At 37.6% G+C, this 144,179-nt stretch overlaps 6 protein-coding genes across 14 annotated transcripts; 2 read left to right on the plus strand and 4 right to left on the minus strand.

Moving 5' to 3' along the window:
* Positions 1 to 27,382: 27,382 nt before the first annotated feature.
* LOC128026742 (transmembrane protein 275-like) lies at positions 27,383 to 32,195 on the minus strand. The gene is made up of 2 exons (XM_052614015.1): positions 31,822 to 32,195; positions 27,383 to 30,441 (listed from the first exon to the last, which is right to left on the minus strand). The coding sequence occupies exon 2, from the start codon at positions 30,309 to 30,311 to the stop codon at positions 29,667 to 29,669; it is 645 nt and encodes a 214-aa protein (XP_052469975.1). The 5' UTR covers positions 30,312 to 30,441; positions 31,822 to 32,195; the 3' UTR covers positions 27,383 to 29,666.
* Positions 32,196 to 34,610: 2,415 nt separating this feature from the next.
* LOC128023322 (kinocilin-like) lies at positions 34,611 to 48,086 on the minus strand. Its single transcript, XM_052610651.1, has 5 exons — positions 47,939 to 48,086; positions 43,606 to 43,674; positions 42,812 to 42,889; positions 37,535 to 37,634; positions 34,611 to 35,824 (listed from the first exon to the last, which is right to left on the minus strand). The coding sequence occupies exons 1-5, from the start codon at positions 48,084 to 48,086 to the stop codon at positions 35,749 to 35,751; spliced, it is 471 nt and encodes a 156-aa protein (XP_052466611.1). The 3' UTR covers positions 34,611 to 35,748.
* An 8,362-nt stretch (positions 48,087 to 56,448) lies between these two features.
* On the plus strand, positions 56,449 to 71,325 carry LOC128026748 (elongation of very long chain fatty acids protein 1-like). Of its 4 annotated transcripts, XM_052614024.1 has the most exons (9): positions 56,466 to 56,792; positions 61,074 to 61,198; positions 64,071 to 64,162; positions 64,387 to 64,577; positions 66,597 to 66,677; positions 68,324 to 68,380; positions 69,360 to 69,465; positions 69,674 to 69,813; positions 70,632 to 71,325. In XM_052614024.1, the coding sequence occupies exons 3-9, from the start codon at positions 64,102 to 64,104 to the stop codon at positions 70,923 to 70,925; spliced, it is 930 nt and encodes a 309-aa protein (XP_052469984.1). In that variant the 5' UTR covers positions 56,466 to 56,792; positions 61,074 to 61,198; positions 64,071 to 64,101; the 3' UTR covers positions 70,926 to 71,325. The 4 variants fall into 4 exon arrangements, with proteins under 4 accessions (XP_052469996.1, XP_052469984.1, XP_052469977.1 ...); XM_052614036.1 differs by lacking the exon at positions 61,074 to 61,198 and having other exon boundaries at positions 56,449 to 56,587; XM_052614017.1 differs by lacking the exon at positions 61,074 to 61,198 and having other exon boundaries at positions 56,468 to 56,792.
* Positions 71,326 to 71,738: 413 nt separating this feature from the next.
* Positions 71,739 to 76,374, minus strand: LOC128026836 (cell division cycle protein 20 homolog). The gene is made up of 11 exons (XM_052614074.1): positions 76,199 to 76,374; positions 75,705 to 75,916; positions 75,481 to 75,626; positions 75,190 to 75,286; positions 73,930 to 74,055; positions 73,652 to 73,848; positions 73,314 to 73,408; positions 73,014 to 73,239; positions 72,792 to 72,917; positions 72,591 to 72,708; positions 71,739 to 72,463 (listed from the first exon to the last, which is right to left on the minus strand). Exons 2-11 carry the CDS (start codon positions 75,892 to 75,894, stop codon positions 72,303 to 72,305), a joined length of 1,482 nt encoding a protein of 493 aa, XP_052470034.1. The 5' UTR covers positions 75,895 to 75,916; positions 76,199 to 76,374; the 3' UTR covers positions 71,739 to 72,302.
* Positions 76,375 to 76,469: 95 nt separating this feature from the next.
* Positions 76,470 to 93,087, plus strand: LOC128026798 (coiled-coil and C2 domain-containing protein 1B). Of its 4 annotated transcripts, none has more exons than XM_052614065.1 (27): positions 76,470 to 76,636; positions 77,228 to 77,364; positions 77,520 to 77,638; positions 77,900 to 78,041; positions 78,751 to 78,851; positions 78,950 to 79,048; positions 80,053 to 80,190; positions 80,285 to 80,588; positions 81,940 to 82,070; positions 82,688 to 82,766; positions 82,890 to 82,946; positions 83,076 to 83,218; positions 83,431 to 83,503; positions 84,607 to 84,746; positions 85,361 to 85,490; positions 85,602 to 85,774; positions 85,842 to 85,967; positions 88,597 to 88,655; positions 88,749 to 88,865; positions 89,010 to 89,083; positions 89,230 to 89,288; positions 89,375 to 89,426; positions 90,322 to 90,421; positions 91,139 to 91,229; positions 91,400 to 91,522; positions 91,968 to 92,006; positions 92,092 to 93,087. In XM_052614065.1, the coding sequence occupies exons 3-26, from the start codon at positions 77,573 to 77,575 to the stop codon at positions 91,977 to 91,979; spliced, it is 2,589 nt and encodes an 862-aa protein (XP_052470025.1). In that variant the 5' UTR covers positions 76,470 to 76,636; positions 77,228 to 77,364; positions 77,520 to 77,572; the 3' UTR covers positions 91,980 to 92,006; positions 92,092 to 93,087. The 4 variants fall into 4 exon arrangements, with proteins under 4 accessions (XP_052470025.1, XP_052470021.1, XP_052470023.1 ...); XM_052614061.1 differs by having other exon boundaries at positions 76,471 to 76,636; positions 77,548 to 77,638; XM_052614063.1 differs by lacking the exon at positions 76,470 to 76,636 and adding an exon at positions 76,934 to 77,032 and having other exon boundaries at positions 77,548 to 77,638.
* Positions 93,088 to 94,192: 1,105 nt separating this feature from the next.
* On the minus strand, positions 94,193 to 128,363 carry LOC128026773 (zinc finger FYVE domain-containing protein 9). Of its 3 annotated transcripts, XM_052614051.1 has the most exons (20): positions 127,909 to 128,256; positions 123,533 to 123,652; positions 119,559 to 119,657; positions 115,480 to 115,587; positions 113,123 to 114,540; positions 110,035 to 110,134; positions 109,648 to 109,824; positions 105,686 to 105,849; positions 105,400 to 105,529; positions 105,035 to 105,157; positions 102,674 to 102,829; positions 101,612 to 101,836; positions 101,068 to 101,150; positions 100,862 to 100,966; positions 100,294 to 100,444; positions 98,875 to 98,955; positions 98,495 to 98,657; positions 97,686 to 97,791; positions 97,308 to 97,484; positions 94,193 to 96,773 (listed from the first exon to the last, which is right to left on the minus strand). In XM_052614051.1, the coding sequence occupies exons 4-20, from the start codon at positions 115,547 to 115,549 to the stop codon at positions 96,612 to 96,614; spliced, it is 3,591 nt and encodes a 1,196-aa protein (XP_052470011.1). In that variant the 5' UTR covers positions 115,550 to 115,587; positions 119,559 to 119,657; positions 123,533 to 123,652; positions 127,909 to 128,256; the 3' UTR covers positions 94,193 to 96,611. The 3 variants fall into 3 exon arrangements, with proteins under 3 accessions (XP_052470011.1, XP_052470006.1, XP_052470017.1); XM_052614046.1 differs by lacking the exon at positions 123,533 to 123,652 and having other exon boundaries at positions 127,909 to 128,363; XM_052614057.1 differs by lacking the exon at positions 123,533 to 123,652 and having other exon boundaries at positions 105,421 to 105,529; positions 127,909 to 128,280.
* Positions 128,364 to 144,179: the final 15,816 nt, after the last annotated feature.

Below are 144,179 nucleotides of genomic sequence, written 5' to 3' on the forward strand. Positions count from 1 at the left end.
GAGGAAAATACCACGTCTTTACCCCTGAGAAAGCATAATCTGCGTTGCCATGATACATAGATATATCTTGCTATTCAAATAGAGCGAATGTAACAGGGCTATTACTGTATATATGATGTTCCTGATAAAGGCATATGGTTGTAAAAGACAGAACCCCCACCAAAGGCCTCTGTGATGTTCTGGCTCAAGATCTTCCTTCACTGCAAGTCTACAGGATTTTTCACTTATTTCTTATGCGACTAAAAGCATGACAAACATGAAACAGCCAAATCCTCTACTGCATCATTGCTGCAGTACTTCCATCTCTGTTTCATTTAACAGGAGTTTTGATTGAAATATCAAGAAAATGTCCCCAAAGACTCTTTCTTCCTTCATTTATTTGCACCAGCTGGGTTGGGAGACATTGCACGAAACAGCATGTGAATATAATGGTGCTGATGATCAAATTTCTGACATGGAAACATCCAACTGAGACATGAAGGCATGGTAATTGTTTACCTTGAATATGTAGAATTGGCAGGCTGCTGAAGAAAAAAAAAACACATCTAGAACACTAATAATTAAAACATTGTGCCCATTTGAAATAGAAGCCTCTGGTGGTGGGTCAGTGACATGACGTTTGTGGAAAATATATGTTGTGGATTTAACTAATGTAACAATGTGCAACTGTGAGACAGGCAGATATACTGTATAACAGTAGTTTTATATCCATGGTAGTCAGCAGTTATGGAGTAAAACATGATAAGTGGTCACATGACATGAACCAGGTCACACTCATGACAGCCCTCCTGACTTGAGCTTAAGACAGCTTTACTGCTTTTACAAGATAAGATGTCTCCATCATGTATGTACTGAACTGTCCCACTGCCCTATATATATTCTATCTGAATATATATTCTTATGTAATTCACCTCCTCTGTCATTACGGTTCAGCCATTACTCCAGTCACATGATCAAAAATCATTGTAACGTTCTGATTTGAAGCTCAAGAAACATTACTTTCTCATTGAAAACGTTTTTTTTTTTTTTTTTTTTTTTTTTTTTTTTTATTATTATTATTTTCATGGAAACTAATACGCTAACATTCAGAAGCTTAGGTTAAGACCGTTTTTAAGACCGTTTTTAAATAAATTAATACTTTCATTCCGCAAAGATGGATTAAAGTGAATGAAGGTGAAAGTCAAGCCAATATATAATATTGTTACGAAAGATTTATATTGCAAATAAATGCTGTTCTTTTGGACTTTCTATTCATTTAAGAATTGTGGAATAAATGTAGGACAAATAATTTAGGCAGCTAAAAAATGTGTGTTCAACTTTGACAGTAATTAGCACCATTATTAATAACTGATCATCACTAATGTAATAACCGAGCTCCAAATCAGCATATTATAATGAATTCTGATGGATCATGTGACACTGAAGACTGAAGTATTGCTGCTGAAAATTCAGAAAATTCTGCTTTGCTAACAATAGGAATCACTGACAGAATATATAATATACTAAAATATTTATTAATCTTTAAACATAATATATCATCATACATGCAGGCCAGAAGTGTTAAAGTGCATTTACACAGTACATGGGAATTGCTGTGCTTTATGATACTTTAAATACCTTCCCAAGAAGATTAAGCCATTGCTTTTTTTATGTCAGAAAAAGAAATGGCCTGTGACCTAAAGCTCGCAGAAATAATTTCACAGCCAACTTGACCTCTGCCTTCTCTCTTGTGATTAAAGGTTGACTATATATCTGATGGAGGGCACAGCTGAACTTGAGTCTGCTGTTCGCTGCTAATCCGTGTAAATCCTTTATTTTCCACAGAACAGAGACGTCTGCAATGACACACAACCGAACTAGGCTGAGAGGACAGTGTAAAAGACGAACTGTTGAGTTCAGAAGACTTACATATCTGGAATCAACAGTATAATCCTGAGCATGTAATCAAAAACAGTGATGCATGAAAGACAGAGAGAGTGACGCAAGTGTCCACAACTGTTCATTGAGAGATTGCGTCTTGGGGTTTGAAACAGCTGATTAAGATCCAAATGCAGTACACAGAATCGGTGCACTCTGATATGTGGGCCACTTCTAAAAGTATATGGCCTAAAAACTATAAATCCAGGCCCAGTGAATTCAAGCAATGCCCTCCCTTACAGTATGTCTAAACTCTGTTTATTTCCAAATTGGATCCATGCAGTCACACACATGGAAAATGTTAGCGTGACATTCTTGGGGGAGTCTGTTTTCGGTTACACATCTATTATGGTAATTTGAGAAATAGTGAGCTCTGAATGACTGTGCTATTCATGCACTGAATAACAACACACACAGGCCATGATTATGATTTACTATTGTAAATAAAAGTTTCATTGTCTTAGAAAATAATGAGATGAATAAGAAAGAAGTGCACTTAATTTTTCAACGAATGTGTAGTGTACTTCAAATCAAACTGTACTTGCAGATGTTATAATATTAATTCAATTAAATTCCACTTAAGTGTACTTAAATGGAGTGTACATTCGTGAAACCTTCAGAAAATGTTTAAAAATTTTAAATGAACACTTTATTTTAAAGTACATTTTACATAGTTTTCATGTGTTGACTAACATGCTAAAACACATATGTGATTATCATTTTAAATATAGTGTGTAATTTGATATTACGTTTAAAGTAAACTTAAAAACATTAATAAAACTACACAGTGTTATTTCCAAAATAAGTACAGAGATCTGATAAATGTCCTGTTTTTAAGATTGAAAATTCAGAAAACTTTCCAAGATGTTATGAACAAAATGGTTACAAATTAGCGTATTTGCATGACATCAAACAGGATACACAATGCACAATGATATTTTAATCGGTGCACATGTCCAAACAGGACAAACTTTTCAATAAGGAGACAAGAATGACATCAGTTGTGCTAGATTTGACTTTAATGAAATAAAGCTACAGAGTTTAGTACAATAAATTCTGAAGAGGAATTTAAAGGGTTAATCCACCCTGAAATGAAAATGTTGTCGTTAATCACTTACCACCATGCCGTACCAAACCCATAAAAGCCTTGTTCATCTTCGGAACACAATTGAAGATATTTTTGGTGAAAACCGGGAGGTTTGAGACTGTCCCATAGACTGCCAAGTAAATAAACTGTCAAGGTCCAGAAAAGTATGAAAGACATCCTCAGAATAGTCCATCTGCCATCAGTGGTTCAACCATAATGTTATGTAGCGACAATAATACGTTTTGTAAGTGAAGAAAACAAAAATAACGACTACAGGTTTAAGTGATTAATGACAAAATGTTAAATTTGGGGTGGAGTAACCCTTTAATGGCTTATAGACAACAAGTTATGTGGCAAACAATTTTCCACATGTAAAATAAATGATAAAAATTATTATTTGACCACTTCAGCAGTTGCAATTTCAACAAAAGAAAAATAAGCCGTGTCAAGCATATGAGTGGCTTTTAGATGATGCATGAGGAAAAACGTGAATTCCTTTAAAATTGCTCACTCTAATATTAAATCACTGAACAAGTCAAAAAATCATTAACCAGTATGGTGTGACTCATCAACCCACACAATATCTCTCTTCCCTGCACGGTCACGAAGTTCATCCCAGCTGTTGTATATTTTATTGTGCCTCATCTCGGGACAATTCTGATGCGCAATCAATTTGAAGCCACTGAAAGTGCTTCATATTAAACTTAGAACTGTCTTATGCTTTCTCTTTTTCAGCTCAAAGTTCTGCTGTGACTCAGCTTGAAAAACATCTTCCAGCAGTCAGCTGGTGGTGTAAAATATATTGTTTAACTGTGTCTTTGATAGAGGATTTACAAAAAGCAGCCCAAGAATACTGTATGAAACACATCCTAAGAATACGTGACGTGTGCCTCATAAAAAGTGCAAATCAGGAACTGTCTGTTTCCATCAGCCCCAGGAAAGAGAGAAATGCTGAAATTAGCATAAATTTGAAGTCTTTTGTCCTTACTAAGGAAGGATACTATGTTCTGCTGATCAGCTAAACAGGTTCAGACTGGAAAAAAGAGGTGCTTTCTCAATTTTGTTTATTTTTTTTATTTTGTTTTTCAAGTACAGCATGAAATGTTTAACTCTTGATAACAATTAAACAAGTGAACTTTCAGTTCAATAAGGTGAATTTATGAACAATTTTAAATATTATACCTGCCATCTAAATATTATATATTAAATATTATACCTGGTATCTAATCAGTTTACATCTTTATACTTTTTATTATGCCATTTCACTCTTCATTTATATATTTTAGGATACATTTACACCTTTGTACGTGTAATAGGGTTAACAGTTTTATAGTTAAATTTGACATTACTTGGTGCTGAAGCATATGAAACTGCAAGGTGCTTCTCAGAAAGTGAATTCAGTGCTGATATTTCTCCATATTTATCCTTGATTTATTTAGTGTACAAAATGACAATAACAGGGCTGACATATTACCTTGCTCAAAGAGTTAAGAGGTTGTAAGATATTTCGTTACAAATGTAAGTGATTTAAAAAAAAAACAACAGCCATTTTTTACTTGTAACTTGTAATACATTGAGATCATAAGAGAAAATTTGATTTTATATGGATATATTATGGTGGACGAGAGAGCTCAACACACTGACGCAACTTAAGAAAACACATGCAAATTGAAAAAAAACACCAGCAAATGAAAAAAAACATCTTCATTAGTTTGACAACACAAGTGGTGCAAATCATCACAACACATGCATATAACGAAATGCATGTGTTGTGAGGATTTGCAGCGTGTTTCGTTATATGCATGTGTTGTGAGGATTTGCAGCGTGTTTGGTTATGTGCATGTGTTGTGAGGATGTGCAGCGTGTTTGGTTATGTGCATGTGTTGTGAGGATGTGCAGCGTGTTTGGTTATGTGCATGTGTTGTGAGGATGTGCAGCGTGTTTGGTTATGTGCATGTGTTGTGAGGATGTGCAGCGTGTTTGGTTATGTGCATGTGTTGTGAGGATGTGCAGCGTGTTTGGTTATGTGCATGTGTTGTGAGGATGTGCAGCTTGTTTCGTTATATGAATGTTTTGTGAGGATTTGCAGCGTTTCGTTATATGCATGTGTTGTGAGGATGTGCAGCGTGTTTTGTTATATGAATGTGTTGTGAGGATTTGCAGCGTTTCGTTATATGCATGTGTTGTGAGGATGTGCAGCGTGTTTTGTTATATGAATGTGTTGTGAGGATTTGCAGCATGTTTCGTTATATGCATGTGTTGTGAGGATTTGCAGCGTGTTTCGTTATATGCATGTGTTGTGAGGATTTGCAGCGTGTTTCGTTATATGCATGTGTTGTGAGGATGTGCAGCTTGTTTCGTTATATGAATGTTTTGTGAGGATTTGCAGTGTGTTTTTCTTTATATGCATGTGTTGTGAGGATTTGCAGCGTGTTTCGTTATATGCATGTGTTGTGAGGATGTGCAGCGTGTTTTGTTATATGAATGTGTTGTGAGGATTTGCAGCGTGTTTCGTTATATGCATGTGTTGTGAGGATTTGCAGCGTTTCGTTATATGCATGTGTTGTGAGGATGTGCAGCTTGTTTCGTTATATGCATGTGTTGTGAGGATTTGCAGCGTGTTTCGTTATATGAATGTGTTGTGAGGATGTGCAGCGTGTTTTGTTATATGAATGTGTTGTGAGGATTTGCAGCGTGTTTGGTTATGTGAATGTGTTGTGAGGATTTGCAGCGTGTTTGGTTATATGCATGTGTTGTGAGGATGTGCAGCTTGTTTCGTTATATGAATGTTTTGTGAGGATTTGCAGCGTTTCGTTATATGCATGTGTTGTGAGGATGTGCAGCTTGTTTCGTTACATGAATGTTTTGTGAGGATTTGCAGTGTGTTTTTCTTTATATGCATGTGTTGTGAGGATTTGCAGCGTGTTTCGTTATATGCATGTGTTGTGAGGATTTGCAGCGTGTTTCGTTATATGAATGTGTTGTGAGGATTTGCAGCGTGTTTCGTTATATGCATGTGTTGTGAGGATTTGCAGCGTATTTCGTCATATGCATGTGTTGTGAGGATTTGCAGCGTGTTTCGTTATATGAATGTGTTGTGAGGATTTGCAGCGTGTTTCGTTATATGCATGTGTTGTGAGGATTTGCAGCGTATTTCGTCATATGCATGTGTTGTGAGGATTTGCAACACTTGTGTTGTCAAACTGATGTAGATGGTTCTTTTTTATTATTATTTGCTGGTGTTTTTTCAATTTGCATGTGTTTTCTTAAATTGCAGCGCGTTGAGTTCTCTCGGCCACCGTAATATATGGATTTGTTCATTTCTAAAATTGGAAAAAATATTACTATAATAGGGTTGTAATTTTTTGTTGTTTGTATTCTTAAAATAATAAATTGTCAAAATGCTGATTTTGCTTTAATATATAGAATTTGGAACCTGGGCTATTCTATTTTGTCCTTTGTTGATGCATGAAAGTAAGTGCTTGGAGACAGACCTTACCATTCATCCTGCATCAGGCCTTGTGAGGTGTTCAGAGACACTGCATGCCTCAGGGACAGAAGACAACTCGCTCGTGAAGAAACACACATTCCCTGAGTGCAATCAAAGAGGAAGGACTAAGACTTCATGATATGGAGACGGTCTTTCTTTGCCCCTTTCAAGGCAATCTCTTTAGAGAGATTTTATGAGCGATAAATGCCTTGTTGACATGGATTACTCCAGTACACCCTGTCTTGATTATAACATATTTATGACCTTGTTTTATCAGAATGCCTGCCATAAAGTCAGCAGCATGACCTGAAAGTGTACGGTTGCCTTGACTGAGAGAGTTTTGTAGATTTTGAACCAGGCCCAGCTATGTACTTTTAGCCAGAGGTTAGCATTAATTAGTTATATAACCAGACACTAGCATGATTAGAGATGACTTTTGGGTGGGTCACTTGGACTGTTAGAGGGTACGTGTGTAGTACTGCTCCAGCACACTGAAATGTGAAGTTAAAGCATGACAGTTAAACACACACGCAGACAGACAGACACACACACACGGATTGCCCTCCAGTGGCTAAGAATGATTGCATTCATGGTCACTGTAAAGATAACATTAGAGCATAAAGAAGATTTTATGTATGACAAATAACTAGTGCATGTTTTCTCTAGTTTCTAGTCTGTCTACAAGTTAGTTGTGCATTAATGCAAGACTAAATCTTTTGGATAGCATTGAATAGGCTTTTTTGTTTGCAAAAACACTGCACTGCCCTTGTAAGTAAAAAATATGTGTGATTAATTGTATTGAATGCACAATTAGTGTACTTTAAATCTTTAAAAAGTTTATTTTTAAAAAGTACTCTCAAATAATGTAATTTTAATGAAACAAGAGAGCCCACTTTCATGATTTTTATGATTGTTAAAACACTCAAGTACACAAAAGTGCAGTTTGTAACAGTTCAGTTAAAAGTTTGTTCATTTTAAATTATTATTTTTAATAACCTTTTGTCATGCTTTTAAAAACTAAACAATTAATTTGATTAGATTTTATAATTCTTTAATGATCTATTGCTTTTTAAAGTTGATATGTTTTAAATAAATTAAATTGCAACATTTGTTCAATTAAAATATATGTAAAAGACGTCATGCAATTGCATAAACCATATTTCAAATAAAATAAAATAAATTATGAAATCTCATATAAAGAAGTCATCCTTCTAATTGCATTCAAATATAAATGTAAACTATATTACTACATTTTCATTTAAGCGTCCAAAAACGTTACATTCAGTACACACTTATTATACATTACTTATGCATATTCTCTTAAATAATGTGATATCTGTAATACCTACTCTTTTTAAAAGTATGCTAAAAGTCACTTTTTCACAAGGGTGTGCTAGTATTTAAATTTAATAAAGTTTAAGGAAGGCTTTAAACACAAATAGATGTGTGTTTTATCAATAAAATCATTCTTGTGAACAGACTGTGTGTGACTGAGTGCTTCTCTGAAGGGAATGAATGAATTGGTATGAAATGGTATGAATATGAGATGAGATGTGGGATAATTATTGTCTTTCGCTCGCTGCAGAACAGCCCACGCCCAAGGTCCAAGCATCTTTGTTTCCTCTTGACCTTATCCTGTGATAATTCCCTTGTGTTCAACGGTTTCCCTTTCACATTATCCCCAATGTGATGCATCTGTTGTGTGAATGGTACTATGACAACTGTTCCTAACAGACTTTTGCCTGTTGTGGTAGCATGACCAGGCTAGAACCTCTCTATTCCTATTGTCTTCACTTGGTTCCCACAAAATGTGCTAGCCTTTTTTAAGCACACAGGTCCCCCTAGATGAACTGGAACATTTACCTGTGGGAATATTATTGGTGGGTCAGTGCAGCATTGTGTGGTCAATGGTTGAACCAAATTGTGCTTTGGATGGGTTCTGATTCAAATGCTGGCAGGCTGCTGTCTTTTCCATGTTATTTGAGCCCAGTCCATTGCTGATGAGGCTATCACTTTTCCCAATGGGCCATGAGGACCCATCAAAAGCCCTTCTCTTCGTCTCCTAAAGGTTTTGTTTATCAGGCTGTACAGGCTGTCTTAATTGTAATTCTGGTTCAGTGTGAACAATGGCTATCTCATTGCACAAAGTCAGCTATAAAGCCATTTGGATGAGGTCCATGAATAAGCTTTGCGCTGCTTGGTTGTGTTGAGAAAACACAAACACTGCTCAGCTAGAACTGGGTCTTTGTGTGCTTGTGTTTCATTTAGCCTCAATCTGGACGGAATCAATGCAAATCAATGTACTTGAACTTACTTTAACACTGAACTTAATGAGTCTTTGTCAAAGCTTATACACAATAATTCCTTATAACTCTCACATCACGCTCTAGACATTAGCCATACAGAAAACAGGCTTATAACAATAAGCTGATTTTGAAACACTTTGACTTATACTCTAATCTCGGTTTACACAAAAACTATATTTCTGAAAAAAAAAAAAAAAAATTCACAGAATTTGCCTACCATCCACATGAAAACAGCAGTTTAGGTTTTTGAAAATGGTGAAGACATTTGAAAAAGTATTTATTTATGTATGAATGTATGCAAGCATGTCGGCAATAAAAGTGCTCCTGGGAATTACACTGTAACTTATCAGTGGGTCATTCATGATTATGAAATATCATGCATTCAAGTCAGAAACATGACACAGAAGTAGCCTAACCTAAATAAATAATAACATTGTGAACTGTAAACTCGAATAATTATATCTGAATTATTTATACATGATCTAAAAACTATATGTTTGAGTTAAATCATGCAAATCATAAAAGAAGAGTGAATATTTACACCTGTTGTCTATCAGCTGTTCCGTACATCAGACCTTTCAAGAGCCTAAATGCAGCATGTAAAATTAAAATAGTTTGCAAAATGATTTATGATATTCCTTTTGCTATATATATATATATATATATATATATATATATATATATATATATATAGAAACATATGTATATAGCCTATGTGTTGATGTCCAAAATATGAAATTGTCAGGGGCTATTTACACAGAATGGGTTCTTGCATGGAAAAATATGAGGATTTTTTTAACTCGACATGGTGTGTTAAAAATGTGGCACAATGGTCACAAAGACACCAGTTAAAAAAAAAAAAAAAAAAAAAAAAAAACAGAACAGGCCCCAACTGTGCACTTCATGCAAAATTTGACACTCAACTGGCCCTCATTTGTAGGCCTTTGTGTTCTAACACAATTGGATGCCCTCCAATTAAAAATATTACACTGTGAGAAACTAAAGTATGTGCAGGGTTCAAAGGAAAAGAATAGAGAAGAATGAACTTTTCTCAAAAGTTTGAGATGCACATGGCCATGTTAAAGGCAGTATCAATCCTCATGAATATGGAATTTATGTACTCGCTACACCTTAAAGATCCATAGCCCTAAACTACGGTCTCCTAATATCTGGTCTGAAGTCCAGCCTCTCTAATCTAAGCTCTCATAAATAACATGGCCTGAGTTTACACTGCAGCAGAGGATTGAATGGCAATGGTGCATGAGTGAAACACCATGAAATGCCATCCAGACACCTATTGTGAGTTGCTATGAGGATTAGTCCTTCCAACATTTGGCTCTGTTACGTAAGATGGTGCTTATTCATATAGGGTTCAGTTTGTGAAAGGCCCCTTGAATTTTCAAAGGCTGTATTATGGGGGACATTACAGCCTCTTTTGAAACAGTGGAAGTCCTGCTGCTTCAAATCTGCTAGCGTGCCAAGGCAGCAAGTGTATAAAATCGATTCATGATGTTTGTGCATTAATGTGCTGAAAATAAAGATGTGTGCTTTGTTATATAAGTGTGCATTTCATGGCATGCATGCCTTTGGAAGCAACACTGGATTTTTTTGGTTAACACACAGTTTACACAGTACATTTCTTCTGCTGTTCAATCTGCAGTGGTTTAACCAGGAGCATGCTTCCAAGGCAGACTCAAGATGAATTCAGATGATTTAAAATGAAAAGAATTAAGAAGTAAAATAATCAGACAAACTAGATATTTTGTATTTTTGTATTCTAATTCACAAATCTGTGTGATTTCTGTCATGATTCTGCCCTCGTGTCCTTGATTTTTCCTAGTCTTGAGGCAGGATCATGACAGACCCATGTTTTGTGTACAAGCGCATGGCCTTGTCTTTGGGCCATGTGCTTGTGTTGTCTCGTTCCCTTGCCCCGCCCCCTTGTTATCCTAGTCGTGTCGTGATTGTCCTATCTGTAACACCTGTCGTGTCTTGATTTGTACCCCTATTTAGATCTCCTAGTGTGCTCTGTCTTGCGTCGGTTCATTGTCATTGTACCTCAACTGTGTTCTGCAATTGTGATTGTGTGTGAGATTGTGCTTTACCCGCTGAAGTCCTTGTATTACCGTGAGTGTTTATAGTTAGTATTTAGAGTCCTTGTTTATCTTGTCAGTCCTGTTTTAGTTATTTAGTCTTTACCTTGCTCCGTGTTTTTCCCCTCGTGGGTTTTTGTTTCCCCTTTTTGTATTTAATAAACCCTTTGTTTTGTGATTCCCTGTCTGCACTTGAGTTCCTCCCTTGCAAACCCTGACAGAATGAACCGACCACCAAGGAACTCAGCAGACAGGAGGCAATGCTGGATGGCATCAGCCAGCCAGCGAGATTGTTTTGAGGGCTCTCGCCTTGTGGTGTTCCGGGGGACCAGGGGAGGTCGTTCTGGAGTGAGCGGGCGAGAGGAGGAGCCCCAGAGGTCCCCACCTACCCAGCTGCCGGCGATCCCGGAGGGTCGTGTCCTGGCCGTGGCAACCCTGGGGGGTCAGGCAAGCCCCTCCCAGAGTCCTGAGGTGCCCTCCTCAGCCAGCAGTCTCCCCATGAAACGAGGGAGACGGTTTTCATGGGAGTCGGCTTCAGAGTCTTCGGCGTCCGAGTCTGCCCTGTCCGAGACCAAACTCCCCCAACCCGCCTCTGACCCAGCTGTAGCCTCTGCACCGCGCCCGAGGAGGAAGAGGAAGAAGAAGGGGCCTGCCGGTCCTGTGACCCTGTCTCCTCCCGAGCCAGCAGCGGTGAGCGTGCCTGAGCCAGCAGCGGTGAGCGTGCCCGTGCCAGCAGCGGTGGGCGTGCCCGAGCCAGCAGCGGTGGGCGTGCCCGAGCCAGCAGCGGTGGGCGTGCCCGAGCCAGCAGCGGTGGGCGTGCCCGAGCCAGCAGCGGTGAGCGTGCCCGAGCCAGCAACAGTGAGCGTGCCCGAGCCGGCAAAGAAGAGAGCTGCAGTCGTGAGAGCGGAGGAGAGAGCCGCGGCCGACTCTGCAGCAAAGACTCTTGTACAGTCGGTCTCATCCCATAAGGAGCTGCCTATTATCCTAGCTGCTAAAGCTTTTTCTGATTATTTGTCCCGTCTTGTCCAAATTTTAGAAGTCCCCGTCAGTCCTGTTTTGTCCCCTGACCCTGTCCCCAGAAGTCCTAAGTGTCCAGCCGTTGTCTCCCCGTGTCCCGTTGATGTGGCCCCGTGTCCCGTTGATGTGGCCCTGTGTCCCGTAGGTGTCCCGTGTCCTGTTGTCCCCTCGTGTCCAGTAGATGTCGTCTCCCCGCGTCCCGTAAGTGTTGCCCCGCGTCCCTTGTCTGCTCCCGTCATGTCCCCGGTCAGTTGTCCCGAGACCCCTCCCCGCCCCTCACCACCCAGACCTGCCCGTACCCCCCGTCGTCAGCCTTTGTCCTGTCCTCCTAAGATTCCTACCCCTCCCACCCGCCCTGGTCTGTCCCCCATGAACTTTGTGGTCCCGCCCCCTCCCCTTCCCTGTTTGTTTTTTTTGATTTGTCACCCTAACCCTGCCGTCGTGTATTCATGTCTGCCTTTGTTATTATTTGTCATGTCTTGTTGGTTTGTGTCTGTGTCCCAGTCTGTCATGTCAGTCGTGTCCCGTGTTTGATGTTCCCTTGAGGAGCATCTGGAAGCCGCTCCTTAAGGGAGGGGTTCTGTCATGATTCTGCCCTCGTGTCCTTGATTTTTCCTAGTCTTGAGGCAGGATCATGACAGACCCATGTTTTGTGTACAAGCGCATGGCCTTGTCTTTGGGCCATGTGCTTGTGTTGTCTCGTTCCCTTGCCCCGCCCCCTTGTTATCCTAGTCGTGTCGTGATTGTCCTATCTGTAACACCTGTCGTGTCTTGATTTGTACCCCTATTTAGATCTCCTAGTGTGCTCTGTCTTGCGTCGGTTCATTGTCATTGTGATTGTACCTCAACTGTGTTCTGCAATTGTGATTGTGTGTGAGATTGTGCTGTACCCGCTGAAGTCCTTGTATTACCGTGAGTGTTTATAGTTAGTATTTAGAGTCCTTGTTTATCTTGTCAGTCCAGTCCTGTTTTAGTTATTTAGTCTTTACCTTGCTCCGTGTTTTCCCCCTCGTGGGTTTTTGTTTCCCCTTTTTGTATTTAATAAACCCTTTGTTTTGTGATTCCCTGTCTGCACTTGAGTTCCTCCCTTGCAAACCCTGACAATTTCTAGGCTTGTCATCTTAAAACACCATGGACATTTTAATACTGCGTAAACATTTTACTAGAAATTCTGAGTTAAAATAAGCGTGTAAGCTAAATTTGAAACATCAGACAGAACGATGACATCCCAAAGAAATTTTTACAAAAAGAGAGGCGGAAAAAAGAAAATCATGCAAAGCTAAGTCACGGATGACTGGAATAGTCATTGGTTAAAAAGTTTGGGAACCCTGAAGAACTGAAGGAATCCTGTTGTTTAATTATTTTAATTATAATCATTTTCCTTTTTTTATTATACAAAAACTAGGAGTGCCCATGTATTGAACATCTATAAAAAGTCTCTTAACTATAGGTCTATATGTGGCCTTTGAATATTGTTGTAGACGATGGGAGGCCATGAAGCCAGAAAGGATCAATTTTTTTATAAATATAATAAAGTGATAGTTTACCAAAAAAACTTAAACTCTGTCATCATTTAGTTGTGTATCAAAACTCTCACAATGCAGGAGTACAGAAACTTTGTATAACAAAACACAGATACAGCTTAAATGAAGAAACAAACCTGAACTGAGAACTCGAAAGATAACCATGTTAACAAACCAGCTGGGAACTAAAGAGAAAAGAGCTAAATCAGGTTTAAAATCCTGTAGTGTGAACTTGGATTAAAGGGGGGTGAAATGCTATTTCATGCATACTGAGTTTTTTACACTGTTAAAGAGTTGGATTCCCATGCTAAACATGGACAAAGTTTCAAAAATTAAGTTGTACGTTTGAAGGAGTATTTCTGTTCCCAAAATACTCCTTCCGGTTTGTCACAAGTTTCGGGAAGTTTTTTTCAAGTATTGCTCTGTGTGACGTTAGATGGAGCGGAATTACCTTATATGGGTCCTGAGGGCACTTCTGCCGGAAGAGCGCGCGCTCCCGTATAGCAGAGCAGAGACATTCACTGACCAGAGCAAGAGAGCGAAATGTCACAAAATAAATGTGTTTTTGGTTGCCAGGGCAAGACAACCCTGCACAGATTACCAAAAAAAAAAAAAACAGCATTAAGGGACCAGTGGATGGAGTTTATTTTTACAGAGCATCAACAGAATTGTGCAAGTGTTTTTGTTTGTTCCCTGCATTTTGAAGATGCTTGTTTTACAAACAAGGCCTAGTTTGATGCCGGATTTGCGTATTGTTTATTTCTTAAGGATAATGCAGTCGCAACGAAAAAGGGTCACGATCGTGTGTTGGAACCAGAGGCGGTGAGTAAAACTGCTTCAAATATCTCTGTGTTGTTAACTTAGCTATCGATCAATCTGGTTACACGCGGCTGCCAGCGATCAATGAAACCACTCAGCACGTCAAGTAAACAACATGCGATGTTGTCATCAAACTGCACTTTCCACATGTACAGCTTAAAAAAAAAAAAAAAAAAAAGATGACATAAAGTGGAACTTAGTCATTTTCCAAAACCGTTAAGCAAATATATACAGTTTCAATACATACCACATTTGAGACGTCGTTGCTGATGCTGCTCTTGTTAAATTTCAGCCTCTGGATCTGATTCTGGATCATAAATAAACGGCTGAATCTGACTGTAAGCCATGGTTTGTTTTGGATGATGGTTTTTTCCTCCCGGTAATGTCACAGCTTCCAAACGCTCTCAACGCAAAAGCCTACTCGCGCTCGTGATTCTTTAGCTCCGCCCACACGTCACGCCTCCAGCCTGTCGTGTTTTTCCGGGAAAAATCGGTACAGACTATCTTTCTCTTATGAATATAATAAAACTAAAGACTTTTTGGAGTTATGAAGGATGCAGTACTACTCTATAGGTACTCAAGATTAACAGGATATTGAGTGAAAACGAGCATTTCACCCCCCCCCCCCCCTTTAAAACAGTTAACAAGACAACAGAATAAAAACAAACCTGAACATGACCAAACAAACTAAGTTGCATGTCTTTCTTTTTCAGAATCGCAATGAAAGCCCATGAAAAGCAATTAATTTAACTCAAGAATCAGATCAGTTTGATTAGTGAACAAATCGTTTAGAGTGGTTTTATGAGTCAGCTGAATCATTGAGAAGATCTGACTCAAAAGTACAATTTATTCACAAACATCACCCCTTTTTGTGAATGTTTGAACCTGATTATCATTGAATAACTGAATTTCACAGCATAACTAAATTTGTTCTTCAGCGGAAGAAATCTTACAGGTTACAAGTAAATGCATTAATTTGTGGGAGAAATATTAATTTATACAGGCAGTCTAATTTGTGAAAGGTAGTTGTATGAATGGTAAGCCTCTTTACAATAAGCCAACCAGACAACCCAGTTAAGGGAGAGAGCTGACAAGGTGTACCAAGGTTTACAATTGGCACTGGCAGAAATTTGGCAGTCAGAGCAGAAGAAAGCAGCCAAAAGTTGTAGAGTTCAGCTTAAGAATTGATGTATTCAGCATCTGTACGCCCCATTTCATTGAAAAAAAAAATGTCCTGGAGGAGTTTGAAAATAAAGATTACTTTGGACTTCATAGTAACTGGAGAACAGCTGTGAATGGCACAGCCAGGGGTGCATTTGCCAAAAATAACTATGGTCAAAAGTTCCATCGTTACCAATAGAGTTCAACAGAGCTAAAGCTTTTGCATCCCAGAATACTCTATCTCTGTTTGGTTCTTCTGACATAATATATATTTTTTTTAAATGGAGCAATTGTTTCTCAGGGCTGGTGTTAATCTGGTGGATGTGCAGAAAACAGCAAGAAAAGCTTCAGAAAACGACTGTACCTCTGTGACTAAAGACGCTTGTACCAAATCTGCTGATGTGTTGATTAGGTCTGAATGTTGAGTGATACGATCAAGAATGTTGAGTGATACGATCAAGAAATTTTAAATTTCAAATTTCAAATTTTAAATTTTAAATTTTAAAATAATAATAATAATAATAATAATAATAATAATAATAATAATAATAATAATAATTTGTATCGTTATCCAGTAAAAACTTCAGAAATCAGTTTTCAGATATTATAAATAAATTAGTTCTCAATCTGTAAGAAGTAGCCTACTTTAAGTAGCAGACTTAAGACATCTAGCATTATGTGCCATTGTTTGCAAACAGTTTGTTAGCTAGCAAGTACTACATATGATTCTATAAATACAATTATTTTTTCCTGTTTAACATAACTCATGCATCTTTGAGTGCATTGTAAGGGAGCGATTCTGTGCTTCAGAGAGCCTCTCTGTGAATGATGGATTGTGACATCACCCTCACACTGATCGAATCACATGACAGGGAATATGTCTGGCACAAGGACACCCACCAGACACACCAACCTCATCATCTGCAGAGGCTTTGCTTCCTTTACAGTCAGACAAGCCACTTGTTCTAATGCTCTGAAATGAAAAATATTCTTTATTCTTGACCAATGGGCAAAAATGGCTGATTATTACATCGTGGCCTCTGTTTTCACCATAAAAAATATTTCAGACAAACTCTAGCCTGATGGCATAATAACATTATTCTCTCTCTCTCTCTCTCTCTCTCTCTAGGATCATGGATCAGATACTACCCCTTGACTGCTATAATTTTGCCAAAGCTGCTACTTTTAAAACTTTTTGTTATTACCAGAAACTGGGAGTATTATTAATACATTTATTTACTATAATTTTGTGAATCAGGACTTTCAAGAAAAAATAGTTTATAATATAATCATTTGAGGAAAAATTGATTGGCTTTTATATTTATTTTATAATTAATGTCTGATTATTTTAATATTTCTAGTAATAATTTATTCATTTAAATATTTTTATTGATGTGGAGTCCCCTGGTTGACAACCACAGAGCTAGACAATGATATTTGCTGTGCCTCAGATAAAATTACTGTATGCTTTCATATAATTCAACCTAAAATCTTGATGACACTCACTGTGTAAATAGCAAACAGTATGACCTAGTCCTGGTATGGTATTTTACAAATCCCATAACCGAGTTTGTGACATACAAAAAAAACTAATAATTGGAATTCTTACCTTTAATGAGCACTGCAACACATTATAATATGTTCAGATTTAAGTTTCACAACTTTTCTCTGTTTTTCTCCTCCCAGCTGGAAGTTCAAATAAAGTGGATCGGTGAATGTATTAGGAAGTCCTAGTGAGGGTTGAAAGAGACCGGACCGAGTGGGTCGTAACAGCCCAGGCCATCGCTGAGGAACATTATATGAAGGGCTATTGTGTGAGCAAAACACTGCAGCTTTATGGGACTGAACCTGTAAACTCTCAGTGGACTCTGTTGTTTTGTTGTACAAGAGACTGTTCTATGAGTGATAGAAATCTCAGAAGAAAAAATGAGCCAGATCCTTGTATTATGTATTCAGGGCTGGCTCAGTCAACAAAGAATTTTTTTTTTTTTTTTTCAGTGTAAACCTGGAGTTTTATTTATCTATGGAAAGTCATTCAAAAGAGAGAACCCTCCTGTCTGACCTGATGTTCGATGAGTACAATTCAAGTTTATGGCGGGGTACAGTGTATTATGATCTGGACAAAAGTCTGCTCATTAAATGTCAAAACTAAGGAGAGCCAGAATACATGAACAATTGTTATGCAGCAGACATGTGTTGAGTTACAATAAACTTCTCCTGCAGTTCATATATCTCAACCATATTTACTGAAGGAAAGATAGATTTCCTTGGCAGTGTGTCTGTGTTATGTGATCTTTACAGAATGGGATGTTCTGTCCATGTTGTGTTACACCTGACGCCTGCTAGAGATTTGCAGTGCCTTGGGAATTGACTGCTAAAAACACAATGGCACGTTCACACAGCAGAACAAACCAGAGTTAGTCCTGTATTTGGTTACGTTCAGATTTACGCATTCTGTAACTGAACTCACACCCGTGCATTTCCTGGACTCATTTTGAACACACTCTCATGGCAGCTTGTAACTGTTTCACATTCATGGTGGCTGATTTGTAGGAATTTGTACGATCTCATTCGTACAATTTCATGATCTGCTCTCTAAAAAAAAAAGATCATTTAAATAAATAAATCTTGTAAAATGCGTGGCGTTTTAGAACACTTCTTCTAAATGCTTCAAAGGCTCTTGATGATGTCATGCCTTTAAGATAGTATGGGAGGACAAATATTGAGAAAAAGAAATCCTCAAATTCAAGAGTCACCATCGGTTTCCTCATTGCAACTATATGTAGAACAATCAGGTTCTGTAAAAATCACATTCATTTTCACCTTTTTTTCTCCTTTATGATTCTGTAAAACCTTTCAAGACTGAATTTCAGATTCATTTTAACTTCATTTCTCAATTGTTTTATTTTTAACAAAACAATTATCCATGCAAACAGTAAACTTAATATTACCTGACTACTGTCTGTTCATCCAGAATACGGAGTAATCCATTTGCACACTGAAATATTTTCTAGGCACTTTTCTGTCCTTTGCACTAGAGTAAATGATGTTCATATGTTCATAGTTTCTGCCTATAGTTTACATACACTTTTACATAATCCATCTGTATAGTATTTTCATAATACACCTATCTGTATATCATGTATAAAATATGTATAAAATCTGTAAATTATGTCCATAATACTGCCTTATCTGTATATTTATGGTACATATAGACCTTGTATATTCTGTACTTACTGCTTATTGCACTTCTGGTTAGATGCTAACTGCATTTCATTGACTTGTACCTTACATGTGCAATGACGATAAAGTTGAATCTAATCTAATCTAATTCTAAAGCAAAAGGTGAGATGAAGAGCTCGGCAGGGGCCGCACACTCCCATGATGCATTGTTATCAAAATTATATACATATATATCTGTAAATGTCTTTTGTACAAACAAAACTGAGAGTTTCAGAAACGCATTCTGTTTTGCTTTCATGCCTGTAGACAGACTCAACAGAAAAATAACAACAACAATAAAAGTACTGTGGAAAAAAATCATATAACTATAATGTAACGAGCAGCACAACAAAACAGTAATATTGTGGAATATTTTAATATCAGCAGCCATTTCTCCAGTCATTAGTGTCACATGATCCTTCAGTAATCATCCTAATATGCTGATTTGCTTCTCAACATTTCTAATGATCACTGTTGAAAAGAGTGGTGCTGCTTGAAATATTTGTGGAAGCTGAGAAACATTGCTTTCCAAGATTCTTTGTTAAATGGAAATTCCAAAAGAACAGCATTTATTCTTAAAAAGAAATATATTTTTTTTATTATAAATGTCTTTACTCTCACATCTAAATAAATGTAATAAGTTCTTTAAGAATTAAAAATAAAACAAATCACTGACTTTTAAATGGTTGTGTATAAATTATGATGGTGATGATGATGATGATGATGATGATTGTATGTTTAACGCCTTTCTTACAAACCATATGATTTATATATCATATCACATCTATTTGGTAAAATGAACAGTTTGAATCTATTCGGTTTGAACAGTCTGAATTTGAATCTTTCCTCGATCAAACGTTGTGCTTTGAATAATCTGAATGAAGCATTTGACTTGCCAAGCATCCCTCCTGTGACCGAGTCTCAAGGAGGCGTCAAGAGTGCAACTCTCAGCAACTACACGCATAAAGAAATCACAGTTCGAAAAGCTGGGTCTTCTCTCTCTCTCGCTCTCTCTCTCTCTCTCTGGGAAGGCCGGAACAGGCCGGACCGTCCCCAAGGCCTCTTGTTAAAAGACGCTTAGCTAAGAATTGTATGCCAAGTGAACAGGGGGTGTTTGTGCTGCTTGCTTCCCCCCAGTACATTCACATGAACAATCTGCCTTCCAGATCCCAACCAAAGATTGGTGGACCGGTGTGACTATTGCGGCTCGTGAGGTGATTGGGGGGGATGTAATGAGAAAGCTGTTCCCAGAGGTCCCTGTCCACATAAAGACATGATTATTCCCTCTCTTGGCAAGGGCGGTCAGACTGGTCAGACACTGGACTCCTATTAGACGAGGTCCTCTCTCCTTCTGGTCACAGCGTCGGGCTTGTTTGTTTTTTAGGGGAGCACTGTGGGAAAGTCATTAAAGTGTAAAGCATCCCCCTTTATTTCATTCTGAGGGAAACGAAAGAGCGAGATGATGAGATCCTGTTGGTAATGAGCAGAGACATGGCCACACCGGCCCAACCGGCATCCATTCAGTCCATCTCTACTGGGAAGAATAGATAGACTGCACTGTTTGAAAGCCACTCTCAAGGACCAGCTTTCACTGATGTTTCATTACAGCACTGCTTCCTTCCAACAGAGCCCATCAAATCATCATTTATTTAAATAGCTCCTCTTCACACCTGTTGCATAACTCATCTTGATGATATAATGGAGGCTGTTAAAAGCTATCACCAGCTATTTAGCCCCTTTATTGCTCAGCAACTGAGAACGAAGTGCTTTTCAAGTGTCAAGCAGGTGAATCCAGGGACTTTGGCCCTCTTGTGCAAAGAAAGACGTCCCATCAGCTGTGGAGGTTAAACAAGGGATTGGACTAAATTGTTTCAGAGGTGTTGAAGAAAAGAATCAGCTTCTCACTTTTCTGTCCAAACTGTCAAGACTGGATTCATTATATAGAAAAGTGTTGTGAAATGCATTTTTACCAATATTTTATGTTTCCTGAGGTATGGGTTTTTATATTAGTGCTTGTTTGTTTTGGGGTGTTGAAAACTTTTGCATTTTTACTATAACAGCCACCAAGAACAACTCACCATGAAAAGTGCTGATTATATCATTTAGAAATACTCCCATTGCAACAAAGGTTGTAGAGCCGCACTGTAGCAGAACACAGTCATATCTACTGAACACACAATGCAATAATCTTCTTAATGCAACATATTTTCTGCAATACCGTGAATACATAACAAGGTGAAAACAATGTAAATAAAATATGAATAAAATACTTTTTACTAACGGGAATCACGATGATCGTGAAATGCAGTTTAAGATTTTTACATGATGTTTCTTGAGGTAAGTTAACAAAGTTTGCTGCACCAAAAAAAAGGTGTTCCTTAACAGTAGTATCACTTTTGTGATTGGTGGACAGACAGGAGATTACACCTCCTTGATCACATATGACAATGATGCATTTTAATGGTGCATGTCAAGTCTGCTATTCATCTTCGCTGGTAAAGTCTTTCCATGCTTTGTTTGCACATTCATAATAGTAAAAAATGTTGTTTTTAAAACAACTAATTGAGCCGTTAAGGTCACAGACCTGCAAAACAGTCTGACAATTCACCCGTTTAACCCACACCTTGTATTAAACACTGCTGAACACAACTGGTACGAAACTGATATACAGCCTAGAGAGTATAGATAATGTTAAGATGAATGAAAGATAACGACAACATCTGTTTGTTCACTGTAGCCTATAGCCTACACAAATCAAGGTATGCATCGATTCACATTATTCTATCATCTAAATGTAATTAGATTTGATTGCTGATCCAGATGATTGCACATTTCAGTCTAAATATTCTGTCAAAAAGAGCATTTATGAGAAGAGAAGATGCATCGTTTTCGAAATACAGCTGTGAACCAGTTTGATGCAGTTTGATTCTTAGATTTTTATGCATCGCATCATATCGGTGCTGTGGTGGAGGCCTCTACTGGTGAGCAGCAGTAATGCAACTTGTTTACAATCCCATCCAATTCAAGAGACTGCCAAAGCTTTCCTAGTGAATTAAGTGCGACTGTATCACTTTTGTTGAGGTAAATATTAAGCAAAATGATCGATAATTCAACCCATGTTGTTATCCTGTTTCCATTCAAAATTTGGAACCGTTCTCTAAGTTAATATTGGCTCACTGAACTGAGTACAAAAAAGCGTACAAGTGTACTTTGCCTCTACCACATCTATTTTTGGCTGCACGCTGTATTGATCTATTTGAATAACATGAAGTGACAAAGTGTGACATTTAGTCAAGCCAAAACGACACAAAATGAATCCCACGCATTCATGGAAGAACCATTACCTCAACATATAGAAAAAATGAAACATCATTGTTCAGTTTCTCTTTCATGTCTAAGTAGCGGAAAGCCTGTCTAATTTGAATGTCCAGAGCAGAACAGAACTGGTGCCAACCATCTCGTAGTGAAGCAGCAAAAAGAGTGCAGTCACTTAAATCAGTGGGATTTCTCAGAATGTGTTCGTGATGATTTGCTTTGTGGGGTTTGAAAAGAAGCTTATGCAACAGCACTGGATCATTGGTATAACTTGTTCTTACTATAGGCCTGGAGCGAGGTCAGAGTTGCTGGCTACTCTTTGTCTTTGGCCTGTGGCATTGCTTGGGTGAGACAAAAAAAAAAAAAAAGGCTTCTTAAATGGTTTTTATAAAAATCTCATACTTTCTACCAAAAGTTTTTGTACCGGGGTGACCTCATTAATTCCCATCATTGTGTTTTCCAGCAACAGAAGCCTGTATACTGTCATTCCAGGACAATGCCCTGCAAATATCTGCTCCTAAACTTACTTACATTGATGTTATTATCACAGAGGTACATTATATATATATATTTATATATATATATTTATATATATTTATTTATATATATTTATAAATTGTTGAAATAGTCGAATATCTGTCTTAAGTGTAAACTGCATAACTTTAGAGAGTGTGTGTGTGCCTGGTATTCACTACGTTATGGGGACCAAATATCCCAAACTGGACAGTAAAATAGTAATTTTTTTACCTTGTGGAGACATTTTTTGGTCCCCATGAGGAATCAAATCATCTAATAAATCATAGAATGAAGTGTTCTGAAAATCGAAAATAGCAGAAAGTTTTTCTGTAAGGGGTAGGTTTACGTGTAGGGTTTGAGTAAGGAGATAAAAAATACAGTTTGTACAGTATGGAAAAAAACATTACGCCAATGGAATGTCCCCACAAAAAAAAAAAAAAAAAAAAAAAATAGAAACCAGTATGTGTGTGTGTGTGTGTCCCAATTTGCATTAAACAGTATGAATTATTTGCATTATAATTCATATTAATGTTCACACAGTTCGGACACACCTTGACTCAGACAGGTGGGATTACATATTGAATTTTATGCATAAAAAATATGCATAACCAATTTAAATCAGTTCGATGCAAGACTGAAAACCAGGATGCACTTTTCATCAAATAATGTTAAACTGATTTTTGACAGACATGAAGCACCACTGATATTTTGCAAAGCCAATGAATGATCTGTTCTTCGGCCTTTAGTGGTCTTTCCAAGTTTATGATCTGCATTATAGAGCTGGGTTCATTTAACCCAGTTACATAACTGCTGTCTGCTTGCATTGAACTCTTGCAGCTCGTCTTTCCTTAATCTCTTCTGCTTGATTGTTCTCTTCTCTCTCTCTTTCTAAGCTCCTCCCTGACACACTAAAGCTGGACACACACACACACTCCCGAGCAACCGCCACGATCCAGTTCAGAGCAGACCGGGAAGGCTGAGGAACCCCGTCTGTCCCTCAGGGACACGAAGGGGATTTGAGACAAGAGAATCACGCCATGCTGTCACACAAACACTAAGACCCATATCCCTCTGCATCTGAAAAAAAAAAAATAAATTTGCCAGGTTTATGCATTTTAGTCAAATCTGGGTTAAACACTGTTATTGAATAACATATCTCTTTACAGGAATTGCGAGCGCTCATTAGTGACTTCATATGCACATTCCTGACTAAGCAATACCATCATTAGCATTGTACTCACATATTCGCAATTTAAAAAACATCTCTAACAAACAGTGTATATGACACAGTCTGTCAGTTACCATTGCACACATTCATTTGGAAATGATTGCATGAAAATACTGTCCAAAACCAGGTCCCAGTTGGTATGACATTTGAGAATTATGATAACGTGCGTCTGCAAACGAATGCTAATGTACTATGTAGCAGTATAGGGACACATTTGAATTATTTTTTGAATAGTTTATTTATTATTTAGGTTTTATTTCAGCTCTATTTCAAATGATGAAAACAACTGTAATAATTTAGCTAAATGCTGGCTAAAATATGTCGCTACTTGAAGTACATCTCTGGTTAAAATGAAAGAATTTAAAAAATCATTATCTTTAAACACTGTTGTGCAAGTTGCATTTATTGCAGTTTTGCTAATCTTTTTTCGCATTTCAGTTGCTTAGTCATTGTAGATCAGGTGGGTGGCTTTCACTGTGACCTCTGCATTCCACAACTTAATTACATTAGCTGCACTTCGCCAGCATGGTTTACAATCAAACCTGCTGTCCTCAGACAGTCAATGATTATCTACAGTCAGACTGGCTCATGTATGACGAGCACGATTGGCATGTGACTAAAACATACACTTATAATCTGTTTTGCCATAAAACAGTAACTCCAGATTGTTGCAAACATCTGGACAAACCACAAAGCAGCTGTATTTCAGAGATCCCATCAGTCCTAGTGAATTAAACTGACCTTGATTAACTAAGACTGGTTTCAGAGGGGACAGCTAAAATAAGAGACGGCCTTTGAAATGCCGCTGATAAACATGTGAACTAAATCCAGTCAGAAACTACAGCACGGACAGATAAACACTTCCACAGAAGTACATGCCCTTGAATTTCAAGAGAAATCACTGTTTGCTCTTTGATAAGATCATCTGACATCGAAACAGTTGTGGCTGAGTGCGAGTAGTTATTGCATCATAAGGTAATGGGTCAAGTAATCAGAGATAGCGATGTGACAGTAATCAGTAAATGAATCTAAGAGACGTCTCTAGTATATTCAATACCTTATATCTATATTATATCTTATAAGAGATATTTAAATCTACCTGTGTAATACTGGCAGTGTCTTGCTTTTGTTCTGGGACAAATATTATTATAAAATGGATAGTTAAAAAAATCTTAGTGTAGACATAATTTTTCCAGTTTAGACCTGCAGATCATTCCGATTTATTTATGGATATGCAAATGTAGGTGTTATACGTGTTTAATTGTCACAATTAAAACTGAGGAGATAAAAGCTTAACATGGTTTGATATGGTAGTGAAGACAAATATTCGTGAATTTACATAAAATATAATTTAGACTGCTGTGAATTTGTGCATTTTATATGTATTAGAACTATAGCAGTCAAGCTGATGTGCCTAGAAAGAGTCTGTGATGTGTTGGTAAAGTATTCATTAAGCTATGCAAATTAAAGATAGCTCATAAGAAAAGTAAAAGGTAAGCAATTCAACAACCTAATAATCATGGATCAGATATTAGAAGAAGCTTCTGACCTGTAATTTCACCAATGACCGACTGGAGGCGCTGTCGGCTGAAGAACACAGTCGTCTCCGATGTTTACAAGTCACACTGTTTACAAGTCACAATTGGTACTTTTTCAACTTTTACATTTAAGGGTTTGTGTGGAGCAACTGAAGCATTAGTTTGGAAAAAACGTTTATTTTTTTGTGAGATAGTCTGGAATTTTACAGCTCATAAACATGTTGAATGCCAAACTACATAACACAAGCCTAGCTATGAGCTTATATCTTTCTGTGGTATTTTCTGAACACTTAAGCATCTGTGAAAAGTAAGTGAAGCTCTCTTTTGAGAGCACTATTATATTGTATGTTTATGTCAGTACAGTCAGTCATCTCCTCTTATTTCAGATATAATGTTGCTACACACTACATCACATCAGTTTATTTTAATGTGAAATGACTTAACGTCATTTGATACCATTCACCACAACAATCTTCTTGAACGACTAGAATATATGGTTGGTACCAAGGGCACTGTACTAAAGTGGTTTGCTTCCTACCTAGAAAAGAGGACTTTTTCTGTAAATTTAGGAAATTATTCCTCTCCATCTGCGCCTGTTTTGTTTGGTGTGCCCCAGGGATCTATTTTGGGACCTTTATTGTTTTCCCTTTATATGTTGCCCTTGGCCCTCATTTTTCAGAAGTACAACATTTCATATCACTGTTATGCAGATGATTCTCAGCTTTAACTTCCAGTAAGGCTTGACACCACTGCTTCATTTGATGTGTTATTGGAATGTGTAGATGATATCAAGAGGTGGATGAACAATAATTTTTTGCAGTTAAATGAGAATAAAACAGAGGTTTTAATTCTCGGTTGTCCGGCAGATTCCTCTCCTGCTCTGAAAGCACAGTTAGGTCATCTCTCAACAAATGTATGCAAACAAATCAAAAACGTTGGAGTGATCTTTGACTCTTTACTACTCTTTGATAAAAAAAGATTAGTGTGGTTATTAGAGGAAGCTTTTTCCATTTAAAGCTGCAGTAGGTAACTTTTGTAAAAATATATTTGTTACATATTTGTTAAACCTGTCATTATGTCTTGACAGTAGAATATGAGACAGATATTCGGTGAAAAAAATCAAGCTCTTCTGGCTCCTCCCAGTGGTCCTATTGCCATTTGCAGAAATTCATCCGCTCCCGGTAAGAAACAACCAATCAGAGCTGCGGTCCGTAACTTTGTTTGTGTTCAAAATGTAGAAAATTTTATATAATAAGCGAGTACACCATGAATCCATTTTCAAAACCGTGTTTTTAGCTTGTCCTGAATCACTAGGGTGCACCTATAATAAGTGTTTATATTCGGACTATTTTAGATTGCTTCGGGGGTACTGTGGCGGAGTAACCCAGTACCTTTGTGATTCTTCATAGACATAAACAGAGAGAAGTAGTTCCGGTTACGATGTTCTTCCACAAGACGCAAGCAGTTATGTTTATTAACCGCTAGAGCGTCAAAAGTTAACTACCGCAGCTTTAAGATCTATTGCAAAGTTGAAGAATATTCTTTCAAGCAAAGACTTAGAAGTTGCAATTCATGCTTTTGTAACATCACAATTGTATTATTGCAACTCTCTTTATTGTGGTCTTCCTCAATCTCGATTGCAAATTGTTCAAAATGCTGCTGCAAGACTTTTGACTGGGTCTAGAAAAAGGGATCATATTTCTCCTGTTTTAGCATCCCTTCACTGGCTTCCCATTAAGTTTAGAGTTGATTTTAAGATCCTTATGTTTGTTTACAAGGCATTGTCTGGCTGTGCACCAAGGTTTTTTGTGATCTTATTGTGCCATACTGTCCTGCTAGGTCACTTAGATCTTCAAGTCACTTGCTTTTAAATGTGTAACGAAGTCGTTACAAATTAAAGGGTGATCGGGCCTTTTCTGTGGCTGGGCCCAAGCTTTGTAATGCTCTTCCTTATCATGTGAGGTCTGCTCCTTCATTGGACATTTTTAAATCTACTCTGAAAACATGTTTATTCTTTAGCTTTTGGAAGTTTGTAATTGTTGTTTTTTTATAGTGTAGTCCTGCTATGCACTATGTACAGCACTTTGGATCAATTTTTATTGTGTTAAATGTGCTTTATAAATAAAGGTTGTTGTAATGTCAGACAGCAGTTAAAAAATTTGCTTTTAATGTATATTCTGACATGCCAAGAGTTATTTTTTCATAATCTAATGTAATATTTTCCACATATATACTCAGAAGAACAAAAGAGAAAGAAGAGTTCAGAAATTTAAAGATTTAAGTAAAAAGACACAATTCTAATTGAATTATGTGAGTGGGAGTTAAACAGTGGATAATTATGATGTGAGCTACTTACAAAAGACACAATTAAAATGTTCATTGCCAACAATATTTAAAACAAGTCACCATTCATGAATTATTGTACTCAACATGACCTACTGACAAAATAATAACAATAATGCTAATCGGCATTATCAAAACCTTTTCACATGACATCGTAACCTTTCCACAGGACATTGCATTTCCCTTTTTTTAAACAAACATGGTTGAAAGTAATTAACATTACCACATTTCCCTAAGTACATGAATACTACATGACCAAATGTTCTCATTGGACATTTGAGTAGCCCTCGCTGGTTTGATCCTGAGATCACTGTCATTAAGGCAGCATTCGTTTCATTCAGACTACAGCAGATGTGTAGATGGCAAATAGCAGCTTACAAACAGAGGTGGGCATAGACCAAAGAGTCTAAAGTTATAGAAAGATGCCAATGTTTCCGCAGCCCCCGATTCAACTTCTCCTTTCACTCAAACTTCTTATATTGAAAGCTAACAATCCCATGACAAATAAGCAGACTGATATTTTTTAATTTTCTCTTTAAATTATGAAGTGCACTGTTTGTAAGCATGTAGTTCATGTTGCGCTTTCCTCAGTATGTGTCACATGACCCATGTATTTATAATAAATATGCTGCAGTATATTACACAGCTAAAAGTACATATTAACAGATGCATTGGCACACAGAAAACAGTACAGAAGTACAGAAGCCCTTTCTGCTGGTTGGAACTGATGAATATGATAACAAAGGGACATAAGCTACTTTTGCTAACGTTATTAGATAATTTTCATTCATAAAAATATTTAATTGGGTAATGTCCTTTGCTTTTTCAGTGTGTTCAGCCACTAAAAGCTGCTTTTACCTGACCTCTCTGGTAGAAACAACATGGGGAAATTGTTTCACTTGTTTGGCTTGAACCATCAGTGTGGGTCAGTGATGGAGGGCATGTTTGAGAACAATTCGGAATCTTGCGTTCAACGGACAATAAAAAATATAATAAAAAACAGGGGGCACAGAGACAGTAAGATGAGAAAAGACATTTAGGGAGGAACACTGTCAGCAGATGTAGGTAGTATACTTGAATGTTACTGTACTGTTGATGTAGACAGGTATTGTCGACAGAAAAGGAATATTAGAAGGAGAAAACAGCCTTTGGTAATCTTAAGGGAAAGAAATAATGTTTCACTTGGCAGCATTATAAACCACAGTGTAAAATAAAGAGTGAAGGCTTGCGGCTAGTTTCTTTTTTTACAGAAAAATGGGCTGATGGAGCATTAAATAATGTCACAACTCTCAAGTACGGCTCATTCATCAAATGCCCATTTTCACCACACTGCGTCAGGCGACCTGCGCAATAATTGTGGTAAAAGTTTTTCATTCCCTCCTTCATCACACTTGAATTATTTCTCCAACCTGAACTCAAACAATGGCACTGCTTAGCAACCTCGTTTTCTAAATCGCGTGAAAAAAAAAGCAGCGCCGTGGCTCATTTAAGCATCCAATAAAGACGAAATCCAAAAAGGTTGGCTATGGAGAGTCATCAACAAAAAAAAAGACCGTTCACTCTCTAAAGTATTTTAGCACTGAAGAGAAAATATACAGCATCTCTGTTTTTTTTGGTCTGTGCACTGACATATGACAACGCACAGTGATACGTCTTTCTCCGTTCTGTTTCTCAGGCTCGTCTCCAAAGCCATCTTTACACAACAGCTGATTCTGTCTCTTCTGAGCGCGGTAACTGTGAATGCTCTGAGTAACAGTGGCAAAGTATGAATATGTGAAGCACGCCACAGTGATTCACCTTTCAAGGCTCTCTCTCTTTAGATATGGCAGCATTAGAGAACGCACAAGCTCTTCATATGCTTCTCGCAAACCTCTGTCATTTTCATTAGGAGCACGTGGCCCGTCGCCGACTCCAGAAATACCAACCCGCTGGATTTATGCGAACATTTCAATTGTTATTGCACCTCGTGGCACAAGCCGGCGGTGATAATCAAATGAATTCTCCACACAAAGTGCTCGTCTTCCCCTCTGAAAAAGTATTTACATAACGTAATACCAGCCCTTCTCCAGAGAGCGACCTAAACTGGCAGTCTTAAGTGGCGGCACAGTCTGAGGGCAAAGTGAGCCGGACCGCCCCTCCACTCCCTGTAGAAGCAGAAAAGGCTGCTGAGTTGGGTCCATTGGTTTCCATAGTGAAGAGCTTGCAGGCTCGTGGAGGGACATAGTCTGGGGCGGGAACGGTGGCGTTGGCGGCAGTAGCAGGAGCCTCTCTTTCAGGACTTGAGGCGTGGGAGGAGCAGGGCGAGTTGGTGGGGCTAAGTTGCACGGCTGTGGTGTCCTGCATCGTGTGCTCACTGGTCTCAATCTCAAATGCCGCCCCTCCACTCAACCCCCCTCCGCCCCGACCCATGAATCCCAATCCGCCACCTCCTTTGGACCGACGAGAGCTCTGAGGCGGAGGCAAGCGACTGCAGATGCAACAAGCCCCGAAGAAGGAGAATGCCACCAGCAGGAGTATAGGCCCGATGATGATCGGGGGATTGCTAGAGGGCACAAGCGTGCTGAAGGCGAAGGCGCCCACTAAAGTGATGTTGATGCCAGCCAGCATGATGCACAATCCACATGCGCAGCAGAGGGCTGGAGAAGGCAGACCCTGAGGACGGGATTTACGCTTCTTGCGGGTCTGCGTTTCCTTTTTGGGCGCTGATGTGCCAGAACTCTGTTCGCTGCAAACCATATTGGCAAGGGTCACAGATACAGCGTTCCCGCCACTACCCCACTCACACCTGCTGTGTCCTTATCAGCAAATTGTAGAAAAAACACATTTCTTCTTAATGAGTGCTTGCTTCTCACACTATTAATGCAACCTGTAGTGTAGAAACAAAGAGTGAGTGTCATACTTTAAATTTACGATAACAGGCATTACAGGATGCCATTTATTGTGTTGTTATTAAAGTTGGCCCTTTCAGCATTTGGGGTCAATAATAATATATAATACTATCAATAATATGTACATGTGTACATAGACAGACGTCTGGACGGACAGACAAATAGATAGATAGATAGACAGATAGGCAGATAGACAGACAGACAGACAGACAGACAGATAGATAGATAGATAGATAGACACTGACATATAAATTACTTTCTTTTCATCAAAAAATCCTAACAATATAAATCAGCAACGACTGCTGTAAATTCAGCTCTGCCATAATGGGAAGAAATTACATTCTAAAATATATTCAAATAGAAAACATATTTTTAATTATAGCAATATTTCACAATATAACTGTTTTCATTTATTTTCTTTACACTAACGGTAATGTATGTATATATATATATATATATATATATATATATATATGATAAATTATAAAGTAACTTATTTTCCCATATATATATAATTTTAATTTGTTACAGTGTCTTTTAACAAAATAACTTAGGTTACTGTCAGGTAACAATTAATTAACAGGTTTTACATTCTAAAATATATTCAAATAGAAAACATATTTTTAATTATAGCAATATTTCACAATATAACTGTTTTCATTTATTTTCTTTACACTAACGGTAATGTATATATATATATATATATATATATATATATATATATATATATATATATATATATATATATATGATAAATTATAAAGTAACTTATTTTCCCATATATATATAATTTTAATTTGTTACAGTGTCTTTTAACAAAATAACTTAGGTTACTGTCAGGTAACAATTAATTAACAGGTTTTACTGAAGCATTTATACCAGTGCATAGTATTGAAGGTATTAGTACATAATTATACCATTAAAAATAAAAAATATATATATTGAATAGCGCATTACTCAACAGTCATGACACTCAAAAAAAAAGGATGTTTTCACATAGTCACCATTTGCTCTTATATGCAACTGTAGCCAACTTCACAACACCAAGGTCATATTAGCCTACTTTTTGAAACAAAGAAAGCTAGTAATTTCAAACAATACCCGTTTAAATCAGATTTTGTTATCAGCTGTGTAAAATGAATCAGTATAAAACCGTGGGTAGCCTACTAACAGGAGCAATGAGCATCAATGCTGGTTTCACCCCCACCGGATGTGCTAGCCAATGAGACCTCAAATGTAGTTAAAGACGGCCGTTTAAAAATATGTATATATATAAATATGGTTCTGTGAGTCATATAAACACGTGCAGTGTTTTAGAATATTATCAGCGTCTCTTCACAAATAAGAAAAGGTCTCACCGCTTAGTCGACGTCCAGAGGAATTATTACCCAGGCTGATGATGGATGGAGGTCTCCAGGTACGTGCGTAATCTGTCGTTTCCTTTAAGTCGAAAACGCCGTCCTAACAAACATATGATGTCTTTGATGCAGGTTCGGCTGTCACCGCTGCCTGGCTTGATTAAAGATCAATAGGCTCTGGCACTCAATACACGTCCGTCGCGCTCCACGCGTTAATGTGCTCGGCTCTCAGATTCTGAGTGACAGTAGGCTAGTTCTCTCATTTAACGACTATTTTGCTTTTACACAACCAAATGATACTAAGCACTTAGTGTTATACTATTTGCCTTTTGCGTTAGCTGTAACAGTTTGCACAGAAGCCCGTGTGTTGATCAGTGCTGTGGTGTGAATGAGCGAGATCGAGAGCGAGCGGGTGGGCATGTGTTCACGGAGTGTGTAGGGAGGAGGGACCCTGAGTCTCATCATCAGCTATGTCCACAGTTCCCAGTTCTCAACATCTCTTTACGATAGCAGGCTAAACTACCACAGCGAAAAACCCGGCACATAGTTAAACCTTTACAAATATCACTGCTAAATTACCATCATATTTAGAAGTACTGCAATAAAATAGTGTTTGAACTATATTTATTTTTTTGTATTTATTGTTATTTTTCAATAGTAATAATGAATGTATTAGGCCTAACTATTAAATTATTTTACTATAAACTGTCTAAATTGTTATACAGCATTGTAAATTATTATACTGTAAATATGTTGTAGACTAATTATTATATGTAAATGTTTACAAAGGAACATTTAAACATAATTCTCTTGTATCTCCCTTTAAAAAACTAGCATGATAACCATCATTTCTATTTGTCATTTTGTCATGTCTATTTGTTTGATTATAGGGGTCACTATATGTTACTGCTGTTTTATTTCAGAAACAAACTGTATACAGATATTTAATTTATGTGTATTCTTAAGATGTTATAGATTTATTTTTGTTTTCTATCATATATTCACTGTTAATGCTTATTTCATGGTGTGGTAAACCTTGTAATTCCTGTATATTTAATGTTTCAGCACTTCTCCATGACATAAGAACTTAACAAGAGATTGTTATGGAGCGGCAGAGGAACATTATAAGGATGGTGCATGATCTCAAAGCAAACAATGTTGATGAGATCACAGTGGCTAACCGTTTAAGTCTAAAATGGTTTCCAATTGAAGATTTAAGATCATTAAATCAATCCAGCATGCTTTAGAAATATTAAATGTACTTGAACTTGGATTGCTGGGTGGAGTGGATGTGAAGGACATGGTCTTGCGAACTATGAGGCAGGCAATCAAAAATGTCTTGGCCAAAGTGGTGAACTGGAGAGGTGTAAATGGAAAAACACCTTTCCAAAGTTTGGAGCTTAAAAACATTGTGACTGGTAAGTGGTAAGTTTTTCCCATATCATGAATGAATGTTGAAAGTCATAGTTCTTAGACTGGTGGTGTCTTAAATGTATTCTTTAACTCGGTATTGTATGCTCCTACTGAGGCTGTAAAAAGAATCTTGACTCCAAACTGATCTGGAGGTCAAAAGTTATTCATCTGTTGATTCATCTATAGCTGGTGATTGTGAGGGTGGCAAAAAATGAAGAACATCATTTTAAATTATTGTTAAGAAAGTGAACATTTTGCATTGTTTTTGTTGTTTGTTTGTTTGTTTGTTTTGCAACTAATATTTTTACCTTTTTTGCACATCATTTGTCTGTTGGTTTCTGTATTTCATCACATATGCACAACAGTTTTCCATCCTTTAATTTGCGTATTGCTTTATTGTTTGTAACAGTTTAATTTGGTTTCTCTTGTCTTTTTGACATCTGGGAATTCCGCCACTGTTGTGAGCCAGAAAAGGATGATTTCTGGGGACACTGTGAAGTTGTGGGTGAGTTTTGGTCCAGCTTTGGTTTGGTTGACTTTTGGCTAACGGCATTTGGACCAACCTTGGGTCGTAATTCCATGTTATATGTGGGTCAAACTCACAGCCGAAACTCAGCCAGATCCAGCCCAAATTGCTATCTGGGGTATGCCACATTTGACTTCTCCAAACATGTCAACTCTTCCGCCATCTTGGAACAGGCAACAAGTCGTCACTCGCAGTAACCATCAATTACTTTCCTGAGATGAGAAATGGGACAGCCTTTTACTGTAGAGAATGAGTAATAATTCAATATGATGGGTTTTTAAACTACCTTTTTGATGTAGTCACTTCCAGCTTGTATTTTTAGCAAAACTAGCTGCTGAAGTCCGTTGCGGATATAGATATTCAAACAGGAATATCATTCAGGAATATCTATGGTTGCAAATGCACAGTCAACTTGCTCTATAATAGCCGCTAATGATGCATAGATATATAGATAGGCCGTCATTATATCAAAGTATCACCATTATTTATGCATTTGAATAATTTTGACAGTACATTTTTAGTTGAATTGCTTTCATCATGAAGTTATTTTTTCCAGGTTGTTTGAAATTAATTTCTAGTGCTGTTGTGCGAGACACCCAGTACAATGATGTTTAATTCAGTCATACGTGTACGTCAGAGCTCTTGGCAACAGCAGGCTGCGTCTCTCTTCACTGTCGCCATGCAAGGACAGATACTGCATAGCCAGCCTTAGTGTGTCACTGATGGTCTGCGTGGGATGTACAATGATTCTGTGCTGTGCACGTTACGTGTTCATACAGTACGTGAGCATCTGAGTCATTACTAATGCTGGAAAAGGGCTATGGTGAAGCTATGACAGAGAACAAGGTAATCAGGAAAACAAGTGTTTATTTGTGTGTAATGACGTGACAACAAAACTGTTGGAAATAAGACCTAGATAAGACTAAGATTATAAGGTAATAATTACAGTTTAAACAGTTACAACTACATTTTATAAAAGCATCTGCTAAATTAATCTTACGTTTTACGTGCATTCTAACTGATTAAAATATTAAAGACTACGTCTAAGGTGTGCTATCATGAATTCAGAAATCAATTCAAAACTAACAGATAACCAAAAATGCAAACCATCATAGACACAAAAAATCATAAAGCAATAGTTCACCGAAAAATTAAGATTCTGTCATGTTGCTCCAAACCTGTATGATAGTCTTTCCTCTGTAGAACACAAAAGGAAATATTTTGAGAAATACTTTTGAGAAGTACTCATACTCATACTCTATATTCAAAAAATAAAGGTAATGTATGGTAAAAATGTAAAGGTAAAAAATAAAGCAATGTATGTTTCCACGAAGAAACTTTAACATTTATGGAACCTTTCCAGTTCAGAAAAAGTATCTTTATTGTCGACAAAATTGATTTAGATTATCAAAATGGGTAATTTAATAATTTATATATATCATTCATTGTAAAATATTTTAATGCATTAATTATGGCTTGAAATGCACATTATAATGCACTGTGAACTCATTAATAATTGTAACAAGTTATAATGCATTATAATTCTCATTGTTACACCCTGAGGAAATGTAATACATTAAAACACGTGACAAACTACCAATTTCAGATTTGTAGATAAACAAGGAATCTCCAAACATCATGATGCATTTTACCTCATTATTTATGAAAATATATAATGCATTATAACATACATTATGAATACCTTTATAATCCATTATTATGATGTATTACATAAAGGCTTCAAGTAAAGTGTTACCTTAAAATGTTCAAACATGCTCAAACATTCTTTTCATTATCTACTTTTATTTTCCAGAGAAGAAATAAAGGCATACAGGTTTGGAATGACTTTTTTAATATTAGTAAAGACACCTTGTTTGAACGAGTGAAATCGAATGCGATACCATAATGAGCGGTTAGCAGAGATCAGGCTTGTTTACTGTGAAATGAATACAGTTTGCTCTTTAATTAGAATCCATTGGATCCAGCCGTTATAAAGGGTCTTGATCAGAAGATGGTGACTTAAACTTTCGCCTTCCCAAGATATCTGGAACATCTGCAGAAGGGCTAGAAGAAGAAAAAAAATGCTCATAATGCATATAATTGTGTATGCTTATTTCTCTAAGTTGAATAGGTCCTCGTGCAACATAAATGACATTATGAGTGAAGCCAGTGCTGTAAGTCACCATGACAACCGCATCCACAGCAACTTCTTTGTTGTGGTTGGAGACCAATAAGCTCATAATGGGGAATGGTCGACACCTTTCTTTTTCCATTTTTTTAGAGTCCTATCTGATCAGAAAAGACTTCTCAAATCTATACTCAGATTGTAAGATGCAGATTAAACTCTAAGGATTTTTTCTGCTGGCCCGATCAGGCCAGTGGTTCAAATTTTTACTTTTCCTGCCAATATTTTCACTGACCCTGCCACTAAAAAAAATTAAATAATGGCTGTTATCATTGTTGTTGAACCATGTTATCTATAAATAAGCCTACATGACACCAAAATTTTAGTTTCACACAGCAAAGACTGATATAAAAAAAAAATAAGTAAAAAAATATTAAAAACAAGGTAACAGTAAGTAAATAAGAGCAAATCAACAAATTACAAGCAGTAGCATGACTGAATATATAGCTGTGCTTATTAATGTATTATACACAGGCAAGATGAAAAGAAAACACCATGTAAACTTTTCTGAAGAAAGTCAGCTTCAGATACATTCATATTCAATTTTTAGGATTTTCCTCCAATATTTCATGCATTGTGAACAGTAGTCTTGCTCTGTCTGCTACAGTACTTTCTTCTCTTTACTTCCATTTTCAGCATTTTTGGTCTTAATATTTCCACACAAATGGCATTTTGGAAAATGAACAGAGACTGGTTGAAATAAAACAAAAAAATGGCTGGTCGACCGGTGCATAAATTAAATATAGATTATTCATTGCTAAAGTTACAAAGTTACTCACCACAATGGGAATTTTGACATACTTTAGTATGTATTTGTCTGTTCAAGTGCAACAAGGTGAGGAAACAAACTGAGTTGCATCTTGTTTGAAAGCTTTCAAATTGCTTGAATTTTTTAAATAAAAACAAAATTTGCACATGATAAACTTTTCTGACAACACAACAGTGGCCTGATGGGGCCAGTGACAAAATCGTCATCTGTCCCAAGCGTCTTTCACGCTGGTCCCGGGCCATCTGGCAATCCTTATTGGTGCGCCCTGCTCTGACGCCAAATCCTGCAGTTGAAAGATGGCAGAAAATGGACCAATCTCTCTACTCTGAACTGTAGTGGTTCTTATATGAGCGTAAAATATCACAGCGAGGATAATGTCCTGGAAGTGATTGGCTCCCGACATAGAATGTAATGTGAGCCCAATAGGGGAGCAAAAAGCCTCTCTCGAAGCAAGTGAAATCCCAATCACTCTGTTCCTCTAGTGAGCAAAGACGTGGGCTGTTTGGCACTGCTGACTGCAAGAATCAAATTACTCTCGGGCTCTAGAGAGAGACTGCCATATTGAGAAAGGGGAATTCATTGTTTCGCAAATGTAATGAAGGGATTATGTATGTGCGTGTATGTGCGAGTTTAATTTGTGTCTGGCATACCTCACTGTTAATTTAAAGTTATGAATATGTGAAAGACAAAATGATTTACGCAGGTCAAAAGCTGTATAGATGAATACGTTCCTTAACATTTTGCTTTTTCAAGCTCTTGTTCTGCTGTTTAACGTCAGGGTTGCTTTGTAATATAATTAGACTGTGAACGCATGTCTCACCCATCATCCTGTGAGCCCTCAGCTGCTGTAGAAGCTGCTGTCTCCACAAATGTCCCCATCCGGCTCTTCGAACGCTCTACGTTAAGCTGGCTTTGAGTCCCTAAGAATGAGACAGAGAAATCAGGAATGCCATTTTTTGGTATTTATACAGACCACAGAACCAGTCTTAAGTGTCAGTTTTATGAAATTTAGATTTGTACATCATTTGAATAAATAAGCTTTCCATTGATGTATGGTTTATTAGGAACAGAAAATATTTGGCCAAGATACAACTATTGCCACGTTTCCACCAAAATTACCCGGAACATTTGTACAAGGAACTTTTTCACCCCAGACCTGTTGCTTTCTGCGTTTCCACCACGGTCTAAAGTACCGACGTGCATCCTCGGTAGTTCAGACTTTGTGCATTCGACTCGGGAATGTGATGTCCGCGACGACGCAAATCCGGTAATTCTGCAAACAGCAGCGTACTTGATAACATCAGTCAGCTTGCCTTGGCTACTGCAATTTTCCTCTCTGTATATTTACAATAAAACGAATTATGATATCAAATACCACTGCCACCTTTCGTTTTCATTTATTTCAGGGACTTTATGAGGGGCATTTTCTTACCCGGAACTTTATTTAGTTCCTGGTTCCTGCAGTGTAAACACACCAAGTACCAGCCCAAAGTCCCTATTTTCTCAGTAAAGTTTCTGCGGTGGAAACGCGGCATATTTGAAAATCTGTAATCTGAGGGTGCAAAAAAAAAAAAAACTGAGAAAATCACATTTTGAAGTTTTCCAGAAGAATTCTTAGCAACGCATAACCTGGGAACCAGGAACAATTTAAATACATAGACAAATGGGATTACAGACTAGACACACCTGTGATCAAAGGAAACAACATAGGAAACATCTGGAATAAATCAATGAACATAAGACAGAAACTGGGTCACAAAGAGAGAACAACAAACACAAAACATGGAAAAGAGTCTGACATAATGCCCCCCTCCGGGAGGTGTGCACTCTGGAGATCCTTCAGGACTGACACAGGACAGTGGTCTGCAGAGTGAACCCATTTGGGATGACATGGCGAATCTGGGGACTCATGAGGTCATGGTGGTGTAGACTCCAAGGCCATGGCCCCAGCCTCGGCCTTTACAGCTGGAGCCTTACTACTCATATCTGGGGAATAGGAGCCCACCCTGGGCTATACTCTGGGGTGGGCCGACACTGGAGCGAACTCTGGGGCCTGGGCAGACACCCTTCTCCTCACCCCTAGCTTCCTCTTCTGGATCGTGGGGAAAAGTCATGGTCTGGGCCAACACCGGAGCAAACTCTGGGGCCTGGTCCGACATTGGAGTGAGCTCTGGGGTTGGAGCAGACACTGGAGCGAGCTCTGGAGAAGTGGGTACTTGAGAGCGCTCAGGAAGAGCAGACATTGGAGGGCACCGTGGAGGAACGGACATTGGAGGGCACTCTGGAGCTGGAGCAGACACTGGAGTGAGCTCTGTAGGAGCGGACATTGGAGGGTGCTCTGGAAGACGCTTACAAGGAAGGGGCCCTGGAGTGAGCTTTGGGGCTGGCAGGCTTGGGCTTGGATGAGCCACGGACAGCGGGCTTGACTTGGGGATGCATTGAGGGTGCTCTGGAGGAGTGGGCACTGGAGGGCGCTCTGGAAGGTGCTTTCGAGGAGCGGGCACTTGAGGGGCACTCTGGAAGGTGCTTACAAAGAACTGGCACTGGAGTGAGCTTTGAGGCTGGCAGGCTTGCCGCATTTATGTTCGTGGGGCTTGCCACATTAATGTCATTTTGGCTCGCCAAATTAATGTCCTTTTGGCTTGCCATACGAGCCGGCGTTGGGCTTTCGTTAGCCTTTGATGCTGGGCTCGACTTGGGGACGGCCAGCTGATGGGTCCCGGATCGGGATCGGAGGCTCTCCAGACACCGGATGACTGCCTCCTTCCAGCCGAGGTTGGTGGTGTCTGTGAGCTCTGCAAAGGAATGGTAAGTCTTCCCAATCCGGAACAGCGTCACTAGAGTCTCCCAAGCCCTACCCTCCAAGCACGCTTCACAGGTGCGAGGAGCAAGGAGAAGCTGGAGATATCTTCAATATGGAATTTTTATTAAAAGACGTGGAACTCAAAAGACATTTAACAGCCGACAAAGAACTGGGAACTGGGAACACGTAAAATACACAAAAAAGTGGGATTACAGACTAGACACACCCGGGATCAATGAAACAACATAGGAAACACCTGGAATAAATCAGTGAACGGAAGACAGAAACTGGGTCATGGAAAGAACAACAAACACAAAACATGGAACAGAGTCTGACAACAGGAGATTATTAGAATCAATTATTGCAATATTTCTTCAATTAATAATTTTAATAATTAAAAAAACAATACAATAAAATATTATTATTATTAAATTGTCTTTTTAGATTTTACAGCACAATAGTAAAATAATTTTCACTATATATTACTATTACTATAGTAATATATCTTTTTTATTGATTGTTTAATTTTAAAACGTAACATAAAAATATAATAAAATATTTTTTTGAATAATGATAATATTAAATATTTAATTTTGTTATAATAAAATCTTTTTACAGTACAATAATAAAATATTATAAATAAAAAATAATAAAAATTGTTATTATTATTAGCATCATCATCATTATTTTATGGGGGAACAAACAGGTTTTTCTTCTTCTTTTGTCCTTACAGACAAGCAGATTACATGCTTGAAAAAAGGCCATAGACACAAACAGAGACCAAAATATGAAATTGTGTTCGCTCACTCAACATGTCCCTGCTGTCTGTTTACATGATTCAGTTCATGATTGTTGTGTGCTCTGAGGGCATAATACAGGCAGTGAAAATTTAGTGCACAATAATGCTTTTTATAGCTTTTCCCTGCAAAGCCACATGTGCCTAGGATTACCTAGGATTCAAATAAAGCCAAACAGTCTGATAACATAAATGTATCTTCTCTGAAAATTCTAAACAAAAATAAAACATAACAAGAAAATCAATGAGGAGTCATAAAATTTTAGTTTTTTTATTTGTTTGTTTCCCCAGATTATCAAACTACTCATCTGAACACAAATCTTATAATGACTAAAAGTGGGAAATGGCCAGGGAGGAGGCAGCAAGGACACACAGTAGCTGTGTGAGTTGAGGGACACTGGGCTGCTCAGCTGACAATGCCAGATCACCAGGGATTGACACGTGTCAATGTAATTTCCACAGCAGGGCAGGGAGTGAACTTTCTGATTATGTTAATATGGTTTCCTGGTAGCCCATCTCATGACTGCAGTCATTTCATAACTAAAAGTTACCATGTCAGTTTTCAGACTAATACCATGTTGCAAAGTACTGTTCAATCGTATTGCTCATTAACTAATTCATTTTAATTACCATTGGTTTCTGCTGATATTTGGTAATGGCCCACAACTAATAGAAATGTTGTGGTGCTAAATACAAAAAAAAAAATATATTAAACAAAGTGACAGGCACATTAGTTAGTCTAGTTCAGGGATGGACAAAAATCATTGTCCTGTTAGCCCTATAGTCTCAGCCTCAGACATCATGCCCACGGACTGTCGTTTAAACATCTGATGCATATGGGACACAAAAGTGGAAATACTTCAGGAGTTTCGAAGTCATCATCAGATCGATTGAATTCTACATGATTTCCGGGAGACATGTGTGTCACATTCCACCTCATGAAAAAGAAAGCCGTAGTGTTTACAACTGTGATGATGAGCGCTTATCAGGGTCAACTAAATGCTGGATTTCCAAAAGTATGTGAAATATTTCAAGTTTGCAGCATAGAATCTTTAAAATACTTGTATGAGTTTTACACACTGGTCTGTTTTTGGGGCGACATTTCTATGCACTGAAACGTGATGCTGAATGAGATGAACTGTGATTGGTTGTTTGACGTGTGGGTCAAACGGCCTCATAGGCGGGACTTGGCCAAAGAAAGCAGCCATGGATTCCAGAGCTTCAGCTGTCAGTCTAATAGTCTGGCTACGTGAGACTATGCTAGCCCTAGTTTGTCCTAGTTTTTATATGGCAAAAATAATAATGAGTATTATAAGTTTTTAAATGGTTTTAATTTTTAAATAAATACATAAAAAACAAATGGAGAAAAAACATTCTTGAAAAAGAATGTTTTATGTCCTTTGTAGAGGATGCCAGGACTAAGATATTCAACAAAATAAATAGACATGAAAATACATATTGGCAAAAAATATATATATTTTTTTTATTGGGAATATTGATCTATAATTGCTTTCCCTTTTGACTTATGTCTCTTCAAAATGCCGGATTAACATGATTTTTGCCCTGGTCTCTTTTATAGAAGACATGTAGGAAAATTATGCCCTGTTCAAAATCATATTCCGATTTAAAACCCCATAACATTTTTCTGAGATGTATATTCACGACAAACCATTTGAAAATTAGCCAGATGTAAATGATTCTCATACTTCGCGTGCTTAATATCTACAGGAAGTGCTTATAATTTCTGTCAATATCTGTCATATTTAAAGACCAAGGAGAGGGAGTGTTTAAGATCAAACCTCCAAACATCTCTAAAAAGCTTAAGACTTAAAACTATGGCATGCAAAGCAACAAAATGTGATTCTTTTCAATGCTCACATGACTTTTCTAGGTCTAGCAATCACACTTTTAAAATTGTTAACTCATGTATCCAGGTTTTCCAAGAGCGTGGGAGCCAAGAAATTTCCAGTAAAGTTGCAGGGCAAACTAGATTGTTTAACTGAAATAGTTACCTTCTACAACATCTTTCATTTTCATTGAGAGGCATGAGTGGAAGATTAGGCACAATAGTTTGAAACTACCATGGATGAACAGTAAATTTAAAGGAACACTGCATTTAATGTTATGGCTGTGCTTCCATTAGAGCCTCTGAAATTGCTGAAATTAGTTCAGCAAGTGTGGGAGCAATTATCACACAAAACAATTAGTAAGAATAAGTCTTTATTGGAAACAGAGTTTTAGTTATTACCCATTAAATCCATAATGCCATTTCACATGAAACAACCAAAAGGAAAGGCTCTATATAAGCTTGGACTAGAGCTCGGGATTTAGTCACAGCCTCCGGCCTCAGATCCAGCAGGCCAGAGAGAGTGTAAATGAACAGAAGATGGCTGTACATTGACCCAGAGAAATATAGTCACTCTAAAATGGTGTCAGAGGAAAGCATTCTTCAACTGTCAAATTGGAAACACAGGGGTTTGTGTGGAACAGCCACTTACCCTCTCGCGTGAGTGTAGCTACGGGTTGTTCAGGAGCTGGATTTGTATTTGTAGCCATCGGGTGCACTCTGAAGTTGCCTGAGAAAATTAGATGTTGTCAGTAGCCTGAGTGGTGCAAAATGGTCTCTCATCACAAACGGAAACAAATCTCATGTTACACGGTAATCAAGATTATCTCTTTAGTGAAACTTTATACAGCATTTAAATATAATTGATAGGCACCAGGGTTTGGGGAATTGAGACATCATTTTGAACTGGATTAAGGTAACAAAAATGATGCATTTGAATTTACAAGAAATGACAATAAAAAACATGTGTGTGTGTGTGTGTGTGTGTGTGTGTGTGTGTGTGTGTGTGTGTGTGTGTGTGTGTGTGTGTATTTTTAGTGACGAGCGCTCATCAGCATTGCTTCGGAAACGGACATGGTGCACCTGCACATGCTCATCACGGGCTGATCCATGAAGCTGAGATCTAACCTATTCCCTCTTTTGCCTTCCAGAAAGCAGCGTATGACCAATCAGCACCACCACGAGCACTGCACGGACTCACTGCACTTGGACACCTGCACCAACAGCACCCAGCGCTTTCCCCCTGTGACTAAACCCCTCTTTGCTGAATAAATCCACCCTTCGGGGCATTTATTTGAGCTCTCTTCGTCACATGATTCTTCCACCCTGTTACAATCTTATGTATCTTATGTTATAAAAAAATATTTTTCAGAATTTTTCACAACCCTGACATGACATGCATTAAATGTTGTGTGTGCAAGAAAGTATTATATTATATAGTCTCACCTATGTTGGGGAGTATGTGATGGATGTTGAACCACACTTTTATGAACGGGTAGACTGCAATGAGGAGACCTGCAAAGCACAAAAAAAAAAGTGACATTCAGCCAAGTATGGTGACCCATACTCAGAATTTGTGCTCTGCATTTAACCCATCCGAAGTGCACACACACAGAGCAGTGAACACACACACACACTGTGAGCACACACCCAGAGCAGTGGGCAGCCATTTATGCTTTATGGGAGCAGTTGGGTGTTCGATGCCTTGCTCAAGGGCACCTAAGACGTGGCATTGAGGGTGGAGAGAGAACTGTACATGCACTCCCCCCACCCACAATTCCATCCGGCCCGAGACTCGAACTCACAACCCTTCGATTGGGAGTCCAACCCTCTAACCATTAGGCCATGACTTCCACCAGATGAGGACTGAATCATTCAGTGTTGTCATCATTCTTCATGTCCTGCATGTTCCCACCAGGCTAAACCAACCAGACAGCGTGGACATGCAAACCAGAACTAACTTGCATGTAACCTTCAAGCTGGTCTTTGCAGAGTACAGACACACTCAGCTCTAGTATTACTGCATTTCTCTCTTCTAAATGGCTCCCTGAACTAGAGCTGCACACTAAAGACAGGCCCCATGCATATTGCATTACACTGTAAACTGATGAACAGCAATTTAAGCGTTATTAAGAAAGCAGAAAGAAACAGAGCACTTGTGAATTTTAAATTGACACTAAAGGCTTACTTGTTACTAAAACAAACAATTCTGTTATCATTTACCCATAAGAATTTGGTTAATATTTGAAACACACATTAACGTCTTATAAAGTGATACGATGAACAGATTTAATTTAAGCATATGATCAACACACATACATAGAGCACATCACTTATGGTAAACACGGAAGCTCTCTGAGGCTGCTGGCGAGACAGCCATAGACTGCAGGGGCTGTGCTGGATTTTGATTATGTACCTACTATTCAAGCTGTGAATCAATTCCTTTTTGAAAAGGATGAGGCACCTCTGCTGGCTTTGTGTTTTGGCCAATTTCTGTTATGAGAGACCACTGTCAGGCATGATTGCAGCATGCTGAGCACTCCTTCTCCGCATTTCTTGCTTGTGTATCCTCGTTCTGACCATTTTCCCTTTCTGGTTCCTCTTTGTCATTTTTGTCCTTTAATATCCTTCATTCTTTCTTTCCCAATTGCTCCTGACTGATAATTCCATCATGGTAGTTGATGCTTTAGAGAAGGGGTCTCCAAACTCTGTCCTGGAGTGTTTAGCTACACTGTATGGACAAAATAATTGGGAGACATCTCTTTATTATTGAACCTGGATTCTATCAGACCCATTTCCACAGGTATATAAAATCAGGCGCCTAGACATGCAAGTCTGCATTTACAAATATTTGTGAAAATGTTGGGTCATTTTGAATAGCTCAATGAATTTATGTGTGCAGCTATGGTAGGATACGAACTTCACGAACTGCAATAAGTCAGTTCATGAAATTTCAGTCAACTGTATGTGGTATTATTGGTGGAAGCATTAAAGAAAAGCAGCAACTCAGCCGTGAAGCGGAAGAACACATAAAGTCACGGAAGCAGGGTCACATCAAAAAAAGTCGGCGACATCCTGCTGATTCCAAAGCTGAAGAGTTCCAAACTTCCACTGGCATTAATATCAGCATGGGTCACCATGGCTTGGCGGCTGAATGTAAGCCAAGCACAATGTCAAGTATCAGATGGATTGGACTCTGGAGAGGTGGAATAATGTTTTGTCAGGAGACGAAATCACACTTCTCTGTTTGGCAATCTAATGGGCAAGTCTGGGTTTGGCGGATGCCAGGAGAACATTACCTGCCTGATGCATTATGCCAACTGTAAAGACTGGTCGAGGAGGGATAATGGTATGAGGTCATTTTTCTAGAGCTGGGCTATGGTCATTACTTCCAGTGAAGGGAAATCTTAATTAGGGGTGCTCCAATCAGGATTTTTGAGGCCGATTGCCAATCACAGAATGCAGTATCTGCTGATCCGATCAATTATACAAATCTTTTTAAATCTTCTTTTAATCATGTAGAATTATTTATAGTGATGTTCCAATCAAGATTTTTAGACATTTTATTCGGGGCCTGAATTTCATTTTTGAAAATTAAGCCTTCTCTTAGGTGACTTTCGTGAGAGGTTTTTTTTTATTTTTTTTTGAGGGGTGGAGGGGGCCATTTATATATATTATATACATTTATTTATTTATTTATATATCTCACTTAAATGTTTGATAATGCACTGTATTTTTGTTTTTACAATCGTGTAATTGTTGCACAATAGCTTACACAGCGCAATCCTGATTTTGTGAGCTGTTTATGAGGTAATTGGGAATACAGTAAAAATCTGTAAATTAAATTATAGTAAGACTACTGTACAATTTACAGTAACTGGCTGGCAACCTTGCTGCCAGTATTTTTTTAAAGTCACTGTTTGCAGTGCGTACATAGTCCATGTGTGGTACAGAATCAGCATGGACTGTGCTTTCACATAGGAGTCTGCTCCTGATCCAGGGCTGTTTACCACAAACACAACATTTATCCATTAATGCTTTTTCAACATTGTGATTCACTTTTTACACAGTACCCTAATTCAATCTTTCATCAATTATTCAATGCTTTTTACTTATAATTAAAAAAGAAAAAATGCAATTTATAAACTTTAGTGATGATGCAAAACTGCCTCGATAGTGTAAGTGACAATTCCTGTGTCGACTGTGCAGCATGCAGCTCATTTAAAGTGCAAACGCGATGTGATTTGAAGCCATTTGCATTTTGAGAGAGAAAGAGAACGCACAGTGATTAATTCATGCTGTGAAATGATGTCTCACATAAACTTTTTCAAATGACTATCGGTTAAGGAAGAGATATGATTTGTACCTCACCTAAAGCATTATAATTGGTTCACCTGCGCTGGACAGAGACTGAAATGGTGCCGTGTATGTCATGCCAAACCTCTTACGGCAGGAGCATCATCAGTTTGGGATCGGTTTTATGAGATCGGCCTATTTAGAGACCACCGATCAATCTCCCCAAAGCGATTATCGGCCGATAGCCAAGAGCACCCCTAATCTTAATGCTTCATCATACCAAGACATTTTGGACAATGCTATTCCTCCAACTATGTGGAAACAGTTTGGGGTAGACCTGTCTATTCCAGCATGTCTGTGCACCAATTGACAACAACAACGAACAACGATTTGGGGTTAAAATAGAACTTTAATCAAACATAAAAGTAAACAAATAAATAAAAAAGTCATATAAATGTAATGACATTACTTTTGTAATGCCTTACTCCCAACAGTGAACAATAGATCAAAGGCTGCTGGTGTGTTGTGCAGCTCTATTGTGACAGGTTCCTGTGTAGATTACATATCCACCATCGTAAGCAGGTGGTTTGGATTACAGACTTGGATCAAATTATGTATGGCCCTTTTTTGACGAACCTCAACAGAATGACTGCAGGGGAATAATTCAGGTATAGGTGGAAAACATGCAACCAGTTCCAACATCCCTCCTTAAATGGGTTCATTTTTTTTAATTGTTGAAAAAGGCGAAGGATAATGGTGTGAAATGGAGGTGTGCTGATATGGAGCAGTGATTAGATGTAGTGTTAAAAATGCATGATATGCAAAAGAGACATACACTGTGGAATCGTCAATGAAGCAGCAGTGTACTACCTGTAAATCCTTGCAGATTCGTTTAGCAAATTCAAGGAATAGTTCACCCAAAAATGACAATTATGTTATTCAAGTCGTTCTAAATCTGTGAAGCTTTACAAGTCCAAGCTCTATACAAGTGGATGGGGACTTAGAGTTGTCAAGCTCCGAAAAATTATTTTATGTTGCTGTTTGTCCTTTTTGGAGCTCCAAAACTCTCCACTAATATATTTTGAGTATTCCAAAGTCATACATGTAGCTTTGTATGCGTAATCAGCCTGAACTGCAAGCCATTTTTCACTAAAAAAAAAATGAAAAAAATCACCATTCACTGTATGGAAAAAACAGCTTGGACATTCTGATAAATATCTCCTTTTATGTTCCACAGAAGAATGCAAGTCGTACAAGTTTGGAATGGTGTGTGGGTGAATAAATGTTTTTAGAAGTTTACCATTTTTGCTGAACTATCCCTTTAATGAAGACATTTATGATTTGTATTTTATTGATTGACTGTACTATGTGTATTAAACTTTATTTTGCTACATAAACAGTAAGAATATACAATATTCAATGATGGATCTCTTTAGATATCAATTGTAGTTTTGGCTGATCAGAGTAGAGAATTGCAACTTACCAAGCCCCCCTGCCCCAAGGAAGATGCCCCCCACTGCATCTGCATCACAGTCCTTCGACACACCAATGATGATACAACCTGCTACAATGCTGAGCAGGGCCGAGCCCACCCGCAGCCCATGGTACTCCCCAATACTGACCGCGTTCATTCAGCAGGTGGAACCCCCCCACCTACCCCGTCTGGCTGATCCACACACGCTCATTCAAAACCCGCATGAATGTCAAGCGCTCACGAAGAGCAGATCACTGTATGAAAGTTTCACTGTTAGTGAGATGGGTTAACAGAGACTCTACTTTCTCCTCAAGGCTCTTCATACATCTTTAAACACTGAGCTCTGGTTACTTTGCCGGATTCATGCTTGTTCCCTTCAAACTAATTTGGGTCCGATTAAAGACGGCTAATCATTTGAGTAGGAAAGCCAGGCCAGGCCTAACAGACTCATGATACTTGAGTGCTCATGCTGAATGGCCAACAGTGTCATGCATTTGTAGTCAAATGAACTCAGGTTAAGTCTTGTTAAAAAAAAAGAATGTGCTTGATCCCTTAAAATCCATTGTTGCATCGATGCATATTTGTGAGGTGTTTTAGTAACAACATGACCCAGAACATCCCATCTCTACCGCTAATTCTAACCTTATAAACATTCACTAAGCAAACACTTTTTATTCATCCATTTAGTTCATCTAAAATACATGTTTTTCCTCACTTTTAACTAATCCACTGTGTCAAACATTGTGCGCTTATTTTAAAATACTCATCTGCATAAAGGACTAAATTACCTGATGTTCCCAATCTCCCGCAGAGGATGTTTTCAAGTGCTGCCTACGCAAGAGTCAGAGTGTCACTGCTGGGGACAAAGGATATAATAAAAATAAAAACACATTGCATAACATGGGTTGAGGTCATTGGCAGACACTGTGCAGCCATATGCTTTATGAATGAAGCTAGTTTTTTTTTTTTTTTTTTTTTATTTAGCTTAAATATGCTTTGTAGCAGGGCATAGTATGTAGAGAGCTATGAAACCAGTTACTGTCACTAAGTCAAGTCACATTTTTACACAATACAGTTTCAAAACAGCTTCACATTAACAGACAGGAAAATATATATGTTAAAGGTGCTGTAGGGAACTTTTGTAAAAAAAAATATTTTTTACATATTTATTAAACCTGTCATTATGTCCTGACAGTAGAATATGAGACAGATGATCTGTGAAAAAATCAAGCTCCTCTGGCTCCTCCCAGTGGTCCTATTGCCATTTGCAGAAACTCCATCGCTCCCGGTAAAAAAAAATAACCAATCAGAGCTGCGGTCCGTAACTTTGTTTGTGTTCAAAATGTAGAAAAATTTATATAATAAGCGAGTACACCATGAATCCATTTTCCAAACCGTGTTTTTGGCTTGTCCTAAATCATTAGGGTGCACCTATAATAAGTGTTTATATTCAGACTATTTTAGATTGCTTCGGGGGTACCGCTGCGGAGTAACCCAGTACCTTTGTGATTCTTCATAGACATAAACAGAGAGAAGTAGTTCCGGCTACAAGTTCTTCCGCAAGACGCAAGCAGTTCTGTTTATTAACCGCTAGAGCCTCAAATGTTCCCTACCGCAGCTTTAAGGTGCAGTCGTCATTTCGACCGTCCACAAATGATCACAAAAGACTTTCTGAAAGTCTCTAATGCCAAATACGAACATTTTTCTTACTTCCATGCATGGAAGATATCCCCTGATGACGAAAAGTGAAAAGTTGAAGCGCGAGGAAACTTGCTCATGAGAAGAATAACAGCTAATGAAGTTACACAAGCAGCAATGTGATTGGCTGATAATTAACACATATTGTGTTAAGACGCAGTTGCATTGTTTATTTTCATTATAACACAGATTTAACATAAAATGTGTAAAAAAAAAAGTGTTAAAACTGTTGAGAGTGTGTAAACAAACAAAATTCTACGCAAGAATGTTTGTTCACAATTACAAATCAACTTCAATTTAGAAGCTTTACGGAAGGCAACAGCATCATTATTCATCTCAAGTCAGTTCAGTGCTGATTCAGTTGTAATTTCAGTTCAACAACACATCGATATTGCAATTTTTGTCAGGATCCAGCTCAATAAACTTCACATTTTGTCGTCAGTGCAATTCAATTGGTATTACTGAATATTAATTGTCTTTTAAAGCCCAACTACTTATCACTACTAAGTGAAGGTACAATACAATTTGAGCACAGACACTAATGCTGTTCCTCCTTGTAAACAACTATGTCATTCAGCTAATTCAAATTCAGCAGGGACATTGAAGGGGATTGCTTCAGTACAGTGTTTTTAATCTCTTCCATATTAGAAATGAAAAGGTCATCTTCTTCATTCGGTCTCTTTAATGTGGATGCGTTTGATGATCAGATCCCATAATATGTTTATGAAACCACATTTTCACGAAGGTGCCTGTACTGTAGCAGGCAGATGAGCTTGCCCGTTTTGACTGATTTGACTTGGAGCTGGAAGGGAATGTGTAATGTGTCCTCCGCCGTCAGGACCCAAGACCATCCACAAAAGCCCTGAGTTGCCATAGGGATGGCATATCCATGGCAACAGAAGGAGCCGGGGGTGAGCGGGATTAACACCAGAGAGTTGGGTAACAAATGACGTTAACGGGCGAAAAAGAAGAAGTGACACATTTCCTGTTTGTGCTCTGGGCCCTTCAATGCTGTATAATGTCTTTAAGCATAAAATTACATTTACAAATGTATGGTTCCTGGAAAAAAATTATAATACAGAGGAACTTATGTAACCAAAAAATCAATTACGTTAGGTAACTGAAATGAATTACATCAGTAGTGCTCATATTTTTGTGAATTCAACAGCGTGTAAGTCATCTCGAGACATCGAAAGTATTGGTAGATTAGGCACACGCACACATAAGCCAATTATTTTTCACCACTGAGAGCAAAATTAAGTCAGAGCTATAGACAAAATGTAAAATAAAGATATCTGTTCAATTATTACATATATGTTAGAGCAGCATCAATATCGGTGTATGAAAATGACAGAATAAAGAAAAATCTATTCAGTGCTGCTTTGTTAAGTTCAGTATGGAAGTCTGCTGCGTTTATTTAACTGAAAATATAAAAACAGTAACATTGTCAAATATTATTACAATTTTAATATATGTTAAAATGTAATTTATTCCTGTGATGGCAAAGCTCTTCGGCAGCCATTACTCCAGTCTTCAGTGTCACGTGATCCTTCAGAAATCATCTGATTTGGTGCTCAAGTGATATTTCTGATTATTATCAATGTTGAAAACAGTTGTGCTACTTAAAAATATCTAAGATACATGTAATACTTTTTTTTCAGGATTCTTTGATAAAAATAGAGTAAGTAAAAAAAAAATTGTTGAAATAGATTTTTATTTTAATTAATTAATTAAATTTGATTTCTTTACAATTACTTTTTTTTGTTCAATTTAACGCAGCCTTGTTAAGTATATATATATATATATATATATATATATATATATATATATATATATATATATATATATATATACACACCAAACTTTTAAATGGTAGTGAGTATATATATATAGAGAGAGAGAGAGAGAGAGAGAGAGAGAGAGAGAGAGAGCATATATAGTATGTAATGTCATTTTGTTTGGTGATTAAATATCAATGTCAATACTGATTTTAAAGGTACCCATTGCTTGTGACAACTAACTATACTATAAATAGATAACAAGGATGAACATCGATAGCTTTTACTTTTGGCTGATTTATTTTGTTAATGAAATCATAATTTGTATAGGTTGCTAAATAGCAGCCTTTGTTTGAAGAATTGCTCTGAATAGAGATAATAATTGTTAAATAATTCAGAGTAGTAATTTGATTTGTCACATTACTAGTCCATTATTTCACACAATATGTCAGTAATGTGCAAAGCAACAGAGGCCTTCACATAAAACCTGTTCAGTGTGTAAGTGTGTGGCTAACAGCTAAAATACTAATGCACAGTTCTGGGCGAACACAAGTCTATATTTGTTAATATGAAATTTTAAGACAAAACGGTGGCCAGACTGAATTAGTGCGATTAGTTTAATGAACACCTTCATCAAAATACTGTTTAGCATGTACCTCTATACTTTTTTAATAACAACATTTCAAATCTGAGGTGTTGCTATTTATACAATAGCAATGCTATTGATTTATGTTTCTTCTAGCTTCTAGAACCTGTGTGTGAACTGGCTTGTTTGTATTCTGTTCAGATGTGGAGTTGTGTCCTCCTGCTCTACCACAGACATCTTCATCCTCTCCAGCAATCCCATCATATCATCATTCCTGTCAGTCAGTCCACCATCACTGACTGAACTATCAGGATTTTTTTATTTTTTGCACAAATAGTCAGACTCCTCCACAGAAACATGTTCTGCAGCCTGACTCATGCCAAGGAAGCAATCTGCTTTAAAGAGATCCATCTTCAACTGCTTCTTATATTTCTTGTAAGGACACACACTCTGAATTGCTTAATTGCCTTATCAAAAAAAAAAAAAAAAAAAAAAATCAGTTTTCTAAATGCCATACCAAGCAGACTTTGTATGATCATGTTTCTATCTATATATTTTTACATTGTTACAAAGAAACCTTTTGAGCAGCCCAACAGCTTTCAGCACTGATGAAAAAAACGAAGGGAACACTTAAATCACACATTGGATCTCCATGAACAAATTCTAAGTTTCAATACAAGTTGAAAGTCTTTACTTTAAAATTGTGTAATTTGTTGAAAATAAAATGGTAAGATGGCCAATGTAGGCCAAAATCATCAACCTGTTGAAGGCTGGATTCAAATTCACACTGAAAATCTTAGTAAAAGAAAATATATCACAGGCTGAACCAACTTCGTAATAGCAACTATGGAAGCCAGTATAGTGTGCATGTTCCCCGAGTGTCTGTATGCACTCCTGACAACATCTGGGCATGCTCTTGATGAGATGATGGACGGTGTCCTGTGGCTCATCACTGAGCTGCTTGACAGTCTGTGGTGCTACTTGGTGGCTTTGGACGCTCTGATACATAACCTCCCAGAGGTTCTCAATTGGGATTCATGTCTGGAGAACATGAGGGCCAGTCAATGACATCAATGCCTTTGTCATCCATAAGCTGAGGCCAGGTATTGTCATGCACCAGGACAAACCCAGGGCCCACAGCAACAACAAAAGATGTTTTATGCCTATATCTACAGTAATAGCAGTAAGTATACTAATGCCAAGCACGTGGAGGTCTGTGCGACCCTCAAAGGATATTCCTCCCCATCACTGGTCCACTGCCAAAACGGTCATGTTGGATGAGGTTGCCGGTAACTTAACGTTCCCTACGTCTCTCCAGACATCTGTCACATGCTCAGTGTGAACCTGCTCTAATTCGTGATGAGAGCTTGGCACCAACGGTGAAAAAGTTGTGACATTTGCCAAGTGTGGTAACCCATACTCTGAATTGGTACTCTGCATTTAACCCATCCGAGTGCACACACACAGCAGTGAGAAGTGAACACACCGTGAACACACACCCGGAGCAGTGGGCAGCTTTACATCCAGCTACCGGGGAGCAACTGAGGGTTCAGTGCCTTGCTCGATGGGTATTGAGGGTGGAAGAGAGCGCTGTTTATTCACTCCCCCCCCACCTACAACTCCTGTCGGCACCAAGACTCGAACCGGCGACCTTCCGGTAACTAGTCCAAATATCTAACCATTAAGCCACAGCTGTTGTTCTCTGGCAGATTCCAGTCGAGCTGTACAGTGCAGGACCCACTACAGGCCGTCCAGCCCAATACCAATACCAATACCACACCAATAGCTTTCTAGAGGTCATTTTGTAGGGCCCTGGCAGTGCTCCTGCAGTTCCTCCTTGCAGAAAGGAGCAGATACTGGTCATGCTGCTGGGTCTTCTATGGCCCTGTCTAGCTCTCCTCATGTAACGGCCCATCTCTTGGTATCTCTTCCATGCTCCTCCGGCAGCATGTATGGATGTGCCATCTTGGAGCATCTGGACTACTTGTGCAAGTCGTGAGAAAGACTCTACCACAACACACAGCTACAGACAAATCAGTCAGGAAGGATGAAGAAAGAGCAACTCCAGTGCACCTGTTGTCATTTGTACCAGAACAGGTGAAACTGATTTACAACCATCACTTGCTTGATATATTGATATCCATGAAGTATAATTGACTTGGTATTATACTGTGATGATTAAGTGTTCTCTTAATTTTTTGTGAGCATTGTATTTGTTTATTTTATTTTATTTATTTTTTTCGCATTTCAGTCATCGAGGAAACGAGCACTGAAAGCTCTCAATGAGAATGTATAGGAGATAATGCTCTGCATTAAATGAATGTCTGTGGCTCTTTAGACACTCTGCTATCTGAGGAGGATGCAGCGGGATAAATGAACAGTGTGGGCTGCCATCACTAAAGAGCTTACAGCCCCCGACATTAATTAGCCCACTGGACCTAAGGCACGTAATTGCAACATCTATTTAAGTCTGTGCTATTGATGAGCCACTCTGACCTGCTGGGGAAGAGGATGGCCTTTGTTCCCTCCTGGGTGAGAAGACTGCTGAGGCAAAGCTACCAGCTGTGAACTCAATTACCAGAGAGGTGAGCCACCTGCTCTATATCCATATCACAGGTCTGCAAGGCTGCTTCTCTGGGAGGCGGAAACTGAAGTGGAGACAATGAGATTGTGTGAAGTCTAGCAACAATGCTTTAGAACAAGTTTGAGTATTCAGCGTTATTAACAAAATGAGGCCCTAAGTCTGGCACATTTACAACTTTGGAACTTATGTTTATTGGCATGGACCAAAAAACTAAATAAATAAAAATAAGATTCCAAAACAGTGAACAAATTAAAACAATAGATGAACACACCATAATAAGTTGGTAATAATAAGGACCCACAATATAATGAAAGCAGAATTTAACTGAAAGGTTAATCTGTGTTCAAAAGACAAGGCATGTATTATTTAATAATATTAACCTTAACTATGACTACACTACTGTTAAAAAAATGTAAGGTTATGAAAAATGAAAAAAGTGACAGTAAAGGCATTTTTAATCTTACAAAAGATAATAAATGCTATAATTTTTGATTCAAGAAAGTCTAAAAAAATGAATAAATGTAATTTTAAATAGAAAACATGTATTTTATAATATATAATATTTCACAATTAAATTGTTGAGCATAAGAGAAAATTCTGAAAATAACATTTCTGTTCAGTGGTTTGATAATTCGTAAATTATGTTACCCTAGTCAGGTTTTTAATTCTATACATTTTTGCTACTTAAGTTATGTTTATATGTACATTTTTCCTCTATATATGTTTGTTTGTTTGTTTATTACCTCATAGAGCTCTGATACAAAGCAGCATGACCTCATGTAGTGTAGGACAACGCCGCCTACTGGCGGTCAATTTCTACACCATGCTGGAGTTAACAGGCAGCACACGGATCCCAGTAAGTTCATCAGTCATCTGCAGGGCCGGTTCTAGACATTAGGAGGCCAACGGCAAAATTCATGTTGGAGGCCTCCCACCCCCAATAAAAAGCACTTCAACCAAATATGATTCCTAACTTTCTTGTTTATATAATTTACATTTTGCATATTTGTACTTATACAGTACAAACGTTTAGTCACATTACTATTTTTAATGTTTTTTAATAGTCTCTTATGCTCATCAAGCCTGGATGTATTTAATAAAAATAATAATAAATAAAAAATAAATAAATAAATAAATTCAACAGCCATTACTCCAGAATTCTGTTTCACATGATCCTACATAAAAATAATTTTAGTATGCTAATTTATTATCTATATTAGAAACATAGATATGTGCATAAGTATATGTATATATATATATATATATATATATATATATATATATATATATATATATATATATATATATATATATATATACACACACACACACACACAAATCAAGTGGAAGAGAAAGACTTCTAAGCAGGAAAAAAGTTATTTTCTAATTAGTTGAAACAGTGTTAGTGTTATGTTAGAGCTGAATTTAGAAGATACACACATCTGAGATCTTTTATTTGAAACATTAAATACATTTTCTTTTGTGCTTTCGTTTTTAACTTTGAACGCAAACTTAATTGTTTGGCCATTTTGATAGTCAGCTCCCGACGTGATGTCATTCATTGTACTGCAAGTTCAAAGCGTCGCGTCTGGGCGTGTCAACGGCGCTCGCGCTTTTTTAAACTCGTAATAAAGCAGCGAATGATCTTTCCAGAAATGACGTGTCTACGTTTATATTTAGAATACATTGTAATCACTCTAAAATAGATGACGACAACTCACACACCTGCTTAGTTCGCAGCACCTGATAGATGCGCCCGTTACGCAGACACTCACGAGGCGTGACCCGCTCTGAAACTGTAACATTAATTGGTTTAATTGGAGATGAGTGACAATTCAACTATGTCCAATGAACAATGGAGGCTAGAATTTGCTGCCCGTCTTGACTGGTGGACTAGTCTATATGGGGATGCTAGGGTTATGGAGGCCCCTCCTCAAAGCCTGAGGCCCCAGTCAATCGCCTGACGCCCGCTCTGCATAGCTAGCGCCGGTGTGTCCCTGGTCGTATGAGACGTACGTTGCTTTCAATAACGCTACTTAAAAGCGTAGAAATCATGTTGTGTGGCTCTCAGCAGAAATCTCTCTATATAGATGTCCTGATGCAAACTAAGTGACATAAGAAATTAAAAGAAACGTCTCAAAAAACAATAGATACACAAAAATCCAGACCTTCCGGACGTCCCGAGCGTTTCCTGCGTCATGACGCACGATTGATCAGGTGGGAATTTAGATTATCTTTTCTAAACATATTAGTGATTTATACTATACGATAATATTTGTGGTTTACAGCACTGTATCAGCAAAGCAGTACATTATTTAATGGGTTGAATGGGTTTTGCCGTGGAAGATGGCTAACTGTGGTTAATGTACATATCTGTAACCCACGTTGCACTTTACACATTTTTTTTTCTTTGTCTGTTAATTAAAAACTTTAGTTAAAATTTTTTCCATGTTCATGTTATCTCTCTCTAAGTTCAGAATAGTATTTTTACAACAACAACAAAAAACTAAAAGTGTAAAAGGCTTCTTGACATTACCATGTGACTTGGTGCTCTATTAATTATGTTGTCTTTTGTAGTGTGTTGTATAACTTTGGATATTGTGGCATTGCTAATGGATTTGAATTTGTTTTTAAGTCACTAAAGAGCTGACAGGTGTAAAATTGAAGACCTGCATTTATAAATCATTAAGTGTTCAGTTGCTTCAGTCTCTAGGAGACTCACAAAATGTTAGTACAGTCTTTTGCAGTGGAGAAAAACGTATAAAGAAATTTTTTGTTGAAATTCACTATGATTAAATGTTGTCCCTTCTGGAAAATCCAGCGTAGGTTGGTGTCCGTGTTCTGAAACATGGCGACTGGTTTCTAGCTGGTCTAAGCAGCGACCCATGTTCCACAAACAGGCTTGACCACTTAAAGATAGTCTACCAGCTTTCATTATAGGTGTTTGTCAGCACATGTGTTTACAATGGCTTGAACTATTAAACAACACATTGCTAAAAGTTTGGATGGTGGTGGCTAAGTGAAAATATTTCACTTAGCTACCACTGTCCAAACTCTTAGCCTTCTCTAATATTAAGTGATTTGAATTGACAACATCTGGACTGGAAAATATATCTGTTGGTTCTAGTGACAGAACTACCTTTTAGTTTGATAATGATGAGAAATCATAATAATGCTTTAATTAGTTGTACTTAGAAGCAGAAAGATGTTCCCTGTGTACGAATCGCATACCAGGCCTCCCTAAATAGCCTCCGTGATGGAGTAGGTGACATAATCTCTTTGGGATCCACAGAATGACGTTGTATAAATGAGTTAGGTGTGGCTCGAGATCGGTCTGCTCTCTGCGGCTGTAGTCGTCAGACATCCTTTTTGCTCTCCTGACTAAATTCATTATTCATTCATGGTGTTGTATTACTGAAATTTCAATTGGTGATATTTTTTTGTTTTGGTTGTGCTTTCGTTGATGGACGCGGACACTTCAGTCTGTGTTGTGTCATTCTTATCCAAAAACATCAGTGCCAAGAAAATGATAAAAGTTTTTAGATTAAGTGAAGTGTGGGAATATTGAGGCTGTGCAGTTGGATCTATGAATTTCATAAGGGTTCTTTAGACAACACTAATTTCTTAGGCATATTTGAATGGTTTCTGAAGGATCATGTATCAGAGAAGAATTACATTTTAAAATCTATTTAAAATATAAAACAGTTATTTTAAATTGTAATAATTCAGAATTAAAAAATATAACCTCAGTTTATAATTCAAAACTGTACTGTATTTACTGCATTTTTTAAAAATCAAATAGATGCAGCCTTGATGAACATGAGACTGCTTTAAAAAACAAACAGAAAGGAAACATCTTACTTTCCAAACTTTTAAATGGTATATTTGGAGTATAAAAGAAATAATAAACAAATAAAAATAATAAGATTTAAAATATATATATATATTATAAAATATCCTATTTATCAGTTTTTAACTAATTTAAAGGTGAATCTAACCTGTTTGTAAGATGCCCTGTTATTTATTATTAGTATTTGAGAGGTGTTTACTGAGCTCCTTAAATTTGCATGAACTGCAAAAGTCTATGTATGAAATCATAGACTTCAAAATATAATTTATTTTCAGAATCTGCTGATGTGTCTGTATTAGCATATGAATGCAGACCCTCCACAGATCAGCACTGTTTCTGAAAGCCTTACTAGCAATTCAGAACAGTTATGGGTAGTATCCATTCAGGTCTAGTCATCATTTTGAGTCCCAAAAATGCATCCATTTAAGCAAAATTCTAAATTACTTTAATTCATTTTTTGGTCACAAGAGCAGGGACGAGAAGCAAAGGTTTATTGAATGGAGTAATGAGAGAAATGAGAAACAGCTGATTGTTTAAATTGAATCATGCATGACCAATTGTGCTCTCAGACTCTCCCAGGTCACTAGCTGTTCAGCTTTTTGTTTACACGGCAGTGATGTAGTTAAACATGGAACAGTTTTTCCCTTGCGTTTTTAAGTTTCACGTGTACACAATGTTTTCAAAACAAATCGCGTTAACGCATATCTGCAAAAACTGCCAGAAACGCTGTATTTCGTATGCCGGGCCAGTAGTTGGCGCTGCCACCTTGTTAGTAAACAATACCTGTAGAGAAATGATGATTTTTATGTTGTATATGATGCATGCGTCTCCACTGTTGCTTGTAATATTGGTGAAGTAAATCCACACTTTGCTGAAGAAGCATTAGGAAACTCTTGAATGGCAACAATATTACCATATATGCCACCATTGTTGTTTGTGTTTGTTCGCACCTGCTTTTAAAATCGACACGTACTGCACATGTCTACATGTGTACTATGCATGTGCATGAAGTCACCGTTTTCAAAGATTCATGTTTTGGGTGTTTCCATGAAAATGACAATGGTGGCGTTTTCAAAAATATGTGATTTCAGTCCCCAAAACACCATTGTCGCGTAAACGAACAGGCAAAGTGCATAAAAGGTTTCCCCTTTTCTGGCTAAAACCATTGTCATGTAAACAGCCCCTTAGTTTGATTTGTTCTTGTCCTTTGTATTAGGCGTGTTGAGGACTGTTCTTCTAACACACATGATTGGCTAAAAATTACAAATTAAAAATGGACCTATTTTGAGTTTTTATTTGGTGGTAGTAATTTAGCAACACATCTACTACATAATTATGTGAACATTTGGTGTGAATGGTCTTCTGATGTGATATGGTCCAAAGAGGCTGGGTTATTGCAGCTGAAATAAACAGTACTGGGAATTGAAGGAAGGTATGGGAAAGGGTTGTTAAGTTCAGAGGTCACCAGATAATAGCAAAACGTCATAGTCACATTTATCTCGGTCAGTCAGGTGTTGAGTTGAAGTGCAGTGAAGGTTTACATATGATCCTCAGGTGTGAGGTCGAAGAATAGAGTGATGTTAACAGTAAGGAATGTAACACGAGGGAGTGTGACTAATCAACAACAACAAAAAAATCACATCTGGGCAGGCCTGTAACTTAAACACGTATTTTAAGTAATTACTAGTTTTATTCAGCAAGGATGCATTCAATTGATCAGAAGTGAGTTAACACATTTATAATGTTACAAAAGTTATTTTTATTTCAAATAATTGTTGTTCTTCAGAATATCCTGAAAAAAAAAAAAAAAAAAAAAGTTCAAGCACCATATCACCAGATCACGTGACATTGGAGACTTGGAGTAATGATGCCGAAAATAATGTTTGCCATCAAATGAGTAAATTACATTTTAAAATGTTAAAATAAAAGGTTATTTTAAATTGTAACTTTTTTTTATCTAATAAATGCAGGCTTGTTGATATAAGGGAATCAAAAACATTTCAAAATCTTTCCGACCCCAAGCTTTTAAACGGTAGTATTAAAGTAAAGTTGCATAAATCTTAATGATATAGTTATAGATGTTGGATTATATAAATATGGTTAGAACATGGGATGTTGCCCCTGTCAAAAATGACACCTTTTCAGATGCTGTGGTTTTTAATAACTGAACCAAACTGGCCGCTATCTGCTGATGCTCTTATTATTATTATTATTACTATTATTATTATTATTACTAGTTTGGGAAAGGTCACTGTACATGCCCAGAGAGGTGTTAAAGTATGTCATTTGATCTTTATCTGTACGGTCTTTTCTCATCCTTTGATCTGAAAAGTCCCCAACCCCAGGAAGTTCCCAAAACTCATCATTGCCATATCAGGACATCTTGGTGGAATTCGTCATATTGGAAATTACCTGCTAACCAATAGAGAGCTTGTGCTGTAGAACAGGTATTTTAGTCATAAATGATAAATGATGGGATTAACCAGGTTAAGCTGTGAACTTTTGTAGACGTGAAATGTGATTTGATTAAATGTAACTTTTTAGTGTGTTGTATCAAGGCACTAAGTGTGTCAGTTCTGACAAAATGGCTCGAGCGCAGAGATTCCCCACTCATGTCAGGATTTTTGTCATTCTTCACCTCCTCCCAGACTGCTACAAGAGTGAGTCAGTTTGACGGATCCCCACACCCTCTCTTCAACGTCTGAGGAACGGGTCAGACCAGTGCTGCGGGAATCCAGTGAAACTGACTGCTAGTGTCCCGGTGTAGAACATGGTAAATCAAAGTCGGAGGGCTCAATGACTTAAACATACAGACATGTTTGATATGGCTGTCATCGTTGCAGTTATGATATAAAACATTTCATTGTTATACAGCATATCTAAGGTGGAACGGAGGCCCAGATTATCCATAAGTGTCCTACCTTGACACATGATAGTGTACCAATTTAATATATTCTAGAGATATTTTTTCTTCTAAAAGGGTGACTACACCTTTAGTGTTGTTGTTTAATAATAGAAATGTTTTTTTTTTTTAAATAGAAATAAATAAAAATACTCAATAAAAACGCTATGACTCGGCAACCGAAAGATTCAGAAATATAAAACTAATAATTAAAAAAAGCATAAAATTACAAAAATTGTAACAAAAATTTAGGAGAAAATTAAATGTATAAAAATAAATGCTAACTCAAAATATAATTAAATACTATAATTAAGGTTGCAGAAATGTGGAAAATGTCCAGTAAATTTACGAAATATTCCAGAAATTTTGGAAACTTTCCAGGATTTTCTGGCATATTCCAGGGATTTTTGGAAAGTTTCCAGAATTTTCTGGAAATTTTCAAACCCTTTTAAACCCTAACTATAAATAATGCTGAAACAGCCCTAATTTGCTTAATATCTACGCTACACAACGATTTATTTTATTTATTAGCTTTATATTCAACTAATGATGAACCTAGGATAATTATTTGTTCTTATTTATTTACTTACTTATTTATTATTATATCCCCTATTTTTTCATTATTTTCAATCTTTGTGTGTTGCTCTTACTCTCACTGGATAGGCCCATATTTGTAACCTAAGGGAAACAAAAGACTTTTCATTGTTGAACAGTCAGAGCTTCATTCTCGCCTACTTTCAATTCATAATAAAAACCTAACCAGTATCCGAGCCAATCACCGACCAGCCTCTCTCTCAAGAGGCAGTTATTGAGTTTAGAGGGCGTTTCCTGTTCGATGAATGAGGGTTGCAGTCCTGAAACCAGGCGGGTGTTGTCTCTTTATAATGAGCTGCTGCTCAGGTTTATATTGGGCAGTGAGCGTGGCCTGTCACTGCCTTGGCAAAACTCCCACTGGAATACATTCCCTCTATTCTATCACTCAGTTTACTGGAGAAAACTGCTGTGATTGAGAGCTGCTGAAAGAGAGGAACTGTGACACTGTGAAGAACCAAAGTTTAGAGACCATTTCCTCTGTTTCCCTGGGTTTCCCAACCATTTATTTGCCCCCGTGGGGCACTATTATTTTTATTTTTTATTTTCTTTTGGCTGTTGGGTGACCATATCAACAGAAAGACAACAGGTAAGCTCAAAATATACTTTTGTATTTTAATAAGCTGCTGTGTAATGAATGGGATTCCCTCTCTGTGTCCTTGTGTATTATTTGTTTGGAGTAGTTTGTCTGTTTTCTCCTTATGTAGGTGACTGACTGGCAAATATGATGAGACTAGGTCTGTTCAGATTATTATTTCATTTTTTGTGTTCCTTCTGATTATGATTTTTTTTTTTCTGTTTAGGATTTACTGTGATTTATTTTTATGATGTTGTCATTAGCAGTTCCCGTCTAGTGAGTTAATCTGATTCTGTTTCTCCACCTCACCAGTTTGACTGGCTTTGCACTGTTGCACTATTAGTCATTCATTGGAGACCAGGTTGTACAGATGACATTGATCTTCATCTTTACCACGTGAATGAGTTTAGAGTGTTTTGTTTGTCTTTTTTCAGACATCATTTCATATGTATTCAGAGCTCATACCATATTGAAGATTTTTAGAACTCTTCTAAGCAAATGTAAATAATTCTATGAGCATGACCTCTCAGAGAACAGTAACAGTTGTCTAATATTTTGGAAGATTGCTATTGTGTGTCTCCCTCTTATTGTGCCTTTATGGTGGATCTGTTATCTTCTGATGACACAGGTGGTGGTGATGCATTAGATGTGTGTATATATAGGCAAATAAGCAGTGAAGGGTCTGTTTAGTGTGCGTAGTCTATAGTTTTCCTGCCGAACAGCTGTCAAGAATGACATTAAGACTTTATAGTCCTGTTCTGTTTGCCCCGTTGGATCCCATGTGTGTTTTGAGCAGTATACACTCATAAAACTAAAAGGCACATGCAGTTCCATGATATGTCTTTAACATTCATTGAACCGTTCCATTGCAAAGAAGTTTCTTTATAGAGAAAAAGGTCATTTAGATGTTTACAATGTTCTTCACACAATGGTTCTTTTGAGAACTTATCACTGAAATCAACCACCTTATGCAACCTTGTTTTTTTAGCGTATATAGAAGCAGTCTGTTCATTCAGTCTTCTCTCAACATTGACATACAGAGCAAGAAAGGTGGTGGTGGTGAATGTTTTGGCTTTTACCAACCAGCACACTATCTGGTTTCATATAGTCTTCCAACATTTTTGCACTGTCAAATATCACTGCATGACCATTTAAAATGAGTTTGGACCAGTTACAGGACCTTTCTCTCTTATGCATCCATATCAAGAGTTAGATTATAATTTATGATTAAAAATGATCATCATGTGCCAAACTGTCCCTGGGTCAGCATCCTTTCAAAAGATAGAATTTGGCATCTTATTTAGATCAAAAGGGTTCCAACTGACAGATCAGTGACAGATTTTATACCTCTTTATTTCGGAGAGTGTAGTAGAAGTAGTTCAGCTTTGGTAACATCATGTACCACTCAGGTTTGCTTGGCCAGCTGTTTCCTGTTTGCTTTTGCTGGGCTGTCATTGTTGACTCTGACTGTCCTCCTGATAATGACTTTATTTTCCTCTGACGACTAGCCACTTTTCTAGGTGGAGTGTTATTGTCTGCTCGGCTTGTTTTAACACATTTATTCATGTCCTCCAGTTTATTGGTTGTCTGAAGAAACAAAGACAAGATGTTCCAAGAGGTGCTTTCAAACATCTTGAGGTTCTACGACTACCTTCTGCAAAGAACTGGTAAGAGTTTATTGCATCATGCTTTTTTAGATTAACAAAAACCACCAATATCTCTGGTGCTTTTAAATGATTATGCACATAAAACACTATTAAAGCTTTAAGATTTGTCATAACTTCGCTCATTTATTTTGTACAGCCCTAGAGTTTGGTGATTGGTAATGCAAACTCCGTTTTAATACAGGCTTGCTTCATGTGGTTAATGAGTTGCTGTGTAATTTGCACAGATGCCAGAGTGCGGGATTATCCGCTGATGCAGAGTCCTATTCAGATGACCGTCATCTTGCTGGGATATGTGATCTTCGTTTTATATGTAGGACCACGATGCATGGCCAATCGGAATCCTTTCCGCCTCAACACAGCTATGATTGTCTATAATTTCTCAATGGTGGCCTTCAACGCCTACATTGTTTATGAGGTAGGATACTCTTTCATTTATTTGAATGGGTAATTTAAAGTATTGCACCTTATAACTTTACCATAACTGATGTTTTTGAGGAAAAACACTAGAGGTTTAAAGATGAAGTTGATTCAAAAGTGAAAATTGACTCACCCTCATTCATTACATAACCCTTATAGTAATTCTTCTGTAGATCACAGAAGGAGATATTTTGCAGAATCTTCACACTGCTCTCTTCCATATAATGAATGTGAATGATCATGGCTTGAGTCGTAAATGCCTTTTTTTATTTTTTTTATAATACTTTTATGGTGCTTTACAGGTGCTGGTCATATATAATTAGAATATCATCAAAAAAGTGTAACTTGTATATTATATTCATTCATTACACACAGATATATACACACTGATAGATTTCAAATGTATATTTCTTTTAATTTTGATGATTATAACTGACAACTAATGAAAATCCCAAATTCAGTATCTCAGAAAATTACAATATTGTGAAAAGGTTCAATATTGAAGACACCTGGTGCCACACTCTAATCAGATAATTAACTCAACACCTGCAGAGCCTTTAAATGGTCTCTCAGTCTAGTTCTGTAGGCTACACAATCATGGGGAAGACTGCTGACTTGACGGTTGTCAAAAAGACGACCATTGACACCTTGCACAAGGAGGGCAAGACCCAAAAGGTCATGGCTGCAAAAGAGGCTGACTGTTCACAGAGCTCTGTGTCTAAGCAAATTAATAGAGAGGCGAACGGAAGGACACGATGGGATAGAAAAAAAGTGAACAAGCAATAGGGATAACCGCACCCTGGAGAGGATTGTGAAACAAAACTCATTAAAAAATGTGGGGGAGATTCACAAAGAGTGAACTGCAGCTGGAGTCAGTGCTTCAAGAACCACTATGCACAGACGTATGCAAGACATGGGTTTCCGCTGTCGCATTTCTTGTGTCAATGCACTTTTGAACAACAGACAGCGTCAGAAGCGACTCGCTTAAAAAAGAACTGGACTGCTGCTGAGTGGTCCAAAGTTATGTTCTCTGATGCAAGTAAATTTTGCATTTCCTTTGGATATCAGGGTCCCAGAGTCTGGAGGAAGAGAGGAGAGGCACACAATCCATATTGTTTGAGGTCCAGTGTAAAGTTTCCACAGTCAGTGATGGTTTGCGGTGCCATGTCATCTGCTGGTGTTGGTCCATTGTGTTTTCTGAGGTCCAAGGTCAACACAGCCATATACCAGGAAGTTTTCTGCTGACCAACTTTATGGAGATGCAGATTTCATTTTCCAACAGGACTTGGCACCTGCAAACAGTGTCAAAGCTTCCAGTACCTGGTTTAAGGACCATGGTATCCCTGTTCTTAATTGGCCAGCAAATTCGCCTGACCTTAACCCCGTAGAAAATCTACGGGTTATTGTGAAGGGAAAGATGCGATATGCCAGACCCAACAATGCAGAAGAGATGAAGGCCACTATCAGAGCAACCTGGGCTCTCATAACACCAGAGCAGTGCCACAGACTGATCGACTCCATGCCACGCTGCATTGCTGCAGTAATTATGGCAAAAGGTTGCTGTAGATGCTCAGTTTTTTCATTTTCATACTTTTTAGTTGGCCAAGATTTCTAAAAACCTTTTTTTTGTATTGGTCAAATTTTCCTTAGTTGTCAGTTATAATCATAAAAATCAAAAGAAATATACATTTGAAATATATGAGTCTGTGTGTAATGAATCATTATAATATACAAGTTTCACTTTTTTAATGGAATTAGTAAAATAAATCAACTTTTTGATGATATTCTAATTATATGACCAGCACCTATATGTAAAGCTGGACAGCCTATGGGTAACCTTTAACTCTCAATATATGAAGATGATCAGTGTGAACATTGACTAATCAGAGGCATTTGAAATGTCTTTTGTGTTCCACAGAAGAAAGTCAAAGGTTTGAGAGACATATCTGAATAAATGATGGCACCATGTTGCCATATTGATGTACTTTAGTGATATTTTTTGATCTGCCTCTCGCAGTTCCTGATGTCTGGCTGGGCAACAACATACACTTGGAGATGTGATCTCTGTGACACCTCCAGCAGTCCTCAAGCTCTCAGAGTAAGTTTATTTTATCTTCATGTGAATCTCTGCAAATATTTGTAGCAAAATACTAGAAAATAAGTAGCAAATACTCAGAAAAGTAGCAAAGCTGGTTTCACCATTGCTTATAATAAGAAATATTTATTGAGCACCAAATCAGAATTTTATGCAAAGTTCCCACTACATGACTTTAAACGTCGGCAGATTGCTTTGCTGTGTGCTTGAACTCTTTGTGGTGTTCACACTACATGACATTATGTACATAAATGATCTGCAACAAGGCATCACACACTACATGAGCTGACTACACGGTCCCCAAAATACATTTTGCCACGAAAACACATGTGAGACATTGAACAGAATGACATAAAATAACAAGTGATGAGAAGTTGTTTATTTGAACGTACGCTGGGAAGAAATTAGTGCTGCAAGCTGTTAGCGTGATAACTTTCGCTCCATTTCTTGTCCAAACTTTTCTTAAAGCCATGTGCTGCTGCTGTTTTTCTTCCAGTGACCTTAACCCATGCCTTGCTCTCTCATCTGCTGTAGCTCGTCACGACACCTGACAACACGTGATGTCGAGTCAGCTGATGTCCAGATAATTAGCATGCAAGATGTTTGTCAGTGAGCCTCTTTGGTGCGTTGTTGAGTAGTTCACACACAAAGATCGCGGAGCACTGATCACCTGCCGATTTTTTCCCCCTGATCACTGCCCTACCTGTCGACGAGGTTGTTAAAAATCCTGCAGTGTGAACTTAGCTCTAGAATGATTTCTGAAGGATCATCTGACACTGAAGACTGGAGTAATAGCTGCTGAAAATTTAATTTTAAATAAATAAAAACCACTATTATAAATGGTATGGATATTTCATAGCATTACTGGATATCATTCATATCAACAGCTATGCTAATGATACCCAGATTCTATTGACTCCCTCTGCCAATGCATTGATGAAAGTGATAGTTGGATGTGCCAGAACTTTCTTCAGTTAAACAAGGAAAAACTGTTATTTCATTTGGAAACAAAGATGAAGTTTTCGAAGTGAATGCATACCTTGACTCTAGAGGTCAAACAACTAAAAATCAAGTCAGGAATCTTGGTGTGATTCTGGAGACAGACCTTAGTTTCAGTAGTCATGTCAAAGCAGTAACTAAATCAGAATACCATCATCTAAAAAACATTGCAAGAATTAGATGTTTTGTTTCCAGCCTAGACTTGGAGAAACTTGTTCATGCCTTTATCACCAGCAGGGTGGACTTTTGTAATGGGTTTCTCACTGGCCTTCCCAAAAAGACCATTAGACAGCTGCAGCTCATCCAGAACGCTGCTGCTAGGATTCTGACTAGAACCAGAAAACCTGAGCATATCACACCAGTCCTCAGGTCCTTGGCTTCCAGTTACATTTAGGATTGATTTTAAAGTACTTTTACTCGTCTATAAGTCACTCACATATTCACTGTTTTTTATGTAAAATCATTTTCTATTTCTAGATGTTTTTAAATTCATTTTAAATAAGTCTTGGCTTTATGGTATTTTTGATCAATTAAACTCTGTCTTGGAGAGCATTAGAGACATATTTCAAAAATATTTGTAAAAAATCTTACTGACCCTTTTGAACACTAGTGTATATTGTGACTAATTGTGTTTCTCCTTGTATCTTCAGATGGTCCGGGCAGCCTGGTTGTTCTATTTTTCCAAATATGTTGAACTTCTAGATACGGTAAGGATAATTGGTCTTCATGCATGATTATCGTGCTTTAAATTTGTGTGATGCAGTGCTAAAATAGAAATAGGATAATGTGCATTTTTAAAGGGGTCATATGATGCGATTTTTCAAATTTTCCTTTCTCTTTGGAGTGTTAGAAGCTCTTGGTGCATAAAAAATATCTGTAAAGTTGCAAAGACTAAAGTCTCAAATCCAAAGAGATATTCTTAATCAAAATTAAGATTCATCCACACCTCTCCTTAAATGGCTCATTCAAACACGCCCCCACATGTTTACGTAACTATGTGGAGATATATATATATATATATATATATATTGAAGCAGCCATGTCAGGGAGATGCTGCGTGTATTTAAGCGAAAGCAAAAACATTTTATTTGGCCTTCCGAAAGTAGATACCTTTAGAAATCTTTAAGATCAGAACAGCAACGCATTTTATGGACGACTGTTTCGTGAACCTAGGAGAGGGGGTAATTCTTAACCGTCTGTGGCTTGTGTACTGCAAACACATAGGAGCTTCATCACTGTGTCTGTCACGTGACTCTGTTCCCCTTTCAGGCTTGAACTGATGGTAAAATTAAAGACATTATTAACGGTCTTTACATTTATTTTGAAAGATGAAGCTCACGATTATGGGAAGGGGCGTTACATTTCCAATGAGTGCTTGCGGTGTTCAGCCAATCACAATGCACTGGTTCAGCTGGCCAATCAGAGCAGACTGCGCTTGTGAGAAGAGGAGGGACTTTGTAGAAAATGGCGCCTTTGAGAGAGACCGGGGCATAACAGACCTACAATAATGAACAGTATTTGAAAATGTGTTTTTTTTTTTTTATATTAAAGCATGTCAATATATTCTGTTACACAAAATAATGATCTTTTAAAAAAGCATCATATGACCCCTTTAAAGCGCATAGGCACAATAAACAAAGTGTAACTACAAGATCTGAGTTAACAAGAACCATGTCTGTGATCCAGGTGTTTTTTGTGCTGAGAAAGAAGCACAGTCAGGTGACATTCCTGCATGTCATTCATCATTCCATCTTGCCCTGGACCTGGTGGTGGGGCATCACTCTTACTCCTGGTGAGTCCATCAATGCTGCAGTCACTGTTTTGAGTAGTTATTAAATGGTTTTGCTTCAAGACCCAGATTGTATCATAAAGCTTGAGATTTTAGGAGACTGTGAAATTAGGTGACATTCATATGTTCCTATAAATTATTTTTAGGTTCATGTGTTGCTAATGTTTTAATTGCTCAATTTATCATCTTATTTTCATGTTAAAATTGGCAGCGGGTGGCATGGGTTCCTTTCATGCTATGGTGAACGCGTGTGTCCATGTCATCATGTACACATACTACGGTCTGGCTGCTGCAGGACCACGCTTCCAGAAATATCTGTGGTGGAAAAAGTACATGACTGCTATCCAACTGGTTAGTGTTACCTCCTTTAGTTTGATTAAAGGATTACTTCCCACAAACATGAAAATTTGCTCAAAAAAAGAAAAAGCTCACTCAGGCCATTCAAGATGTAGAAGAGATGTTTCTTCATCAGAACAGATTGTAGAGGCTGAGCATTACCTCACTTGCTCACCAATGAAACCTCTTCAGTGAATGGGTGCCGTCAGAATGTGACTTCTAACAGCAGATAAAAACATCACAATAATCCTCAACAGTCCTGTCCATCACTTAACATTTTGTGAAAAGCTACGTTTAATAAATTCATCCAGATTTTTTTTTTACTTCATACTCTTGCTTCAGCCTAAAATACAAGTCCTCCATCCATAATATTGCTTTCTCCAGTGGATAAGTAATTTTGTCTGATTCAGGAGAGAAATCTGCACAGATCAAGCACCATTTAAAGCAAAAATTATCCAAAAACTTGAGGAATCGTTATTTTGGATTATAGCCAGAATTGTTTAAGTTAAAATGCCTTAATTATGGATTTGTTTCTTACAAACACGCGAATGCTCAATTTCTCTAAATCCGTTCCAATGAAGAAACCAACTCGACTACATCTTGGATGGCCTGAGAGTGACTAAATTTTCATTTTTGGGTGGAATATTGTTATAATGTAAACTGCATCAGTGCTTAATCAAAATGGCACATATAAATTGAGATTGTGAAATTATAATTTATACTTTGTCTTCCAATTCAGCGCAATTGTCATTTTGTTTTATTTAGTCTATTCTTTTTTCTCTGACAATGACAATCTAAAAATAATAACATTTCTTTTCGGTTTTATTTTCCAGATTCAGTTTGTGCTGGTGACTGTTCATATATCTCAGTATTACTTGATGGAAAAGTGTGAATACCAAGTTCCTATCTTCATTCATCTCATCTTGTTTTACGGAACCTTTTTCTTCATCCTCTTCTCCAACTTCTGGATCCAGGCCTATGTAAAGGGAAAGCGACTACCTGTTTCCACTGAGGACAAACCCAAACAGAATGGCATTACCACTGTGATTGAGCCAGTAGTAGTGGAAAATGGCACTGTGCATTACACTAATGGATTTGCTCACAACGGGAAAGTGAAGGAGGTCTAAAGAGGCCAAACAGGAGCATCAGAGACATTTGTTGTTAAATTATTTTTGACAAATTTACATTTTTTATGATTGCATGGGAGATGAAATGGCACGTTGGATCTGGCGGTGGGTCCCCTTTCTTCGTATTTATGGATGTTGGAGGCTGGGGAGCACTATGCATGAAGAGAATTCATCCACTGAAGTTTGCTTTGCTGACATGGCTCTGAAACCTGACAGCATGTCTGTGGTTAAATATGCTTGACCTTGGCATTTTCCTGGTTATTTGAGTCTCCCAGTTGTTTGCACACTGTATAGTTTTCACAGATCTAACTCACACTTGACTGTAAATATTTTGTCAGTTTATTTGAAATTTAGTTGTTTTTTTTTGTAACTTATGTTAATAAATGCTTTTTATAATAAATTGTATTGTTTTGGCTTTATGCATAATCAGCACTCTTCTATATGCTTTTAAACACGCTAATATCCAGAAAGTCTTAAGTTATTTTAAGTTTGCATACTACCTTAACCTGGAGGAAATAAACAAATTGGAGCATTTAGACTGTAACACATGCAGGCTAAGATGCAAAGAACATTTGTATACTAAAAAAAAAAAAAAAAAATCATGTAATGCTTGGATTTTTAAAAGTTTATAATAATGCATCGAGCCCTAGCCATTTTTTTAAGCTCTGATATCAGTTCTTTACACTAACACTTAGAGACCTTCCTGTTGTCAATTTAGAATGTACCGGAAACCACAGAAATAACTGAATTTCCATGTTCCGACAAAGCATTGATCTGTCTCAATTTATATCTTTAAAGACATGACACCTAGAGGGCTTTCTGTGGTTTTTATTCAACCATTCTACCACCATGAAAATACACAATTCCACTTAAAAGCTTTAAAACCTTACATTAAAAATAACTAGATGAAACTAATTGAAAACTGTATTAGAGCAGCTACAGAACAAATACTTCATTACAAAACTTTATTTGAAAATTTACATTTCTGTACATTATTTAATGAACACTTTTAGGGATAAATATGCAATAAGCTGAACAGAGAGAGAGAGAGAAAAAAAAACAATGGGTAAAGGGTTTAGCCATCAGTGGAGGTGGTCTGGGAATCCCATTCTCCATCTTTTGCATTTTTTTAAGAAACCTATTGTGCCTCTGAAAACACAATGAGGGAATGCCTAATAAAAATGGTGTAGAGTTTGCAGGTGTGACTGACAGCACATAACAGCCCTTAACAGTGTTTGTCAGTGGAAATACCCAGCCATTTGAAAGCCAAACAATAAAACCAATGTTAGTTTAAAGAACACTTGGGAAAACTGCTTTCGATCTTCAAGTCTTCCAACTCCCCATTTGCTGGATGCATTAAAAATGATCATTACATAATTATCGGATGTGTTGTTGAATGATGCTGCTGGTAGGCTTGGGTTTCTTGACGGCATCCTTCTCAAAACTCTTCCAAAGTCGAATGGTTTCATCTGCGGCAACAGAGGCCACAGTCGAACCATCTGGACTGAGAGCCAAGTTGAGGACTCTGTCTTCATGTCCTGGGACAGATGATTGGGAAAAGGGAGTCAAATTTTATTTCTCAATTTATTGTGGTTGTAATATTCAACTGAAGGAAGGGTGGCCACACAAACACACTTTTATGAAGTACAACAATCTCAAACTTACCTTCAAGCTCTGCAACTTTTGTGAGTGTAGGGTATTTCCAAATGATAACCTTGTCATGGGCAAAACCGTGACCAGACACCAGCTCTTTGTAGTTCGGTGCAAAAACAAGAGATGATACCTGAAAGGAAGTGATCATTTAGTTGTCAAATTGCTGAAGTCACGTGTACTCATGACACACAAGCCAACAGTGAGTAAGCCCACCTGTGAACATGTATCTAGGGAACTGATACAAGAGCCGCTGTTGGCATTCCAGATGCGAATGTGACGGTCACTGGTGCCCCCTCCTGACGCAAGAATACTAGGCTGCCAAGGGCACCACGCCAAAGCCTTAAGGGTGCAAACAAATTATAAAAAGGTGAACTAAAACCCCAAATGCAAGACCAATGGTGGAACTGAAGACATCTTGCCAAATTCAAAAATCACCTTGACTGCTCCCTGGTGTTCACTAAGAGCATGAACAGCTTGATTCTCCGAGCCAGATGTCATTGGCCAAATGTACACCATGTTGTCATTACCACCACTAGCTAAATATTTTCCATCTGGGGACCATGTAAGGCCACAGACTTCCTGCGTGTGTCCACCAAAGGTGAAGATGTGGTGGTCTGCTACCCGAACATCATGCTGATGAATCAAACCAGACCTGGAACCACTAAGGAGGACAAAAAGGGAGTGTTAAAACACTCAAATGCATATAATCTGCAGAGCACAAAGTGGTGGTCTTACCTAGACAAAACGTGATCATTCCAACTCAAACAACCAACCCTTGCCGAATGGCCATCCATGCTGCGGAGACGCTTTTGGTACTGAACATCCCAGAGCTGCAAAAAAATGTCATGAAATTCAGCTAGAGGGCAACTCAACTAGATCTTGCTGCTCTAAAATAAAACATTGGATAGAAATGGCTATTTGAGAGTTTGAAGAGTGGAGATCTGAAACAACAGCGGTTTTATTACAGCATTACATTTTGGGATGCTTTAGAATATAGGCTGTCCAAGAACAAATTGTTTTTTTGTTTTTTTTTTTTAGTAAAATTGGTTTTATGAGAAAATGTAACCACTTACCTCAACTTTACAATCACTGGTCCCAATGGCCAAGAAATTGCCATCTTTGCTCCAAGAGACCGAGCAGATGAACTCATTCTCCTCCTCCATTTTCTTTAATAAAACAATGTCCCCTACACCAGCATCCCACAAATACACATGGTCGGCAAGGCCAACTGCCAACATATTCTGCCTTCCCCAATCCATCAGGTTCAGATCTGAATGCAAATTGACATTAGTCTCATATAGAAATAATTAAAATCAGACCATGTGGTTTTTATGAAAAATGAGGAGCTCACAGAAATCATTTTTGATATCAGGGGCATCTAGAATCCGCTCTGGAACCGAGGAAATGTACCGGCTCTTCCTGATAGAGTCCGGTGTGGCAACCTGACTGTAGAGGACCTTTAAATTATTCTGATAACCTGTGGAAGACATTGTTTGGTTAACTCAATAGACTGGTTTGCTGAAGGATTTTACCAGGCAAAATTAAACTTGTTCAATCAAGAATCCAAAAGCAACAAGTTTTTCGGAATCGCTTAAACATTAAACCCCAATCTCCAAATCAAATTTTTACTTGCTTAAATTTGTTGAATAAAGCACGGTTTCTTCTAAACCTTAAATACACTCAGGCAGTTAGTTCACCGAAAAAAGATTTGGTGAACTGGTTCAAGAAGAACCGGTTAAAATCTAATCATTCGTTCACAAACCGGATATCACTAAACTGCAGTGTTGTGAACGCGCTCACAACAGACCCGGAAGAGAAGAAAATGCTGAATAAAGTTGTAGTTTTTGGATCAAAATGTATTTGATGCTTCAATAAATTCTAACTGACCCCCTGATGTGACATGGACTACTTTGATATTTTTATTACCTTTCCGGACATGGACAGTATACCGTTCGTACATTTTCAATAGAGAAACAGAAAGCTCTTGGACTAAATCTAAAATATCGTAAATAGCGTTTCGAAGATAAACAGCGATATTCTGCTTGCATGAAAGTGTCATCCAGACAATGTGTGTTTTTTCACAAGCCATTTATACGGTTTGTGTTACCAAATGTGCCATGATCAAACTTTCGTGGAGTTTCAATAATGGATCTGTTGTGTTTGATGAATAAATGCGCTTTTCCTCCCTCTGACAGTACAATGAGGAAAAATTTACATATACTGGAATTGTTGGAATTTATATTAAGAGTTTCTAAAGCTTTTACCGGTTTGTGTAGAAAGTGGCATGGCAGCGTTAATTTTAGTGTGCATTAACGATCCTGGAGCAAATTTACTGTGCGATTGGAGTGGCTTTTTCCCATTTGCGAACAAATGGTCACTTAGAAAATGTAATGGGAATGCAGACGACAAAATCAAAACCAAGAGTTTTGTATCATCATAGTTGGCTAAATGAAGTTAGTGTATAGTCAGTGGAGATTGGTTAAAGGACACATTAACACTTTATTGCATTTCCCTGCTTAAAAAAAAAAAAAAAAAACCCACACGAGTGACCGTTTTAATAAATATTTTTGCAACTTCAGAAAAACTGTAAATTAAAAACAAAACAACATACCTTCAGGAGCATTCAGTGGTTTTCCTCCTAAATGCAGGATCTTTGCCTCCTCAATGTCATAACCATTTAGTGTCATAGACCAAGCTTTCTGATTTGGCTGGCAGGACAATAATTTATAAAGTCAGAAAACATGTAGAAGCTGGCATATGGATTGATCATAATAACAATAATTAAATTTATAATCGTTTCATCGTCCTAAACTCTTTAAATTAAACTTAAAAAAAAGTTACTAATATAATTTATTAAAATATTACTACTATTTTTTTTTTTTATCGTGTAAGGTCAACTTACTGCTGTAGAGGATGTGGCTTCTTCCACTGGCTCGTTCTCTTTGGAAATGAGAAAACTTGCTACATCCAACTGTTTGTTATTCCTTGTCGGGATGAATCGATCTCCTCCTGCCTTAGACGGGGTGTTCTGGGTTTTGCCGTTCTTTCCTGTTGGGAGAGATCAGATGATATGTAACACTGAAGACACCGCAGTTCTACAGTGAGCAGGACCCATGGGACACTTACCTGGTGTTTTACTTGGGGTTTTGGAAAGGCTCACTGATCTGTTCACACTCTTGTTCGGTGAGAGCGAGCTCGTGTTGGTGGAGCTGGATGTGCTGGCTTTTCTCTGCCACCTCGCCATCGGGGCATTCGTGATGGGCATGTCCAGACGGAGGACGTTGTGGATGTCATTCTCAAACCCAAAATGGGACATCACTACTGCAGCCGCGATCACTCTGCAGGGTGGGGAAAAAAAGGGACAAATAACAGCAGAGTTACGGAGTCTAGAAATAGAGCACGCGAAGCACGATGAACTGCCGTTTAAAGTTTAAAAACTACATAATACCAATTGAATAAATGTATATGCTTTCCAAAAGTTAACACAAAAACGTATAACTATATATGTGAACGGTTATGAAACGCGACCAATACAATGTTGATTAAGTTAACGTTACTGCAGTTTTGTTAATAACCAAGTTGACTCAGAAAAAAAAAACATATTTTAGAATTCATCTCACCACAAATCCAACAAATTCGTTTCTTCCGTGTAAAATAAAATTGTCACAAAAGATGAACTGCTCTTAGTCAAACAGGTTTCGTGAATATTTCGTCTTTCCACAAGCAGAGTCAACTACCGTCTGAGAAGCTGAAGACAGTTAACGGATAAACGCCAGTTTAAATGTCTGAAACGCGTGCCGTGATTGGTGCATTCAAAAAACAGAAGTTTTCGCTGTTACCAAGGCAGCAGGGCAGAATGCTGTGCGCTGATTGGTGAATCGCATTACAGAACACCTCCTGAATGTATTACATATTAGAAGTCCTTTGTTAGGGTCGTTTCTGTGCACGTTGTCTCGAGTTTTTAATATCTTTCACATATTTCGGGTAAAAAACGTAGATAAGATAGGATAATAAGTGTCAAGAAGAATCGTGTAACGTTATACAAGGAATTTGAATTGGTAAGCGTTTTAATCTGCTGATATCAAAGATATCAAACGATACAACCGCTTTCACTGCATTTTATTTTATTTCATTCACTAAATGTAAATTTTCTGTCAATACAAGTGAAAGGTGGCTGTCAGTTTCTTGTTGTCGTTAACATCTGAATAAATCGCATTTGAAATTATGTCACAATCTTCATTTTCAGTGAGGGATCCTTTTATTTTGAAATCCGTTCTGTCGTTTAGAGATGAAAAAACTTTTATTTTGAAAATGTTAAAGACCGATGGGGTTTGCCACTGTTGGGCGTGGCCTGTCTTTGATGTTTTCTTATCACTGGTTGCAGCAGCAAAACAAAGCCAATGTTATTTGCAGCTCTGTGTCCCGAGCCGCGTTTTCATTAAAAATTCACAGAAGTAATTACATTGATATTTATTTTAACGTCAGACGGTTATCATTTAATATGCCAGGTCTTATCTAACGAATGTGGCATTATAATGTTTAGAGTTTTTATCTTGCCATGTTGAGTTTTTATATTGACAGGTAACTTAAATACAATTTTCAGTTTTCGTGAGTGTGTGTTGTTATAATGTTGTTTTGAATCCTCGCAGGGTGTTGAATCACATAAACTGTCAGGTTTGTGAAGCTCTTCGCCAGGTAGGAAGGAGGAAGTGGAGTAGGGTTTAACTTGACTGTTGGCAAGGAAAAGAAAGTAATCTGCTCCACAGTGCTCTTCAGAATCAGAGGGGTGAGTCAGCAGAGCACGCGTGTTAAACAGCACTTTTGCTTAAAAACAAAACAAAAACAACCTTCCTTTAACCCTAAACTGTCACTCCGCTATCAGAAACCTTCACGCTGCTATTTCATATCTGGTTGATTTATACGTCACGCTCTGACCTTAAGCATTCAGGTGTTTGTCTGTCCGGTAAAGGGTTGAGGAGAGGGAGCAGAACGGGATGTTTGCTCGGAAAAAGAAGCGAGCAGCAGCGCCGAAAGGCCAAGGAGCAGCTGCAGCCAAACAGGTCAGTGTTGAAATGTTTTTCAAATGACTGTCAGCTGTCAGTGTTGTTAATAATGTTCCCATTAAAATGAAAATTCTGTCATTGTAAGTTACTAAAATGATGACTGTTTTCATTTATGGGTGAACTATCCCTTTAAGGATTATGTCTGTTGTTTGGTTCGACTTGGACATAGTTCGAATCCATTGATGATCTGTCCATCTCGTGACTGAGATAAGGGTGCTATTGGACCTTTATATGTAAGGTTTTTTTTTTTTTTTGTAGATGGGATTGTTTCTTGATTTCAAGCCAGCTGATGTGATGGAAATAGAGCAAGATCTGGATGATCCAGCTTTAGAAGCTGAATTTGCTGCCATTGTTGGGAAGAAACCCAATGTGGCTCCCAGGGGGAAAAAGGCTGGCAAAGGTGGGCATCATGATTAATCGTTTTTTTTCCTATAATAAATTCAGCCATTATCTGTTTCAGCCAAACTTTAAAAGGTAGGATATGAAATACTAACACCTAATGTATTATTTAATGTATTACTTGTAGAGAGCTGTCTTTTAGCATTCCCATTCATCTCTTGGGCGGCTGCTCAGTTGATGAAGAACCCTCCATAAATACACGATTTAAAAACCTGACATCTTTGATCACAGACACTTTTTTTATGCATATTATAAGCCTGATATAATGATTTCTGAAGGATCGTGACACTGACAACTTAAGTATTGGCTGCTAAAAATTCAGCCTTGCCACCATAGGAATAAATCATTTTAAATATTTTTATTTTAATAAAATATATTAAAATAGAAATCCAAAATCAGATACTATAATGTATTTTATACTACACTACGATGCAATCAAACATTTGTTTATTGGGAATAAAAAATAATTATAGTATGTGGCAACTTTTGAACAACCATCAGAAGAGAAAGATGCTTTTTGCAGCTAGTTAATTGTGTAATTAAAACATTTACTAGTAGGGTGTAGCTAGATTATGCTAACCAGCCAAACACTGACCAATTGGGACCAATTTCTATTGTCTACCTTATTGGTACTCTGTCTGATATGTGGTTATGATCTTGAAAATTTTGTGTGCATCTAAATAAATTGTACTTGAATTTTTATGTTCAAGCTCCATTACCGATGGAGGATATTGCAAAAATGGCGGAGGCCTGCATGAAAGACATTGATGACGATGAAGATGATGGTCTGGAGGATGACGAAGACCTCTTGGTAAATTTAACCTGTGATTATTGTCTGTTTCTCTTCACTGTCAGCACCTTCTGAATATAGTATAGTGAGTTTATAGTGTTTGCTGGGATTCTCGTTAGGCTGAGCTGCAGGAAGTGGTTGATGATGAGGAAACGGAAGATTCAGGTGCCACAATTAGTGCGGAAACCTCTTCAGCCGAATTGACGGCAGCCGGCCAGGTATGATCTAAAAGTTTATTTGGGAAGGCACAATCATATTGTCTTCATACAGTTGTGTTAGTTTAATATTAAAGTTATATTTTAATCGTTCTTTAGAGATATGTTGGCTCTTTTTGTAAAACCACTAAACTGCTTGTATATAGATTGAGCCAAAATGCAAGTCCTTTTGATATTATAATTAAAGGGTTAGTTCACCCAAAAATGAAAATGATGTCATTAATGACTCACCCTCATGGCGTTCCAAAGACCTCCGTTTATCTTTGGAACACAGTTTAAGATATTTTAGATTTAGTCCAAGAGCTTTCTGTCCCTCCATTGAAAGTGTGTGTACAGTATACTGTCCATGTCCAGGTAATATAAACATCATCAGAGTAGTCCATGTGACATCAGAGGGTCCGTTAGAATTTGTTGAAGTATCAAAAATACATTTTGGTTCAAAAAGCCATAGTTTTTGTTATTTTTGGTCCAAAATGTTTTTTCGATGCTTCAACAAATTCTAACGGACCCTCTGATGTCACATGGACTACTTTGAAGATGTTTTTATTACCTTTCTGGACATGGACAGTATACCGTACATACATTTTCAATGGAGGGACAGAAAGCTCTCGGACTAAATCTAAAATATCTTAAACTGTGTTAGTATGTTACTGTGAACAACTCTGGATACACGAAACACCATTGTACCCCCCCTTTAAACTTTAGCTGTACATAACGTCTTTTCAAAGTAGGTGGGTACCTCCAAACCAGCTTTTAAAGCTACAAAGAAACCGTTGCTAAAAATATTTAAGCTAATCAAGTTGTTGAACTTCTTGACCCATTTCTAATTATATCTTAATTGAGGTTCAGTTTTTCTCAGAATCTTAGTTAAAGCTTTTATCCTGGCTCCATTTGTGATGTATAGATTATTAATTTGCACATCTCAATTGAACATAGGCTCTATTTTGAAATGGCTTTTGTGTAAGAAGTAATGTGTCACCCTTTTTTTTTTCTTCTTCTTCTCACAGAACAGTAAGATTTCTTCAGTGCCTGGTAGCATTGAGCACACTTTAGAGGAGAGAATAAACATGTATAGGATGGCTGTTACCAATTCTAAAGCTGCAGGGGAAACCTCTAAAGCTCGAAGATATGAGAGAGGCCTCAAGGTGAGTGGATATGGTGTCAATGGTGCTCAAACAAACTTTGGGTACATATTTTTTATGATAATTTACAACAACGGACACTCATATTTTTGGTTAGACACTACAGACTATGCTGGCATCAGTACGGAAAGGAGGGAAGGTTGACGAAACAGAAATTCCCCCTCCAGTTGCATGTGGAGTGTCTGGTAGTCCCAGTGGACCTCCTGCCCCTGCAGCTTCACCTGATCAGCACGGGGAGTGTGACAGCGCTGTTGAGATCTCTCCCATCTCTGCAGAGGCCGTCCCTGTTGGCATGGATCCAGCATCAAACACTAAAGACGAGTCCTCTGGTGTAGCATCTCCAGCTTCCCTATCATCTCCAGAAGAGGAACATGCAGCAAGTGGCGCTGAATTGCACTTAGGTTAGCCTTAGGGTTAGAGTGCTTTTGTGGCAACATACCACAGTTTAAAGTCCCCATGAATTCAAAGTTTTTTGGCTTTTAGTATGAATACGTTAGCCTTAATTTTTACAGAGAATGCTATATTTGATATAATTATTATCAATTAAATTATTAGGAGGAGAAACTGTTGAGCCCCTTTTACACTGCGATTCCGGAAAATACATGGGTAATGTGTCCCAGCAATTGTTCCCGGCTCGCTAGATTTTGGCCCTTTAACACTGTCAGTGATTACCCGGAATCTGTGCGTGCATTCACACACAACCCGTAAAGGTCCCATAAAAACACGTGACATCAGCATGTGATGTGTATTATACGAGTCCAAAACGCTAGGCATGTTAACTTTCACTTAAGCTGCCGAACGTTCTCAGCTTCAGCGCGGAAAGTGAGGAACTAACTGATTTCTGCTTTATTACAGTTTGCACATATTTGTTTTTGCCGTGAACGTTGATCTTCCTTTAAAACACCCGGTAAAAGAGTCACACGATAACGTGCATCATCACTAGGACACACCCTTTACGCCATGAGTCACCACGTAGAATAACACCGCATGTTTCAAGGTACTTCAGTGGACCCTTAATGGTTAAAAGTTAATGGTTGAAAGGTAAAATGTCTAGCTTTTGTCTGAATTTATGGGAAATATTTTAAACCATGAAATAAAAATGTTTTAGGAAAAATGTCAAAATACGGAAAAGTTATATAAAGGTCAGTTTCTAGGTTTCTAGGTCAGTAATCAAATGTAAGCAAATTTGTTACATGGAACTCTTTTGTACAAATCAGATTTCCTTGCTTTGGAATCTGAAGCTCATTGGAACGTTATTTAAAATCGGTATAATATTTCACAATATTACATTTAATAAATCCAGCATTGATGAAACGAAAAATACTTCTTTTAAAAATTTAGAAGAAATTTTACTAGTCCTTTTGGTAAATATTTTAAACTTGATCCCTATTTTCAGATTAATATTTGACAGCAGTTGTATTGATTTATGAGTGGGGTATTTATTTGCTAAATTATTCCATGCTGCCCATCAACCCTAACGTGTTTATTTATACTGATAATATAATTTCATAGGAATTTTTGTTGTTGTTGTCATTTTCAATAATAGTAGTAGTCATAATTCAAAACGTACATAAAAAATGTTTTATTTTTATTCAATGGATCATCAACGCCAGATGCAGAAAAGCAGACTATGTTGAAAATGAGGGCCTTTCCCTTTAAGCTGTTTCCTGAGTTGCTAATTTAACTATAAGTATGGCATTCTACAAAGCTGATTTTGTAAAGGGTACGTTGTGGTTTCCTCTGCTCCTAAAGCTCACTCACCAGCCGGACAGCCCACTAAAGACACTCTGTTGGAGAGACAGAAAGAGTACAGGATGGCAGCTCTCAAGGCCAAACAAGCAGTAGATGTTGACCAAGCCAAAATACAGATAAAGGCCAGCAAGGTAAGATGTGGTTTCTAATTAAATATATACAGCTATGTATTGCTGTTTCTGTACTATTCATTTTCAAACAGTGGCGTATTTAAGTTTTTTTTTAAAAGCATTTCAGGCTCTATCAGTTATCAAATTGAGTTTGGATTCCCTTGTTCTAATTAGTTACATATATGACTAGATTTGTAAATGTAGTTGTTTGCTTTGTTTTGTCATGAAAAGTCTATCAGTTTGATGTTTTACTTCACTTTAACTGTGTTTTCTGTGCCGTCAGTTAACAGGCATTGCTTTATACATGTATCAAAACCTCTTAATATAAATTTTTCCAATTGCCTTCTGCTCTAATATGAACGTTTTGACTTAAACCTGCCAAAGAATTTGTATCTCAAAACCTTTACTGATTTTATTTACCATTTCAGTTTGGCTTTGCATTTAATTCAAGGCATCTACCACTTCAGCTATGTTGTCATGCCAGTTTGGCTATTCCTCTTAACAAAGTGTCTTGTTCCCATAAACCATGATTACTTATAACTCACTTGTAACAAAAATGTGCAAAGTTATTTGAGCTATTCAAGAATTGTAGGAAGTAGACAAAGAATAGCACTATGCTGTTTGCTTGTTTTTCTCAGGGGTTCGATGCAGCAATTGAGGCTTTGGAGAAAGGCCAGCCAGTGGACATGAGCGCCCTTCCACCCCCTCTGTCTCAAGGTTAGACCTGAAATGTTTTCTGTGGTTCGGAAAATACTTTAGTAGCTGTGATATTTTGCATACTTGTTTACATATTTTCAGGGCTTGTAGCTTTGTAGTGTAAGGCTTAATTCTTTTCTACAGCCTCTACAGTTACTCACACTGCGCCTCCAAAAGCCATTCCCTCGCCTTCTGCTCCCGGTTAGTACACCAGTTCTCACGTCAGACTGAGCACGTGTCTCTTTTAATAGTCTAATTATGGTCTAACCTGAATTACTGTACTTCTGACCTGAATTTGAAACCTGAATTCTGTTGTTTTTGTTATGGCAGCAGACAGCGGTTCTGGTCCAGCCCGACCCCAGACTGTCCTTGAAGCTCTGGAACAGAGGATGGCCAAGTACAAAGAGGCCTTCACACAAGCTAAGGCCAGCGGGGATGAGCGCAAAGCCCGCATGCATGACCGCATTGCTAAAGTTAGTAAACCTGTCAAAAATGACACCTAAACCTCAAATAATGGCACATTGTCACCACTGAATGTCCACAAACTTTCGGTTTCTCATGGAGTGTTTCCTTTTTAGATTTTATCTGATTGTGGAACTCCTGTTCAGTTCATGTTAACATAATGCAGCACATTTGGACATAGCGAGGTGTTGATTTCAGATTATGTTCTTTTTGTGACCCACAGCAATACCAGTCTGCCATCCGTGCCCATAAAGCAGGCCGAGCTATCAATTTTGACGAGCTTCCAGCCCCTCCAGGTCGGTTCTTCTGCAGTCAAAAAGAGACCTTTACATGTTTCTGTTTTTCAAAAGTTTGGTACAATTTTGAAATGTTGTTTGAATGAAGTCTCTTATGTTCACCAAGACTGCATTTGTTTGATTAAAAAAAGTTTGCAATATTGTGAAATATTACAATTTAAAATACATTTTATTAGGCGTGGATTTCATAACGTAATTTTTGTGATGTATATTATTTGAAGTTAAAGTATAGTTTTCAGCAGCCATTACTGCATCTTCAGTGTCACATGATGCTTCAGAAGTCATTTGAATATGCTCATTTTGTGCTTAACACATTTTTATTATCATTGAAAAAAGTTGTGGTGCGTAACATTTTTGTTGAAACAAGTGATTTTTTTTTTTTTCAGAATTTCATTTATAGGAATTTCAAAAGAACCATGATTATCTGAAATAGAAGTATTTTGGAGAATTATAAAAAAAAAAACAATTTGGCGCAAGGCAGCGTGACACATGGGGAGGCCACATGCAAATTAAATTACCGTAACCCACAATCATTTGTTTATTAATGTAATCCATAACTGAATTAAGCAATATCAACACAAAAAGAATCAACATAGAAAAAAAATGTATAAAGTATAATAAGGAAATAAGGAAACAATACCCTTTTATCTGTCAGCTCATCACCGGTAACCCACTGCACCTGCCACTTGACTCCACCCTGCAAACACACAAGAAAAAAAGAAAAGAAACACCATCTGGTGACAGAAATGTGAAAATGAACAAATACAGTCTAGGAAATGCCTTTACTGTCAATTTCAATCAATTTAATGCAGTCCTTGCTAAATAAAAGTATTAATTTCTTCCAAACTTTTGAATGAGTATATATATATATATATATATATATATATATATATATATATATATATATATATATATATATATATATATATATATATATAATATTATTATTATTATTATTATTATTATTATTATTATTTTTTTAATTAGTATTATTATTATTATATATATATATATATATTTTTTTTTTTTTTTTTCTGTAATGAGTTGCTTGAATTCCTGCTAAGAAAATGAGGAGTTGCATTAAATTGAAGTGTTTTCTATAGGCTTTCCTCCAATCCCAGGCCAGAAGGCCGCTGCTCCAGAGCAGGGATTGGCTGCAGTTCTGGAAACAGCCAATAAGCTGACATCTAATGAAGATGAAGCTGGTGATGGTGAGGAGGACGATGAAGAGGGAAAGGAGAAGGTATGTTCTTAAATTGTGTAGCACAGTGATTTTCAACCTGTGGGCCGCGATGGTATTGCAGGTGGGCCGCTAATTACTATTAAAAGAAATAATAATATATTGTCCATATATGTAAAAAAAAAAGTCTAAGTCATAACATAATATATATAATATATATATATATATATATATATATATATATATATATATATATATATATATATATATATATATATATATAAAGAAAAAAAAATATAATAAACTGTAACTATGCGTCCACTATTCGAGCTCGCTGATTGGTTTAAGAATAAACTGCCAATTTATCTCAAGATATTTTTGCTGCATATGCTACAGAACAACAACCGTTGTGCCAAGCGGTGCCAGCCCGAGTTATTGACTCTTCATTGCCAGTTCATTCAATAAAGACAGTTAACAATCTAGCTTCTGAGTACTAAGTTATTAGCCCAACAATAGGGGGGTCAGTTAATTTTGTGCAGTGGGCTGCGCAAACATATGTGTTTGGTTGTGTGGGCCACGAGTTGAAAAAGGTTGGGAACCACTGGTGTAGCATTTCCTAAATATTTCCAAAGCTATCCCTTTCTTTTAAAGTCACTATTTTGTCATTTGCTTTCTAGGTTAAGGCTCCGAAAGTAGGCGACCAAGTGAAGCCCACTCTTGCAGTACAGCCAACAGTACAGAAGCCCAAGAGGACCCCTTCACCTTCCCCAGACAGAACGTCCAAAAGAGGAAGTCCGCCTGACACTGGTAGAGTTGTGTTTTAGGATGGCCTATTAATTGGGGTGTTTTCATGTTTCGTAACTGATTTACATAAGGAGCTCACAAAAATCTGGTTAAATCTGGTTGTTTGCTCCTCAGCTCAGCAGCAGCTGGAGTTTCTGGAAGGCCGCAAAAAGCAGTACATGAAAGCAGCGCTGCAGGCAAAGCAAAAGAATGACCTAGAGCAGGCCAAGACCCTCCTGCGTGCAGCAAAAAGTTTGGACCCCATGATAGAAGCCGCCCGCAGTGGCAAGACAGTGGATGTTAGCAAGGTAATACTCTCAATGTTTTTTAACAAATCCACAATGAAATGAGTATTAACTCCCCCTTTATTCTCAGTTGCCTTCACCGCCTGGAGATGAGGATGAGGACTTCATCCTAGTCCATCACAGTGATGTTCAGATCTCAGAGAAGGCTGAGGAGGTCTACACTCAACTCACAAAACTACTCGAAGAGCAATACGAGGTAACAAGAAGGTGGCGAATTAATGAAGTAACACTGAGAATGGATCTGTGCCAAAACCTAGCTGTCTTTATAGTCAGCTGACATTAAAATGGATCTGAAACTGTATGTGCACGTTACATAAATAAAACTACATTTTTGATTGCAATAGTTTAATATTAGCATGTTTCGCAGCAGAGTGATACTCTAGCAAAAAACATAAAAATACGTATTGGGTTGGTGATTTCTAACTAATAAAACTATTTTAGTCAATATTTTACAAATTGTGCTTTAAAAAATTAAATGCCACATAGTTTATTTTAAATTCCTAGATGTTAGCGATCCTAAGCATAAAAATGCACATTGGGTTAAACAGTAAATTGATATACCATAAAAGTGTATTTGCAGTTATTTTTTTATAAATTGTGCACATGAGAAGTTCATGTTACAATGCCGATTTTAATAGAGTGTGATGTTAACATGTTTCTAATAGTGTGCTATTATAATAAGCATAAACCTACATATTGGGTAAAATTATTTTATTATTATTAGTAAAAGTATATTTGTAGTCAGTATTTCACAAATTGTGCTTACAAGGAGCACATGTTACACTTTTGATTCCAACAGAATTAGTTTTTAGCACTTTTTTTAAAGGTAATGAAGCATTAAACTATACATTGGGTAAAATAGTAATTGTTTATTGACGATTATGTGCATTTGAAATCAATATTTCACAGATTAAACTCATGAGAATCAAATGCTATTCAGTATAAAAATTTGATGTTTGCATGTTGCTACGCTGACAGTGTGATACTCTAACAAGCATCAAATATATATTGGGTGAAATAGTTAATTTTTTAGTCAATGACTTATTTAACTGGGTATGTTGAGTAATAATTTTGTATATCTATTTTTTTCTACCTGTGATGTAACACAACAGAGTAGTTAAACAGTATGGTGCATTGGCATAGGAATTGTGGCTCTCAATTCCATTCATTGCACATTTTGTATGTATCTCTTATCACTTACGGAGTTTGTTCTATCTGACTGTAAGTGCTCAGCCTCAGTGAAGTGGACATGGATTTGAATTGTATTTACAGAGGTTTATTTTGTCACACTTCACACTTCTCTTGTAAGTTTCATCAGTGTGTGAAGACACTGAAGGTAGTGGCGAAGCCCAAATCCTTGAATTAATTTTCTGAAATGAAGTTAACTTAAAGGGTTAGTTCACCCAAAAATGAAAATGATGTCAGTAATGACTCACCCTCATATTGTTCCAAACCCGTGTGACCTCCGTTCCATCTTCAGAACACAGTTTAAGTCGTATTTGAAGTCGTAGTTTTTGTTACTTTTGGAACAAAATGTATTTTTGATGCTTCAACAAATTCTAACTGACCCTCTGATGTCACATGGACTACTTTGAAGATGTTTTTATTATCTTTCTGGACATGGACAGTATACAATACATACATTTTAAATGGAGGGTCAGAAAGCTCTCGGACTAAATCTAACATATCTTAAACTGTATTCTGAAGATGAACGGAGGTCTCGCAGGTTTGGAACAACATGAGGATGAGTCATTAATGACATCATTTTCATTTTTGGGTGAACTAACCCTTTAAATAGATTTCCCTTGCTCAGAGAGTAGAGAGCAGTGAACACTGTGTAGGGACCTTATTAACTGGAGCACAGTTCATGCTTGGATCTCTCTTCTGACAACTTGGTTACTGAACAAGGTGTGTTAAATCCATCTGAGCCATTGGAATCGGTTTCTTGACTCTTAACAGTTACAACATTTTTTTTTTTTTTCATTTGATTTAATTGAGTTCGCTTTGATTCAAATACAAATACAATGGGGTCATTCCATGTCAACTCAACCAGATGTCCCCCACAGAAATGGGGAAGGAGCACTTTTCAAGTTTTTCAACTCTGAAAGCATTAAAGAAATATTGATGCCTTTTTCGATACTGGGTCTTAACTACCTTGCCTTTTGGGATCTTCATTTTTAAGGTTTTATATAGATCAGTTCCAGATATAATAGAATTTCAATATGGCTCCAGGAGTAAATCATTAAATTGTACACATTTTCAGTGGTCAAAACCACATGTGGGTCCCTTTGCAAGAATATGATGCTATTTTTCTTTTAAAATTTCCCCATTTTTGAATGGTTGCCATTGGAACATAATGCAACTTAGATTGGTTAAGTCATCAGATTTTACTAACAGAACTACCAATCTCTCTGTGAAAATATCATCATGATGCTGCCATCTTTCTTAAGTCATTTTTATCCCCAAGTAATTTGGCTCTGAATCTCAGGCAGAAATTGCCATTTTGACTCTCCTGTACAAAATAGTAAAAAAATAATTAAATATTTATCCATGACGTTAAATATTCTGGCTTTTCATCTTGCTATATATTTTTATCTTTCTTCAGAACAAATATTATCAAAATCTAAAATTTGAGCTGGGAAACCTCCGGTTGAGTTGACACAGAATAATCAAGACCTGGCAGCGACAACCCAGTTTATGCTTGGGCGAGGAGATAGCTTATCTTGCTCATGAAATCACGCACATGCTTAAAATGCTGTCTAAATAGGCAGATGACTAGGTTATGAGACAGAACCTATAAACGGACGTTTCCTTTCTTCTTACAGAAATGTGTGACATACTCCAAGCAGTTCACGCACATGGGGAATGTTGCAGAAACAACCAAGTATGTATCGCATCACCAAATACACCACTTCAATACATGAAATTCAAGTGATTTCACTGAGCATTTCATTTATTCCCATTTTCCCGCTCTTAGATTTGAGAACATGGCGCAACAATGTAAGAAAAGCCTGGAGATTCTTAAACTGGCACAGAACAGGGGTCTTCAGCCTCCTAAACATCACTTTGAGGAGAGAACCTACCGCACTGTCAGGTCTGACACTATCGCTGCACATCTTACAACACAGAGAAGCCCGATACAATAAAGCACAATACTTCACTTCTGTTCCACACCACAGTCAAGGGAAATGTAAGAAGTCATTGAATAACATGCTTTCTTTTTCTTTTGCTCTTGTAGGATCTTCCCAGAGCTCAGTAGCACAGAGATGGTTGTGTTCATTGTTAGAGGGATGAACCTTCCTGCTCCCTCTGGTAAGCTTCAACCTGAACCAAACACTCAACATTGATCCAGTCATTTACATAAATGCATTTGGAGTTTGAGTTACAGGAACGTAAATGTGAGTAAAATCATATAATTTAAAATCTTTTAAACATCTCCCCTTCTGCTTTTTTGAAAGGTGTTGCAACAAATGACTTGGATGCCTATGTCAAGTTTGATTTCCCATTCCCCAGTACAGTGAGTATTAATTCTTCAGTCATCTAGGCTTCATTTTACCCAGTAATCCGTTTGATTTTAATTATTACTTTCTCTTTTCATGTTAGGATCAACCTCAGAAACATAAAACATCAGTCATCAGAAATACCAACAACCCAGGTGCGTTATCAAGCGCAAGGTTGGGGGTTCGATTCCCCGGGAACACATGATATGTAAAAATTGATAGCCTGAATGCACTGTAAGTCGCTTTGGATAAAAGCGTCTGCTAAATGCATAAATTTAATTTAATTTATGCATTAAGCAGGCGCTTTTATCCAAATCAACTTACATTGCATTCAAGGTATAAATGTTATCAGTTCATGTTTTCCCTGAGAATCGAACCCATGGCCTTGGCATTACTACTTCAGGAATTATTAAAGTTTAAGAAAACAGTTTTATATTTGAATAGATTTTCAAATGTAATTAAGTGATGTGATGCAAAGCCGTATTTTCTTCAGTGTTACATGATCATTCAGAAATCATTCTAATATGCTGACTTGGTGCTCAAGAAACTCATTATTATTATTATCAGTCATTAAAAACGTATCGCATAATATTTTGGTGAAAGCCATTATACATATTTTCAGAATTCTTTGATGAATAAAAAGTTCAAAAGCATCTACTTGAAATAAAAATCCTTTTAACATGATAAAAGTATTTGCAGTGTCTTTTGATCAATTTAATGCATCCGTGTTAAATAAAAGTATAAATTTTACTGAGCTCAGACACCTTAAACTTTTTGATTCAAATTTTGAATTTTTTTATTATGTGAGATGGAGAAGTGTGTTAGTGTTAGGAGAGACATGAAAACTGCAATATTATGTAGAAAATCAGCTCGCTGGGATAAATATACCGTTTAGTGCACATTTAAAAAAAAAATAATAATAATTATATATATTTGACTGCAGGTCACCATGAATGACAGAACTAGAATCAAGGATTTTAGAAAGCGTTGGAATAAGTTCAAAGTTAATATTTGCTGCTGAAGGAATTGAATTATTTGGTGTTTTGGCAGAGTACAACCAGAGCTTCAAACTGAACATCAACCGAAACCACCGTGGCTTCAGGAGAGTTATACAGTCTAAAGGCCTGAAGCTGGAAGTGCTGCACAAAGGGTGAGTGTTGCTGTGGGACACAAGCGCGATTTCCAAAATAAAAAAAAAATGTAGGACTTTATTCTGTCTAATGTACACAGATTCCTTAAGATTCATTTGTACTGGGGAGACACACAGGTCTGAATAAATATCAAGCAGTGCTTCCTAGGGCTGGGCGATATGACGATATATATTGGATGGAAGAAATTAAAGGTCTCGTTTCATATTATGCTCTATCGTTTATTTCGTGGTACAACAAAATACATTGTTTACGGCAATACGTTTTCATAATTTGAATGACGTCAGTCTTACATGCATTATGCAGAAACGTGAATAATACCATGTGCGCTCCCGTAACGTTGCCGTGCGCGTGGTCCCAAAAACTTAATGTTTGCATGCATTTTTAAGCACTGCAGTTTAAAACAACTGATTTTAGGCTGTTGAAACACAAACAACAGAGCTATATGCGAATAGAGCTCGTGAGCATTTTTGCCGCTTTATTGGCTTTGAACCATTGGCTTTGATCTTAATATCATAAAAAACCTTATTAAAAGAAAAAATAACTATATCAAGATATATATCATTATCATGATATAAAATGACTCATATCGTGATTTTGATCATATCGCCCGCCCCTAGCACTGCTGCCCTGATTGAACTCCGTGGCAGTTGTGGTGCATGCTGGGTCAATGTGAGTAGGTGATGAAAGGTCACACTGATGACTTTGATTTGTGACAGTGGCTTCCTGAGAAGCGACAAGCCGATAGGAACAGCCCTGCTCAAACTGGAGAAACTGGAAAATGATAGCGAAGTGAGAGAGATAGTGGAGGTGAGTGGAGCTGTTTTTCAGTAGTATGTGTTTCGAGAGTGCAAACATCAGCTGAGAGTGCAAACACATATTTCACTTGAGCTAAAATGAGACATTCACACCCATCACTGTGTTTACATTTGTGGATGAGATGTGTGTTTATGGCATATTGGCTTCATATCTGAATGCAGCTTATGGATGGGCGGAAGGCTACAGGTGGTCGTCTGGAGGTGAAGGTGCGTCTCAGAGAGCCGCTGGGTGGGCAGGACCACCAGACTGTCACAGAACGATGGCTAGTGTTAGAGGAGCCACAGGTTAGTGCTATTGTGTCTGAATGCTTGTTCCTGTTCTGTGGATATTAAAAGCGTCATGCTTACCCAAAATGTTAACATAATGGTAAATATTTTGGGTGATTACAGGTGCATTATGCCGCTTCATTTAATAATGCAGATTAAGAGATAACCTCAATGTATTTATATGGAAATATTAAAAGTTCTGTGTGTTTAATCAGACCATCTTAAAACGATGCATGGCATATAATATATAGGACAGAAATATATTGCTATTGAATAGTATCATTCTAACATTTAATAATACATTATATTTGTTATTATTATTAACACTAATATTAATCACAATTTCTAAATAGTAGAGGTCAACTGATTTTACCGATACCGATATCTAGGTTGGACCACACTGGCCGATATCGATTAAACAAACCAATAGCGTGTTTTGACTGTCATCTGCTGTCTGTGTTAGGTGTTGCTGTAACTGACACCGTGTTTTCATCTTCACAACGTAAGAAAGTTTGATCCATTTCTGCTGACAGATGTATTATCACATTCATGTTACACTTTACCTTGACGGAGGATTTTTCTTGAAGGTTTATGAGAGGAGATGAAGGTATGGACGGTGAAAGCTCCACGGTGCTTCTAGCCTCGGGTTCGAACCACGTAAAGGAGATCGTGAGGAACTTGCTCAACAAGCTTTCTGTGCTTTGAGCCGTTCGCCGAGAAACAGACAGAGTGAGTTAGCTTTGTCTTTCTCAGGGTTAAACAGGTTGGACCAGGATGTAAGTGTTGGGGTGATAATTAAAAATATAGGAGATATTAATAAGAGGAGCGGGTAAATGTGCACAGACTTGCATGAAAGGCCTTTTGAAATTGATTGCCTCATGATTTTATAATAACGCTCACCCCAACCCTTACATTAATACACTGGAGCTAAAGCCAATGAGAGCTAACCATTTTTTTTTTTTACTGAACTGGGATGCACTAATGCCAAAGTAATCATTGCTGCTGCAGGAAGATGTATGACTTAATCTGTTCTCTCTAAAACTAGGAGCCTGTTCCTGCCATATCTTAAATACTAATTTACTGCTATGCAAATGAGTTTGACACGATTAGCTATTGCTAATATGCAAAAAAAGACATTTTGTCAAACATTTCAGAATTTGTTTACATCCTGTGTGAATTCACTGCTTGATTTATTACAGACAGGCCGTGTCAAAGCACTGCTTTTGAATATTATATTCCTTATAAATACCATTAAAGCCATAAACCAGCCTTTACTAGTTGAACTAGATGTGAATTATTAAAAAAAAATGTTCTGAATAGTCTTTTTTCTTTATGTTTGATTCAGGAGGTAAATTAATGTGTGCCATGTTTTTGAGATGATTTGAAAATGTATAATTTTTCCAGTAAATGTACGCTTCAAGTAACTTTCCCAGCACTTCGCTGACGATCAGGACTAGAACTGGTGCTGCAAATGTCGTGAACACATTCTCTGAACAGAAATGCTGATATTAGAAGCAAGTAAAACGAGTGGTTCTGCATTGTTTTGTGTATATATATTAAACTTAATATATGAGAGAAATCTATTATTGCTCTTCTTGTACTTGAGGGTTGTTCTGTTCTAGGATCGCTCCTAGTAAGCACTTTTACATTGTGGTCTAGTGCGCACTTAAGTTCATCTATTCGGACACATAAGATGGCTTCTTTTGATTATACTTTCTGTAGAAATGACCTCAGGAATAGTAAAAAAAAAGAAAAAAAAAGAAATGGCTGAAAATGTACTCGCCCTCAGGCGGTCTAAGATGTAGATGAGTTTGGTTCATTTAGAGAACAGATTTGGAGAAATTCAGCTTTGCTACCTGTGATCCACTCTGCAGTGAATGGGTGCCGTCGGAGTGAGGATTCAAACAGCTGATAAAAACTTCACAGTAAACATTTTAAATTCATACTCCATAGCCCATAAGAACATTTCTTCCAATGAAAGCGTTTTTTATCAGCCGTTTGGGCACCCATTCACTAAGAATCCATTAGTGAGCAAATGCTAAGTTTCTCAATATCTGTTCCAATGAGGAAACAAACTAATCCATTGCTTGGATGGTGGGAGTATGTTTTCAGCCGATTTACATTTTTGAGTGAGCTACAACTTTAACTTTGTTCAACATCTTTGTAAAATTCTAAAAATACCTCAAGTCTGCCCATTCATATTTTACAGCTTCTGAAGAATTGACTGACATTTGGCTTTTAAGCATGGACAATGTACGATCTAGATTTATCTGTCTAGTTCTTACACTGTCCAGCGTCTCAGTCCATTCATTTCAGTTACAGTTGTTCCCATCTCATGTGAATTGTGTGCTTTTGCACGTTTTCTAGTCCAGGATCGAGGTTTGTCCTGGTTTCAATTGTACGGTCATTGTCAATTCTTCATTAAATGGTTAAATCCACCGCAAGGATTATCCAGAAAGACTCGGATCTCAGTTGTCTGGTCGTGTTATATATGCCATAATATTTGAGTTTAGTCATGCTGTTCTCAATGAATCTTTTTGCGCTTTCCCTCAAGAATCAGCCATGTAATTTATTTATATTTTACACTTTTTTTTTTGGTTAACTGAAATGTATCATTTAATTTTAATGTATAATGGAGACATTATATCTGTTTCTTGTACAATGATGACATTTTGTATATTCAGCAGGTTTGATAAAGACTGGTTTTATTGACATTTGTAGTGTACAATAAAGAAAGGTTGTATTGTTTTCCTATTTGGCTTTTTATACATTGCAAATGGATTCCCCTTGCACCCATGTCAGGTTTGAACAGATCAAATCAATAGTATTCAAAACAGGTCGTCCTCTGACTTTCAGAGAACTACATGTTCTTGTCGGTTTCAGCATGCATGCTGTTAAGCTTTGGGCTGACCAAAATAAAATACAATTACATAGAAAAAGGCAATGGTTAACAAAATATATAAATGTCAAGATATACAATACTGCACATCTAGAAAAGCAATGACAAAGGTGAATACAGGGAGTAACAAAAGGCTGTGTTAGTGGGAAGACGATGCAGCTTTCATGTAATGCTTTTTATTTTCCATGACCAGTCTGCTTCCAAAGCTGTCGCCGCTCTTCACCAAAAGCCAGAAACACTTGATTTACGTCTTGACTGTTGACCTGTTAATAAAGGGCTGTGAGGTTGACTTGCTGTGGATCTTCATCTCAGCTGCTGTCCTCATTCATCAAGCGTAGGCCATCTGATAAAACCAACCATATCGGAGTCATTATGCAAAACAGGACAATACGTTACCATCCCACCTTTACTTTGTTATCCGACTAAAAGATTAACTACAGTGTGATTGTCATAGTCAAGATACTTTAGTTGAAGTCATTTTGATAATGTCTAGTTCGCTAAAGAGGACTGGTTAAAAACACTCTGTAGTCACAGTGTCTTTCTACCAGTGATTAACAATCCGGTTGCCCTTTGGAATATGTCTTGTTGAAGAACGTATCAGCTTATGAATTTTTAAGGCAAATGCCCTTTTCTCTTGAAACGTGATCCAGAGTGACATCCTAAATTACAAGAACTCCTTATATTCCAAATATTTGCATTTGCAACTATTTCAGAAGCAGTCTGAAGCCCTGCTAAAGCATATTGATCATGATTTCATCATCTCTATAAAAGGACATAAATACACAAATATGAAAAGGTGCAGTCCCATTTATAGTTCAACACATTTTCTAAGGCAAAATCCAGTCATATAAATTGCAATCCACACTACCGTGAATTCTGCATGCAGCATATTTCCCAACAGAACCCTATTTGAACATGTCGACCAACATAAAGTTGCTTGGTTTCATTGAGTTTTACACATCGTACACCACTGAAAACAGAAAATGAACTTTTTTGCTAGCAAAATTCCCCTAATGTAACTGCACCTTAATGCTATGAGAAATGAATGCCATTAAGGACCCCAAACTGATAGCTGAATTAAGAGCTTTGGAGCCACATCCCAAAACCCAAACTTTCCTCATACCGTATATGAATATAGTGTTCATCTTTGAATAACATTTCAGTATTAGTAATTCCAGTAATTCTTTACTCCCTCCTTCCATTTCCTAACGATGGCTTAAAATCCCTTGCACTGCATTGCTATTCCTTACACAATCGTTCATATGATAACATGTTAAAAACACGGGCAGAACATTATAGAAACAAGGGCCACTAAAAAGGTTGAAAGAAGAGATGGGACAGGGATGGGATGCTAAATGCAGTGGCCCAGAGAGACTAACATTTCATCCTCTGTCCCGGTCCAAACCTATCCACTATAAAAGCTTTATTAGACTGAGAGCTTCAGTCATCCCAAAACCTTCCATTACGTGGAATTGAAGTTGTAGTTGAATTTCTGAAGGCCGCTTGAAATTATTGTTGGATCTTATCATCTTAGTAAGTCTATAACAGAGGTCCGTTCATGACATTTGTAACAGTAACTCAATCGTCAACGGTCCTAATACTGTTCCACAATCTTTCCGCTGCCATGTCAAGTAGCCCGCCTCTGAGGAAGCTACATCACATTAGCTTTGGAGCAGTTTTGCCTAACCCAAAAAAATAATAATGAGGTCCTTATTCGTGAAATAAAGCATCTGGTGATTCATAAAGCTTAGAGGCGAGACTGAAGCTCATTCTTCGTTTCTAATTGAGGCCCAGGCACTGTGTACCAGAATCCACTTCATGGTGCAGACCTTCCCTTCTGTCAGTCTCATCACCATCTGGAAGTCTCCTTTAGGACTGAGCGTGTAAAGCGCCCTCTTGTGTTTGAGGAGCTTAGTGTTGCTACAACAGTTCTTTTGAATTCTCCCCTTTTGGCCTATGGTTTCCATAGTGGAGTTGAGAGGTGTGGAGAAACAAAAGAGAGCTCCGCATTCAGCGGGGCTGACAGAGGAGATCCCCGTGGAGATGGTGCATAGGTGGTATGGAGGACTTGTTCCTGCACAGCTTTCAGGCTCTTTGAAGTGCAAATGAGAGAGAGAGAGAGAGAGAGAGAGAGAGAGAGAGAGAGAGAGAGAGAGAGAGACGAGCTGCTGGGAGACATGAGTCTGAGACTGGACGGATTCCCTCAATTTAAGAGATGATTTCCAGGATGTAGAAGATGAGCTCCATCACCACGGGCCCTTCACTTAGCTGGCAGGCTCCGCTGTGGATAACTGGGATGAGGGCGCTGTCTAGATCGCTCAGGTACTGGGGGAGCAGCGGCTGACCGTTACTTCCAGCCAGGTAGCCCACCTGTAAGACATTTCAGAGTAAAGATCTGTTCATATCAACAATGATAACTATAATGATGACTACATCAGTAGCATCCACATCAATGCAAAATAACATTGTTTATTATGAGCACACGCTGCAATTTTGAGCCTGCTGGATTCTGATCTTAAAGGGACACTTCACCCAAAAAATTTAACAGTGCTTGATGTGTGCATAGTTCTCTCCTAAATCAGATGAGACCACTGGAGAAAGCAATATTACGGAAAAAGGACTTGTATTTTAGCTGTAGCAATGGTTTGAAGTTATAAAGGTTTTAATGAGAGATTTGTTTTTAATACAACATGCAGATTTCCTCTTCACAAGATGTTTATTGATGGACTGGAGTTGTGTGGATTACTTGTGGATTATTGTGATTAGGGATGCGAATGGAGACAAAGTTCGATTCACAAGCTTGCGATTCAATTTTGATCTCAATTCTTTTAGATTCAATATCAATTTGGAAATAAACACGTTTAAATGGAAATACAATATTTAGATGGAGCTTGTTCTTGTCACCTGATCGGAGTCCAACGTGACCCGCAGGCCCAGTTTGGCCATGCCATCCTCTTTGAGAAGTTTGACGTGAGGGCACAAGGCCACGAAGAAAGCCCTTGCCACATTCTCAGCAAGCCGGCTGTGGTCCGCAGGATCACTCAGGCCATTGGTCTGATCCTCGCTCCGCAGGAAGAACACCTGAGAAAACACAACATTTAATACACAGAGTTAAAAGTAGAATTGTGAGACTACAAAAAAATGATATGCTTTAGTTAATATTATAAAAGTCACTGAAGTCCAAAACACAATTACTGTATCTCACTGAATTTCATTTTATTCACAAAAAAGCACCAAGGCAGAACTTTTGATGAAGATGAATAATGAATCAACGCTAAAAACCTCTGTCCAACGAATGACTTTCCCATTGGCTTTATATTCCGAGCCATGGAAGATCTTAACGCTGGTGACAGACTCCAGGGATTTCCCGTCAATCGGGCTGATCACTCTATAAATAAGAAAAGTGCACAGGTGAGAGGAGTAGTATTATCTTTGTTCAAGTCAACAGCATTTAACAAAAAATTATAAATGATTCAGCTGAAATTAAAACCCCAGAAATTAGTTAAAGCAGCAGCATGAGAGTTTCAACCAATCAGGACTTCGAGACACCTGAATGTTGAATGAGGTCAGAAGCATTTACCACAGAATCCGAAAAAAAAAAAAGAAATTCAGGACCAGGGACTGAATATTTCCATTGTAAACAAACAGTTCTTAGAGGGACATCCACAAAATCGGCTGATGATATAATAAACATCAATCTCCTAGGCTTCATAAAACCAGCTCTAACCACACTCTGAAACCATTATCTCAGAGTTTGTAATTATTTAAAAACATGCTGCTTTATTACTGATCCGTAGGTCATGATACTAATACAGAAATAAATAGTATGGTAAAGAATTACATTTTGGTAAATGGAAAAAATACATATTTGTATGTGTATAAAATATCATTAAAACTGCATGAATCTTTGGAGTTTGCAGCCTGCATTTAGTGCTAAAAGTTAAATACCTGATGTGTGTTTGATTAAGATCTTAGCAGCACTCTATTAAACCTGCATCATTATTTGATGTGAATGCTCTTAAATTATATTTTAGGAAATGGTGTTAGTGAACTTGTAATACAAAAGAGTCTGTTTTATAGTTCTTAAATACCCCTTGTTGACGTTGTGGTCATCCTCAACCCACTGGATATGGACTTGCTCCTGGTTCTCCTCCTGATCAGCTTTCCCACAGGCAATACTGAAATCTTTCATCTCTCTCAGGGCTTGACGTAAGGCCTCCATCATTTCAGCTGTAATCTGCACCATCACGCCATCTGAGGCACAAGAATTCAGCATGACAGATATAAGTACACAAATCTGCACAATATTTAACAAATTAGAATCACTTGGTACAAAAAGTACAATTCTGCCAGAATTTTGACTTTGGGCAGAAACATTAAAAGGGAGATTATGTCCAGTTTAGTCATTGTTCCAGAGGGATCAGATGTCCTACATTTAGAGAAAGAGGAATGCAAATGTCTTCTGCTGTACCTTCCACAATACTGGTTTTAGCCAAGTAGCCTGATGAAGCCTTTAAAGCCCCGCTGAACACAAAGAAGGAGGCCCCAGTCACTAAAAGAGGGATAAAAGGAAAAAATAATACATCAAACACATACTTTCCTTATTCAAAATTACTTGTTCACTTTTGGATTAGTGACATGTAGTACCCTGAATAGCATTTTACAGAAAGTTTCAAAAACATCTTTAGAGTGCAATATAATAATTCTGTGGTCCCAAGATAAATTTTGTTAAAGTTTTGTAAAGCGATAGTCTATCCAAATATATATTTATTTATATATTTATTTTAAAAAATATTCTGAGTTTAAAAAACAGTTTCTATGGAAGCCTGTTTCTACCACTGAATAAAAAATAAAACGGGGTAAATGTGACTCAGAATTGCGATTTCATATCGTGCAAATCTGACTTCATAACACGTAATTGTCAGTTATATAGTAAAAATTGAGAGTTATAAAGTCAGAATTGACAAATACATACTGTCATGTCACATTTCACAAAAAGTCGCAATTTGTATATTTTTTTTTTGTGATTGTGAGTTTATATCTCGCAATTCTGACTTTCATTTTTTCACAATTGCAAATCAGAATTCTGAGTTATAAAATCAGAATTGCGGGATATAAACTCAATTCCGAGAAAAAAAAAGTCAGAATTGCGATATGCAAACTGACTTTTAACTTGTACTTTTAACTTTAGAATTAGCAATTTTTACTTTATAACTCGCTATTCTGAGAAAAGTCTGCATTGTTAGATAAAAAGTAGCAATTACCTTGTTTTATTTTTTCTTTAGTGATGGAAACAGGCTTCCATAAGTTCCAGTTCCTACTGACTTCCATTGTATGGATAAAAAGTACAATGGAAGTCAGTTGGAATGGAAACGGTCTGGTTTCACAGAAGAAAGAAAATCATACCAGGTTTAGAATGACATGAGGTTAAAAAAAAAACGACAATATAATTTTTAATGTATGGGTGAACTATCCCTATTGAGTTAATCATCGTGATTAATTTAATTTACTGACAACTTTTCACACATTACCATTCAAAAGTTTGGGGTTGGTGATTTTTTTTTATGTTTCTAAAAGATGTCTCTAATGCTCACCATTTATTCGATCACAAAGACAATAAGAACAATATGATTGTGAAATATTATTACAATTAAAAATAACCGTCATAAATTTTAATATATTTAAAAACTGTAATTTATTCGTGTGATGGCAAGGCTGGATTTTAAGCAGCCATTACTCCAGTCTTCACGTGATCCTTCAGAAATCATTCTAATATGCTGATTCAGTGCCCAAAAAACCTCTCTTATTAACAATGTTGAAACAACCATGTGTGAAATCTTTGGGTGCGGCTTCAAGGTTTCATTTGCAAATGCAAGTAACCATGGTGCACCTTTGCGAGGCTGGTGATGAATACTGATGGCCTGCGTCTGGTAGTTCCCATCATCGTTCTGAACACAGACAAGATGGGAATCCGCCCGCTCGTTGAAGCATGCTCCCATTGCCAGCACATGCTCATTGGACTTATTCATTGCCTTCATGAGCTGAGAAAGGAAAAAAAAAAGAAAGAAAAGCTTGTCATGACTTTCCAAAGTTATGCATAATCTTAATACTTGATTATGTTCTTAAGAGTTTATAAGTCCTAATAAGTCTAATGACTGAGTAAGGCTTTAAATAATCCCTGCTATGTCAAAGGTTTGCCACTGCAAGTTCTGCTCTGTCAAACGCTTTTCAAACACAAACTAAATACCGAAACTCTTCAACGGCTCAAGAAAAGGACACTGAGACAAGCTGTTGTCAATGCTTCACTTGTTCCATGGGACATTTGGCATCAATCTGCTATGCTCGCTGTTCCACAGAAATCTCAAAAACACTTTGTGCGCATTCTTTTTTTAAACATGTAGCCACAAATGCAACAGAAATTCAAATAGCGTCTCTAGTATGTGCTAGTCTTCATGAACCTCATTGTAACGGTTGCTCGGTATCTTGATGCAAGTCTTCCTCACTTCCATGTCCACCACCAGCCCCTTCACCACCGGCAACGTGTACTGGTAATTACGGAAATCCTGTAGACGTGAGAAAAGTCCAAAGACATGGGTTCATATTGACGTAAGGCAAATGCAAATGCAGCCAAATGCAGAAGAATAAGTGAAATAAGGATACTCACTGCCAGTAAGTTCATAATGGTATGACCAGTCTCTCCAAAGAGGGGTTTTCTGAAGCGGACGCTAAATAGTGGGCAGGGGTAGACTACAACACAAGTGCATAAGAACAACTAAGCCATCAAAACAAGTCATGCTATTCAAATCAAAATAAAAATCGGGGGCCTATGTGTCTAATCAGTCTTCATGCACCAAGACGAACATGAGACTAGAACCGTACATGGTGTTTACAAGTGTAAGTGAGCAAACTTGCATGTAATGAGTTTAGAAGCTCAGCAGGAAATACAATGTTAATATATTCTATATCTCCACAGGAGGACTTGCCTCGGGGGCATAGAAAAATACATTTTACGCATTTTCTCTTAAACAGCTCTACTACAGGCATCAAAAAGGGGCCTTGCATTCTCTAAATCCAGAAAACTCATACCTCACTATGTAAAGAGGTCAAATATATGATAAAACTACAGGAACAATCAAAATATGTCCTCGTTTGACACAGCTAAAACATTACACAGGCCTCAAATGTCAACATCAACACCAAAATCTCACATCGGTATTCCGCCCCCAGTCGGAGCATGAGTCTGATGGGAAAGACCTTGGCCCAGGGGGTCTCCCACTTCTGCACCAGGATGCCAAAGAGGTATGGGGGGTTTGGCAACGGTAGCTCCTGCAGGGTCTGGAAGGTGGGGCTGATATAAAGGAAGCCGCCATGCTCCTTGCTGCCCAGGAAGCTCTGATTGAAGAAGGAGTGGCCCAGGTGACTTAACACATTTCCTGAACAGAAGAAAAAGTGGGATTAGATCAAGCTCCACCACTGTGCTTTCATGCTCAAGTTATTTCCAATTAGATCGAAAAATAATAATTATTTGCAACTATTTAAAAGGCTATATAACCGCAACAATAATAATGAAGTTGTGAGCTTTGCAAAATATTGCTAGATTATTTTGCTAATTTAGTTCTGCCTTTTATGACTTCTATTAAATTTCTTGAGGGCAAAAAAGGTCTATTGTCTAGTGTAGATCTACGCGGCAAATTCATGCGACCAACTTGAATCCAATGAAAATCTTAGTTTTTAAATTTCCAAATTCCCATTTGAGTGGATTCTTCTGAACCACGGAAATTCTCCAAACACCGTTAAATGCGACCGCTGCTTTATGTTTAGTTCAGTTTAATTTAGGATGCTGTCTGTTCACAAATAATTAGACAGTAGAACTAAAATGCTCATAATAAAAAAAAAAACAGCACATAATGCTCCAACAGAACAAAAAAGTTTTTAATGAAAAAAAATTAGCCACTATGTACATCATGTACCACTGAACTTGGCCAGACAAATAGCATTCTTTTACTGAACACATCTGAATTGGCACACATCCTACATTAGGCTCACAGGGAATGTTGACCAGAAGCAAAACTGGGTGACAAGAGGACGATTGTGTCTCGAAAACAATTTCTGCTGAAGTGGATCCTCATTGCCACCAGGGCCAGCAGCCTCATTTGACCTTTACGAGCCTCCTGGCAGAATGGTCTAATTTTATCTATGTAGGCCTTGCTCTAATTTGGTCTGGATCAGTTTACCAGAATGGGCCTCCTGGTGGAGGAGTATCAGTTTACCTGTGAGAGCCTCCCGGTACAGCTGGACGAAGTGGCCGAAGATGTCCTTGGGAATGGTTTTCTCGTCAGGGAGGCACTGTAGAAGCACTACAACCTCTGCCTGGCCCACGGCATGCATTCCCTTTGTCGTCATATACCAGCACTTCCTATTTACATCTTCACACAAAGATGACACAAAAGATGGTTATGACTCATGTGACTTTCCTTGGCATATTGAAGGAAAGCCTGATGTTTCCAATTTTCTGCAATTCCACAAAACAATGACAATAGCCAAAACATACAGCTACCACTTAAGTTCAACTAAATAACTAATAAACTGTTATTGTGTCATGAAATGTAGTTTTAAAAGTATTTCAGGGGAGAATGTAGTTGTTTAAAACTTAAATATGCGGTTTATTTATAAAGACAGCACCTAAAATGTTTTCTGACGATTTCGGAGACAATTAGCTCCACGTGATCAGTGGAAGCTCAGTTCTCATGATTACCGACGAGAGCACTCGCAACTCTGCTAGTCCTTCTGACATTTGCCGCTGGCTCTGATGTCTCTTTAGTGGCTAAACATAAAATATAATTCGTATTGGGTAAATCTAACAGCTAATTTTTGGTCTTTATTCAATTAATATATTTATAATTAATGAAAATAAAAACAGGCAATACTATTTGATATAATATTTTGTTTCATTGTGAAATAGGCTATATAAGCCTAAACATTTGCCTGAACTACATTTCTGCGGCTATTAATATGTTTAAATGAAAACGAAAGGAGGCAGTGGTGTTTGATATCATATTTCGTCTTATTGTAAATATACAAAGTGAGGAAAATTGCAGTAGCCAAGGCGAGCTGACTGATATTATCAAGTACGCTGATTTTTGCAGAATTACCAGCCTTGCATCGTCCCATCTGTGGGAGATCACACTCCTGAGTCGAACTCACAAAGTCCGAACTACCGAGGATGCATGTCCGAAATTGGCATACTTTGTATCGAGAAACACAGGCAGACCTACTTCACCAGACTATTTGCCTAATCTTCATGGTACGTTTGACTGTGGTAGAAATGCAGAAAGCAACAGGGCTGGGGAGAAAAAAAGTTCCTGCGAATAAGTTTCTGGTACAACTGTTCCAGGTAATTTCAGTGGAAACGCAGCATAAGAGTTACTTTTTATTTTTGTTTTCAAAAAGAATGAAAAATTGAATAAAATATTTTTCATTGTAATACTATTGTAAAATAAACCTTAAATTGCTAGAGATTAAAGAGAGTGTGTGAAGTATTAATCGACGATATATCGCCAAGGCCGATATTCTGCATTTTTCAAATATCGGCATTGGCCAATACGTTTTTCTGCTTGGCCAATGTGTTTTATTTTGAGGGCGCGCTGGTTTTTTATTAATAAGGTGCTAAGAACAACAACGCCTGAGCACACAGTGCTCACATTCTCCCTCTTGTTTACGGTTGTTGTTAACAGTTCTTCCTAATACGGCTAGAAGACGGTCTAATAATCAGAATGGTTAAACAAAGGAATTAATGTATACAGAAAGTATTATAACAATTGCTTTTATATTATTAGTAATAGAAGTAATAGAAAGGCAAACATTATAATACTTTCTCACCCTTTGCCATCAGCATTAAGCAAATATGCATTTATGTCATTTAAACAAATCTTTTAATGACTAATGAATATTTAATTTCACAAACTTAGTCAAATCAAGCTGTGAGATCTTGTGAAGAGTAAATTTCTATCCAGCTTGATTGCGTGATCTCTGTGTGACAGTTGGTCCGTGTCAATTGATTGCTTTAAATTAACATTAAGTCGTGATTTTAAATGATTCTGTGTTTTATGCATTTGCCCACTGCCATATTCATTTAATTGTCTTTGTGTGCTGTATGTAAAATTAATGTTACTCTGGCTTAATTTGAAAAATATGATTCCCAATGCACACAATCGGCTTTATATCGGCTATCGACCACCCTGCTTTCCAAGATATTTGCATCGGCTGTCCAAAAAAGCAATATCGGTCAACCGCTAATGTGTAGAAATAAAATAATGTGTAAAGAAAAATTAAGGTGAATATCATGTGCGAGCAAAACATTTTTCATGCTTTACATTTGTTAAATTATGCAAAAACTGAAAATGAATTAATTAATTAGAAAAAGTGAAGATTAATTTTTATATGATAAATTAACTAGTAAGTTAATAATTAATGTATTCATGTATGAAAATTGTGTTTTAATTTTTTTAAATTTATTTTTCTACATAAGCCCTAAGGGCCAAACATGCCCATAGTTAAAGAAATGCCCAGGAACAACAAATATTTCACAAATTCACTCCTAGAGAACATCTAGCAAGGAGTGGCTCACTCACAATTGACCAGTTTGACCATGGTCAGCAGGTTGACATTAAGAACGAACACCAGGGGATCAGAGCCGCCTTCCTCAAGCTGCTGCATCAGCACAATTTCAGAAGGTCTTTCCTCCACAGCATAGTCTGAAGACAAGACACATAACATCAATAATGTACCCATCAACAAACTGCTCCATGACTCTATTCAGTCTCCTCTCATGGTACAACCCAGATGAGGAACCAACCCAATGAAAGTCCCTTAGCATGAGCAGTGGAGACGTAAGCAGAAACACAGATACATGCACACACTTACACTTGCACAAACAATCACCAATACTCATATTTTCAGGAATGAAGGCAGCTGAATGGTGAGGATGGGCAAGCACCTGTGATGTGGCCTCCCGTACCTCCTTTGATGCCTGTGGAGATGAGGATGGGAGGAAGGCCTTCCTCTGGGATCAGACTGAGAGCGCTGCCCACAGGGCTGGTGGTCGGGGCTCCAGTGGCATGGGCAGTCTATGGCATTGGAAGAAACACAAACTTATACCACGACATAGCATGGTCTCAGGGTAAGAATCACTAACAGAAATATGCCTATGCCTGTAAAAACTCCATATTACAGATGATAAGAAACTGTTTATTGAGTTTGAACATGATAAAGCAAATCTTCACCTCAGAAGCATTGGCTCCTGAGGATTTGTTTGAATTTTGGGATGCTGTCACAGGCTGTGTGGGGTTGGGGTTTGCTGCCGGCCCTTTAGAAGAGTCTGTAGCATCCCCATTGGGTAAAATGCCGTCATCAAACCAAACCCTTCTTTGCTCTCGAGGAAGAGACCCTGAAATTACACATACAAACACACACACACACACACACACAAACACAGGGAGGGTTATGAATAGCTAACTTTAAACAATACACAGCATGAAAATCAGTGTTCAAATTCAGAGTATAGGGATCTGTCACATATAAAGGCAAACCAGTCTCAGCCTCTGACGTCATGCCCACGGACCGTTGGTTAAATGTCTGATGCATATGGGACACAAAAGTGGACACTTCAGGAGTGTCAAAGTCATTATCATATTGGTTGAATTCTACAAGAAGAGGGGGGTTGCGTTTTTAACGTTCTGCCTGGAAACATAGACAAACCCCCTCACAAAAGAAGAAAGTCGCCATGTTTACAACTGTGGCAACGAGGGCTTATCAAGTTCAACTTAACGCTGAATTTTCACTTAACGCTTGAAGTTTGTTGCATAGAATCTTTCAAATAAGTCCGAGAGATTTACACACCCATCTGTTATTGTGGCGACATTGCTACGCCTCGAAACGAGACGATGAACAAAACGAACTGTGAACGAACTCAAGGGCGGGCCTTGGCCAATGAAAGCTGCCATGAGTTCCAGACATTCAGTCTGAAGGTCTGGCTACACGAGACTAAGAGCAGACCAAGAAATGGTCAAACTACTGCTGCCTTTATTTTTATTAATCCAACTCCAACATCATCAGTGATGCTGGGCTCAATTCTGTCATCTGTATTACTTTCTTTATTCTGTAGAAAAAGAAAAAATATAATTTAAAGATTGCTGGTAGTTTGGGTGTCACCATATGCCGGCATCGACAATAACTAATATTTTTTTTAAATAAATATTCAATATACAGTCAGAACGATGAAACTCTCTTCAAGAGCGCACAGTAACTGAGGTTTATAACTGTCCTTAGACTTAATAGACTACGTATCAATATCTCTTTTACCTTTTGTACTAGTGATGTCTGGCTCACGAATGAATCTTTTGATTTAACCGGTTCTTCTTAGTGCACTGATTGAACCAGTTCACCAAATAGGACTGAATCGCTTGAAACGGTTCGCGTCTCCAGTAAGTATTTATCCACAATTTATTTACTTTTTTAAGGTGGCCAACACTCCCTCTGAGTGGATATAAACCAATATCACTTAGTAATTCATTTACTCAAGCAGTACACTGACTTAACTGTTGTGAAGAGAGAAATGAAGAGGAATGCGAGCAGAGCAGCCTTCTATATGGACTCGGAGGGCTGTGCAGCCTGCACACTGTGACTCCGTGTTGTTTCAAGCTCAACATTCTGCTCACAGGATGCTTATAAGTGCTCTGTATTGGCGCCTTCAGTATTATAATATTTTCAGCGAAATCAAAGATTATTAATAGTCTTTCTTGTTCTGTCCTATCTGTGATATGTTGCTGCCTTTATTGCTGTGCTATAGATTTAAAAGAAACGTCTTTTAGATTTCTATATAAATGTATATACTTGTTTTTTTCAATAATGTATTTTAGAACGATACAAAGAGCAATGTGTAACATTTTACCATATTTTAGACTTATTCACTTTTGTTTATAAATATTTCAATAAATTTGATAAAATTATTGTGAACCCGTGATTTTTCTAGAATCTAGAGTATATTTTGCTGCTGAATTATCTACCAACCTAGTTTAAAATTATATTTTTGTAATCATTTATGATTATATATTTTTTCATTTTTCATTAAAATTAAGTTTTTTATATGCAGTAGATTGTGATTAACACAAAAGTATGATGATCAGGTCAACACAGAAGTATAGAAATTCTATATTGAATAAAAAAAAAAAATGTGCTGGTATCGGATTGGATCGGTATTGGCAAATACTTAGAATTTTTAGATATCGGATCGGTTATGAAAAAATGGTATCGTTGCATCCCTAGTCCGATGAGAGGTTTTCTGGCCATTATGTCATTAAAAAATGTATTTTCCTGTCCTGTCAGCCATTATGTGCTCGTAACACAGGTTCTTCAATCCCACACAAAAATGCAGTGGCACGAGCTCTATATAATTGTATTTTAAAGTGCAAATTAAACCACAAGCATGCAATCTTGTAGTTATGTCATCAGTTAAGTCATGAAGTTACCAAAAAGGTGATCAAAGCTGCCTTATGTCTTGTTCAAAGAACAGAAAAAAAAGAGTTAATAACTTTTGCAGCTTAAAGTTTTTTTTTTTATTTTAATGTTTAATTACTTTAATTTCTGTAAATTTCTTACTTGCTGAAGGGCAAAGGTAGCTAAATAGGACATTCATTATAGGGTTTATGTGAAAATTGTTTTAAGTTCACTTAAATTAAAAGTAGTTATTTTTTAAAGTCAAATAAATGTTAAATGTATACTCTCAATTATACTGTAATGTTGAATGCCTATAGTCAATGGTTAAATATTAAGGGGTAGAAAAAAAAAAAAACGATTTCCTTGAGACATCAGTAGTATTTGCATCAGTAGGGCCCTATTTCCGATGCAGAAAACACGGACGGAATCGCAGAATCCAGTCATAAAAACGGAATTTACAGTTTAACGCGGAATGTCACTGAATTGGTCAAATTTTGAATGAATTACTCAAAAGTAGGTCATTGCACTTACATCAAATTGCGATATGGACTTATATCTGTAAATATTAAACCGGAAGAGTCTATTTAAATATTAATCCTTCATGTTCTGCGTGTCTCTGTTAATGAATGCCGAAGAAACGCGCATTACGCTCTGGTCATTTCTGCGTCTTTCCTCTCACTATTGATGACGTAAACACATGAGGAACTTCATGAGCATCTGACTGTTTGATTTCAGTAAAACTAGAGTCATATCACACCACAGACTGTAGTATCACATACACAGAACAGTAAAGGTACGGTAACCCGTCAAAATAAGTCCGGTTTAATTTTACAATATCCAGACGGAATCCACGGGAATCCAGAAAAAGTAAAACAGAAAAAAAATGAATTTTGAAAAAAATAAAACAGAATTTGGGAAAAAATAAAACAGATTTCATAGGGCCCTATATCAATGATAATCATGTTCAATCATAAGATGCCATTAAGCAAATATTAAAAATATACTATGTTGTTTTCAAGATTGAATATGAAATTATCGCAATATAAAAGCATAATAAAAAAAGCTTAATGTTAGGTGGGATTAATCACAATTAATTTCAATATATATAATATCTTGTTAATATTAAACACAATATTGTAAATAAGTCAGTCTCTCTAATATATTATGTGGTGTTTGTGTATCATAAAACCCCAAAAATATGACAACACAATGCGTAGTTACTACAGCTGCACAAAATCAGGTCAGACGAGATGACAGGTGATGTTTAAGTTACAAACTCTCTCTCCGCCTTCCTACATTTTTATTTGCAGTGTGATTTACTGAACAAAATTACAAAATAAACAAATAAAATAAAATATTGACTCCTATAATCATGTAGTGAAAATCTGATATTGTGACAGCCCCTGTTGGTAACCAGATAGCTTTGGTAACCATTGACGCCTATGTATGGACAATGAGATGCTGAGACATTTCTGAAATTATTATCTTTTGTGTTCCACAGAATAAAGTCATAGAGGTTTGGAATGATAAGAGGGCGAGTAAATGATGACTGAGTTTTAAGGAATGACAACAGTAGTTGTTAGTGCATGATAAGGTTACAGTAAGTGAAGCTCCCACTAAACAGACCTATAATGAAGTTTACCGGTTGTGGACTCACAAAGTGTCCTAACACAATTTGAACACTGCTGAAAAGTCAAAATCAGCAATCTACAAATAAACAAGGCTTTTGGCAAAATTCTACAGAATTTACCTTCAGACCCTAGCTGTTTGAGGACACCAACAGGCACCATGACGGTTGGGGGTGGGGAGCTGAGTGCTCCTGATGCCTGGGCTTGCTGCAGAGGAGGAAGAGTGGAGCAGTACTCAGATGGGTTGTTGGGATTTGGGCTCTGGTTGCAACCACCTACCATGTTCTCCCATGATTGAGCTAATGAGACAAAGAATTGATCTGGTTATTCACACTGTAAAACTAATCTCAGTTGTTAACTGGTAAATTTCTGTATATAAAAAAAAAAAAAAAAAGACATACAATTATAACTCCTGTTAAGTGATTCAACTTGGGAAATTTTGAGGTACAAATCTCCCAGCCAATAGAGGGAAATTTATAACCATTTCCTATGAGTTTCATATCACTCACCATTCATAATTGCATGGTGGCAGGTAACACACACCCTTGCTTCTTTCCTGTCCATGTACATCAACCTGCTTTTCAGACTACAACAAGCAGCGCAGAACACCTGTCCAAACATAATAACAAATGATGCATAAGTGCAAACTATATGGATCAGTCATGAACCAGTTCTCAGAACAGAAAAAGTGGTCTAGAGTAGGGATGCAGCAATTAAACTATTTCACTATTAACCATGCTTTAAAACATCATGTTAATGGACTATACAGACAAAGCATGCTTAAGAACTTCCGCATTTAGATAAGTCAGCTCGTAAACTTCCAGTGAAATTTCTTAAAGATAATTTTTTTATTCATGAAGATGACATGAAAAAAAGTGCCAAAAATGTATCTCCTGGCCAACAGACTAGCTGCTGCTTACACCGAATTTATTCGGAATCCCTTAATGCACAGTTTTATTATTGACATCGGCTTGTCAGATCCTGTCCATCCAGAGCTACAGTTCACATCACTGTCAAACATAGCAATGACTTCACTTGCTTAATTTTTTTTACACTTGCATTTGTCATTCCTGAAACAGTATACGGTAGCATATAGTATACAATAATAGTCCTCTTAGACGATCAAAACTTTTTTTTTTAACAACAAGTATGGAACGGAACTATTGCAACACAACGAAAACAAAATTACACAAGAGCATCAGTTTAAAGTGCCATGCTTTCCAGAGACAGCATCTACACACTATACTAACTATGATAGAAGCATTATTTCCACTAAAGAAATGCCTGAAGAATGACTAGGGCATCATTGAATTATTGCCGTAAAAAAAAAAAGTTGCTTAAGGAACGGATACATAGGGGATAATCAATAGCTAGCTATGCATTAAACAATTTAATGTCCGAAGTGAAGGCAAGAACTTTAAAATGCGAAGTTATGGATCATTAGCTCTAGTATTCTGGCCGCTTCAAATCAGACAGAGATTAAATAGTGCGGTATGATCACATTTATTTGAATTAGTTAATGAAAACTTTTACTTGAATTAATTATTCAATCAAGAGAGAGAGAGAGAGAGAGAGAGAGAGAGAGAGGGGTGACAATTGTGCGAGTTATCTGCATCTGTGCGTCTTTCTCTACAAACAATTAAACTTTGATTTTAGTTACTTCAAACAGCGATGTTTTCCTTTGTTGCTGATGAGGGATGAATAAAATGTAGAAATCTAGTAGCTATTTTATTAATAAAATTTGTTGAGCAGCGTTGACAATGTTCTGTACTGAATGTTTCTGATCTCACAAACCAAAAGAATAGACATGATTTTCTCAGGCTATATGTAAAATAAAGTCAAAACCCTTTTTTTTTTCACCATATTTCCAAGTTATCTACTACAGGTCTAAAAGAAATGTAGAAAGAATCCACAAACTGAAAACTAATTTTTTTATATATATATTCATTTGTTATTTTCAAAAGGGAAATACTGACATAAATGTTCAGAGAGCAGGGGTCACCTTTTTTTTAATCCAAAGGGAAAGATATTTGTTTGCCCTTATTATCATTTTGTGCCGCATTATGTGGTTTCTGTTATTTCGGTTTCAAAAGGCAGCAATAAATAACACTATAAAATCTAAAGAGTGTTCATGTGATTTTATACATTAGAAGTGCTGTGAAATTAATGAATGCATAATAAAGGTGATAATCTTGAAACTAGGGAAGGGACGGATTATTGAAAAAAAAATTGAACTGTTCGGTTCTCCACACGCTGGGATCGCAGTTCAACTTAAACCTTGTTAAACATCTGTAATATGGTTTGCTATAAATAACATGTAAAAACAGTCTTCAGCGAATACGTTTCCGTTGATGGATCATGCACATTCTGGCTTCCCAGACATCACAAAAAAAAAAAAAAAAAAAATTGTGGACAAACTATTCACTTCCCGGGTGCAGATAGCACACGCACACAGTTGAGACCTGAACAGCACGTTGATATCTGTGTTTAATCTAAACTCATTTAAGCTTTGCCAATTTAAACATTTAAGAGCCAAAGGACGTGAGCTCGCGCAGGCAGTGAGAAGTTTTGTGCGTGCGTTCATCTGAAACACGCAAACCCACGCAAATATTAAGCTCTCTCTGAAGTATTGTGTTTAAATGGACAAATTCACACAAAAATTATGTCAAAATGCCTGTCTTAATGAGTATCCTACAGCAGACATAGCCGGCTTAACATAGCCCTACTGTATCAGTGCACTGGATCAGCTGCTCTTGATTGAAAAACTTTTGTAATTTAAATAAAGAACAATCTTAAATTTATATAATCCAATATGCAATGCTGTTTTACATTTGATTACTTTTTTGATTTCTGTACCTAAAAACTAATGCTAGACCTCCCTTAAAAAAAACGGAAAATCCCTGTTTATTTTATTTGTATCCTTACTCTATTGTATTTATTTGTGTTGTCGCTTGTAAAAAGTACCGAACCATGACTCTACAACTGTGAAATAAACCGAGCCGTGAAAAAGTTTAACCGCTCCACTTGGAGCCATGATTATTCTTCAGACTATAATTGTACCAACAAAATCTATTATCGTTACAACTCTAGTCTAGAGCAATCACATTTCTGTCAGATTAAACCATTTTGCACCACAGCTACATTTCATTTACACTGTTTTTTCCAGTTGTTCTTTCCTGCCCATATCTGTGGAAATGTCATCAACAATTCAGCAGTTAAGGCATTATTCCAGCAGTCTTGCAGTTATATTTAATTGCTAAATTGACAACCATTTCTCCCTAAATGATTTAGACAATTTCACAGATTGGGACTTGCTCAACGATTACCAAGTCCGCCTCCCACTAGCTGACTCAAAGCAGCGTAATTTTGGTCAGGTATGTAACACTTATTGACCACTCTTTCTGAAATCTGGGTGATCAGATAAAACACCCATGCATGTTACTCTAGAATATTAAGATCACATAATTTCTTAAATAGCCTGTGCAAATTAAGATATCATGTCCATGGCACAAACAAGTTACAGCTTGTAAGTTAAATACTTGGATAGGGGATTTGAATAAACTTAAAAACACCACAATAATGAACAATAGACTTTACCTTGCCACAAGCCCGACAATGATGCCTTCTTTTAGTGAATGTGAACTTAACTTCGCACTTCATGCAAATGGGTGCTTGAGAGTCAGGAACCCAAACAGGAGCCACTTCCCCCAAAGAGCTGAAGGGTTTCTTCAATTGCTGTCCTGCCTGAAGGTCATTATCTGGACTGTCTGAAGGGATGAGTAACCCTGAAGGGCTATCTCCATGCTCTCCATTCATTCGAACGACCCCAGACTCAGTTGCCACACAAGGCTCCTCAAGCCCTCTTGTTCCACACTGTGGCTCCAGGTTCTTGTTCTTGCCAGTGGCGCCAAATTCATTATGGACTTGGTTCGAGAAAGGCTGGGGAATCTGCAGCTTAAGACTGACAGGCTGTTTCGGGCGGGCACCACCATAAGGAACGCTGACAGGCTGCAGCCGGTTGTTGTTGAGTTTGCCCTTTCTGCCAGATTCCATTCCTCGAACTGGATCACAAAACTCTTGTTTGCTTTCCTCCATTTCTTTTTCCTCCGTCACAAAGTCCTCCTTTGAAGGGACCGCTGGCTGGCTTTGTGCATCTCCACCATGATGCACAGTCAGACCATTGGATGATTCAAACTCTCTGTACACTCCCTCGTGGTCACTCTCTATCGTTTTCTCTTTCTCTTCCTGATTTGATGCCATGGTGTCTTTCCCTGCACTTCCATTCTCAACCAGTCCTCCATTTTGAAAGGCACCCTCATGATTCTCCCATTCACGATCCAGTTCTCTGCCACCGTTCACTGATTTTTGCAAAACTGCTTCCCCTTTCTGGGGATTACCTCCTTCTGGAAATACCAGATTACAGTCCCTCATTCCGAGCTCATGGACAGGTGAACAACTGCCAGTCTTGCTTGCTTCCATCTTAACACCATTATTCAAAACTGGTGGCCCATTTCCACATTCTTTGTAGAGAACAGCGAAATCTTGAAGACCGCTACCACTTCCCTTGTCAGTACCATTCTGCTCCATCTTAAACTCACTGGGACCAGTGTCATCTGTAACAGTTTGACTTGTCTCATCATCGCCACTAAGATCTGGACAGCCTTTTTCAAGCACCACTCTGTTCGAGGACGGCAACTCTGCCAACTGCCCATCAGTGCTCACCAGCTTGCCAATGTTGGGCTGGGGCAGAGGAGGACTGTGCACATCTGCTGGCCGTTCTTCACTCCTGCCCTCTGGCTGCTGTCCCACCCCCTGTTTCCCCTCTAACCTGGTGACCTCAGCCAAAGACGGGCCGTCTGATGTCTGGGCATCTAGAAGCGGCTTGAAGCTGATAGGGCTGTCCCTTGGGCTTAGGTCGGAGTGGGTCAGTGCTGGATTCAGTGAAAGAAAGTGCGATGGCGGGGCGAGAATCTGGGTCCACTTGGCATCCGAAAGAGTCGGTGTGTCTGTTTCATCTGAAAGGATGAGGAGAGAGCTCATTAGCTTCCTTTTTGAGAAGATTGAAACAAGCAGAAGATAAATTGAGAAATGAGGTCAGACTAGATTGGAAAATGTTAAGGAAGTGGGCCAATCTGTTCATCGCCTTGGGATCCATCTGTCAAACTGACACATGAATACTTTGGAATTTGGGCAGAGATTCCCTTTCTCATACATACATCCAAGCGTGATCAAGCACACACATATAGACACTGCTCTCCTTGCTTATTCGCCTTTCTTCTCAGGCTGTTTAATAGTTTTGGGTCTCTTTTCACCCCCATTTATCTGTCAAGATTAGTGTCAGAGAGGAAATACACATTCATTCCGACACTAAGAGGGTGGCTGTGTGTGAGGCAAATCTGTGTGGCTTTAATGGTCTTTGTGGCATGCAGGACAAAGCAATCGATAGATTTCAAACAATCAATTTTATATGGCTGTGCAGCAGGGGCTGTTGTCCGCTTAACCAGAATGGTGAACAAAATAAAACTAATTGCAATATCCTGCTATAACTCAAATGCACATGCCACCTTAACCTTGTAAATTACATGTGCTTGACTATGTGACACCAATTAAACAGTGTTCAGGAAAATCAGGGAGAGGCAGTAGTCCTGAGGGGAAATGCTAATTCAATTGACCCCATTTACACTATAGACTGCTGCCACCAGCACAGTTACCTGCTTTTGCTAGCCATGTTGTGTGAAGTTCAACACAAGCGGCAATGTCAAACATTTAGTCTACTTCCCTCTGCGTTTAGTTCTTTATGCTCTAATTCACCGGACTGTGTGGGTTATCTGAAGATATGTAAATGTGCTGAGACAGAGTATCTTTTGTTCTGTCTAACATTACAGAAGTATGCCCTCAGAACGGTCCTGAATGTCAGAGCTTTATTCTGTAGAGGTTTTGCAAGCATTTCTTACCTTCGTTCTGTTCAAACTCGTCCAGCACCTTGTCCAGGTTAAAGGCCTCAGCCTGGAAGTAATTCTCCATGGGTCAAGAAACTCCACCCTGCCAAGTGCCGTGTGAACCTGAAAGGGAAGTTGCCTTTTTCATGAGCACATAAATACAATATTTTCCACATGCACCAGGAATAGAAAGTGCTAACAAGTTAAAACCTTATAAAAGTGCAATGAACTGTAAAAGTCTTCCAGAGTCTGGAAGTAGCCTATAGCTGATTATCCAAAAAGTGATATTTTGTGATGCTCAATAAAATGTAATAAAAATGTCAATGATACACAATTTATTTGTACCTTATCAGTTAAAGGAAGATCCAGAGGACATTTTTGTAACTTAGTGCCATTTACTGGCTGATATTAAATATTTAAATTTTAGATTAAATCTTCAACTATTCAAATTATCTGTGAATACTAACTTCTTATACTAATTATAAGTAATAGTGACAGACTATAGCAAAAATGTACTCTCTAAAGAGATTTGCAATTTATAATTACATTTTTATTCAACATTTAATAGACTTACAAATGAGTAATACAACAAGCGACTCATCATAAGTGATGTATCAGAGAGCCTTTTCCCCTTTAAGTGTACATGTTGAATAGTTTATAGTACGGCTGGGCAAAATAAATCAAATACGTAAGCGATTTTGAACGCAATTTTGTTCAGCTTGTCATTTAACGGTGAATTTGTCCCATAGCGGCATTTACATTTACTGGGAGCGGAGTGAATATTAAATGCTCAGAGTGCGGAGGGGAAATTGTTGCCACTTCACTCCGCACACATACTCTGATCTGAACACACTTGCAGGAGATTATCTACTTATCAAAGGAGGCTTTACTGATGAGATGCAAATGAAAATCGCATTCGATTTTTTGCCCAGCCCTAGTGTATCAGTTACAAAATATCAACACTAGGAATGTGACTATTCTCTCAATTCAATATGATGCAATACAATTCACTATAATAGATTCACTATACAATTTTCTCACAATTGTTTTTAACAAAATATGATAATTACCGTATTTTCCGGACTATAAATCACACTTTTTTTTCATAGTTTGGCTGATCCTGCGACTTATAGCCAGGTGCGACTTATTTATCAAAATTAATTTGACATGAACCAAGAGAAATGAACTAAGAGAAAACATTAACGTCTACAGCCGCGAGAGGATGCTCTATGCTGCTCAGTGCTCCTGTAGCCTACACTAAGCAACATATAGCACCCTCTCGCGGCTGTAGTCTGTAATGTTTTCTCTTGGTTCTTGGGTCTAAATAAATGCGACTTATAGTCCAGTGCGACTTATATGTTTTTTTTTCCTCGTCATGATGTATTTTTGGACTGATTGATATACGATTTATAGTCCAAAAAAATACGGTAAATTGAATTGTAAATTAAAATATTTTTTCTCTGACAAAATGCTGCACAATTCTTTGAGAAATTTAAATGTTAAATGATGAAACTAAATTAAAATAATTTAAAACAAATCCCAAATCAAATAAATGATACAAATAATAATAATAAAAAATCTCTTCATAAAAACAAACTAAGGCTTTGCCTGTACTAGTGTGCTCTTTCCATTTAAAATTAGAGGCAACCATTAAGATTAGGGCTGAACGTTTAATTGCATTTGTGATAATATCGTGATTTGAAAAAACATGATTTTTCAATCACAGAGGCTGCGATTTGCTAAGCAATCTTCAGAGGAAACATCAAGTAGGCACACAGTGTTGCTAATTCAATGGGCAATCCCTCAATATAACATGTATTTTACCCCCTTAAATACCAGTGTACACCCCTCAAAATGTGATTGGGCTTGTTTTGAGTAGCAATTGGGTGGGTTTTTTTGTGAAAACTTGGCAACCCTGGCACAGAAATGTTTGAAAGCGTATATAATATGAACGTATTTCAAAATGGCACATTGAAATTACTCAAGCAGTAACAGTATTAAGGTCCATTTCATTACTGAAGACTCTGAACCTTAAAATTATATATTTAATAAGGTAATGTATGTGTGTGTGTGGGTGTGTGTGTGTGTGTGTATATATATATATATATATATATATATATATATATTAGTGGTGGGCATAGATTAATTTTTTTAATCTAGATTAATATCACTGTAGTTTTGGAATTAATCTAGATTAATCTAGATTAAATTGGCTCATTTGAATTCTGCCGTAGGCATTCAGAATATGTGTGCTACCCAAATAAAATAATGACTAAAAGTAACGTTAAGTCTTTTTGAACGGGTTTCTCAAGATAGGTGGTGCATTAGACCAGGGGCTCATCTCCTGTTTCCAAAATGCATCACAAACTGCTTGAGAAAGCTGTAAACTAATTCCATATTGCACAAGGTGCAAACAACCTTAAGCCTGTTTCACACATACTACGTCTGCAGTACATTTGCATTGCATATTTTTTTTACGCACCCATGTTAACAGCTTCCAGTGTTCACGCAGTTGCGGTCCGTGAGTGAGTTCCAGAAGCGGTGCGTCTGCAGCAGTGCATCGATTGTCAATGAGTATGAGTCAGGCACACGGACTGCAGATGGAGTATGTGTGAAACAGGCGTGCGTCTTGTCGAGGTTTCCATTTGGGTTATCGCCCAATAAGAGTCTCACGTTAATTAAAAACCCCGATAATATATATGTATATTATTGGGCCGGAACTCGATTAAAAAAATTAATCTAATTAATTAGAGGCTTTGTAATTAATTAATCGAAATGAATCGCATTTTAAATCGCAGATACATATTTGACCTGAGAACAGTGAGAAGTAATTTTTTTTCACATGGATTTATAGTATACCATTGAATAATGACTAAAAACATAAGCTTAAGCAACAAAATATTGTTTATTTTTGTTCAACCAAGTCTAGCAGACCAGTGCAATTTTTGCCATGAAGTGTAGCAATAGCATATTTAGAAACAATTTAGAAATAGTACATTTCAGAAATTCAGGAAGCTTATAGGTGCTGGAACCTTCTGTAAAGTGTTTTTTTTTTTTTTTTTAAGTAAAACACAATACTGTCAATTACATTCAGAACATTGGAAACACTGACTATTAGAAAACATCTCTCTGTTGCTTCAGAGGCCATAACATACTAAGTCCAACTCTCAATAACCTTGGCCAAAACAATAAAGAGTTCAACATAAACTGTTGCACCAACAAAATAATACATAGTTCAACATAAAGTGTAAAGTCCACGCTAGCTGCTATATGTTTTGCGTTAAGGTGATACTTGAGGCTTGATGTGCTGCAGTGATATGCGAATGCTAGTTGGTGCTTCAGTATAATCGGTCCGCCGAAACTCATCCAGTGAGAAACGTTCCGCGGTGCAAAAAAAAGTTATTAAAAATGCGGGAATTTTTTTTTCTGTAATTAATTAATCTTAGTTAACGCGTTCTTTTTTGTGTAATTAATTAATCTCAATTAACGCGTTAAAGTCCCGGCCCTAATATATATATATATATATATATATATATATATATATATATATATATACACACACTTATTTAAGTCTTTCTAAAGCAGTGGTTCTCAAAGTGTGGGGTGCATGAGTATTGCAGGGGGCACGTGGGCCATTAGCAGAAAACGAAAAGAAATAGAACCGTAAACAGCCAAAGGACATAACTTAGAATTGGAGATGGATCAGTTTGTGAAAGGGAAGAGAAGAGCCATAAATGATGTCGCACAGACCCAGGCAGGTTGCTGGTCATTCAAAAGCTAAATGTAGAAAATATGACGGCATCACTCACCGAGTTTAATTTTATTGTAACAGGCCTATAGAAAATAAAGTTTCAGTTTAATGTAATATTGTGTTGGTCATACTATACAATGATATTTTAGCTTGTCTTTGTTGAATAATACAGAAAATAGAGCTTTAAAAGAGAGCTGAAAAAAATTTCATTTTAAAAATCGCAATACTGTAAAAAAAAAAAAAAGAAAGAAAAAAAAGAAAAGAAAAATAATCTAATTGTACATCTAATTGGTAATTAAGCTAATTCAGTTGAAAAGAAACATGCACAGATAATTATTCTCACCTGCTCAGAGGTCCTCTTCAGTAACTGCAGGAATATCTGCACAAAGGCTCCTGAAGAGCCCTTGTCTCATCCAGTTTCACACACATTGGACAGCCACATCTGAAACAGACCAGAATGATAATACCTCATTAATGAATAGGGCTGTGCAATATTGAAGAAAAATGTGATATGGGATACCTTGTTAAAAATGCAATATTCAATATGCAATATGATATTGTTTAAAGTGTGTAAAATAAATTGCAGTTATATTTAAAAATGAACATGAAAATTATATAACCAATTTGTTTCACATTCTTTCTTGGAAAAGAAAGAATCACTATAACTTTGTAAAGTGAAATGCAAAGTGTTTTAGCATTACATAAAAAGTAATGTTACAAATCAGAAAATGTCATTTTAACATCAGTGTGATTTTTTATTTTATTTTTATTAAATGACATTTTATATCATTATTATTTTGCTTTCCATACACTTGAAGTACTTCTTCATATACCACAGCATAAACTACAGTCTAAGAAAGTTCAAACATGAAAACATTAAAGACAAGTAAGAAAAAAGGAAATTTTTTTTTAAAATAAAATAAAACAATTTACAAGCACAGATTAGGGATGCACGATAATATCGGCACAACATCGGTATCGGCCGATAAAAGCTTAAAATGACCATCATCGGTATCAGCCGATATGAATATTTCTGCCGATGAGCCAAACCGATATTCTCCAAGTGAAATAATTGACCTGTTTTTCAGATGTGAATGTCTGTCTACATTTGTAAAATAATAAATTTATGGTAGAATCAGTATAGAAGAGATACATGGATTTCTCTTCAGTAAAATTAAAGTTTAAATATATCAGGCGAAAAATTTGTATATATATAGATATCGGTATCGGCATCGGCCAAAATTATTTTGAAAATATCGGCATATCGAATATCGGCCAAAATCCAATATCGTGCATCCCTAGCACAGATAAAATAATAGTAGTATTCAGTTACAGAAATGTAATATTTAAGTATAAAACAACACAGCATTGTGTTCACTGGATGAACTAAATTTAGATTAATCTTTGTTATTGCGGTTTAGTTGTTTGATTTACATTAGTGACATAATCAGCATGTATTTATAGGCTGCTGTCCCTTTAAATCTGACTGCACAGATCCAACATAATCATACACATCCAATATCTTTCTCAGCTGTTTACATTCATTTAAAACTTAACCGACTGCATTCACGAGAATGATCGTTGAGACGGGTACTATTGACATAATTCTGTGTATGTGTCTGTTCAAACATGAGGAGATGCGAAAAGCTGTCTGAAATGCTTTTCTGTTTCTATGCTGTTTGTATTCAGGTGCGAGTAGGACTGCAAGACGAGATGGCACAGTTGTTTTCTTCAACTTATTGCACTTAACTTTTTAACATCAAGCAATTATCTGCTATATGCGTTGAATTAAAACTCTGATCTTTTGGAACATTTTGATTTAAGTAGCCTATTATTAAAATGATTCCGATATAACATGCTCTGGCGATGCATATTGCGATATTTACATGTGCAATCATTTTGATATATCATGCAGCCTAATGACTTACAAACTCCTGTCCTGCCTGATTAAGCCTAATGCTAAATAGAAGCCTCATGTTAATACCTTTAAGGTCCAAAATCTTCCAGCTAACTTGTTTTTCTTAAAAATTAGAGAGTTTCCAATACTTTGCTGAGCACTGAAGTTGGACAATATCAGGTGCACGAAGTTGTGGCTGACTCTGTTACATTGTAATGTATCAGCTGAGCTGTCACTGACAAAGTGGGTAACGGTGAAGGCCGGTCACAGTGGAACGAGGATCATGCCAGAGACAAGACATTCCACCAAGCAGAGGATTCTGAAAGTAGCAGACTAGACACATTTTATGCTTAGTTATAGATGCATGCTTTGCCACACTGTCAGCACAATGCTAAGAAGACACGGGAGGAGGGGAATAAGAAACACAGTCGAGCTTAAGTGAGGTAGGGGAATAAGACCCCTGAATTTACATTTACTCTTTTTTTTTTCCTGCTATGTGTTAAAATAACATCTGATATCACCAGAAAACATAATTTAAGAAAACAGTAATAAAGTGGGAAGTAAAAGAAAATAAATCTTTATTTTACAACAATTGGTTTTACTTATAACTTACTGGGTTACTAAATTCCATTAGCTGCTGAAGTCACCGTTCCATATTTGAAAACACAAATAACAGCCTATTCTGACTGGCACTGCTAAATTATGCAAGAAAAAGGCAGGTTGCGATTGAGTTTATGCGCATCTGTGGAATGGAAACAGAAAACAGTATCTCATTGTGTCAAATTACACCAACACACCATTACACTTAAATAGTATTAGGAGTCTTGAGTTGAGCAAAACAAGTTGCTAGTTTTAGTCCGACGGCGTTCGCATTTTCCCATTCAGCGCCACGTCGTTTAATTAGCATTTGTGCCCATTTGTGTGCCCATGGGTGTTTTTACCTGGATGATGCGACGGCAGCCATATTGTGCCAGAACGTCTACCACACACCAGCTTACTGGTGGAGAGGAGACAGAATGATGAAGCCAATCAGCAGATATGGGGATTGTTAGGAGACCATGATGGTCAGAGGCCAATGGGTGAATTTGATGGATGATGAATAGAATGGGTGTATTAGAACTAGGCTACCTATTTGCAATTCAGCCCATTACTACTTACAATGATTAATGAAATTACCAATTGGCTAATTATTTGAACAATCGTGCCAATACACACACACACACACACACACACACATATATATATATTCTGACTCATTGCACGGAGCTTTGGTGTATTTCTGCTTGTTCCATAGTTGATCGGCTCACACACTTTAACTTCGCGCATGAGCAGATCGGTTTCTTCACTTGAGAAGTGTTCAGGTTTTCCACCAACAAATTCCGCCATGTAAATAGCGCTCCGCCATGGCGCGAGCACATCTCGCTCTTAAAGGGAATGGGAGATGACACTCTGGTTGGTTTATTGAATGTCACCCGGCACACAGACTGTTCTTCCATCGTTAAAATAGCAAAAGTGTATTTGGACACGCCCTGAGTGCCGTTCCAGGTCTTTCTGCTGGTTACATTGTCATGGCAGTATGTGGAAACAAGTTTCATTCAACAAATTAATCAGAAATACTCCCAGAATAACTGTCAAAGGTGTTCTGATAGGGCTGGGCATTTTTTCCTATTTTATCGATTATTTTAAATGTAATGTTTTACCATGATTGAATTTTTTCTTCATGCGACACTGCAGTAGACACGAGGGTAACAATCAAATGCGTCCATGTTTACATAGAAACAAAAACTGTGGAAAAGCTGCGTAATCGAATCAAACTACTACTTGTATAGTTCTTGTTCTTTATGTTGTAGTTACATTTTCAAGTTAAAAATCTTTAAAAAGTAAAAATTCAAGACTAGTTAAAAATAAATTTTTTGCCATATCACCCAGCCCTATGTTCGAATATTTAGAACAACAGCCTTCTTGCTCAAATTATATTGCTTAATTATGGCCAAAAAGGTCTGGAGTTTCTGATCATAAAGGACAACATTTAACAAAAATCTAACATTACAAATTTAGAATTAAGGAGACCATAGCTAAATCTCACGACTGAAAAATACCAATTATCTCTCTGAAAATATTGTACACCAGCTGTCTAGCTACGGGGTCATGGAAGCAACTGTTGCAAAAAAAAAAAAAAAGCTCCTGATGTAACAAAGAAACATTGAATGAGGACATAGAGTGGGGCAACTATTATGTTCTGTTTTCACTGTACCACAGAATCAAGTTCATTAACATGAATGCCTTCTGGGACTGTCCCTGTAATTAGCAGGGGTGCTCTGATCAGGTTTTTTGTGGCCGATCACAGAAAGCATTACCCCCGAAACTGATCTTTTTAAAGCCGCCTTTTTCAAGATTCAAGATTTTTATTTGTCACATACCTGATTATGTGTAGAGCTGTATGTGAGGCAGCCAACACCAGGTTCTCACATACTCCATTTGCAGTGCGTATGCGGACTGTGCTTTCACACAGGAGTCTGCAAATGACCTGTGGCTGTTTACTACAAACACAACATTTTGATTTAAAATCCAAACATTGTTTCTGAAAATGCTTTTTCAGCATTGTGATTCTTTTTCTTTACACAGTACAGTAATATAATATTTCATGGATGTTTAAACACAATAAATATAAGAAACACATTATTCAATATTCTTTACTTTTTGCATTTACTTCTAGATTTAGCCTATAATATATTAAGTTGCTCAAGCAAGTGGCAAAACATTTTAATTACTTTTCTTACATTATCACAAACATTCTAATTTAAAACTTATCATCGAGGGAAACAGTCAGCTATACTGCCTTTTAATTTGCATTTTAATCTTTATTACAAGCAATCATGCAGTTCATAAAGAACTTTGTTTTCCTACCTCCATGATTGCCATCTATTATTGTCTTGTGTTGACTGTATATTAAAGCCATTTAAAGGAGGGGGGGTGAAATGCTATTTCATGCATACTGAGTTTTTTTACACTGTTAAAGAGTTGGATTCCCATGCTAAACATGGACAAAGTTTCAAAAATTAAGTTGTACGTTTGAAGGAGTATTTTTGTTCCCAAAATACTCCTTCCGGTTTGTCACAAGTTTCGGAAAGTTTTTTTTAAATATGGCTCTGTGTGACGTTAGATGGAGCGGAATTTCCTTATATGGGTCCTGAGGACACTTCTGCCAGAAGAGCGTGTGCTCCCGTATAGCGAGGCTGAGCACAGACATTTCACTGATCAGAGCGATTCACTGATCAGAGCGAGAGCGTCGCGGAAAGTCACAAAAGAAGTGTGTTTTTGGTTGCCAGGGCAAGACAACCCTGCACAGATTACCAAAAAAAAATTAGCATTAAGGGACCAGTCACGCCTCCAGCCGGTCGTGTTTTTCCGGGAAAAATTGGTACAGACTGTCTTTCTCTTATGAATAAAATAAAACTAAAGACTTTTTGGAGTTATGAAGGATGCAGTACTACTCTATAGGTACTCAAGATTAACAGGATATTGAGTGAAAACGAGCATTTCACCCCCCCTTTAAGATGGGGAGTCTTGTGACTGTCCTATAGACTGCCAAGTAAAATACACTGTCAAGTAGAGTTGTTCCGATTCCGATACTAGTATCGGAAATATCACCAATACCGCAACAAATTCTGGCATCGGCGAGAACATGAACCCATCTACCGATCCGATACCATTTTCTTAAACAAGACCTAGTTATGACCGCTAGCTTTGTTTAACCGCTGCACGGTTCTTCTTCGCTGCTCAGAATGCATTGCAAACACAGGAAGTTATGCTGTGTTGCCACAAGCAACCCCTGTTTAGAGCAGCGAAGAAGAAATGAAAACGCGTTAGCAGCACTGATCTATACATTACTGCATCACTCATCGCGTTCTTAACTGCCAACAGACAGTGAAGCCACTTCTATATTATAGACCAGAGGTTAGCAGTATGTCCGCTGTTTTGCAGTATTTCAGACTGGACCAACCAAATACCCTGAGCCCAGGTATCGGTATTGGGAAGAGAAAAAGTGTATCGGAACATCTCTACTGTCAAGGTCCAGAAAAGTATGAAAGACATCATCAGAATACTCCATCTGCCATCAGTGGTTCAAACAAAATGCTATGAAGCAACGAGAATACTTTTTGTATGCGTCGAAAACAAAAAGAACAACTTTATTCAACAATTCATCTCCTCTGTATCTCTCCACATCACCATAGCGCCATTTTGGAGAATATCCGCTGAACGCAAGCAGCATGTTTATCATCAGTAAATCAGTGGAAAATTTATATAAATTATGATTCTGTCTAAGCTATGTATTTTGAAAGGTCTATAAAAACATAAAATGGAAAAAGAAAACTTTTTTTTAATGTGATCTTGTTCAAACGGATTGCATGAAATTGGTATTGAAAAAAAGTATTGTTCAAGAACCGGTATCGAAGTCAAGGTATCGGTATAATTTTTTTTTAGATAAATAGTAAACTATTATTAACATTAGAGTATTTACACGTAATCAGCTGCGCCGTCATGCGGTCGGAGTGATTTTTCTCATCACTCTTTCCATTACCATATTCTCAACATGTCAAATTGTAGCTTAACATTTGCTAATTATTTATTCAAAAGAGTCATTCTTTTAAAACTAATAAATAAATAAATAAAACTGCAAAACATTATATTCAAAAAATTGCCAGCCCTAGTTTAGATACATGTTTTGTATCATTCTTATACATCAAGCTTGTGTGTTTCATACAGTATGTCACATTGATAATATCGAGCTCACAATTAAGGAAAAAACACCTGAAATTTAGTTTCAATTTTGGGGACAAATGCAATACAATGATGATTAAGAGATGTCCAAATAAGCATTGCTCAAAACCCTGTTCCATCCTGTTTAATACATAATAAATTATATATGGACAATCAGGGAAACCAAAGTTGCTTCAGTCCAGTATGTTCATCTTAAAATAGTACTAGCAATATTAAAGACATGTTTAAATGTACTTTATAAAATCTTTAAAGATTTCACAGTATGCGTACCACTACCTGAAGATGAATGTTTTTAGAATTATACTAAAAATGCCTTTTACTTCCTAGTACTAGTAGCAGTACTGTAAATCAGAATACAAAATACATGACATATATTGCTTTCAACAGCTTTTTCAGTAAAGTTTTGATCTCGCTGACAAATATAACTCTATAAAGCTTCTTAGGGTTAAACATATATTTCCACATTCCTAGTATGACGGTTTCTGATGATCATTATCGGCACTCCCTGAAATCCCAGAAAAACTGTTCTCACCCGCCTACATTTAATTAACGTCATATGTCTAAATAAGTTTGAACTTGATAACTTTTCTTGGTTCTGCAATGTTGAAATGTTTTACTGTAGTTTTACTGCTGTTGTTGTTCATTTTGCAAAGCATCGTTCTGCAGCACACTGAGCGGTTAAGACTGTTGACGGGAAGCTCAGTTTGATTGCTTCTGCACTTCAGGTGTCACTCGCTGTTACTTTCTTGCTACCGCCTGGATACTGGATAAACATTAAGGCCAACAATGGCATTTCACCCAACCTTAAAAGTCACCCAGAATACTTCTGCATAAATTAAAGAAAAACATAACGATGCTCCACATTTCATATGAAAACTAGCACTCACATCTACCATACTGTCTCTCACAAACCGCACATCATAGCAAAGATCTCTATTTCATGATTTTACTTTCATCTACTCCTAAAGAAAGAGAATAAAAATAGCATCAGAGGAACTAGCTCTTGTTCCTGTGCCAGTGTCATATTTACAAGAGAGAAAACATTAGAAGTAGCTCAGATGTCTTAGACTGCGGGGCTATCTGTTGCTGAAGGAAATGGGAATCTGTCAGCCTGTCACAGGGTTCACTGGATTTCAAAAGCTTCCACTTCATAATATCCTCTCTTAAAGTCAACTCAAACAAGCGTGATCAGTCACACATTAGAAACTGAAGGAGTAACTTTGACTTCTGCATCGCAAGTGTTGATTCACTTCTGACAAAACAGGTACCAAACCCTTGATGAATACACTCCCAATGACCATACTAAGCAAAGTTTGATATGATCACACGTTTTCTTGACTGATGGTCTTTGCAAACCATATACCTAATTGCGTTATAAAACATTGACAAGCACTTTCCAAACGTTTTTGCATGTTAAAGGTATTGTAAATTAGATATACATTCATATATATTCGTATTTGCCTACAAACTTCTTAGGTGTTAAGCAGTAACGTTATATGGTTGTTATGATTTGTTAATGTTGGTTAAGTGTTACCTCATCAATAATTAACGTTACTCGAAAGGGTCTAATTATAATTCTGTAATATAATATTAACCAGACCAAACTGTAATAGGAGCCCATTTAAAAATCACGTTTAACAGCTTACTGGGGTTTATTCTGCAGTAAAGACTGTTACCGTTAGCTTACTAATAACATTAGCCTGTCAAAAAGACGCTCAAGTCATGAACTTTGTGCTCCACTGCATGTGTTTACTAACCTGATTACCCACCAGCTATTTTAACACGCTTCACAAAGCAGAAGACATAAAATTCAAACGCGTGAGGCTAAATTCATCTTGAGCAAGAAATACACATTAAATAGTCTTAGTTTGCAGCTTGCAAATGACTCAATTTCAATCGACTCGACTGTATTAAGTATTATAAAAGGCAGCATTCATTAGGATTCTATAGTAAACGCATCATAGATGTGACAAGGGAATAACAGTTTGTGGATTAACATTAATCGTTTACTCACCGGTGGAATTCCCATCATCATGTTCTTCTTCATCATCTTCACGCACGATTCAGCCATGAAACTCTCCGGGTAAAATTCAACATACTTCATAACAAATAACCCAGCGACAACGTCTTTGGCTTCTGTAGGTTATCTCCATGCACAGCTAGGCCATTTTCCAGTGTTCCACAGAAGTGAAGGAAGAAGTAGTTTGTGCGACAGCTCTCGTATATCCCTCCCCCAAAGGTTTAATGGAGAAGGTTACTACGAACTGCAGCAAGGGTGGGACATTTTGGCTCAAGCAACGCTGAAGTGGCGTGAGATTCCCCCGCCGGCGACTTTCAGTTGAGCCAAGATGGCGTCTGTTTCGTAACCTTCTGTGGTAATCGTTTCACAGCGGGTGACACCATCGTGCCTCTGGATCCTTAGGAAACGCGGGGCGGGGCGGCACTCGAGTCCGCGTGACGTCATTGCAAAGCAACAGGGTCTCATCTTGACAGATCGTATTCACATAGACATTTGGCAATAAGAAATAAACAGATCTTGTTACAGATCTTGACCAACTGGACAGAGCGAGTATTCAAGGACCCATTTATTTGATTCGAGATTTCACTTTCGTACATTTTTATCATACATTTAGGAAGTGGTTGCTGCAAATATGTCTTTGTAGTTATAATTCTGAATTAATTTACGAATGTTGCGATGTTGTTGTATGTTTTAATTTTTCCACTGTGCTTTATATTAGATTAAACTCAAAGTCATCGACTTTCAAATTCCTGAATGCTTTTGAAAAATTATAGAGGAACTGCACTACCGATTACTTATTGATAAGCATCAATGCTGTTGAATATGTAGGATCAAATATTTCGTTCTAAAATTGATGTTAAAATAAATCTGAATATAAATATTAGAAGATGTCTTAAACTTAATGAGTAAATAAATAATAAAAACAAATAATGTTAAGAGAAAAATATTATAGCTATCTCGCCATCTCTGCGGTACAGAAAAACGTAGCTTTCACCCAGAGCCTTCACCCATAGACTTTCACCTGCTGTTCTGTGGAAAGCCTTGACTCATGGATATTAATTAGATTAAGCGATTGGACGCTCTAGGACGGTTACTAAGCAACGTAAACATAAAACAATTAATATTCATGAGCTATTAACATTCGTTTTGTTTCCACAGCTTCACTCTGTTTAAAGTGCGACGCCAAGTGTTCATTCCGATAAACTGCGTGCTGCATTATTTATTTATTTTTTGTTAGGCACACAGGCGTTAATATATTTATGCACAATAAATATTTCGTTTTTAATCCTTAAAAAAAAAAAAAAAAAAACAGCCTAATGTGTTTTGTTATTGAGTATGTATGCAATGTAGTCACTCAGTGGAACTATAGTGGACTTACACTGCGGAAACAGCTAAATGTATGTATGATATCTGACATGACCAAGGTGACCAGTTTGCTTTAATGAAAACCAGGGACATTTCAGTGGTCAAAATATCAAGTTCACACTTTATTTTTTTATTGAGTTCACACTTTATTATTTTTTTAATCATTATTTTATCACACTTTATCATCCAAAAATCAATAATAATAAAAATATTGTATTGCATTATTAACACCAGAAATAAATAATTGGATGCCAGGTGTGAATCGAGGTTCACAAGGCATTCAATTATCAAACTATTAAAATAATTCTGCCGTGCAAAGGCAAAATACCGTAACTTAGATTTTTGTCGAAAATTTGTTATTGATATTTCTGGGACATTCAAGACATCCTTTATCATGTGTATAAGTATCTTGAGTCAATTTTGCATTCTGAGCATTATTCCCACTTGTTGGCGTTCAAATCAATCCACAAGTCGTTCTTTTAGGTTAGGCTATTTCATTCAAGCCAATATAAAAGCAATAATGCTATGTCTAGCATTCTTTTACGTTATTGAGCATAGTAAATAAACCGTTATCCACAGTGTTCACTCATGTTTAACTTTTAGTAGCCTAAGCTTGCTACGGTCAAAAATAATAATAACCTTTAACCAGTCACATTAGCTACTATGAGCAATAGTCTATATGAGATAGCCAATGATCACTAGATTTTATACAGGTGTTACTGAAACGATTTTGTAAATGGTGATATGGATGTTACTGCCTTTTGACCTGGTGTGACTTTCACGTTTGCAAGACCATGCAAATGCAGAGTACATTAACTTCAAAATAGGGGTAAAAATCTAGTTTGAGCTCACAATTGTTTTATGTAGATCATTTTCATTACTAAATTGTTAAATTTCCATTGTCCTACTTCTCATCAATTTGGTTGGACAAGTTAAAAACTCAAACACTATGAGTTAAGGTCTCATAGTGGAGAATTTGATAAAAGAATGTCTACATTAGAATATCCCAAAATGACAGCAGAAATTAAAATGCTATTAAACTGCATGTTATATCAGCTCCCTTTCAGCTAATAAAAATGAATGCAAGAAAACAAAGTTTGGTTTCATATAAGCAGGCTTTCAAGAGTTATGGTTGACACTCTCATTAAACTGAGGAATATGCCTATATATATTCTGTGAAAAAAGCTTAAGAGATGTAGCCCCAGCTGTTAGTGGGACAGGAGAAGAGGATGAGCAGAAGGAAAAGCAGCATGAACACAACACTGTCAGATGCAGAGATACTATTAATCAGAAACGTCACTACAGTAATATGTGCAGCACATAGATGTACAGGGTAATGTTACATAGACTTAATTTTGCTGGTCCCATGAGGACAGATAAACCCTTCAAAATATTTGTAATATGTATACAGTATATTTTGTAACCTACTACATTACACAAATGAGGAAATTAATTCGGACTACTTCTGATTACTTTTGTACTTTTGCAAAACTTTTTATTTTAAAACATTTTACCTTCACATCAATGTGAGCATTAACCGAACATTCCATTGTGTTGTTATCATAATTTGACATAATTCAAAATCTGAGGGGGACTTTAAGCGAGTTTTATAGTATAAAGAGATTCGAAAAGTTGCCTTTGTATCTATTAGATTGTAATATGTCCACTTTAAGTACTACTATGTACCTTTAAGGTACCAAAATAGACCCTTTAGGTACAAATATACCTTTCAAAAAGGTGGCCCAGTGCCAGCTGTTAAGCCTTTATTTCTGAGAGTGTAGATATTTGTATACTACTGAACTTGATCCCAATACTATCATAAACAAAGGCAAAAAAATGCAAACAATGCTGATATTTGTTTTTCTTCTCTTTAGTTGTGGCCTGCCTCTGTCCAGATGAGATTTTCTTCCAAGACACTCTGATTCTTGGCTTCTTATGAAGTTGGTATTTTTTGGTTGTTCTTTTAGAACAATTGTAAAAAAAAAAAAGAAAAATACATACATATATATATATATATATATATATATATATATATATATATATATATATATATATATATATATAAACATACAGTACAAACAGTAATATTGACATATTGTTACAATTTAAAATAATTATCTTCTATTTAATATATTTTAAAATTTAATTTGTTCCTTTGATTTTCAGCAGCTGTTATTCCAGTCTTCAGTGTCACTTCTAATATGCTGATATGCTGAAAATAGTTGCTTGAAAATGTGATGCATTTCTTTCTTATATATTATAAATGTCTCTACTGCCACTTTTGATCAATTTAATGTGACCTTAAACTAACCTAAAAGTGTTTATTTACATGTCTGACCACAGACAGTGAACAGTAGAGTATGTCTTCCATAATTACATCCACTACAGTAAAATTGGCTGCACAGTGCATTTGTTAAGGACATACACATTTCAAAGTAGAAGTAAAGTTGATTTCTTTTTTTAGGTCAGATGAAAACACTATAATCCAAACAACAAATTACCCTTAACTGTCACTCACATTTTTGAACATAGACTTTATAGTGCATGATTCAAATGTACATTTTTATAATTCATGAATGAAAACATTTTGTAACATGATATTGATGTATCATTTACATGGTAATGCAATGTCTGATTTTAAAATGGGTTTTAAAGGATGAATTTTGAGATTTTAAGTTTTCAGTTGATATATAATTTCTGATGATTTCTAATTTGTGATAAATAAAAAGGCAACAAAGAAGTCCTTTTTTTTAAACAAAGGTCAAAACTCCTGTTATAATTTAGTTTTTTGAGGGTGCACTCTTGTCAAAAATTCATCTATTACTTTTTTCTACATACATTTTAACAGAAAACGTTGGTAAAGATGGTAAACGCTTAGATCTTTCCAACGATATATAGTTTGTCAAGATTAGATTAGATTTAATTGTAGTGAAGTAAACGTAGGCGTCCTGTATAGGGGACAGGGTGACAGTAAAAGGGTTTAAATTAAAATATATTAAAATATTTAGATAAATGCATTTAAACTCTTAGAAATTATACATTTTACAAAATAACGTAGGACAAGGCATATTAAAAAGAGAATGTAAATATTTTCTTAAATATTTCCACTTTGTGTACTTTGGGTCACTGATGCATTGACACTGTTTTGATTTAAAAAAAAATACTATTTATAATTTATGTAAATACTATTTTTATACAGAATATATGTAAAAAATATATACACATACATATACTGTATACACAAATATTCCATAATTATATCTTGGAGTGTACAAATAAAGTGACCTTTCCTGTGTGTACACTGCACAACCTCAGCACTGTCACACATTCTATCAGTTATCTTCCATGTGCTATCACACCATGTTGAGTCAATTCAACCAACCTTCAGGCTGGCTATAAAATAAATAAATGAAGAGTTCAGATGCAAAAGCCTCTAAATGCCATCTGAAATTTTCATCTAAATTTAGGATTTTTATCAGGCTCCTATATTTATGTTCAGTTATTTCACTTTAATAGCTTGGAAAAGGACCTGCACATTGCCATTAAAGTAAAATGACTCAACCTAAGCATAGGAGAAACTCTTTTCAGCTCAGAACAGTTTGTCCGTTTTAAAAGTTCAATAGGTGTAACCCAGCAGGTGAGTCAGTTCAGCTAGGATCCAGTAGATGGCACAGAGTTGTCGTTTATGCATCATGTACTTTTTCCTATGTAACGGATTGCCGGCATAGTGCAGGCCCTCTATTGTCTTGAAGGTGAACCACTGTTAAAATTGATTGGGCCTCTCTGGTCCAAATAGAAAAGGTTGAAGAAAAGCTGAGATTAGAAGTCAGTTTTACAGTCTAGCACTCCTTTGCCATCTTTGCAATGAGCCACTCCAGTTTGCCAGTTAGCAGAAGCCCTAAGTGCTTTAACACCAAACCCAAATCCTTAGAGGGCTGACCCAGACATAGCTCTGCCTGGAGCCCTACCTGCTCCCCCTGCTGGACGAGACAAAGATGGACAGATAAGGAAAGTGGTTCAAGCTAAAAATAGTCATGGTATGTTGAATCAGGAAAGAAAAGAATGGATTTCTACAGACAGAAATGACTGAGCAACTTTAGAATATTACTGGGTCATCGCTGAGATCATTGAAAACACCAGTTTTGATCCTCACATGTCGTGGTTTAATTATGGTTCACAAATTCATCAGAAATAAGCTAAATACAGTCCAGCATCTCCCCTCAGTGCATGCTTTAATCTAGGAGTGGCGGTATGTATATTTTATCAGCAGGCCATGGCTCTAATGCACTTCAGAGAGCATCACGTTCCCATCATTCTCACTGATCAAACATATCTTCCCTTCTTTCCATAGGTCACTAGGACTCAAAGTCTCCAAGATGATTCCGAGAAGGCAGGATATTTTCATTGAGAACTGCGTAGTTCCATAAACACATTCAAATAGGAGAAAAATTCCATTCACATCTCCACGCTGAAATGTTTTCCAAGCACTTTTTCTTTCCCTTTACAACATCACCAGTTCACTTTGAAAATACATGGTTTTCAAGTCCCATGGAAGTACATCTCACTCATTAAGTCTTGTAAAAATAAAATGACATCAGTTAAATTACATTATATTATTAAGGGGATGTTCCTTCCCAAAATGAACATTTTGTCATTAATCACATACCCCCATGTCGTTCCAAATCCGTAAAATCTTCGTTGTCTTCAGAACATATTTTGAAGGTATTTTAGATGATAACTGGGAGGCTTGTAACTGTCACTTGTCGCTTCATAATGTTACAGTTGAACCACTGATGGCAGATGGACTATTCTCACGATGTCTTTCATATTTTTCTGGACTTTGACAGTGTAATTTACTTGGGAGTCTATGGGACAGTAAAAAGCCTCCTGGTTTTCATCCAAAATATCTTAAATTGTGTTCCGAAGATGAACAAAGCTTTTACGGGTTTGGAAGGACACAGGGGTAAGTGATTAATGACAAAATTTTCATTTTGGGATGGAGTATCCTTTTTAGCTATTAGTTTATAATGAACAATTGCAATAAGGTTGTAAAGGGGTCATATGATGCGATTTCAAGTTTTCCTTTCTCTTTGGATTGTTACAAGCTGTTCGTGAATAGATAATATCCCTAGTTGCAAAGACTAAAGTCTCAAACCTAGAGATATTCTTTATAAAAGTTGAGACTTGTCCACGCACCCCTAAAATGGCTCATTAAAACACACCCCACACGTCGGTGTCATTTTGTGGAGGCACTGTGTGTGTTGTTGTAAAATCTAAACTATTTATCATCCAAAAGAGGACATGATGACTAAAAATTAGTGCTTAAGCTGTATTTACAACACTGCTCCAGAACAGTTCAACCGAAATATTCTGGTGTGTGCAGAACATTTTATAGAGGACTGTTTCCTAATCCTGGAAGAGAAGACTACACTGCAAGCAGTAACAAAGTAAAAATCATTATAATCTGTAATTATGTCCTCACTGGATGCAACAAATGCCTCATTTGTAATGGGTTTTATTGTTTTTGTCTTATTGTCTTGGACACAGCATTACAGTATGTAACACTTCTGTAACATGCTTGAGGCATTCGACCAATCGCAATGCACTTGATAGCTGGCCAATCAGAGCACACCTCGCTTTTCAAAACTACGAGCTTTGTAAAAAAATTACGCATTTCAGAAAGGCGGGGCTTAAAGGAAAAACAATTATGTACAGTACATGGAAAATAATGTGCTTTTTGAACCTTAAACTGCATAAACATTTCATTACACCAAATACTCAAATAATGTTCTTTTTAGCAACATCATAAGACCCCTTTATTATTAAATAAAAATAATATTAACAATGTATTTTATTGTAAATAATAAGCTTTGTTTACCATTATGTCTTTTTAATAATTAAATTACTGTTTACTGTAGTAATTAAAATACTACATGAATTACTTTATTTATATATATATATATATATATATATATATATATATATATATATATATATATATATATATATATATATATATATATATATATATATATATATATTAGTGGTGGGCATAGAAAATTTTTATTTTTAATCTAGATTAATCTCACTGTGATCTTGAAATTAATCTAGATTAAAATGGCTCATTCGAATTCTGACGAAGGCATTCAGGATATGTGTTACCCAAATAAAATTGACAAACAGTAAGTCTTTGAGAAGGGGTTTATCAAGCTAGGTGGTGCATTAGAAAAGGAGCTCATCTCCTGTTTCCAAAATGCATCACAAACTGCTTGAAAAAGCTGTGAACTAATTCCACATTTCACAAGGTGCAAACAACATTATGCCTGTTTCACACCAATGTTTAAGTTTTTTTCAAGTTTGTAGGTGTCAAGGTACAGAAACCAAATAATTAAATGTAAAAAAGCACTGGATAGTCTTCAATGTAAAAATGAAATATACAATCAAACCCACATTTATTCAGACACCTTCAACATTTCTCACATTATTACAGTTCTGCTAAATTAGGCGCGGTCACTTTAAGAGACGATGAACGCATCCAATATAATCCACTAAAATATATATATATATATATATATATATATATATATATATATATATATATATATATATATATTTATTTATTTTTGTGAGGTCAGATGTTTTTTAGTCAGTCCTGTGGTAAATCCTATGCCCTCATTCTTCATTCTGCAAGTCAATATCAGCTCTTATGTGAGTGAATTCCTCTAGAGGCTCTCAATCTGTCTGCACACCTTAAGTCTCTGTGCCAATATCTATCTGAACTGCAGCACAAGGTTGAACTGGTCGTCCTCACCTCAATGTGAAGTAGTCTTACTACATGCAAGTAGTTGTTGATAATGTGCTCCAAGCGCTTCAGCAGAGAGAGTCCACAGCCAGGTTGGCTGAGTGTCCTGGCAGACCTCACATCCTGCGCTAGAGTCCCTAAAGACAGCACGATCTCGGCCCTCTGCTCATGCACCTGGAACACACACACACACACACACACACACACACACACACACACACACACACACACACACAGGTGTCTCAGAGAGTGTGTGCCTGAGAGCAGCATGAGTGGGTTGATGCTCTAATGGAGGGAATGTGTGGGAGTGGGCTGCATTGAACAACTCACTGATTTTCTTTCCCACGTTGCTTTGTGAATTCTAATGCATGGTAATTTAATATCAGACAGCAGAGGATCTACAGCACTGCAGACTACCTGTAAAGAGGTGGAGAGCACAGCCTATCAAATGTCTCACTGGTGGATAGACAAGCAAAGATGTAGACCCTGGGAAGTCAGGTAAACCCAGAGTCAAGTCAGTGAGATAGTGGATAATACCAGAACAGAGGACGACAGAGAATTAAACAAGACATTTAACATGCAAATATATAAACTGACAGATATCTGTCAAGTGAAGTGTCGCATGAAAACATCTAATGAGGCTGAGCTATTAATGCTAAAATGGTAACTTGCTAGTAAATCCTGCAGGTTTTTTTTTTTTTCTAACAAACTCAAATATATGGTGGTGACTTGAAAAATTATTCATTGGATTGGAAGACTTTTATAGCCTAATTCAATTGAAGGTTATTTGGATATGTTTTAAGCACAAAATATAGGCTGATTTGGATTGAAACACCAGTCCAAGTCAGAGATGAATATCGTCTCAGACCTTGGCTTGTGCTTGAAATGAAATGGCCTCAGCTGTAACGTGATCTCTTATGAGTTAGTATGGTGCAAGGTAAGAATTTAACGATTGGGCCCCAGATAAACACCCCAGAGGCCCATTTACACCAAGGACATAACTATAACAATAACAGCAACAAGAAAAGTTATCATTCTTGATGTGAATGGGTCTTAAAAGAAAGAGAAAAACCAGTAAAAGAACTGTTTACATCTGAAGTAAATTTCACAGTCTTACCATTTCCACTTGTAAGTCCTTGACCTTGTTCATCACTCTTCTGGCCTCGCTGTCACACACAAAGTCAATTGATCTAGTGTGAACGTGACACAGTTCAGAGGCAACCATGCTGAACACTACTACCAGCATTCCTATTAGACAACCAGTCCAATGAGAAAATTTGTCTGTATTGTGCAACTCTGGGAACTAAAATAATGCATTACAGTGGTAGATCCATTAAATCACAAATGTGCAATATTCAGTAACACTTTACAATGAATTACATTATTTCATTATAAAATTCATAAATCAATAGTTATATGAAACGGCTCTTTGGAATACTCGATTCTGATTGCAGCACTGAGTGGTCAAAATGTTTTTATATAATAGAGTGCAAGTCTTGGTTCCAGAACTATTGAATGCATTTTTTTTAAGTCTTTACTAAATAGCTGTAAGCCATGATCCAAAGCAACCTGCTATGAGGTGAATTGCAAGATTACAAACTTGAAAACTGGAACAAATGACAAAGGTATGTGTACTATAATGAGGGCTTTAATGAAAGAAAAAACTACAATCCCATTAAGCATTGAAGAACACACCAGTTTAAAACAATGGATAAATATAAAACTATTGATTTAAAGATGCTGCTCATATAGACTATATACAGTAGAAACAACATATTTTAAGCTTATTGCAAAATATGCATATTATGCATACAAATATTTAAGTAGTTTGAGATCTTAGAGAAACAGATGCTAGCATGCTACAAAAAGTACATACTAGCACACTAGTCTTCCTACTTCTACCATGTATTTTAATATCAGAAATAGTAAATATGCTGTGCCAAATTAATTGTTATTCTACATCATTTGCAGTGCTTCATTGATGTGGGAGTTTCTTTTAGCGCAGTTTGCTTGTAATTTCTCTGCAAAATCATGGGTAATGTAGTTTTCCATCCGAAATTCTACTGTTAAGCACAATTATTAAAAACATTTTTTTTAATAATGTGGGTTGACAGCTTCAACAAAAGCATATGGCATTTTTTTAAACAAACTTATAGCTTACATGTCTGTTGGAAGAGATTTACAAACTATCGTTAAAAATAAATTGCCCAATGGAGAAAATGTATGGGATTTTGTCACGGTTAGTAAACCGTGATCTCGGGATGTTTACACTTTGTGGTGAATTCTGTGTGTTCCGCGTCTGCACTGATTAGTTGTGGGCGTCTCCGTTAATTGTATCAGCAACAGCTGCCACTCATTACTCATCCACTATATAATGGCTTGTCTCACGTCTTGTGTTTGTGAGATCGTTGTTCTATGTTTCATGTGTTAACCCCCCGTCTGGCTTCAGTGTTGTTTTGTGTTTGGATGTCTGTGTTTCCCCAGAACCTCATCCACTCTTCGCACGTTCACTCAGCCACGGACACTTACCTTCGGCTCTATTCCCCGCAGTTCCTGTGCCACTCTCTACTGCTGCCTCACGCCGTCTACATCCGGATTACTCACCTTCTCTCCACCATCGTCTGGACTTCTCACCGCTTCACCATCCCCTCGGAGTATCGCTGTTTCATCGACATTGTTTGTTTATGTACCATCGCCATATCTTCTCATTAAAACTTTAAACTCGCTATTGTTTCCAGACTGTCCTTTCACCAGCCATCACAGAACCAATACCGACTCACCGACTTCATGCACCACAGCGTCAAAAGAATGGATCAGCAGCAGGAGAGTATCTCGAACACCGGACGCGCTGTCCAAGCGCTGGTGGCACAGGTGTCCGGGCTCACCCAGCAGATCCATCAGCGCATGTCTCCCACTGCGCCCATCGCACCGCCTGCGCCGTCTGTTCCCCCGGGGATTCCCCAGGACCACTTCCGGCCAGAGCCGCGACTTCCGGCGCCGGAGAACTATGCGGGTGAGCCAACCTTTTGTAGAACATTTCTTAACAAATGAGGAATCCAAAGTAGCGTTCACGCTCACACTTCTCTCTGGCAAGGCTGCCTTATGGGGAACGGCGGTGTGGGAGAATCAACAACCGTGTTGTGCCTCGTTCCACCTTTTATCGGACGAAATGAAGATAGTCTTCGACCGGGCTGCGACTGGCAGGGAGGCAGCCCATCGCCTCTCGGAACTCCGGCAAGGATCTTCATCCGTAACCGAATACTCCATCGAGTTCTGTACCCTGGCGGCCGCGTGCCAGTGGAATGAGGCGGCGCAGTGGGATAGATTCCTGCATGGGTTATCCGACCGTGTTCAGCAGGAGATCTACCTCCTCGAGCTGCCCCCTACTCTCAACAAACTCATTGACCTGGCGTTGCGGGTGGAGGCCAGGTTTAATCGTCTGGCCCGCCAACACAGTCCTTCCAGGCCTCCCTTCTCTCCTGGTAGGGGGCCCATGCAGGTGGGTAGAGCCCATGCAGGTGGGTAGAACTTGGCTGTCCTGGAGGGAGAGGGAATGGCGGAGGTCCCAAGGACTATGTCTATACTTTGGAGGCTCTGACCATAACACCTACTCTTGCCCGGTAAAAGAGTCAGCCTGATAGTAAATCTGAGGCTACTATCGGGTGGGATCTCCGCTGAGAAGTCCTCACCTACATCATCGACCCTCCTTCCGGTGAGACTGCGGTGGAAGAATCAACATCATGAATGTCAAGCCCTTCTGGACTCTGGAGCCGAAGGTAATTTCATTGATTCTTCACTTGCACATCACCTGAACATTCCTGTCCTTCCTGTGTCTCTCCCCATCCATGTCACCGCACTCAATGGCCAGGAACTGCCTCACATCACACACCATACAGAACCCATCACACTGATCACATCTGGAAACCATCAAGAAACCATATCCTTTTCCCTCATGGACTCCCCTGTTGCTCCCATTGTTTTAGGTCACCCCTGGTTGTTCAAACATAATCCACGAGTGGAATGGGGTTCTAACACTGTCACATTGTGGAGTGAAAGTCGTCATGAGTCTTGTCTACTTTCCGCTTGTCCTGTTGTTCCTGTTTCTGTTTTTCAGAAGGAGACCATGGTTTTGCCAAACATGCCCGTTGAGTATCTGCACCTGAAGGAAGTGTTCAGTAAGTCCCGGGCTGCTTCTCTTCCTCCGCATCGTCCCTACGACTGTGCCATAGACTTAGTGTCAGGTAAATCTCCGCCTAAAGGCAAGTTACACTCTCTTTCTATTCCTGTGAGGGAGGCCATGAAGAAATACATTTCTGATTCCTTAGCTTCTGGGTTCATCTGTCCTTCCTCTTCTCCAGCGGGGGCGGGGTTATTTTTTGTGGGTAAGAAGGATGGCTCTCTGCGACCTTGTATTGATTACCGAGAGTTGAACAACATCACTATTAAGAACACTTATCCTTTACCACTCATGTCTTCAGCTTTCGAGAGGTTGCAGAGAGTATCTGTATTCACAAAATTGGATTTACGTAATGCTTATCATTTGGTCCGCATCAGGAAGGGGGATGAATGGAAAGCTGCCTTTAACACCCCTAGAGGGCACTTTGAATATTTGGTGATGCCGTTCGGGCTCTCCAACTCACCCGGGGTTTTCCAAGCATTCGTGAATGATGTGTTGAAAGATATGGTAGATCAGTTTATATATGTTTACCTGGATGACATACTGATTTTTTCTTCATCTCTCCAGGAACATGTTCAACACGTCAGACGAGTGCTCCAGAGGTTAATAGAGAATGGGCTTTTTGTCAAGGCGGAGAAGTGCGTATTCCATGTACAGTCGGTCCCCTTCCTAGGGTATATCGTGTCGTCTGAGGGAATATGAATGGACCCTGACAAAGTAAAGGCTGTGATAGATTGGCCATCTCCAGATTCCCGTAAGGCCCTACAGCGGTTTCTGGGGTTCGCCAATTTCTATCGTCGTTTCTTTCGTAATTTCAGCCAACTATCCTCACCTCTGATAGCCTTGACCTCTCCCAGTACTCCGTTCAGGTGGTCTGACGCAGCTGAGGCTGCGTTCACTAACCTCAAGAACCGCTTCGTTTCGGCTCCCATCCTTGTGGCCCCTGATCCCACACGGCAGTTCGTGATGGAGGTCGACACATCAGAGGTGGGGGTAGGAGCAGTGTTGTCCCAACGTGCTGCTTCAGACGATCAGGTACACCCTTGCGCGTTTTTTTCACATCGATTATCTCCTGCCGAACGTAATTATGACATTGGCAATAGAGAGTTGTTGGCGGTCAAATTAGCGTTGGAGGAGTGGCGCCACTGGTTAGAGGGTTCAGGGGTTCCCTTTATTTTTTGGACCGATCACAAGAATTTAGAATACATCAGAACTGCCAAAAGACTCAATTCCAGGCAGGCTCGGTGGGCACTTTTTTTTCGGTCATTTTGAATTTACCCTATCGTACCGCCCGGGTTCCAAAAATGTCAAACCCAATTCTTTGTCACGTCTTTTTGATCCTTCCGCCCGTCCCGTTACTCCCGAGTGTATTTTGCCTGAGAAATTAGTAGTGTCAGCACTCGTATGGGAGGTCGAGTCGAAGGTCAAGACGGCCTTAGAAGGGGTAATGCCTCCATCCAGTTGCCCACCGAACTGCTTATTTGTGCTGGAGGAGTTAAGGTTCGAAGTTGTACAGTGGGGTCATTGTTCCAACATGGCTTGTCACGCAGGGATAAGTAGAACTAATGGGTTGGTTAGACAACGATTCTGGTGGCCACATATGGCTCGCGATGTCAGTTCAGTTCAGTTTGCGCCAGTGGTAAGTCATCTAACCGACCTCCTGATGGGCTTCTTCAACAGCTGTTTGTCCCTTCGAGACCCTGGTCCCATATCGCTCTGGATTTTGTTACGCCCCTCCCGCCCTCTAATGGCATGACGGTCGTTTTGACCGTAGTGGACCGGTTCTCGAAGGCGGCACATTTCATTCCCTTGCCCAAATTACCGACAGCCAAGGAGACAGCGGTTACTGTTTTAGATCACGTCTTTCGGCTTCATGGCCTCCCGGTAGACGTGGTTTCAGACAAGGGATCTCATTTTATATCCAAATTTTGGAAAGAGTTTTGCAAATTATTAGGAGCGTCAGTTAGCTTGTTGTCGGGTTATCATCCCCAAAGCAACGGACAATCTGAGCGAGCCAACCAAGATTTAGAGAGGACGTTGAGAAGTTTGGTCTCCAAGAATCCTTCTTCCTGGAGTCAACAACTCTCTATGGTGGCATACGCCCACAATTCGTAGCCAGTGTCAGCTACGGGCCTCTCTCCATTTCAGTGTAGTGTAGGGTACCAGCCACCAGCATTTCCCAGTCTGGAATCTGAAGTCGCGGTCCCCTCCGCTCACGCGTTTGTCCAGAGGTGTCACCGCACCTGGACCAGAGCCCGTGAGACTTTGCTCCGGGTGAGGGAGCGCACTAAGGCCAAGGCCGATCGCCACCGGTCAAAGCCTCCCGTCTACATTGTGGGTCAAAAAGTGTGGCTTTCTACCAGTAACATTCCATTGCGATCTGTTTCTAATAAATTAGCTCCCAAATTTATCGGCCTGTTCACTATCACCAAAATCATTAGTCCGGTGACAGTCCGCCTCAAACTACCTCCTGCATACAAGAGGATACACCCCGCCTTTCATGTGTCCAAAATTAAACCCGTGTTTAATGCACGTATTAATCCGCCTACTCCGGTTCCCCCGCCGCCGTGTCTCGTAGATGGGGAACCGACATATTCGGTTAATCGCATTCTGGACTCGAGACGGAGGGGACGAGGATTCCAGTATCTGGTGGACCGGGAAGGTTACGGTCCGGAGGAGAGGAGTTGGGTACCTGCTAGGGACATATTGGATCACTCCCTTATTGATGAATACAATCAGCAGGTAGGCCCTTCTGGGAACTCCAGGAGGAGTTCTTAGGGGGGGGGGAGGGGGGGAGTACTGTCACGGTTGGTAAACCGTGGTCTTAGGATGTTTACACTTTGTGGTGAATTCTGTGTGTTCCGCGTCTGCACTGACTAGTTGTGGGCGTCTCCGTTAATTGTATCAGCAACAGCTGCCACTCATTACTCATCCATTATATAATGGCTTGTCTCACGTCTTGTGTTTGTGAGATCGTTGTTCTATGTTTCATGTGTTAACCCCCCGTCTGGCTTCAGTGTTGTTTTGCGTTTGGATGTCTGTGTTTCCCCAGAACCTCATCCACTCTTCGCACGTTCACTCAGCCACGGACACTTACCTTCGGCTCTATTCCCCGCAGTTCCTGTGCCACTCTCTCCTGCTGCCTCACGCCATCTACATCCGGATTACTCACCTTCTCTCCATGACCGTCTGGACTTCTCACCGCTTCACCATTCCCTCGGAGTATCGCTGTCTCATTGTCATTGTTTGTTTATGTACCATCGCCATATCTTCTCATTAAAACTTTAAACTCACTATTGTTTCCAGACTGTCCTTTCACCAGCCGTCACAGATTTTTACCTCTGGAACCCGTTGGACTCCATCCATCTTATTTTGCAAGAAAGCTATTTTCTGTGAACGTATGAGACTTCCGATTCATTAGCCAAAGCAAATTTAGTGGTAAACAACTAGTAGAATAACAAGTGCAGTAAATAGTAAAAACCGTTGCTACAAACCATTTTTAGGATTATGACAATACATTGAAATATTATGCTAAGAAATATCAGTCTGCAATATCAAGCAGGCCGTGCCCCCTCTTAAGTAAGTTGGATAATGCAAATGTGTAACTGTGCCCATGGCAATATACAGGTGCTACATTCATGTCTTTAGCATTACATTGCAAAACGTGCCACCTTGCAACTCATAACAGTTAACACGTGTAATGAAAAGTATTTACTATATATATATATATATATATATATATATATATATATATATATATATATATATATATATATATATATATATATATATTGCTGCTTCAGCTGTTGTGTTCATTTACATTGTTTCCAGAGTGTTTGGAGAAGAAAAGGTGCATGCTACCACGAGTCCTGTGTTGTCAGCAGTGAAGCATCCTGAGACCTTACATGTGTGTAGGGGTGG

The sequence above is a fragment of the Carassius gibelio genome, chromosome A2 (assembly GCF_023724105.1).
Source record: "Carassius gibelio isolate Cgi1373 ecotype wild population from Czech Republic chromosome A2, carGib1.2-hapl.c, whole genome shotgun sequence".
NCBI classification, from domain to species: domain Eukaryota; kingdom Metazoa; phylum Chordata; class Actinopteri; order Cypriniformes; family Cyprinidae; genus Carassius; species Carassius gibelio.

Coding starts and splice junctions, on each gene's coding strand:
- LOC128026836 (XM_052614074.1), bottom strand. CDS start 75,894: ATGTCCCATTTTGGGTTTGAGAATGACATCCACAACGTCCTCCGTCTG. Junction 75,627..75,704: donor AACCCCAAGTAAAACACCAG/GTAAGTGTCCCA, acceptor CTCTCCCAACAG/GAAAGAACGGCAAAACCCAG. Junction 72,464..72,590: donor AAAAGTTGCAGAGCTTGAAG/GTAAGTTTGAGA, acceptor CATCTGTCCCAG/GACATGAAGACAGAGTCCTC.
- LOC128026773 (XM_052614046.1), bottom strand. CDS start 115,549: ATGGAGAATTACTTCCAGGCTGAGGCCTTTAACCTGGACAAGGTGCTG. Junction 105,850..109,647: donor CAAACAGCTAGGGTCTGAAG/GTAAATTCTGTA, acceptor GTGTAATTTCAG/GGTCTCTTCCTCGAGAGCAA. Junction 96,774..97,307: donor TCACGTTGGACTCCGATCAG/GTGACAAGAACA, acceptor AATGTCTTACAG/GTGGGCTACCTGGCTGGAAG.
- LOC128023322 (XM_052610651.1), bottom strand. CDS start 48,086: ATGAACGCGGTCAGTATTGGGGAGTACCATGGGCTGCGGGTGGGCTCG. Junction 37,635..42,811: donor AGCTACACTCACGCGAGAGG/GTAAGTGGCTGT, acceptor TCTCATTCTTAG/GGACTCAAAGCCAGCTTAAC. Junction 35,825..37,534: donor GAGGGCTCACAGGATGATGG/GTGAGACATGCG, acceptor TTCTTCTTCTAG/CCCTTCTGCAGATGTTCCAG.
- LOC128026742 (XM_052614015.1), bottom strand. CDS start 30,311: ATGGTTTGCAGCGAACAGAGTTCTGGCACATCAGCGCCCAAAAAGGAA.
- LOC128026798 (XM_052614065.1), top strand. CDS start 77,573: ATGTTTGCTCGGAAAAAGAAGCGAGCAGCAGCGCCGAAAGGCCAAGGA. Junction 82,947..83,075: donor TCCCTCGCCTTCTGCTCCCG/GTTAGTACACCA, acceptor TTGTTATGGCAG/CAGACAGCGGTTCTGGTCCA. Junction 84,747..85,360: donor ATGAAGAGGGAAAGGAGAAG/GTATGTTCTTAA, acceptor TTTGCTTTCTAG/GTTAAGGCTCCGAAAGTAGG.
- LOC128026748 (XM_052614036.1), top strand. CDS start 64,102: ATGTTCCAAGAGGTGCTTTCAAACATCTTGAGGTTCTACGACTACCTT. Junction 64,163..64,386: donor CTACCTTCTGCAAAGAACTG/GTAAGAGTTTAT, acceptor TAATTTGCACAG/ATGCCAGAGTGCGGGATTAT. Junction 69,466..69,673: donor GGGCATCACTCTTACTCCTG/GTGAGTCCATCA, acceptor TAAAATTGGCAG/CGGGTGGCATGGGTTCCTTT.